Source organism: Erithacus rubecula (genome assembly GCF_903797595.1).
Source record: "Erithacus rubecula genome assembly, chromosome: 4".
NCBI classification, from domain to species: Eukaryota; Metazoa; Chordata; class Aves; order Passeriformes; family Muscicapidae; genus Erithacus; species Erithacus rubecula.
Genome location: NC_136686.1, coordinates 29,675,173 through 29,803,123, shown reverse-complemented (window position 1 = coordinate 29,803,123; position 127,951 = coordinate 29,675,173). Strand labels below are relative to the sequence as shown.

The window sequence follows — 127,951 nt, the reverse complement described above, 5'->3', positions numbered from 1 at the left end:
TTATCCTTTTCTGGCTCATTAGAAGTCCTGCAGGTCCTGTTCACATCCCTTCAGCTCTTGTAGAAAAGCCAGTGTTATTTGCTTTATGGCAGCACTGGTCCATTTCTCAAGAATGCCCCTCTCTTGTATTCAGTTTTACCAGCAGTCACAAATAGTAATATTTGGGCAGTGCCATAAAGCTGGGGCTGGATGTGCTGACACACATAACCCATGAGACAGTATCAGGGAGGGAAAGAAGTAGTGCTCAAAAAAAGTGTGCATCTGGAGGAACACACATACTGGCATTGCAATGGAAGCCATCAGCATTCAGCAGGAGAGATTAACATACTTGATCCAGATGATCTTGTAACAGAAGAGGGCACTCAGGGACCAGATAGCAAATAAACCTTATCACATTATACAATGAGGGAAAATTACTCAAAAATGGGCAGAATCCTCTCATGAACTGGAGAGTTGAGGGCTGATGAGCCCAGGTTTCATTAATGCTAAAAAAGAAAGTCCAGCCACTTTAAAACAATCATTACAAATATGCTCAAGCTAACTCATCTGAAATATTTGAAGTAACATGCCTGTGTAGACAGGACTTCATTATGTTACTTCTTGTTTTCAGGGAGTCATCACCTGCTCTTTAAAGCAAAACATACATTATGAGACAGAATGATTGCACATTATTGTCATATTCCTTAATTGCTTTCTATATTAGTACATTCAAAGGAATGTATTTTTCCTCTTCTGCCCTTCTCAGCCTTCATCCAACAGCAATCAGCATTTTCCACAGAGCTCAAAATTGCTCACATTCTTATAAAAATGCCTCAGCCGTATGGGATTTGCTGAGATGAAATAAAAAGTGCATGGCTTGAGAAAATGCAATACTTTATCCTGCATATTGATTCCATGGCTGCTGTATAAACAGGAACTGTCCATTACAAGAACTTCCACTGACTTTTTCTTGTGTTGGAACTGGTATTCTGCATAAGCCAGGTGTGACAGGAGCTCACCTGTCCAGAAAGTATGACACTGCATTAAAGGGTTACCATGAACTTTAATGCTTGTAAATATATTGCACCAGCAAAGCTCCAGCTGCAACCTTGCCATTTTCCAGACAGATAGATTTCCTTTTGCCAAAAAGAATGTGAACTATTGCACCTAATATTGTGCTATATAAATAATGCTGATAGAGACACAGATAGGTTAGATAGGCAAAGTAATAGATTAAGTAGGAAAGTCAAAGCGTTTATTAATCAAAAATATTAATGTGTTCCTTAAGGAGCTACAGGAAACCAGCTGAAATGAGACAAATAAGAGACCCTAGAATAATTAGATCATATAGGTAGCACTGTAGCTGATACTCTGTATGACATAGGTCTGCTTGATATACAGAGAAATTTGGCTCTTATATTCTGATAGAGAACATTTCCAATTCTTAGCCTGTGTTTGACATGCCAACAGAAGGAAAGTTGTGCTGTGTGCCTTGTGGTGCTCTGCCCACTTTCCCTTCTGCTCCATCTTCCCCCCTGCACTCTGCACCACGATGGGACCAGGCCAAGAGCCACTACAGGTCAGGAACATATCCAGGGGGAGCAGAGACCATGCTGGTATCCTGACCATATTTTATAGATTAACCAAGACACCTAAAGCATGGGAGATACTTTACTATTTTAAAATATATTTTTTAAATTTTTCATATTAATTTTAAAATTGCACTATGTTTTCCTCAGCAACATTTTAAATAATTGTTACATCAGTGTACAAATAAGAGAATTTTCTGCTAACAGATCAGACATGGAATTAAAGCCCTGGGTAGACCCAGTTTGTTTTACTCCTAATAATCCAGAATTTGTGGGGTTTTAAGAAATGATAAATTTCCTCTTCTTAAATAGGTTATGTTAAACTGTAGCCAGTCAGCCTCTGGTAGGTGTCATATTTTGCTAAAGCAAACAAATCAAGTGCTGATTTTTATTTTAACCTCCTTTCATTTTGTTTTCTCCTGTTTACTTTCTTTATGTTGCTACCATACTTGGGAATCCAAAATTAATTTTTGCATGGAAAGCTTCAGAACAGATGTGCCCCAAACATTTCCACTGATACTGTATTGTGTCATGCTTGCCTGAAGTGTTTATAATTTATTTTATGCAGACATGTATGCTGGGCCTTGAAATGTACTGTGCAGCTGTCAGATTGTCATGGGAAGAAAGCAGGATATGCTCAGTGTTTTGTGTGGGTTTAGTCCATGCCTAGCAGTATTTGCCCTGATTAGTACATAAACCAGTGTAGTGTCTAAAAGCCACAAAATCTGAAACATTTAGGTGTTTATATTTGCATGGGATCCCATGAAAGTAGCCCAATTGCTTCTTCAATCCTCTTCTTTGCAGATAGGAACCTAGACACTGGACTTCCTTCTGTGTAATAAATACCTTTCCTCATTCTTCTGAGCAGTATACACTTTGACTCATCTCAGGCCTACTTCAAAGACACAGAAATCAGAGGGAACACTCTCAGACCTTTCCTACTAGAGTGAAGTCATACATTCTCACCTCAGGACAGGTAAACAGTGAGTTATCTCAGCTGGGATCTTAGTAAAGACAAGGGAGTTAATTTTTCATCTCCAACATCTCATTGAAATTCAAGTTTATTTGAATTGAATAATTTAAGTTAAAATGTCACTATGGATTTTATTTTAAAATAGTTAAAAAGGTAAAGTATCTCTTTTTCAAGGTATGTCTACTTTCATGCAGAAAAAAAAGAGCTCAGGTCTCAGAACATGCAAACTGATGAAAGAATAATGGTTCTGTTGTACTCCTATAAAAAGCAGGCCCAGGTAGCCTAATCAAGTTTTATTAGGCATTGCTTTCTAATTGTTGACATGACTGAACCATCAAAGCTGTAAAAGGTGTTTGTCTAATATTTTGAGCAATGTACTTCCTTAAGGAAACTTTGCTCTGGTGCAGCATTCACCTTTAATTTGTACCTTTCCTCTCAGATAACTGTGGAATTAAGATGATAAAAAGAGTCAAATTAGTTTTTCATGGCTCATCTTCATCTTTAGTTTTAAAGTTTAGAGCACGGTATGTCCACCTTACAGGTCTGCATGTCTTAGTCTGCAGAGGGCTGACAACTGCCATGGAGCAGGCTGACAGCACAATTACCTGCAAGGTGTGTCCTGCTGGGAAAAGGCTGAGCTTCAGCAGTTTGGTCATGTCACAGCATGTGACAAAATGTTACCAAAGAGGTGATTACTCCTGTGCTACCACAGCAGTCCATGTGTCAATTGGTTCCAGCAATGGCAGCCATGCTTAACGTGAAGAATTTCTTACAAAGCTACCTATGGCTGCCTCCAGCCATGATTTGGATGAGAGAATGTGGGATGTGAGCAGAGAAGCATTGTGAGAATAAAACACACTGGGTGATACTAGAGCTGAGTGTACACTTACTGTACTGCATTGTATTCTTCCCTTTGACTTTAAATACCAGCAATTAATAACTATCCCCTTAACACTGTCCAAGTTTGTGCTTGCACAGTATTTAAAGAGGAGGCGAGTTGCCTACAGACAGGGATTCCTAGAAATTAAGTAGGCTGTTAAATCTAGAGGGATACTAGCTCCTCCAAAAGTTCTTTTCTCGTGTTATGCATGAAAGTTCATGTTAGGCAAGACTTGGAGTTGGATCATTATTTCATGGAACCATGAAATGAGAGACAAGAAATAAAGAAACAAGAAATCAGTTTATTGAGAGTACTGGGGCTATATGACTCACTGATTTATCTGAGTAGGCAAACAAACCAGAAAGTATTGAAAGAATTGCTGTGATCAATGAAAATAAAAAAAATGATTTTGTTCTTGCTGAGATCAGAAAGAAAAAAATCCACTCTAGGAATACAGATTGCTAGTTTGGAATATCTGTAAGGGAAAAAGGTTATTGTTGGTCAGGTTGACAGAGTTGGTACCTCACTTTCACATATGGTTCAGCTTTCAAGAACTCTCCAAAGTTGTTAACACATAAGTTATATATTTTTGTGTAAAGAAAGTGAATCAGTATTTGAGTCAAACATATGCTGATGTGTTTGCCAAAAAGATCTGATCACTAAGAGAGATCACAAGAGAAATATTCTCCACCTGTTGGTCAGATTAGCCTTTTGAATAGTGGGATTTTCTCTGCCCCATTCCCTGGCAGGTTCCAGTTGCATATCTGGTTGAATTTTAATTATTTTCACAAAATTAAGTGTCACTAACAAGAGACTGAGAGCATAAAATGCCAAAGACCCCTCCAACATTCATGGGAGGTAGCAGTTGTATATTAAGCTGGGAGGGAAGAATTTAGCAAGCCTCTCACAACCTGAAGAAGCAATCTGAACTTCTCCAGTGAAAGGGAGGCATCAATCTTCTCTTTAATGCTCTTCAAATCTCCCTTTAAAACTGACACTAGACTTCCTGAGAAGTTCTGGGAAAACATACTTTGAAACATATTTATCATCATCCAATATAAAACACTGTCAAACTAAGTCACCTAAAAGGCATAATCAAATCCTCATTAAAACTATGGCCACCTAATTTTTAGGGGTTTCTCATAGCTTAGTGTCTTTGTGTAGTTACAGTCTAAATATACCTGGAAGCAAACCTTTCCCTCAGTGTTTCAGAATGAGTCAGTACCTCGAGCTTCTCCTGGGCTGGACCTCACCATAACTACTTGTTTCTGCACACAGACTGCTCATTAAAGAGGACTCAGAGTGATGCATACAAAAAACAAAATTATATTGTTAACAGGCAGATGCCTAGGAATGCAGCTGAGTGATGCAAATACAGCAGGAGGGGACTTGAAGACATGTGCCTTCCAATGAAATATTTTGATATCAGAACCAATTAATAAAATTTCATGTTCCAGAAATTGAATTTGTTCAGTTCATGTCCTTTAGATTCTTGCTCCTGAACATAATTCTTCCCTGATTCTCAGCAAACTTAAATGAAACAAAAAAATGGACTGGAGCAGAAAGCAAATCCTTTCTTATGCCACCTATTTAAAAAGTTTTTTTTTTTTTTCAAATAAGTTTTCTCAGAGCAGGGAACATATTTCAGCAACAAATTGTCAGAAGTGCAGAAGATATATTTTGCATACATCTTTTGTGTACAGGATGCTTCTTGTTTTCTGCCCAGAGAACTCCAAAGAAGTGGACAGTGCTAGGAAGATAATTAACAAAATGGCAGCTTAATTTGTGAAGCAATTTTACATTGCAATAGCGATGGCATTGCAAGATACCCTTTTCCTGAGGCTCATTGGTTCCTATAACAATTTCATACAGTTTGTAAGTGTAATGATTTATTTCAATTTAGCTTAAACTGACTCCCTCTCCCATTTCTTGCATTATATCTAGTTACAGAAACCCTCTGCTCTACACTAATAGCACAGAGATTTTTGTGCAACTTTACACATCTTCAGTGTTGACCAAGTGAACTCATTACACTCTCATAACTTTGCACATATTCCAACCCACCCATTCCCAGATGGGAACCCAAAAGAAGGAAAGAAGTATATAAGTGAGCTGCAGAATATATACAGCACACTTTAGAAAGTGCTCAGAGTGAATTACAGGATAAAACCTGAATTTGCAAAACTGGCAACTTGCAAAAAAATCAACTGTCCCTAAATCTGATATATAAATCCCTGAACAGAATGAATATTAATAAGGCAGTTGATGGGTCAAGACTTGTATTTTCTATATCAAATATCTCCACTTTGCTTATGCTTTCTTTGTCCAGCATTTCCTTGGCTGTAGGTTTCTGCATCTCTTGTTGTCAATTACTAGCAGCTGCATCATTACACTAATCAGATCACCTTCTGGGCTAATAACTGCCTCCATTGCCCTCAGTATCTGAATGGAGAAATTATTGTAAAAAAAAGAGAAAGGCTATTCTTCATTCCAGGATAGAGAAGAAAGAGAAACAAGACAGACAGCTTTAAGGGTTTTAAGAATTAGGGAAAAAATAACTCACAATACATCACAGAGCCAAGAATAGTTTTCATTTTACCTCTGAAGCCTGAACAAGGATCATAAAGACCCAGCTGACAAGCAGGACATTGCTTATCAAGGCATTCATTTCTGATCAGATCCTATAGTCACTAATTGTCCTCATCGACAGAGAAAGGGCAGTGCTTGTTCATCTCCCCCTGCTCCCTGACCCCAAGGAAGGTGTTCATACAACCTTAAAAACATTTAGCTCATTGTTGCTTTTGACTAAATAAACCACTTACACAGCTAGTGACAACCTCACACAGTTTCTTTGATGAGCTTAGATACCATGGTGACACTAGAAATATCTAGGATGGAAGTCAGAGAAATTACAAAGTTATTTCCTTGAGAAATGCTGCAGGGAAAGGTCTCAGACTTTTTTCTAAGATTGGATGCCAAGATAAACTATCTCCATGTATAAAGCACACTTTTTGCAGCAAATTCAGAATTATAGCCAGCTAAGAAGTTTCTAGGAAATTTAGCCAGCCCAGTAAGACAATTCACGATTTTTTACTCTGCCATCTAACATAACACAAAAATACATTATTTTTCCTCTCTTCAGATGATGGGGCAAGGCTGAAGATCCATTCAATTGGCATTCCAGGCCTGCTCTGAGATGCTATATCCATTTTTAGAGAACAGTTAGCTGAGATGCACAGAGTTAGCATCAGTCAAAACAAGAGCTCCAGGAAGTTTTATGGTCTAATCAGCAGACAGAAATGTTTTTGGCTCTTGGGAAAGAGGAATATTTCACAATGCAAGAACTGGTCTATTTATGTAGATGCACTTCTACAACGCAACTTTTTCAGTTTCAGCTGCAATGCTGAAAAGCCTTTTTTCATTTTTCTCCATCATGTGATGGAGATGTGAAGGATGTGATCATAATGACACTGAAGATTAAAGGTAGGAAATTAAGCAGGACCTCTTAGACATTCAAACAATACTCTTTTTTTGCTAACAATTATTCTTCCTGGCAATAATAACATGTAAAGAGAGTAAATTATATCATCATCATCATCGTTATCTTCATACCTTGATATATGATTTGACTATGAACCACTAAATATAGTACTAATAAAATTAAGCCTGCTATACCTGTACTACATCACAAATCACCTACAAGTTACAAAGAGTAGGTTCCCATTGTGCAGCTCATTTCAATTATTACTAAGAGTTATTCCCACCTATAGAAATTAATGTAGGTCTCTCACCACACAAGCAGAATTCGTTACCCTACAGGCAATTCAGAACCTCCTTTCCTTGGAATCCAGGGAATTAATATCCATCCCAGGTATTTAGTGTCAACCTCCCTTTGATACCTCACAGATTTTTCTCTAGTAATTAAGGATGAAAGACATCAGTGTCCCTTCTTGAACCCATCTGTGTTGCAGAACTTGCTGAGAGCTATTGTTAGGGAGAGGAATGAGATATTCTTTCCCTATAGTGACTTGTCAAAAATAGACTACCAAACCAGCCAGTGATCCTGGGTAAACAATGGAAACCTAAATTAAAGGACAGCAAATAAAGCAAGAATAAGCAAGAATTACTATTCATGGACTTCCCTACTCATTAAAGCATGGATGGATGGATGGAGTTATGCCAATAAAAATATGTGCAGAATGTATGGTATGATGTAGCTAGTTGCCTCTCTTACTTCATCCCTACTAGGAGCTGAACTGTCACAACTATTTTGCATTAAAATATCACATTGCTGACAGAGAAAGAATATAATAAATCCTGTGCAGCTGGACCTAAATGTGGTATTTTTTATTTCTGAAGTTCAGCTGCCCAATGACCTACCCCTTGCTATCCACTATTGCAGGCTTTTTTTTTTTCTTGTTGCTATGTGACCCTAGGTCAATTGGCAAGGAGAGGAAAGAATTATCTGGAAATTTAGAATACTAAATCTGCAGTGGTTAGAAAGGATTTTTTTTCCTTCAACAGAGTTAAAAAAAATTGGGTGCAATCTGGCTGTATCTGAATGCCAACAGAAACATGACAGCTCTTAATGCCTGGGAAAAGCTTTTTTTAAAAATTCAATTATTTATTTCTATCTCTTTATTAAAACTTCATGTTTCCTAAGGACACACAGCTCAGGAAATCATTGTAAGCCAAATGTTTTCAGAACTTTTGAACCTGTTGCAATTTCTGAGTCAATTCCAACTTAATACGATCAAAGGCTAGAGGGCTCATAAACTTTGTGAAAATCAGGAAATATATAAAAGAAAAAGATCAAAATTAGAAGTACTGTGAAAGGAAAGATGAAACAAAACCTCAAGCTATTAATTACATGTGCTGTGGCCAGGTGATCAGCACATGCATCTCCAAGTTTATCATCATACCTGCCTTTCATGGTCTTGAGGTGGCACATGGGTAGCATGGGAGCAGAATTGTGGCTTCACAGGGAAGGATGCACAGGAGAGGATACAGGAATGCCCCACCCAGGTACCAAGGCTGCTTTAGTCCAGCTGCTTGGGGAATAACTTCACTTCTTTTCTACTTTTACCTCTTGCCTGGCATTCTTCATTTCCTAGAATAAAATTAACAAATCACTATCATTCTCATCATTAGAGGTCTAGTCTGTTCATGGCTAAGACCAGGAAAAAGTAAATCTCAAAGAAATATGGGGCCTTTGACTAAATCAACAAATTAAGCCAAATTACTGAAAACAGATTTATCTGTTGAACTATGAGAATTCCCCCCTTTACTAAAATGTCCATTTCTCTCTCCTCCTGACTAAGTGAAACGGTTTCTCTCTTTTGGTTTTTTTTTTGTTTGTTTGTTTGTTTTGTTTGGTTGTTTTGGTTTTTTTTTTTTTTTTCAGCTGCCTTGCCAATTCACTCTGACCCCAGGAGCACTGCTCTCTCTATTACCCCTTCAGCCATCCCATTACAGGGGAGATCTACAGAAGCAAAGATAGTTATTTTGCCAATTTCCCATGGGTCTAGTTCATTGGACATGGTTTTGCAACCATGAAATACTGGTTTAATAAAGCTCAAGAGGGGAAACTATTGGAAGTAAAAATGAGTACTTTTGATGGAATCTTTTATCCTAAAGGTAATGCAGGAGGGAATTTCTCTAAGAATCTTGATTACTACTGGGAAAGAGAATGGTAAATTGACTTCAGACACTTGGACTACTTCTAAAATACTGATATTTGTTCCTCAGCTCCAGATATACCAGTGTATAAACATGCTTTTTGTTTTCTTTTCTTCAGCCTGGTACTTTTTGTTTTTCCTTCCTTGTACATACTTTGAGATTAAATGCATCTTTCTCCACATGATAACTTGTATCAGAGCAGGCATTTGGGTTTTTTTTCTCCACTATACAAGATTGTGAACCTTAGTTCACATTCAAAAATCATTTATTGTCTCTATTTTTTCAAGACTTCAATCAGAAACCAGAGAAGCTGGAGTCATACTCTTGATTATTTTTTCAGCTAAAAATAAATTAAGATATTCTAATAAATGTATCTCCTAGCGCAGTGCTGAATTCAGGTATACAGCCAGATTCAGTGAAAAAGATTCAGTGAAAAAGACTTACAGGGCAGGGCTTGGAAGGAAAGACTTACTTGAGCGTGGCACGGAAAAGAAAAGGGAAAGAAAAACGGGACGACTGTGTTATTTAATTTAGATCGGAGGAGCGACGGCGGGAACGCAGAGACCCGAGGCGCAGCCGAGTGCAGGAGGAACCGCTGGCTGCGACTACAGCTCCCATCAGCCCGCGCGCGGGGCTGCCCCGCCGCCGCCGGAGCCGCTGTCCCGGCCGGAGCGGAGGCGGCGGCGCGGTGACTGTTCCCAGCTGCGGCGTCCCTCAGCAGCGAGGGCGGGGGCCGAGGGACGCCCCCTCAGCCCGGCCCGGCCCGGCCCGGCGCGGCGCTGCCCCGCGGCCCGGCGGGCGGGTGTTGGCCGGGCCTTCCTCGGGCGCGGGCGCCGCGACGCGCCTCCCTCTCCCCAAGATGGCGGCTCCGTTGGCGGTAAATTCGGGTAAGAACAATCTGAGCGTGGGGCTGTGGCCTCTCCCCGCCCGCCGCCGGCCCTGCGCCTCTCCACCGAGCCCGTGGAAACGGGGATGGCCGTCCTGGGAAGGCCGGGCGTGGTGAGGCGGCGAGGCGAGCCCCGGGCGGGCAGCGGGGAAGGGCAGGCGCTGGGAGAGCGGCCTCCGTGCGGCGGTGCCCGGGCTCGGCCCCGCGGAGCCGCCCGGCGATGGAGCTCCGCGGGCAGAGCTGCCGCCGTGCCTGGCTGCTCCGGGCCGGGAGTCGCGTCAGGCGGCCGCGGCCTCCTTGTTTAGAGAGGACTGCGGTGACTCCGTGTGCACGTGGTTACGCATCGCTTCGGTATTACACTCATCTCCTAATACTGGGCGGTGTGAGAGGCAAAACAGGGATATAGTCAGAATTTTGCCGTGCTTTCTATGTGTAGTGCCATTCAGTAGTTAGAGAAGACAAAGCCCCTGTCCCTCCTTAGCCTTGTTTTTGTAAGTCTGAATCGGGTCAATTTTTTCAGCCTCTCATCCATCCTGTTCTCTGGCTCGCTGTTTCAGTGTCTAGCTCTGAGAAGCCATAGACACAGTATGGGAGTGAAGGACTCTGAGCTGCCTAAACAATCACTGCACCTGCTGGCTGCCGCTGTTAATACAGCCGGGAGCCTGTAGGCAGCCTTTGCTATGGGCGTGTGCAGCTGACCTGTGTTCAGCTCCCTTGGTCCCCAGCCCCTGCAGTGATTCTGTGTTGGGTGCAGGATGTTGCATTTACTCTTGTTGTGCTTCATTAGGTTAATAGAAGGAGAATGTAGACCCTGTGGAAAATAGTAATCACTGGAATATAGTCCAAAAGCTGATAAATAAGGTTTTGTATGTTAGTAGTGACAGTTAATAGTCATTATTAATTCTAGCTAATCAAATTAAAACCTCCAGTCCTGTGGCAAGCAAAGGACAATTTTTACAGAGAATATTTTTTGATCTCACTGGATGGATTGCATCCCTGTAGCCACACAGAAAAGCAGTAATAAAGCAAAGACTTTTCATAAAAACTGTAGCTTTGTTGAAGTGAAAATTGGAGTAATTCAAATGAAACTATTATATGAATTACATGGTAAGAGAGTCTACAGCCTTATAATAAAAAATACTAGGGGAAGGAGGAGTTTTTTTATAGGAAATGTGAGAAAAATTAAAAGGAAATGTGACACTAGAACTAGTGAAGATTTTGCCTTAGATTATAGTATATGGTTTGTGGGAACAGACATATCGTGATTGAGTCTATCACTTGGCAAAATGTTCAGGCATATAAGCATCAACTGCTGCTGTTGCCAAGGGAGGCAACTCAACCTGTCCTTCCTTGCTGTCCCTGATAGGATGGTCAACCTTTCTGAAACTAATAATAAAAAGAAGGTTATGTAGGAAAAAGTCAGCATGGTTGCTGAAGTCCAACCTCTTCCTATAATCCTTCTTTGTGCCATTGCAGAGCAAACTGGCTTGTAGATGTGATCCTGCTGAAAAGAAATTCCTTTTTGGATTAGATTTTGGTTAGAGAATTTAGATCCATAATTTGTCCAAATTCCCTACCGTACATGTGTTCGTGTTGGTGCAAATCAATTATGTGGTAGGGACAACAGCAAACAAAGAGCAACAAGAGAAGTAGTTGAATAGCTTTTGGCAGGCACTGTGGTTTGCTGCTGCTGTTTATTTGACTTGGTAATGTAGTAAGAGTGAAAAGACAATTTCAAGTGGAAATAAATCTCTGAATTTATGTGGAGCAGCCAGTTACAGCTGAGTGTGAAATTATGCATCCAGTAGTAGCTATTTCTAGGCAGGGGTAACATTGTATGAGTTAAAACACTGTTGCTCAGACAAGGCAAATTTGTCCCTTTGCCGACACAGCCCTACTGGCATTGCTAAATGTGTTGTCTCAGTTTTTTGTAAATTCATGTGTAGCTACTCAACATGAATGGCTTCACCAGTTAAGTGTGTAGACTTCACCATTTAAGTATGGCAGACTTTGATCTGATGTTCTGGAGATGCTTTGAAGCTTAGGAGAATTGCATTTTGATTATTGGGAGGGATATCAATTTTAGTTTGAGTAATCAAGGGAGTTTGTGCTCTCTCAACAGAGAATGTTTTTCTCTAATTATTGAGGCAGGATTTTACACCCCTTCCAGATGACTAGCTCAGGACATAATGGTTCACCTCTGACAATGTAGGAACAAGAAGGGTGATTTAAATAGCTTGCTTTTGCTTAAACTGCTTTTTGGCTTTCCCAGCTTACTAACTCAAGTAGTAATCTTTGGAAATGGTGGAAACCATTTTTCTGTAGCCATCTGCTGTAATGCAAGAGTATTGTGCACTCTTGATTGATTTGATGGGCTGTTTACGTAATAGTGAAGGTAGTCCTTTTCTGGAGTGTTCTGTAGAAGTGGTAGAGTCACAGTCCTGGACGAATTTAAAGGACTTATAGATGTGGCACTTGGGGACATGGTTTAGTGGTGAACTTGGCAGTGCCAGGTTAATGCTTAAATTCTATGACCTTAAAGGTCTTTTCCAACCTAATATCTGTATTGTAAGTATGCTTGTAAGGTGACTTTCAGCACCAGAATTTAGGTGTGTACATCATCTTTGTTGGTTCTTTGCTTCCCTAAATGCAATTAAGTTTTATGTCAAACCATTGCTGGGATTTTTTGGAGGGGGTTTTTTATGCCTTAAGAAAGGAAAAGATACTTTTTGTGACGGGTATAAGAGTATAGTGACATACCAAGAGTAACAGTAAACTAACAAAGAGTACTTATATAAATAATTTTTTTCTTCCTTTTTCTATTTCAAATACATTGTTTTATCTCTTCTTTTAGCTGCAAGCTTGTGGGGTCCATACAAGGACATATGGCAGACTGTAATGAATGCCATTTGGAAAAGGCAGCCTGAAGCTGTTCATCGTCTCGATCAAGTTTTAAAGAAGCACAAATCTGACTTCATTTCTCTCTTCAGAAATCCGGTACAGGACTACTGCTCTCTTCTGGAATGAGCTGGAGAGTTGATGATTTACTCTTATATTGTTGTCTTACATGCCATTTTAGACCCTGACCATTCTTTACATGTGACATTTTTACAGTGCATAACACAGATGTATAATACATCTTGTTCTGCTGTTAGAATGCAAATAGTATTAAGTGGGAAAAAATGATACATGCATATTATTTTTTATCTTCTATAGGATAATTTTATCTATGACATATTTTTTCTCTCATTATTTGAGTGCTATTTTAAAAGGAATACTAGAAGTATCTGATGAGTCATGTATTAACTTTTTTTGTTACTCTTGTATGTCTGAAATAAAACACAAAGCTATTTTGTCTGGTTTTGCTTGTGTTTCAGTCAGATTAACAATCACACAAAACAGGTGAACACATTAACTTAAAAAATACAATATGTATCTTGTTTGGAATGCCAAATAATATGAAAAAACTACTCATTTCTTGGCTGGTGGATCATAAGAAATATATCTTCTAGAAATATATCTTCTTTCGGTGGTGATATTTCTCCAATAATAGATGGCTTTTTAAAGTTGATAGGTCAGAAGATTCAACAGTCAGCTATAGAGTTTCATCAGTATATTTTAGCATCTCAGTTTAATGGAAAAAGAATGATGTAGAGAATAGTTGGGAGTAACACAGTAGTTCTCAGCAGCAACCCAGGTGTCTTTCTGAATTGATACCAATTCCTGTTGACAATTGTATCAAAGTTTAGTTTTTACCACTAGTATTTTGAGTAAACTAAATGTCAGCACTGATTGTATAAGATTGTTTTTTACCTTCCCACAAAAAGACCACTACTGTCCAAACATGATGCATTTTTAGGATGCCTTTGCTGTCTCTATTTAAATCTGCTGCCTTTGTTTTTAGGATAGCAACTTAACCTGACAGAACTATATTTGTGAGGAAGGATTAATGTGTAAATCTTTATTCAGTGTTTGATCTTGCCATTTTGACTAACTTCCAATGCTTGTGTCTCTTGCAGCCAAAAAATGTTCAGCAGCATGAGAAAATTCAGAAAGCAAGCACAGAAGGAGTTGCTATCCAGGGTCAGCAGGGAACTAGGCTTTTGCCAGAGCAGCTCATCAGAGAAGCCTTTATCCTCAGTGACCTCTTTGATATTGGAGAGTTGGCAGCCGTTGAGCTCCTTCTAGCTGGTGAGAAGGGAAAAAATTTAAGATCTGGAGAAATACAGCTTAAATAGGGCCTTCTTATTTAAGTGTATATTTAAGGTGGATGCATGATACAGTGAAGACTAGCTTCCTAACACAGAATGTTCTTAAAAAGAAATTCTCACTATAATGTCATATGATAGCGGTGTTCTGAACCCGGATGTTTGTACACTCAACTATTGCAAAGAGGGTAATATTCTCAGGAGATTTTATGATTTACTTCCTGTGTCACTGAATTTAAACATAACTAAAACATGATTGAGAGGTTTTCCATAAAGCAGTGTAATAGATACTGATTCTTCAAATTAGGTATTATACACTGCTGTATGACTCTGTAATCTAATAACTGATTAATAAGAGAAGCATTCTGGCGAGTGACACATTCTTTATGTAGAAGATCAGACATACAAAGGCATAGAGCTGTTATCAAGGTGTGTATGTTCAGCTTTCTTTGGCTATATTTCTGTGCATTTTCATTCACTAGGAGAACACCAGCAGCCTCATTTTCCTGGCCTTACAAGAGGTCTAGTGGCAGTTCTGTTGTACTGGGATGGAAAAAGATGCATTGCCAATTCACTGCGAACCCTAATCCAGTCACGCCAAGGCAAGACATGGACATTGGAGCTCAGGTCTGTGTCAGGGCAATGAGCTGATCAAAGCTCTTTGTTTTGAGTGCTTTTAGGACTAATTAGACTAGAAGGAGTATGTATTGTCTTGAATTTGCTTTTTTCTTATAACCTGACGCAGCTGCTTTCAGGTTTAAGCATGATAATGTTTTGCACATATTTTTCTTGGATTATAGAGATACCTGTTTTACTTCCAATTCTTTCATGCTGCTTCACCTTTTGGCAGCATTTTAGTTCAGACACTCTTCCAGTCATTGTTGCTCTAATTAGTGGTGATTGCTCAGTATTTGAGAGCCCTACTGTGTTCTGACTTCCTGTGTACTGTAAAAAGGAATTGTGCTCCTGCCATTACTTTAAAGGAAATTTGTCTGCTAGTGAACATTATATGCTAGTGTATTTTGCCTTGAAAAAGAAAGGAATACACTCCGCTTGCTTATAAGTTGGCTAGAGAAAAATAAAAAAATGTGTTCTAGTGTAAATATAAATTTTGAGTACAGTATCTGGGTAATTGCATTTACTAGTAAGAAAGAGCCTGTGAGCTTGTGAGTTATGTGCATCTTTTATATAATACTTTTTCTTTTTAATAGAAATCTTAGATAGCTGATCTCTGTTGTATTCTCATATTCCATTTACCTGAACTTTCAGCTACCTATACACTCATTCAGCATAATGTTTGAGAGGACACTACTTACTGATTAGTGATGCACATTTAGTTGCTCTCTGTATATAATTTATTTGTATGTTTTTTTGTCATCAAATATATTTTATGAGATTGATTATTTTAGACATGTTTATGACTGGAAAACTATGACTAATTGTTAAATTTATATTCTTTCCGTTATAGTCAAGAGTTAATTTCCATGACAACACGCTTTACAGATGACCTAATGGAGCAGGGTTTGACTCAGAAGATCCTTACACTTGTGTCTCACATTGATTTGAACAATGAATTTGATAAACTCCAGCGAGAGCGAGGATTGGGCAGTGAGAAACATCGCAAAGAGGTAAAATTCACCAAGCATGGATATTCTGTGTTACTGAACACGTTAGGATAGAGTTAGACTGCAAAGAGTCCTTTACCTTTGCACAAAGTCTGCTGCTGTCTGAGATCACAGGTGCTCCACAGCTTGTGCAGTATCAGTGTGGGATTCACATTGCTTCCTGCATTTCTGTTTTGCTGTTGCTCCCAGATGCTAGGCCATGCCTTATTTTTAGTGAAGAATTGTAACAGTAAAATCTAAGCCTAATATTTACAGTGTGTAAATTTCTTCTTTTTTAAAATTCATAAGACTGTCTGTATTTTAAATTATGAGCAGTACCATTATCCACACTATTGGAATAAGAAAGGTAAATTAATTCACAAATTATTAAAACAGGTTTAAACCAAGTTCAGTCAGGTGAATAATTCTCTTAATAACTCAATTGTGTTGATATGAGCAAAAGCATTTCTAATAGTCAAGTGAAAATTACTTGAAAGTACATTGTCATCTTTGCAAGTCTTGAACTTAATTGACACTGTGACTAAGTGCAGCATAATTTTTCTAGCAGGGAGATTTTAAACTTTGTTTTAAATTTTGAACTCCTCTCTAATGGGTGATCTGCCTAAAATCATTCTGTGTAATAATAAATCGATTTATTTTCCACTGAATAAAGAACTAGTCTTACACTTTTGCTATGAATCTAGAAACTATGGAAAGAATATCTTTCTCATTTATTTTAAATTACCTTTATTTACCTTAGTTTCACCTTGAGATTCGTTTTTTGGAACAAGGGGAAGGCTGAATGTATCTGGAGTAACTGCTAGTGCAGTTTGTAATTAGAGACAGGGAATGTGACTTCTGTGTGATACATTTACAGCTATGTAAATTCTATGTATGTTGATGTCTCCTGTTCTCAACAGGGATGCTGGTTTATGTGTAGTCATATTCTCAGGTATCTAGTCACACCTCTCATGAAATACATGGGAATACACATGCAATTAAGAAGCAGAAGTGTCCCTTTGTTTAGCAAATGAATCAAATATTTTCTGTAGCTGCTGTTTTTAGAGTGATTTTTAGTTTAAGCCAGTTGTCATGATTGACTGAGAAGAACAAATTGAATGTTACCAGAATAGGTATATTCACCAGGTTTTTGTTTTTTGTTTTTTTGTTTTTTTGGTTTTTTTGTTGTTGTTGTCTTTAAAGGTTTCTGATCTCATTAAAGAATGCCGACAGTCCTTGGCTGAAAGTCTCTTCGTCTGGACCTGTCAGTCACCCCTGAGTAAAGATGACACTCTAATCCTCATAAGTTACCTGGAGAAGGTAACAGTGGAAGCTGATGGCTCATTGGATGGTGTGAATTTGTCTCTTCTCATGGCTCTCCTTTACTGCTTTGATGTCAGTTTTCTGGAGCAAGGGGCAGAAGATCGGGAAGGTAATGCTGGCAGCTTTCCCAGAGGTTACATTGTACAGATGGATAAATTGTTGTTTAAGCAATTTTGCTATTGATCAGTAACAAATGGGCAGGGTTTCTCATGGGTTTTCTTACATTTGTTTACTGAGTATGGGTTTTGTGTTTTTGTTGTTGAAGACTTGATGCACCGGCTCCCTCTGCTAGCAGAAAGACAGTACATAGCAACAATCCACACTCGGCTTCAGGAATCTCAGCCCTGGAAATTGCCAGGCCTGCAAGCTACTGTTAGATTAGCCTGGGCACTGACACTGCGAGGAATATCCCAGTTCTCTGATGTGACAGGTAAATTACCCTAAAGTTCAGTTGCTGCACATTAGTATTCAGAGCTTGCAAGTGGTGTAAGTCAAAGGATCTATTGCCTTTCTGAAATGTTATTTACCTTTGTGATAAAATTGCCATTAACACTTCCTTAAAACTTTTTCTATATGAGTTTGGTTGTAGTGAATTGAATTGCTCTGAAATGTACACAGATGTAGAAATAATTATTTACTGGACAGTAATGGTGCCTCATTGAAGTGAGAGATTTTAATATACGGGAAAATTCAAGGATTTCATTTTCATCTTTGGTATCATTTGAATGCTTTAATCCAGAATAGATTCATGATTGTGTTTTTTTACATCTGTAGATGTTAGACCTCAGTATCTTGAACTGATGCATCTATTAATAATTTTCTTTTTTACTCTCTGAACCTCACAAGCTTTCTAAATTTCTACTATGTCAAAATTGAGTCTACTCCAAAATATCTAGTAAAGAAAATGTTTAATTAAGGTTGGTTTGTGACTTTTGGTTGACTGCTTTTGATTTTTTGGGGTAAATGGATATGCCCTGTAATATTTATTAAAACAGGAAGTTAGGTCATCATCTGCCATTATTTTATCTTTTTTTCAGTCTAGTTCTCCTGTACAGTAGAAAAAACAGTTGATAGAAGCGTGGAAATTTGCATGTCATCTGTGTATCCTGAAATATGTTTGTTTGATAACAGATTGTTATTTGCTTCTTCCCCTCTTGTGAATTTTGTTGCCCAGCTCTAGCAGAATTCACTGAGGCAGATGAAGCAATGGCAGAGCTAGCAATTGCTGATTATGTTTTCCTGTTCCTGACGGAATCCGTTGTGGCATCTGAAAATTTCTACCAGGAGGAATTTTACATCCGCAAAATCCATAACCTTGTCACAGATTTCCTGGCACTCATGCCAATGAAAGTAAGTTGTTTGTGTGAATAGCACTTACTGAGAAATGTGGGCATCTCTTCTGTATTTCTGTTATTTGGACAAGGTGGCACAGAGATTCAGACACGATGCTCAGCTTGAGTTCCCATACTTCAGAAAACTTGTTTGCTTTATAGAAGCCACAATGTTTGGGGTGTGTTTTCCACACTGAAGTAGAATGTGGCTTTTAGAACACTTCAGTGTGGCGGGATTTGTAAAACAAGCTTGTATGGTGGTAGTAGTGTTTGTTTTACATGATTAAAGTTTAAATTAATGCTGAAATTCCATCTCAAGTGAGATTTGTTGTTTTGTTTTTTGTTGGGGTTTTTTTTTTTTTTTTTTTTGGCTCAGATTTCCAGTTAATTTCCAGCTAATGCCTGAAGACTAAGAGAGATGTTCATTACAAGCAGGATTTTGTAATACAGAATATAAGATAAAGTCAGGCCATTGACTTGTATTCTAGTTTGATACAGGGCAGTACTAGTTCTTTCACAGGAAATTGTTAGTAGGCAAATGGCATATAGCCCTACGGGACAACTTTTTGTCTTAACTGCTGGTAGGTAGTGGTTGGCTTATGTCCTGAGCTATTTCTACTGAATCTCAAATTTTAGGTAAAAAGAAGTGTCTGTTTTGCAGGATCTTTGTTTTGCTTTGTTTATCTGTATAACCTTTGTTCACTTTTACTTAAATCTCTAAGTCAGCATTTTAATTAATTCTTCTGCATAGTTTCAGCATTTATGCTGCTTGCCAGTGATGATTTAGGTAAATCTTTTGGTTGCCTGCATTATTAGTTCAGAAGTTGATAAGTAGCTTTAATACTTCAAATAATTCATTATGTAATTTACCAACATTGTTTTTTTTTTTCTTGTTCAGTTAGTTTATTGATTTAGCTAGTTTGCTTTGACCCTTTCCAGTTGACCTTTGGCCATTGACATTTTTTTCTAGTTTTAATAATATTTTTCTTGTTATTATTATTTTTAAACTATTTTTTCATGATGGGGCACAATTATTTTGCTGCTCATTCAGTTTTACACATGGAAGTATATTACAGACCTTGAACTAGTCTCTTGTTGGCTGACATGTTTTATTTTTTTATGTGTTGAATTGGTTACTTACTTCTGTTTCTTGGTCTTCAATGCCTCCTTAGTATTTAAGAAGACTTTTAATCTCATGTCTGTTTGCTTTCTGTAAGCTCTGTTGGGGTCTCATGTCAAAAGCTTTTTGAATTTAAAATGAAATATCACTGGTTTTTGTTTAGTAATTAGCCTTTTCAACACAAAGAAGTTTAGGATGCTGATTAAATGGCTGTTTTTAAAAAAAATTGCTGTTGCTCCTCTCTCTTGGTTTTCCTTCGGTATTTATTGATATGTGCTAATGCTTCTGGCTGAGACAGAGTAACTCCAAAGTTGCATCAGCTCAGAACTTTTCAAGTCATGAAGTAGCTGCAAGTGGAAGTAGTCTTTAATGGTGAAGACAGGTGTGATCTACAGATCTGTGTACCGGAATGTTTTACATTCATGTTTGCATTTATGTTATGTGTTACTTTTCACTCCTTGTGAATAATGGTTTAGCATTCTTTAAGCTGTCTAGCTTTTAAATTAAATAGAGGAAAAGGATCCACCTTTTAGAATAAAACCAAAGTATCTGGTGCAGTCAGTTGGGAAGAACTCCCATGATATAAGTTCAGGGCTTTTGCTGTGCACTGAGGGCTTTGGCAGTAAGCAAGTGATTGACTGTAACTTTGAGTGCAAGCTCTTGGGGGAGAGGGAGGATTGAAAAAGTAGAAAATGGGATATTCTTGCCATGTTCATGCAAGTACATTTGCTTTCTTTGTTTTAATAGGCCATATAGAGAATTCCATTATTTCTGTTCTGTTTCTTTCTTAGCTAAATATAGACCACTGTTTCTTTTTCCACCTCATCAACCCTGTAGGTGAAACAGCTGAGAAATCGTGCTGATGAAGATGCTCGCATGATCCACATGAGTATTCAGATGGGTAATGACCCACCTATTTCCCTCCGGAGAGATCTGGAGCATTTAATGCTTCTAGTAAGCCTTTTTTTCTTGTAAATTATTGTGACAAATAATGGTTGTGACTTTCATTTGTCATCTGAAAACCTGTGTCTGAATGATACCACGTGGTGCTGGATCTTTCCCTTTTGGGATGATTTTTTTTTTCTTTAAGTACAGACACTTTTCTCTAATTTTTCATATAAAGGAGTTAGTTTACTGCCTTGGTCACTCATGTCAATGTCATGGGTTTTATTGTTTTTTAGTAAGCAAATACTGTATTGCTTCTTATGTTTGAAGGTTTTAGAGGTTTTACCCTACTGTTGACAATTACTCTGATAAATAATTGAAGTGTTTAAATAATTCTCATGTGTTGATATATTTGTAATTAATGTTTTGTAAGACTATTTTGTAAATGCTTTAGAATAGGCTCAGTAAGGTGACTTGACTAAGGCTGGGGGAATTACAAATTCCCTTATTTCAGTATAGTTTTGGCCATAACTGTACATTTTAAAACAGTTTTCTGTCATATTTTAAATAAAATAGAATGGACATAAAAATCATTATACTTGTTTAAATATTAGCTATTAAGATTACTTAAATGCACTTTCAGAAAAATCTGTGTTGAAAAACAGATTTGCATGTTGAACTGAAGGGCTTTATATTTTCTGGTAATTTAAAAACTTGTGTTTCCAGTCTTTTCCAAAGATATTCCTTTAGGTTATAGGACATTAGCAGGAAATTTTGAAGTGAAATGCTTTCTTAAGCAGCTCAGATAGATAAAGCTAAAATAAATGAAGAACTAGACATAAAAAATTGTTCTGAGAAATTTGTGTGTTCAGATAGCAGGTAAGATTTCTAATTATGATACCGACCAACTGATAAAAATAATGTACAAAGGTAGGCATATGGTTGTTTAAGGAGAAGTGACATTGGTCTATTTAGCAATGATTTAATCCATAATAATTAAATAGGAAGTTATTAAATTTTCACTGAAATGTGCATTTTGAATTTTGCTGGCTGTCACTAGTTCAAATACTGTTATTTAGAAGCTGTAATTTTCAAAAAGTTTTAAGAACTAGAACACCAGCCCTGCGATGCTTTGCCTCTCAGATGTGTTTAGCTTATCTAGAAGCAGTGCTTATTCTTCAAGTAATTGTTTTTTCTTCCTGGAGTTGATACTTTTCTAGCATCTTCCTTTTTCTGACAGATTGCTGAGCTGTACAGGAAAGACCCCTTTAATCTGGAGCTTGCCCATGAGTACTGGTGTCCGTCGGAGCCCCTGCAGACATCCACCATCATGGGCTCCTACCTTGGAGTAGCTCACCAGCGACCCCCTCAGCGCCAGGTTATCTACATTTTCTTTAGCAATTACTAGTGACTTGAAACTAAAGTAACAAAAAATGCCTCTAGCAACAAATGTTTTGCTATCCTTATTACAGATAGCCTCTAGGAAGACCTTTGTCACCTTATTTCATTGACTGATTTGTATGTGTCTTGCTCTGCATGGCATGGTTGTTGTTGCTTGCCCTAAAATGAGCTGCTGCCAGCTATTCATGGTTGTCAATAAATTTAGCAAGAAAGAGTAATAACCAACCACTGTGAAAATGTTGTTTAGGTTTGATTTACTACAGTTGCTAAATGTATTCTGATAGTTCTCTTGTGTTTTTGTCTGATGACTTCTATATGCCTTTTTCATGTAACTGAGAAGTTAGATTCCTTAACAATAAAAAAACCTATTAACTGCAGTTGATAGTACTTAGGGATAAGAAGTCCTAAGTATATTTTAATTATTTGAAGTCTAAAAATTGTAGTCCATAAGAGACAGAACAAACTTAAAATTAGAATGAAGAAACAATCTAAGCAGATAAAGCAGACATTCCTAAAACTCTTTGGATACCTGGGGTGCTGTCAGCCCTCAATGCTTCTTAAAGGACTGTGCAGTGCTAGGCAAAACCTTGTACAGGCAAATCAGACACATCCCAAGACCTACCTAGAATACTGACAACTTAAATTAGAACCAGGTGCAATCTACAAGCAGCCTAATATGACTCTGAAAGGAACCACTGTGTGTGTGTGTGTTTCACTGTTCAGGTGTATGACAAGCACATTGGATTCTTAACTTGCACTGTGAGATGTGCTATAGTACTCCTGTGGAACATTTAGGAGCTGAAGTGAATTTTATCACTAGAAATACAGAGTTGGAGAGTCAGTATATTTTGCAGTCACATTAGTTATTTTGTTTAGTTCCTCTTTCAAACGTGTCTGACTGAATAGGCCAGTCTGCAAATGAACTTGTCTATCCCGCCCTGATTGCATTAGAATCTGTTTTCTGACTTGTGCTGCCTTATGTTTTCCTGTAATACTCATATTTACCTTTTTTTTTTTTTTTTCTTTAAACACTGATCTTTATTTGTTCTAGGTTGTCTTGTCAAAGTTTGTTAGGCAAATGGGAGATCTCCTTCCTTCCACAATTTACATCCCATACTTGAAAATGCTGCGGGGATTGGCTAGCGGGCCTCAGTGTGCTCATTACTGCTTTAGTTTGCTAAAAGTCAATGGCAGTAGTCATGGTAAGAGAAGTGACACTTCAGCTCTTTCTCAACTCCTTTTCTTTCAAAAAGTGCAAACACTCATTTGAGATCAATTGTGGCCTCATACTTTAAACATTTCATTATTAGTACAAAGATGAAATTGAAAGGTTTTATTTGAAAATGTAATCTGAAAAAAATCTTACAGGTAAGGTAATGAGATGTTTGAGAACCTTAGCAAGCAATTCACCAAGTGAAATAATGTTGGTTTTTTTTTTTAGAAAAACCCCCATGTCTTAACACCATAAGAAATGCAGAATGTCAGTGTTGCTTATTATAAAACAAAAAATGAGTAATGTCTTAAAGTTAGCTGCATTTACAAAATATACAAGGTAACTTTCTTGAGCTAACTTTGTTCAGAAGCCCTTTGTTCATTTGAATTTTTTTTGATATACATAATATAATAGCACTTTTTCAAAGTAAGAGTTGCTGGTCAGTCCTGTGTTTTGCATTCACTTTGCATTGGTCAAGTTATAAAAAAAACCCTACTTTCAAAATATAAATATTGCTGCCAAAATTCCAATTCATAAACCAGAAAACTTATTTATACTAGTTCTTTGTATTAGCACCTTTCTGTCTCAAAAAATCCACATACAAGCAAAAATTCCCAAATCTACATGATTAATTTTGGATACAATAACTTCCTTTGAACTTTGCTTTTTGCTTTAGATAAAAAAAAATTCCTTTTAGTTTTAGCTACCCTGCTTTTCACCCTGTAAAAGAGTAGAAATAAAATCTTGCCACTTGTTTGTCATTTTTCTAGCGGAAAACATCCAAGGAGCAGGTGGCAGTCCTGTCTCCTGGGAACATTTCTTCCACTCCTTGATGCTTTATCATGAGCACCTAAGGAAAGACTTGCCAAGTGCAGACAGTGTCCAGTACCGTCACCTGCCTCTCCGAGGCATCACACAGAAGGAACAGGATGGATTAATTGCATTTTTACAGCTGACCACTGTTATAGTCAATTGGGTAAGTAATCTTTTATTTGATTTTCTTAGTTAATACTTTTTTTTTCCTTTCAAATCATCATCATTCAGCTCTAAAGTCCTCCTTGACTAAAAGAGTAAGTAAAGAAAATTTACCTAGCAGTTGTCATTTTATTAGTGAACTCCAAAAGTGTGGGAAGCATCAGGAATAATTGTAATGACCAAACACTGAAGGTGTAGGTGAGGCAGAAAGAGATGTCTTTTTCTGTGTTGTTGGTATTGCTGATTTTCTTGCTTCCTTGACTCTGGTGGGGTAATGGAGATGTCTTTCAGAAGTGAGGTATATTCACAAATCACTATGGAGTAGAAAAGTTCTTTCCCTTTATTTATGAGTTGGAAAAAGCAAAAGTAATAGTTGAATTCAAAAGTGGTAGAAACTTGGCAAGGAGAGTGATCAGGTGTGAAACTTGCCATCAGGGTTATGATTTAAAATGTCCCCAAACTAAGGGTATTCTGAATGAATTGACTGGAAGAGAATTCCAGGAGAACAAAATTGCTGTTTATAATTTTGTATTGTGACTTGTTTGTGTAATTCTGAATAGTGTAGAATTGTGCTCTTAAGTACCCACCAGATTTTGCAGTCTGAAAGTTCTGTGATATATAGTGAGATAGCCTTGGTTTTACTGACACAAACACAAAACAGGTCAGTGAAATTAATTCAATTCATAATCTGGGATAAAGATAAATTTGTTCTAAGGATGCACAGAATTACCATTTGAGGAGGCTAGAGGCTTGTTCCTGTGGTTCGTCTCAGAGTCTGTAGTGAGCTTACATGAGTCATGATCCTGTTTTTAGACTAAAACAAATTGATACAAGTTTTTACCAAATGTCCAAATGCAGTGAGTCATAGAAATATATAGAATGTATGTAATAGAAATACTAATAAAAGTCCCTTTACCCATGCTTGAAGAAGCTGCTGGAGTGTAAGTATTTAAAGACTAATTTCATTAATGTGTGTCTGCTTAAAAAAAAAAGTGAGTTGTTATAAGAAGCTTGTATTATCTAAGTAATTTTTCCTTGTGAATAGGCACAATTCTATTACTTGTAAGTCTTCATACTTGGCTTTTTGTTTAACTAAAATGGTTTGCTTTGAAATTGTCTACTAAATCTTTTGATATTTTGAGTACCTTCAAGGACAAAGCAGATTCTTTGGTACTGAACTGTGAATTAGAGATTGTAACTCATGAAAAACCTTCAAAGTAATAATCTGCAGTTCCATTTTCTCTTGAACTTAGAGTGAGAATGCTCGCTTGGCTCTGTGTGAGCACCCTCAGTGGACACCAGTAGTGGTCATCCTGGGACTTCTGCAGTGCAGCATTCCTCCTATTCTGAAAGCTGAGCTGTTGGAAACCCTTACTGCTTTTGGAAGATCTCCTGAAATAGCTGCTTCTCTCTGGCAGTCCCTGGAATATACACAGGTATCTTAGGATTTGCAGTGCTTAGAACTGTAGCATCCTAGTTTGTTGAAATTGCCAGTAGTATATTCAAAATAGTATATTATTTCTTCCTAAACTTTATTTTTGCCATTGTTGAATGCAATTTTTTTTCATATAGTTAATGCTTTGGAACAATTTTGACAATGACAGTCCTGCCACAGAGATGTCATTGGCTGGGCTTATTTTTACATCAATACAGGTTTCCTATGAGTCCTGTGTGAACTGTAATTGCTGCCTTATTTTTAGTTGCTAATAAGAGACCCTGACAATAATAACACCTCATCACTTTTGCTTCCTAAGCTATGATATTTCTTAAAATATACTAATGTAAGAGATAATGAAGGAAATGTCTTTCCCCTTCCCAATAGAAGTTAAAAATCATTAATGTGAAAACTTGATGCAGATCTTGGAGAATATAAAGCTGGAAGCACACAAGTGTCAAACATAATCCACCCTCTGAGACAGAAAAATCTTGGGTTTTTATCCTTTAAAAGGATTTAGAGAACCTCTTCTTAAGATCTAAAATGTGATGAGTATCTTTTTTTCGTTCCTGATAAAAATTATGGAGATGCACTTTGATCATGTGAAATGTGTTGGTCTATTTTCATTTCTCTTTCTGTTTTGAAGATATTACAAACTGTGAGAAGTCCAGGGCAGAGACAAGCAATTGGTATTGAGGTAAGAGAGTCTGTACCTAGGCAGCCTCTCTGATCATCTGTGTTTGCATTTGGGAAGCACTTGCAGAGGCTGCCTCTCCTGCTGTGTCCATGGGAAACTTTTCCAATAGACGCTGTTATTTCACTGCTTTGTAATTTGCTTTCAAGCCTGCTTGTAATTTCTGGAAAATTTTATCCTTTGTAGCATCTAGTTCAGCTTCATATTAGTAACAGAACAGCATCTAAACCCTCAAATTCCTCATGAGCACTTCTTCCTAAGATTTTCCTAAATTGGACTCACTTTTTTTACATCTTGGTACAGCTCGCTTTGCTTCTAACAATAGTGGTAAATTAAAAGCAAAGTAGGTAAATGTTGAGGCATGTCTTCTAGTAGCTGAGAAAGGAGTGGATGTGTGTTGCTGAACTGAAATAACAGTAGTGGTGCTTTGCTGCTTTTGTTCTGTTTGTGTTGTACTGTAGACAGAAATGCTGCTAAGTTGATTCACTGTGAAGTAATCCACAGATGATGCTAATATATTATTTCTCACATGTTTCTTCCTCCCCCAAAATCTGTGATTTGTCTCCTCCTCTTTTTGCTGTCCTCCTGGGAAGGTTGAATTGAATGAGATTGAGTCCCGGTGTGAGGAATATCCTTTAACTCGTGCCTTCTGTCGACTCATCAGCACGCTGGTGGAGAGTTCATTCCCAGCTAATTTGGGAGCAGGTCTCCGCCCTCCAGGCTTTGATCCCTATCTCCAGTTCCTCAGGGACTCTGTGTTTCTCCGATTCCGCACCAGAGCTTACCGGAGAGCTGCTGAAAAAGTAATTGTTGTTTGAAAGTGTTTTTTTCTTAGGATGTAGTTGTTGATGTGGCTTAGATCTGTTTGAAAAAGCTGTGCAGGTGCCGTGCAGCAAAAGTAACCTAGAACACTTGATAGTCTTTTGATTTTGTAAACCGGTGATATTTCAACTCATGGGTCAGGATATGCTTCAAAGGAGCCTGTATAAAATAATTTTTAAAAGAAGTTTGTATTCCTAAATTTCAATTTGCTATACAGGATTCTGCAAGTCTAATGACTAATGCATGGCTAATGACTTCTGAACATGACATGTCCAAATGTACAAGTCAGATATGTTGTTTTCTCAATGTTACCTCATTGAGAAAATACTTCTGACTTGCTAAACCAAGGAATATGGCTTTGTTTTATAATACTTCTGGATGAAAGCACATGCTAAACTATATCCTGGAAGCTGGCTATTCTTGATCTATTCTTAGCTGTATACTAATAAAAACTATTTAGTGCTTATAGCTACAATATCCTAATATGTATGTTGTATAATAGAGCCTAAAACAGGTAATAAATATTTCAGTGTTCCCTTTCAATTCAGAAAGAAAGCTTGGACTTTCAAACGATTTGACATAATGAAGTATAGTGTTGTTGGCATGTTTGCTATCTGATTTTGAAATACTAACCATGATTCTGGTCCAGTATATCACTGCACTGTGTGTTGTGTTCTTTATCTTTGCCTTGTTGCATTAGTATCAGTCTTAATCTGTGTATAATTTGTGTTTTCATTATCTGCAGTGGGAAGTAGCTGAGGTAGTTCTGGAAGTGTTCTACAAATTATTGCGGGACTACGAACCTCAGCTTGAAGATTTTGTGGACCAATATGTGGAGTTGCAAGGTTAACTTGTTCATTTGTTCACTGATAAACAGAATTGTAGCCTGTTTTGCTCTGTTGCCTCTATCTTGTGATCTTGTCTGATATTGCAAGTAAGCTGGTGGAAAGCTGTATCGGGACATTAAAATAGGAAGATGTTAAATATTCCACATAGTATTGACATCTGCATTGAAGTAGGTCTTCACATACACTATTTCTACTTCTCTGTCTCTGCTAGGAGGATAACTTCTGACTCTTTTTTATTTCTGATTTAGTTGAAGAGTAGCATTTGACACTTGAACAGCACCTCAGTTTTGGCTTGTTCCTCTGGAGTTCTTTGGTCTATATCTAAAACACCACTATTTGTAGGGTTGATTTAAAGGCGTCATTGTATTTGAGATATATTTACTATTAATATTATTGATATATGAATTACTGAAAGCAGGCAGTAGCAGTGGAATTGTGACCTGAAGTCATTTATTTCTGAACATCTATTCTTTAAAACGCTAAAGTAGATTACAGTTTTGCCTCATTATAGGAAATCCAAGGCTTATTTGGGCTCTAATTTTTTTTTTTTCTTGCAAGTTTCTTGTCATTAATTCAATCATGATGCCTGTGGATTTTCTTGTAGCAGTGCTGTGGGAACCACTTTTTGATTGAAAACAGCTTTAGAGTTGGAAGGCCTCTGTGCCTCATACTTTGACAAAGAGTACTTGGCAGCATAACCGGCTCAGGGAATTTGTTAGCTTGTTCCTGTCCTCAGCTAATCCTTCAACTTGTTTGATTATTTGTGGGTTCCACAATATGTTGGAGAAGTGGATTGATCTAGTTTTGAGTACATGCATTTTTTGGACAGTTTCAGTGTGTGGCTCCAGTGGCATGGCTTGTCTGTTGGTGTGTGATGGAGTGGCACACATGGAATGAATGGAAGAAGGGCAATTTTAAAGTTGATGCCAAAAGAAACTGTACCCCTGTTGTCACTTGCATGTTATAAATGATTCTTACTGTTTTCCTGCTTTTATCTACCGCAGATTATGAAGAGCTTAGATGAATAAGAAGCCTTAGTCTTCTTTTATTTCATATCATGAAGATCTTTGAATTTTAGGCTAGTAGTTTCATTTTTGCTTACATTGTTATAGCAGTCACGGGAGTTTATCCCTATTGTGAGGATCAGGACATTCTCTTTGGCTTCTGGAAATGCTTTTTCCCTCATTCAGGGTCTTCATGCAGGTTTGGGGGGGGATGTAAATTTTTTCCAGTTTGTTTTTGGTCAGTTCTTCTTGGGGTTAAATTTGAAATTGTGCTATTAGATACTGGAAAGTAATGGTAATTGCCTTTACAATTCTTCCCAAACTTCTAAAATTTCCTCAAAGGCTTCTGTATAAAAAAAAAATCTGTGAAGGCTTGTTGCTTAGAACCATGGGGGCTGTTATGTTTTGTAGCTTATGCTAATTTGAGTAATAAAAAGGATTTTTATTAGAGGTTATATTTTTTATTTTACTCCTTCTGTCTTTAGGAGAAGAAATAATAGCGTATAAACCACCTGGATTTAATTTGATGTATCATCTGTTGAATGAGTCCCCAATGCTGGAACTTTGCCTTAGTTTGCTGGAAGAAGGGGTTAAGCAGCTTGATACTTATGCTCCATTTCCTGGTATGTACCTAGAATTCATTTTTCATGTGAAGTTAAAATGTATAGTAAGTAGTATTTAAAGCTAACACTGCATATCTGTAACTTTGTGTTGTATCTCTTGCATATAAAAATCCTATTTTGGGGGAAGTTTTCCTGCTGGTAAACAGCTGAGTTTTTTTTTCCTTGGTACAAGGCTTGATGAATGACATTTATGAATGTAGTCTATTTACTTGCTCCTATGTATTTTTCTTGTGCACTGCAGGGAAGAAGCACTTAGAGAAAGCTGTACAGTATTGCCTTGCACTTCTAAACTTAACCCTACAGAAGGAGAATATTTTCATGGATCTGTTGCGGGAGAGCCACCTGTCCCTTATTGTCACACCACTGGAGCAGCTGCTTCAAGGGATCAATCCTCGCACTAAAAAGGCAGATCACGTGGTGAATATTGCCAGGTATGTACAAAGTACTGAGAAGAGAGAAGTTTTGGAGACACAGAAGTGTTTGGATCCAGGATCCTTTCATTGGTTTCACTAGCCAATGCTCCTCTTTACATAGAGCATCTCATGATTTTTTTTTTTTTTTTTTTTTTTTGATAGGAGAGATGTCTTCAGAGGTGGTGTGGTTTGTGACTGTCTAGTGCAAGATTGGGATCTTTATTTATAGTTTTTCTTTCTGAATTTTCCCCCTCTTAAAATTTCTTCCTGTCTAACTTATGTTCAATGGTTCTTTTGCATATAATTTCATTTTGCCCCAGGCTTGGTTGTCACAGTATGGGAGAGTTAAATAAATTTGGTTGTTGGCCATGTTTTACACTATTGTGCATTATTTGCAAAAGAATGATAAAAATTCCAAGAAAGGTTATTATCCCTACTCAGCCTACTCATCTCTCCCAATGGAGGAGCATTCAGAGTTTCAAATAGAGTGAAGTTTTCTTTGAAGCTTTCATGTTATCTCATATAATTTGATTTGTAAATGTTTTAGTTCTAAATGTTGTTTAGTTTCTTATCTGTACATTACCATCTCTAAAAAGTTAAATTCTCAACAATTTCATTGCCATAATCTTCTGTCTTTGAAGGTATCTTTACCATGGAAACAGCAATCCTGAACTAGCTTTTGAAAGTGCCAAGATTTTGTGCTGTATTTCTGATAATTCCAACATCCAGATAAAACTAGTTGGTGATTTCACACATGATCAGGTAAATACCTGTTTCTTTGAATCTGGAAGGAGAAACTGATGGAAAATACTGGAGCTTCATAATGTTTCTTTAAAGGATAAATTTCTAGGTCTATTGCGTTAAAACTATATTTTATTTTTTATCTACGCACATATAAAGCGTCTTTTACTGTGGCATTGGAAAAACAATTGCTTTATTGATTGAAAAAAGCAAAATCATGAATGTTTTCAAGAAGAAAAAAGGCAATATTCTTTGAGATATGATCTTTTTGTGACATTATAGTCTTCAATCTGTGTTAATAGTGTAGCATATGTAACAACAATAGATATTTTTTTTCCTCTTCAGTGGCTAATTACTATTACTAACCTGTTCTTAGAACAGCTGTGACTCTTAACTCTTGCTTATTAAATAAGTTATATAATTGTTGTCTAGAAGTTCTGTCAACCTACATGAAGGGAATTATGAAAAGTGTTTGGTTTAGTGCTCTTTAAACTGTCTTCATTTCCATCCTTCCATTGTTGAATACAGAGTGTTAGCCAGAAGCTGATGGCTGGATTTGTGGAATGTTTAGACAATGAAGATGCAGAAGAATTAATTAATCCAGATGAGGGTAGGTTCTTAAAATGGCTTAAAAAGTTGTCTTTTGCATGGAATGAAATTACTGGAAGAGGTAAAAAGTGCTTATAACTTAGGAAACAATCTTCCTCTGTTTTCTGTGGAATTGGACCTTTAACAGAATGAAAAGCACCTGTATTTTGTTAAAGTATGTCCGCAGTATAATGCACCAACTCCAAACTCAGTCTGTTTTCAGAAGACAAGTATTTAACGTTGCTTTGGATGTATTATTTGCTGCTGTATTAGCAGCAACTTGGAATTTTGTTCTTGTATCTCTTTGCAGTAATATAAGTTGATCCCTCAACATTCTTGTATTTAACTTGAAGATACTGAAGATTAATCTATTAGGTGAATTTTTTGCTTCATTAATCACCACATCTACTTTTTTCTCATTTTTATTTTCTTTTTCTAATCAAGAGCTGGAGCCAGAAAAGAAGCGGGCACAAATCCATCATGAAACCAGGATCCATATTCTGAATCTCCTAATCACCTCTCTTGAGTGCAGTCCTCCTAGCCTAGCTCTGTATCTATTGGGGTTTGAACTAAAGAAACCTGTCAGCACCACAAATTTGCAAGATCCAGGTATGAAGAGGAGAGGCTGATCTGCCATTTAATCAGTTCTTTTAGCAACACTGAGAATATTTATTGGGAAATTCATGGGGAAAAGCAGTTGCTCTTCAATTTAAGAGTAAAACAACAGGCCTTATTCAAGTCCTCAAAAGGTGCATGAAAAGATGTATTAATACTCAAATGCAGCATTTAAACAACTTTAGGATTTGATTCTTTGATAATTTAGATGTAAAATACAGCATAGTTGTGTCCCTAGTACAAAGAAGTTGATTTGATTTTCCAAGTAGTACCTACATATGACAACATGTGAACCTACAAAAGAGATTGTCACTTTGAACTAATTCTACTTTGCTATTGTTCTGGCCTTCCTCAAATTCCTGTTTAAAATTATTTATAGGAAAAAACCAGTTTTGTTCTTTTAATGTTGTAGAAGAAAACCTTTTAGAACATATGGGGTTTCATTCTAGTGCTAGGAATATATGAATATGTTAATTAATTATATATATATGATAATGCAAACTTTAGAACTATCACTCCTGCTGCTTTAAAGTTGAATTGGTGAGAATAATAGCATGTTACTCTGTCTTATTTGCCTCCTCAGTTTCTAATTGGTATTTTACAAAACAGACTGAGCAAGTCCATCAGAGATGGTCAGGGAGCTGGATTATTCAGCCTGTGAGGAGAAGCTAAAGGAAGTCTGGAGAAGAAAAGGGCTTTGAGGGGACCTGATAGAAACCTTTGAACACCTGCAAAGGCATAAATGACATAAAACCAGACTCTTCAGGGCAGTGTGACAGGAAGATGAGAGGCAGTGGGCATAAAATGAAACAAGAGAGGCTCAGTTTGGATATAGGAGAAATTTTTTTCATCAGAAGATGGTGAAGCAGGTTGGCTACAGAAGTCATGCAATCATCATGTTTGGAAGTTTTCAAGACCCAACTTTCTAAAGCCATGAACAGTGATCTGATATCATAACTAGCAGTAGTTTGGTGTTGAGATGTCATGGTATCCCTTCCAGTCTGAAATACAAGGTTGTTTCTCAACTGTTTTGTAGGATGCTTTATATAAACAAGCTTAAACAAACATTCAATAGTTTTATTTTAGTTTTTTGAGGAGAATATTTCTCATTATCTTTAGGTTTGTATTGGATGCTATGGCCCAGCAGTTTTTAGTTCTTCATAGTTCTAAATGAAGAGTAAATAGGACCTGAATTTTATTTCTTCATATATTGTGAAATTCAGTAGTTATGCAATGCAAGTAACTGATCTGCACCCACACAATTTTACAGGGTGTCATGTTAGGTCAAGTGATGAGGAAATCTGTCTCAAAGGTGTGAGAGACCTTGCCCACGTCTTTCAATTATCCTGTTAATAATGTGAAGAAATAATGACTGTAGGACATTTATCTCAAGATAATAATTCCTGCTAAAGCATAAATTATACATGTTCAAACAGAGAAGGTTATCTCCCCTGTAAGAACTCTGGTTATCGATGCTTTTACTGCTTCAGGACCTCTGAGTCGATGAGAGGATTAATTGGCTAAAGGAAGAATGCAAGAAGACAGGATTTTGTCTTCAGTATTAAAATCTATTCCCCTTGGTTGCAGTGTCAGGTCCCTTTAGGAGAATTAGCCATATAATGGCTGTATTTGTAGAATAAGACAAATTTTTAAAGCTGTTCTTCGAAATTGTCAAATGGCTCTTTGTTTAAAAGTGTAAAAGCAACAATTCAACTTGATTCACTAGCATCTCAAAAGCATACAGACTAACTATAAGTATTTTCATTAGGTTGTTGCTGAAGCATGGTTCCTTCTTTGATTTTAAGTAATGGTGATAAAACTTTGCCAGATGATTTTGCTGCAGCTCTGTGGAACAGTAGCACAGGGTATCTGAACAATTTAGGTTCTGTATTTCTGTGTACTTAACCCATATTGGCTATGGAGGAATGTAAGATCAAGAACATTATTATTTTTCTCTTTTCAGGTGTCCTGGGTTGCCCACGGACTTGCCTTCATGCTATTTTGAACATACTGGAGAAGGGCACTGAAACCAGGAATGGGCCTACAGCAGTTCGGGAATCTCCCCACCTTGCAGAACTCTGTTACCAGGTATTCAGCGTATTTTCTGTTGGCACACACTGAAAGTAGACTCTAAATTAAATTGGCTACTTCTTGGTTGGTGAACACAGATGGTTGATGACTCTGATGATAGTTTCACTTTTAAAATTAATATGTCAGGTTATATACATTAAACTCTTCCTATTTTTTACCTTCTTTTTAAAAAAATATCTTGTAGCATCACAGAAATCAAAGGATCTTCACTCATGTCAGAAACTTGGGATTAGGACATACTTATATGTCCTAATAACTATACCTAAATATTTTTGGTCAGCCTTTAAGTCCATTGATGCATATGCCAATTTTTTTTTTTTTTTTTTAATTTTGGAGATGTAGTATGACAACAAATAACATAAAATTACAAGCCAGTGAAATTCTCTGCTTTATTCTGTAGCTCTGTGTGGCTGAGAGGGTCAGGTGGGGGAGACAACTGATTTTAGACAGATATGCAAGGTAGCTGATGCTTGCACTTATATCATAGAATCATATAATTACACTTTTGTATTATGGGGAAAATCCATAGAAAGAATTTTAAATATTCCTCAAAGCAAAAGGCAGTTCTGTAGAAGCAGGGAAAATTTATTACATTTCCTGTCTTGGTGGATGTACAGACAGAAAAAAGTCATTTTTAAGGGAGCTGAACAAACAGGCTCATGTATTGTCATGTTGTGAACAAATAGCCATTGTGGTCATGTACATGCTGATAGTTCTTTAATATCATAGTTCAACATCTGTTACAAATAAATATGCTCAACTTTGAAGAAAGCTGATGAAAAACTTCCTGCCAATACTGGTAATATTGTTTGAGCAGTAGAACAGTATTATGCTTCTTTTGATTTGGTGGTTGGTTTGTTTTTAAAATACATGGCTATCTACTGTTTTTGATTGTCAGGTGATCTATCAGTTGTGTGCATGCTCTGATACTTCAGGTCCAACTATGAGATACCTGAGGACCAGTCAGGATTTCTTATTCACTCAGCTTCAGTACTTGCCGTTTTCTATCAAAGGTAATTTTTATGCTGTGATAAGATAGTGCATGCTTAAAATTCGATGGATTTTTGACTCTCTAGGAGTGAAAGAAGAAACACAGGTAGCATTATTAAACTGAATTGATTGCAGGCTCTGCTAGTTGTTTAATTCAGCAAGAATTGAACTCTGTGTATATGCTTATTGCATGTATGTGTATGAGTTGTTTTCAAAATAACCACATGTTCATTTATTGGCTTTTGTGAGATCTGTCTTTTTGTCTTGTAAGCAAATAATAACTAATGACATCCTCTAAAAGCTTTCTCAAGTCAAAAATGCTTTCCTTGGAGTAGGTAACATTATTTATGCAAAGTTTTATAATTGCTGCCTTATCCTCATCCAGAACATGAGATCTCAACTCTCAACCAAATGTCGTGGCTAATGAAGACTGCAGCTATAGAAATGCGAGTGACCTCGCTGAACCGCCAGCGCTCGCACACACAGAGACTGCTGCACCTGCTGCTCGATGACATGCCTGTGAAACCATACCTGGGTAAGAGCAGCTTCTGCTGAGGGTAAATAGGCTGGGATAAAGGGACAATGAGAGACTTCATTGAATTCTTCATAAACTTGTGACAGTTCATTTGTGGTATCAGGTGTGGAATTGCCACCGGAGATACGGGAAGAAAGATCATGGTGGTTGTAGACTCCAAAGTGAAAGAAATCAGGGCGTGATTTTGTTCATTGCTGATAGAAAAATTAAAAACTGTTTATGAGGTAGGAAGAGGAATATTAAAAAAGAATTAAAATTGTAGAATAATTTATTTTTTGCTGCCATTCAGAATTCTTACACTATACAGAAGGTGGAGGGTCTTCCATGGTAATCAGTTTCAGACAAAGTTTCTCAGTCTTGATGTCTGTCACAAGCTCTCAAACCTCTCTTGCAGAAGCTAGTAGCTACTGGTCAATTTTGCTTTTAATATAATAACATCAAAAAAGTGATATTTCATCCCAATGTGGTATAAAATGCAATGTTAAATGAAAAGGCAAGATTTCAGAGTTTTAGAACAGGGTAGAAGTAAATCAAGAAAAATAAACCTAGATGGCAATAAAACTCTTTACATCAAGAAAGTAGAATAAATGGAAGATATTTTAGCAGGCTACTGCAGTATGGTATTTTCCCTTTTATCAGCCTGAGCACTCTTTTCATCCTTGTGGGGATCTGAGTATGGGAAACTGTGTTCAGATATGCTACTCATTTTATGGTGTCTATCCAACTGCATTATTCATACCAGAGTGTGGGATGTCTATTTAGGCATTTCTGGTATTTTCTAATCTATATATAATAATTGGATAGCTTTTGTCAGATTAGTATTGTTTTAATTTGATTAACAGTTCAAGGCTATATTGTATTAGAAGACTCTAATGTGAAAGGTTTATCACTCTGCTCTGTCTTTCACTATTAATAAAGTAGGTCATATTTTTCACTTAGGCTTTTTTTTATTGTAATTTATTTAGTATTTTTTATTACCTTCAGCTGATGGTGAAGGAGGAATGGAAGATGAAAGTCGATCAGTCAGTGGATTTCTCCATTTTGACACTGCTTCTAAAGGTAGCTGTTATGACTGTTGATTATATATCATTAAAGCTTATCTGCTCCTGAACAGGCCAGAGGGCCACCTCCAGAAAGGACACCTGGGGAAAGAAAGAGGTGTTCTAAGCAGCAGCAGTACATGAAACTATTTTATTTAGTGTGGAGAAAAAAATAAATTAAAGAACCTTGATACAGGTGGCTGGAGTGAGTGAAAACACTGAACTGGAAAGCCAGTTTGAAGAGTTTAAGTATCTGCAGGGATGAAATGGGAGAATGGTAGTATATGAAGGAACAGTGAGACTTTTGCTAAGGCTGAACATATTTGTATTTTCTCGGCAAAGAATATAAGTCTTAAATAAAATCAGATTCCGTATGGTTTCTCAACAAAAGACTGCATGGTTATAATTGAAAACCAGCCTGGTTTCATTTAGGAAAAAAATGAGTCTTCTGTTTGTAAATATTGGATGACATGCATGTATAACAGGAGAACTATAAAATATAAGACAATTTAAGAATTTAAGGCCTTAGAAAATGTTTTTAAACCTGCTATATAGATTGATCACACTTTCTGAAGACTTAGTGCTTTCTTTTGAAGCTTTACACATTAAGATAGATTTAGATTTAAAAAGCTAAATTAGGCTCTTAAATTTTTTTGTTTCCCCTTGTTACTTCTGAATACAACTTGAATTGATTTGCATTTGCAGTACGCAGAAAGATCTTAAATATCCTGGATTCAATTGACTTCAGCCAGGACATTCCAGAGCCTTTACAACTGGATTTTTTTGATCGGGCTCAAATTGAGCAAGTCATTGCTAATTGTGAGCACAAGAATGCACGTGGACAAGTGGTCTGCAATGTCAAGGTTAGCATTGGTTTTTGTTTTCAAGTTGCACTTGCTGTTTTATATCTTAATAATAATAAAAAAAAAAATAAATCAGTGTGTTAATAATACTTTGAAACTTACTTTTACATAAAAGTAATGTTTCAGATATGTATTTCTTTGGTTGCCAATACACAGCTACCTAGCACTACATATGTGTACACAATTGCATGTGCAACATTGTTATGTACTGCAGTAGTTCTCAGAGCCTTTACTTAAGATTGTGTCACAAGTGTATGATAAATAATCCTGAAAAATTTGTGACCCTAAAAAAATGAGTAAAACCTGTTGGAATCCCAGTCCATCTGTTGCATCTGTCACTATGTAGCCATCTCCTAGATTCTTTTAGGAGGTACAAATACATGTACTTTGTCGCTTCTCCTAGTTTTGGCTCAAATGCCATTAAATTTCTTCATAGTAGCTGGTACAGTATTGTGTTTTGGATTTAGGATGAGATTAATGTTCCTAACACTTTGATCCTTTAGTTGTTCCTAAGCAATATTTACATAGTGGAGGACTTTTCAACTTCTGAAACCACCCACCAGTGAGTAGGCTGTGGGCACAGGAAGCTGGCAGGAGACACAGTCAGGACAGCTGAGCTAAAACTCACCAAAGTTCCATACCATATGATATCATGCTCAGTGTGTAAGCTAAGGGGAAAGCTGGCTGTGGGCTGCTGCTCAGGAACTGGCTGGGCAGTGGTTTGCAGGTAATGAATAATTGCATTTGTGCCTTCCTGGTGTGTATTATTCTCCATGTTGTATTAATCCCCCTGCTTTCCTTTTCTGTCCTATTAAACTGTCTTTAACTCAACCCTGAGGCAGAGAGTGAGTTGCGGTGGGGTGTTTATCTACTTGCTAGGTTAAAGCAGATCATCATTAATGTTTCATTTTTAATTTCAGTATGTTCACAGAGTTCTGGTTGCAGAAGTCAATGCCCTTCAAGGAATGGCAGCAATAGGCCAGAGACCTTTACTTATGGAGGTAAGTACAGAAAAAGTTAACTACTGTTTGTTGTTGCTCTTGGTGGATTTCATACCCTGTCGTGCAGTAAGTTTTACTATAAAAGATTGTGGATTTGAGTCCTAGCTTAGAGTTAATAATTCCTGAATACAAAAATCCCAAGATTGATAAGCTAAGGTCCTTCTTACCATACTGTTCTCTGAACAGCTGATGAAGTATGTTTTCTTTTTTTGTTTAACCTCTTCCCTCCCCATGAGTGTTAACAATTGCAGCTTCCATCCCACCATACAGGAGGCAGTTAGACACTGATAATAAGATTGGCTGTTGACAAGTTTGGTGTGTTCATCCTATGGCCAAGAACATTTTGCCTTTCTCTCACAGGGGCTGCTGAATTATTCCTCTTTTTTTCTACACAGATACAGTTTCAGTGAACTGGAAGATTAGTTACTTTCTGAGTTTTCTGCCATCTTTTAAATTAAGTTGAAATTGATTAAATGTATGCAAAGGGTAAAGGAGAAATTACTCAGACTAAGTGGGAAAAAAGGCACAAATAGATTTTTCATAGTTGTTTTTGTTTTGATTTTAAAGTGCTAGAAAATAATTTTCCAGGTCAATATTTTTTTCCTATGAGATTGAGACATTCATGATGTCTGCCCTGTGAAAAGCAGCTCGGAAGTGGAACAGGCTACCTTGTTAAAGTAGTAATAGCAGCTTATTTCTAGTAAGCTGAAGATTTAACATTTTATTCTGAGAACTATTACTAATAGATAAAATTGTCATCTAGAAGTCTGTCTTTGCAATGAATTTCTTGTAGCACATTGTAAGTGAGTTTCTTTCTTTGTGGTGGGTTCTCAGGAGATCAACACTATCCTGCAGTACGTGGTGGAGAGGAACAAGCTGCTGCAATGCCTCCATGCCAAGAGGCATGCTCTGGAGTCGTGGAGACAGCTGGTGGAAATCATACTCACTGCCTGCCCCCAGGATCTCATACAGGCTGAGGACAGGCAGCTGATTATCCGGGATCTATTGCAGGATGTGCATGACAAGGTAGTGCTCTGCTGGGAATCAAGCCTCTCCTTGAACTTTGTTGCTGAATCTTTTTATGTGGAAGTTCTGCAATTTTGATTGCAATTCAAAAATATTTTGTCTGTGTATAGTGTTCTTTTTAGTTTTCTGATTGCTGTTATGCTGAAGTTGAATGCACTTTGGACAAAGGGGATACTCTGCATTATTGCATAGCTACTGTTGAACTGTGTACCATATGTTGAGAGATTTCAGAGTCATTTCAGTATCATCTAGCATGGTGGTAGTCTGGAAAAGGTGTGTGAAAAAGAAACAGCCTGCTTTGATGAAAAACATAGAAGAACTTACTGAAGGCTGAAGGCAAACTGCTATATTTGCTAATTTACTGTGTTTAGATGACTCAATGCAAATTCTACTGCTGCTGCTTTGGAAAAATTGAAGAGTTGCGTGAAGCTTTGTAATAGAAAAGCTAAACATTTTACAATTAGAAAGGCTTTTGGAAGTGTGAGGGTTTGTCTTAAAAGTCTAAGTGTTTTGCTGCTGATTTATAGTGATAATTTTTGAGACAGACAAGACCGTTATTACTGACCAATCAATTTTAAAAGGCAAAATTTAATGAAGGATTGTTGTACTGCTGGGGAATTATTATTTTTTTCTTTAGTGCTAGAGTTACATGGTTTATAGTTCTGATTAATAGCTTTGTTTTGAGAAATGTATATAACAATGTTATATTTATATAACAATGTTATATTTTTTCAAGGAAGAAGGCAACCTTTTTTTGGATTTTGTTACTTCCATTATTTTCTTCTGTAGGAGTTACCTAAAAGATACCTATATTTAGTGGAGTGGTGGTTTTGTTTTTTATTTGAACTAAATTAAAAAGCAGGAAACAAGGAAGGCCATCACTAGCTGAGGAAATTTCTTTCCTAAAATCTTTACGAAGAGGAAATTCCAGACTCTTAATTTTCTGTAACACCTTGGTGAACACTTTTGTGAGGTAGTGAAAAAAAATTGTTGCTGTCTATTGAAAGTAATTGAACTACTGTTCAAATTAGTGTATTACTTAAAAGGAAAGCTGCTTCAGTATTAGTGATAAAGGTACCAGATTTACCTTCTAAATAATAGAGTGAATTAAAACAATGCATGCAAACTTCTTGTTAGTGTTTTTCCACATTGTCTTAATGCTGCTTTGATGCCCTTTGCATTTTTTAAATAGTACCTTCACATTTTTAATGTAATAAAATAGCAAAGAAAGTACCAGTTGTTCTTTCTCTAGCTTAGGTTTAGATATTTTACTCTTAAAGCATTTCAAATGTTTCTTCTCTTTTTGCCATCCAGATTTGATTATCAGCCTGCCTATGATTTATGTAAAAAACCCCAGAAGGCTAATGGTCTTCTCAATTAAAATATGTGCAACTCAGGTTTCTAAACAAGTTTCTGACATAACTGATTTTGATGTGTTTTAAATACTGTCATGTAAATGAAGTCCTTATGCATACATAATTTATGCATACATAAATTAAATAGTTGTGAGAGGCTAATTTAATTGCATTAATAACTCATGAAATCAGACACTTTAAAACATTTTTTCTTTTTGTCTTTTTTTTTTTTCTGTCTACTTCTGTGTTAAGATCCTCGATGATGATGCAGCTCAGGAGTTGATGCCAGTGGTGGCAGGGGCTGTGTTCACCCTGACTGCCCACCTGAGCCAGTCTGTGAAAACAGAGCAGAAACAGCCCCTTGCACTCCCTATGGCTGGACAATCCCAGTATGTCTTGATGCTGGATGGTTCTTTTACCTCATCACCTGGTTCTGAGAGCATATCCATGGGTTTTGCTTCCATTGGTGACTCCTCCCTCCACATCATCTTGAAAAAGCTGCTGGATTTCATTTTGAAAACAGGTGTGTTGACTTTTGCAGGGTGTGTACATGAATTCCAACTGCCAAGAGTAAAAAGGGGCTGACCTGCTTTCAGACAATTGCAGTGAAGATTTTTGTTAGTCAGTTATGTGGATCTCATATGATTAGTATAAATGTGATGTTAATAACAAAAAAAATCAGCAGATACTTAAAAAAATCTGAACAATAAACAAAGGAGATATGTATATGACTGTAAAGAGAATTTCATACTGTCATTCTTTTAGAACAGCATAAACTTGTTGAGTTTACTCATAAATGCACTTTTGTGCAAGCAGTAGAACTTCACCATAAGGAATCTAGTTGTTTTATTTATTTCTGCCAGCACTGCCATAGGAAAGTTAAATTAAGTGCAAGTGGAAGATGGTGTTATGAAATTTACATTTGGTTGTAATTGTGAATGTTTCTTCTTAACAGGTGGTGGCTTCCAGAGAGTGAGGACACACCTTTATGGATCACTGCTTTATTATTTGCAGATTGCCCAGAGACCAGATGAACCAGACACTTTAGAAGCAGGTATGGTCCAACTGTATTTGGAAAAGAGAAAAAAATAAGTTGTTATTAAACCCTGGAGGGTACAGTTTCTGCATGCTGAGTTGTCTTCTGGAAATAGATGAAAAACATCTTGCTCCAAGAGCCTCTGAAATGAATTGCTTATGCCTTCACATCTTTATGTACACTCATACCATAGTAATCCTATTAAAAAAACCAAACCAAAACAACAAAACAAATTCCGAAGCAAAAAAAGCACAAAACATCAACCACACAAAAAGTCTTGAAACAAGCCCCAAAGATTATCATTTCTTTTCCTTTGCCTGAAGATCATCCTAGGGGGCAATCAAACACAAAAGCCTCACACACACCCCACCACCACCTCCTCTCAACAAAATAAGCAAAAAATAAGCCAACCAGAGTTGCTATTTATCTCAGGGTGCTTATGGTAAGTATCACATTCTCTCTGTGAATGGCTAAAATACTTGAATTTTTAGTGTTTCTAATAATTATTTAGAGCTCAGACAAAAATTGAGAAAAAATCTTGGGGCTTGTACCTGCATGCAGACTTTTACTTGGTCTGTGTTTTAAGCTGCAGTAGTAAAAGAAAAAAGACAAATTTTTTTATGACCCTTTGAAGTGTATGGCTGACTTGGGTGTTATTTTCTCCCATTTAAGACACCTTGTTAACTTGGATCAGACTGAATGCTTTGGTCCCAATGAAAGTTCATAGAATCCTAGTATGGTTTGGGTTGGAAGGGACCTTTGAAATTATCTCATTCTAACCCTCTGCCATGGGCAGAAACACCAGACCAGTTGCTCAAAGCCTCATCCAACCTGGCTGTGAACACTTCCAGTTTTAGGCCTCTTAGTTTATGTGTGTAACAAGTACTGAACATTTGAATTATTTTAAGCAGACTGTTCACAAGGGTGATGGATGTATACAAGCCCACACTTTTTGCTCTGGCTGGTCTGTGTGATATTCAAGGAAGAGTGTATTTGTAGAACATTTGCAGTTCATTTAAAAACCCTTGACCATTGTTGGGGCATTTCTGGTGCAAGACATAGAGAGAATACCCTGAGGGATGTAGCATAAGCTGTAGCTAAGCTAATGCTAAGATGCCTATCTTCAAATATTTTCATTTTTTGTCTTATATGCTTTTTACAGCTAAAAAAAACTATGTGGGAACATTTGACGGCTCCTGAAGATGTGTTTAGTAAATTGCAACGGGAAAATATGGCAACAATTGAGAGTTATGGGGCAGCTCTGATGGAGGTTGTCTGTCGTGATGCTTGTGATGGCCATGAGATAGGCCGGGTAAATGGATCTGTTCTTTTAAGTTGCTGTTCCGTTTGTTTTAAACAACATCATCTGTGCAGAGATGGGAAGTTTCATGATGTAGAGCTAGAACATTTCTGTAGATACTGGATCTGTTTCATGTTTCTGTACTCCCACTCATCCTTCAAACTGCTGAAAGGAGAACCATACATTATTTTTTTTTTTCAACCAGGTTACATTCCTATTGTTTAAAAATAAGGGTAAAAAGCTCTGCTGTAAAAGATGTAGGCAGGGACCTCTTAAACAGTTATTTGTTAGTATTTTTAAGTTATGGACTTAGTCACCTTGGAAAGATGTGACTTCATGATGAAGTAATTTCTAATAGTAGCCAGTAGCTGACAATCTAGTCAGAATGCAAACTAGTTTTAAGTAGTACTTCTGCTTGAGGCAATACTTCATTAAAATATTTTGCCTTAGTTATTGGTCAACAATATCTGTAATGGTTTTTAAAAGAACAGTAGAGAAAGGTAATTGGCTTATACTATATTAGTGTCAAGAAACCTTAAAATATTTTTCATATAAATGATTGCAGTTGTAGTGAAGAAATGCATTCTGCTTATAAGAAGCTGTTAGAAGAAACTGCTTAGCATTTCAAATTTCTAGGTATTTATTAAAAGTCTCATTGATCTTATAGGTTTAATTCTGTTCTGATTTGTTTGTTTTTCTTCCCTCATCCCAGATGCTGGCATTGGCTTTACTGGATCACATTGTTTCAGTAGACAAGCAGCAGCAGTGGCTGTTATATCTCTCAAATAGTGGCTACCTGAAGGTGCTTGTGGATAGCCTGGCAGATGATGATCTGGCTCTTCAGAGCTTGCTCACACCTCAGCCCCCTCTGCTTAAGGCGCTGTACACCTATGAGTCCAAAATGGTAACAGTACTTAAGAAAGGATTTGTGTTACAGTGTGTATTTTTTAATTTTACTTTTTAGTAAAAGTTGTTTGTCTACACTTTGCACTGATTGTACTCAGAGATATTGTTAAGGAAGCTTTCCCATCTGACCATTCAAGAGCACTCTGGCAGTCACACTTGCACCACCAGAGACTTTGCCTGTTGGGACCAAAGCCTCTTCACAGACAGTGGCTCCAGTGACCAGTAGGTGCCCCACTTGACTCCCTACTCTAACCATACTCACACACTCAGACTAGGTTTCCCTGGGCAGTCTCAGACATCTGGATCTTTAAAATGACTTGATCATGGTGCAACAATGGAATAAGAGCTTGAGCTGATGCCTCTGAGGAGGGGTCCTCAACAAAACAAACCCCTGGGTTTTCATACCCTCTTCAGTCTGTGTGAGTCAGTCTGGGGTCTTCCATCTGAGTCTTCTGCTGTGTCTCTGAGTGTCTGGTCCTCTGGCTGGTGCCCCATGTCCCTCATGCCCTTTGTTTTGCAAAGGGTGGTTCACAGGCTCTTGCCTGGGGCTCCTGCCACCCAGAGCTCAATCTGCAGCTTCACCACAGCTACACACTGAGCTATCTGCACTGAAGGTATTCCTTAAGGAGATTTTACTAAATTTGAAATGATGCTAAAATGAAGTGAGAAAGTGGACATAATTAGCATCATTGTGAATCTATCTCCAAAAGTTAACCTTCTCTACTCTTGTGCAGGCATTCCTCACTCGAATAGCCAAAAGTCAGCAGGGTGCATTAGAGCTGCTGCGGTCTGGCATGATTGTGCGGCTGGCGCAGTGCCAGGTGTATGACATGCGGCCCGAAACAGACCAGCAGGGGTAAGTGCTGCTTCCCTGGCTGATGCTGAAACCATAAGGCAGTCTTCATGGAAGCACATCACATCTCTTTATGGCCTCATGATTTTTGAGTAATGGTTTGTGGGTTTATTCTTTGTGTGTATGTTTCTTAAACCTATCAGTTCAGTTTAAAGCTACCTTTCATTGAGAGGAAAATTTCAGATGTGGGTGTGAGGTTGTAGTTGCACATACATTAGACTACATAAAAATTGATTTGATATCTTGGATAAAAATGATTAATATATTATTATTGTTAAATAATTTATACTGCAATGTTTTCAAAACAGCCTACACTACAAACTTTTGGGGCTTTGCAGTTGAAGTGCAGTTTGTCCTCCACCATAAAGCATTGAGAGACCATTGAATTAAATGCTATTTCAAGAATATTTTATGGCATGTTTAAAAAAAAATCAGCTTGGCAAGTTTCTTGATGTGTTGCCACATTAGTATTGCAAGGTGATTGAGAGAAGAACTCAGAGATGGAAAATCCATATTTAGGGGAATTTGCCTGGGTTGATTTTAAGCCATGGTCCCTGTTTTAAACTTACAGTTCTTAGTGACACACTGGGAGTTCAAACACTTTGGAAAAATTTAAGACTTAGACAAAGTATGCTATTTGAAAGTTCCAATTAGACATAATAAGACTGTACAAAACCTACAGGATATTTGTGGAGAACTGTATTTAGCAGCTGCTTTACAATTAAGCACAACTCTTCCTAAAATATTTGAGAATACCTAGTCTTGTATATCAGTAAGCAGGTATTGTATTTCTGCAGCAAAGTTACCTGGTTTAGTGTAGCATAATACAAAGAAGTAATTTTTCCTGCTTAAAGAAAATGTCTCGCAGCAGCTGTGTGTCATAAATGTGTTGCTTTTCCAATAAAACTCAATTCAGGTCTAGACTTTTTATTGCAATATGAATGTTTTTAGGTTCTTGAGTAATAACTCAGGATTAGGCTTGTCACTCAAGATTAGAGTAATTACTCTAGATGTAGGCTGAGGCTCTGCCTCACTATTAGACTTCAGTTTTCTTGTACTCTTTATCTCTTTTTTTTTTTCCCCCTCCCTTCTTTTTAAACTTCCTAAGAATGTATGCAATGAGAGATCCCCCAGTCTTCATTCCTGCTCCAGTGGAACGTTATCGCCAGATTCTTCTTCCAGCTCTTCAGCTGTGCCAAGTGATCCTCACATCCAGCATGGCACAGCACTTGCAAGCAGCAGGACAGGTAAGTTCCAAAACATGCTCAAGTATTACTACTTTGGCTCATTCAAAGAAATTATATGTGCTTTTGCTCTGATAATAAGTTGGTTTTTTTTAAATCCCATCCTCACTGGTATATGAGGTCTTCTAAAATTCTTCAGAAGCATTGCTTTTTCTCTGCTCACCATTAAATTTTGAGTCATTCCTATTTTCTTTTTTTCTTGTGATACAGGTTTTGCAGTTCCTAATTTCCCATTCAGATACTATCCAGGCAATCCTGAGGTGTCAAGAAATAAGTGTTGGATCTCTCCAGGAGCTGGCCTCCCTGACAGGAATAATCAGCAAGGCAGCATTGCCTGGTAAGAACTGCAGTTTTGAAGTCTCAACCCCATCTGCATGAATCTCATGCAGTGTTTCTTTACAGTTTCTGTGAAGAAACTGTATGACAGAAGAGAATATCCATGACAATACAGAATTTTTTTTTTTCTTTACATTTAGAACTGAGAAAAATAAAGAAATGTTAAATAATTTTTCTTGAAGTAAATATGGTGGATTTGCAGTAGACATAGTGGTATTGTCCACATGTATCTGACTTTCCATTTTCTTTTCACCATGCTACCTCACACTAAGTACTTTTTGTCTTGGTGGTGACTTGCAAGTAGAAGTGCTCAACGTAGCTGTGGTATCTTCAAAAAACAGTGCTTATTCAATAGTTCTATAACTGAGGAAATTAAGAGAGAAAATTTTTTGCATACTCATTTTTTTAATGTCTTCACATTTTTAATTAATTTCAAATATAAAGTTTCCCAGGGGAAAAGCACTGCAGATTAATATAATGCCATTTCTCTTTGGTGACTTACCTTCACAAAGGGTAATAATAATTGTGATGGATATAGTGGTTCTTCTGCATGCTTACCAGTTCAAAATAACTTCTCTATTTTGATTTAATGGTTTTCTTTGTTCAGGAGACATGTCTGGCTACAGTAGAAAGGAGTGAAGAGCTGTAGGTTAAGCCTAGGTGTCTCTTTGATTACAGTATACAGAGCTTTGCACAACAGCTGTAATTTCTGTCAGTCTTCCTTCCTCCTTGCCCCCATTTATTACTTAGCAGAACTTTAGGCTACATGCTCTCATGCTGTCATCCTAGTAGCTGCATTTTGCTCAAAAAATATGCAAAATGCAGGTAAAATGTTTGACTGAAATATTTCTGATCACTGCTTCTATTTAAATGTATATACTGCATAAATCTGTTTAAAAAAAAAAAAAAAAAACAACCCCGAACAGTTATTTACTGGCTGTATCTTTTATCAGGAGTGTTAACTGAGCTGGACATGGATGTTAATGAAGGGACACAGATGGAGCTACAAGGACACATTGGGCGATTTCAGGTAATAAAGTCATATACTTAACCCATGTACCTTTAGAATTGACTATTGAGATGTGATTCTTCCTGGTTTTTTTTGCTTTGAATAGTAGCAATTGGGAAAGAGATGTTTTCCAGCATCCAGAAGAATGTGTGTTAGTTTGAGGGGTTTTTTGTGGCAGTGGGATGGGATTTTGGTAGTCTGTGTTTTGGTGTCCCCCCACACTTCCCTGTCCAGTGGAAGAGATAACATTTGGCAACATTGGGGTAGCATCAGGGAATTTGTTTCCCTTCCTGGCTTAGGTTTATGTGAAGAGAAGAATTTGAAGCCAACATCAAAGCATGTGAAGTAATGCAGAAGCAGTCTGTTACCACTTTGGCCACAAGCATGTCTCCAGCTCAGCAATTTGGTGTATCAGACATGCTAGCAGTTGATTTATTTATTACTGACTTAATTTTTGTACTCTACCAGACTTACCTTCAGATTTTGTTTGTCTATGTAGGTAAAGGTATTTTGGGTGTGGGAATGGGTAAACCTAAACTGCCATTGATAGTATTCTGTATAATAGTTTGCAAGAGACACAAGAAAAGTTGTGCACTTGTGAATTGCACTCATTTCTCATTGGCAGTCTTCTAGATTCTAAATTAAATCAAGGTAAATTAAAACACTAAAAACTTAAATTTTGTTTACAAAGTGCTAGAAGTTTTATCTGCATTGCTTTCTTAATACTGTGTTTTAAGGGACATGTATCACTTCAGTGAAAAGAATTGTTCACTTCATTTGTTGAGATGGTAATTTAACTGTTCATTTCTTATGGCAGCGGCAGTGCTTAGGACTTCTGAGTCGTTTTGGGGGATCAGACAGGCTACGTCAGTTCAAGCTGCAAGATGATAATGCAGCAGGAGACAGAGTGAACAAGAGGGATGAAACTGAATTGGCTATGCAACAGGTAAGGACACAAGATAGTAGAACCTTGAGTCTCAACATTTTACCTGCTGTGCAGATTTGTTCAGTTATCATAATTCATATTAGAGTAGTAATTCTCTACACTGGTTTTAGTATGGTACAGGAGTCTACATTTTATTTAAAGCAACCTTTGAAAAGGTGTTTACTTACATTTGCATTAGAAACTTTATTGTTTTGCATAAAAACTCTGAATTTTGAAGGCTTAAATTGATCAGAAATTTTCAAAATGAAAGCTGTGTATAGAGGACAATGGCTAACACTAACTTTTTAAAGCCAAAGGGGACTTCAAATTATCCAGAAATTTTAGCTAGAAAGTTTGGGAAAGAGGCAAAGTTGCAAGTCCTAGACTTGCAGTAGAAGAGAGTTTGTAACTGATGAGAAAATAGAATCATCACATTCTGGTGAGAAGAGAGGAGCAAAGCATGTTGTTCACTGACATTTGTCCATGTAAAATTTAATGCTCCAAAGCCTGTAGATATTGTAATTGACATGCTGTCTATTTTTTTTTTTCCTTTGTTGGCAGATCTGTGCAAATGTGATGGAATACTGTGAGTCACTGATGTTGCAAAGTGCCCCCAGTTTCCAGCACACTGTTTGTCTGTTTACTCCCAGCCTGTCAGAGTCAACCAACCGTGATGGGCCTCGGCAGGGTGAGATTTTTGACTTGCTGTTCTATGACCCTGTGACATTTGGACTACTAGAAAATGTTGAACCAGAGGCTGTAGTCTCACATACTCTTTGAGTCACTTTATGCCAATATTGTAGCTGCTCACTCTCTCATTCTGGAATCCATGCTTGTTTGACCTTTCACTAAGCCACATGAGGAAACTAGTCCTAGTTAAAACAAATTGGTTTTTTTTCATTCATAGCCTTGGAAATGTATGTCAGTAAAGATGAGTGTATGTAAATAAATAGCACAAGATGGGAATGTCAGGATTTATTTTTTCAGCATCTGTGCTGGATTACATTGTTTTAAACTAAGACCTCATTTATGACATGTAAGATGTGTTTTGATGCACATTGGAGCTCTATTGCAACACAGGGCAAGAGTTTACACTGTGTTATTATGCAGTTGAATGGCTAAAATGTGTGGCTAGTAAGTCTTCTAATCTAGTTGCATTTCACATTTTGTACTCAGTACTGCACTAGGCTGACTGCCTTTTAGTCGTGCAGTCACAGCTTTTTGTCTAGACTTACATTTGTGTTACTTCTGACACAAGTGCAAAACATACTTGCCAGTGCTTTCCTGTCTTTCACTAGGCTCTTGATAGAGAGCATAGCTTATTGATTTATTAGGGTTTCTTAGCTTTGTTTTCTTATCTTCAACATCTTGTCTAGATACACAAACACCAGTGGTCCCATATTGGCACTTGCCTGGCCTGGGCATTATTGTTTACCTGCTGAAACAGAGCACTAGTGATTTCTTCAGTTACTATGACAGCCATCGTCAGAGTGTTAACAAACTGCAAAATGTGGAGCAACTGCCACCAGATGAAATCAAAGAGGTAATTAATTGTTCTTCTAGCCCCATTGTTTCTGTGTTGTAGTAACTTGGACACAGCTGTAACAAAGGCTCCAAAGCATCTTTGATAAGCAAGTAGTTCCACTTCTTGTGCATATTCTTTTCTACTGTTGGTGAAGGGGGTCTATAGAATGAGTGATCTAGAACTTTAGGGAAAATATTTGGCTTAATTTTGTAAAAGTTGTTACTTTCATTATAGTTTCTTGGAGATGAGTTTCGTTTTCCCATTTTTTGGTCAGCAGGGTTATGCAAATTCAAAATAGAGAGGAAGGTTTTAAAGAAATAGTAGCTTACAAGGAAGTTCTAGATATTAATAAGTAATCTTATTTGATTATTTCTTTTGATGTTCTGTGATTTGCTACAGTCTTTGTTTTTTTTCTCTTCCCATCACAGTTGTGTCAGTCAGTTATGCCAGCTGGGGTTGACAAGATTTCCACTTCCCAAAAATATGTATTGGCAAGGCGGCGCCTGGTGAAACTAATAAATAACAGAGCCAAGCTGCTCTCCCTCTGTTCCTGTATCCTTCTAAAATTGACATGACCCTCAAGGTGATGATGCAGAAAAGCAGAGGTAGAAACAGGGTTTTTTAAACTGGATTTCTGACCACTGAACAAAAATTTTTTGCAAAAAGTAAGTGTGAGATACTGACACTTATGAGGGTATTGCTCTGCTATTGCCAGAATGTAAGGATTTTTAAGTTACTAATTCCCATTTTGAAATCTAGCTAGGACTTTCTGCAACATGCTAATAAAGGCATTGTTAGAGCCCAGCTCTTTAATTTTAGTGTCCAGACCCTATAAACATTCACACATGTCCAAGTGAGGTGGAAGAAATACTTTAAAAAATAATTTTGATGATCCTGTCATAATAGGAGTTTCCAGTCCTACAGCATAAACCTAAATCTCATAAGCACCATTAATCCTATGGAAATAACCAGTCATGTGCAAAAGAATTCTTCAACAGATCAGAATTTTCCTCTGCAGCCTCCCTTGGGAAAGATGTGCTCTTGCACACTTTGCTGTTGTCACCTAAGATGTTGCTGCCATCCCCTGTTTTATAACCTCAGCTTTAATTTACTGTGTGCAGCTGAGGTACCTTCACATGAGCACTGCTCTCCTCCTGAGGGCTGGATTGAGGCTCTGCAGGGTGATGGGGACAGGGACTGTCAGTGATCCATCACAGGTGGTTGAGCTGACATCTTCAGCTGTTTCCAAGTGTGTAAATATGCTCATACAGTAAATGCATAATCCAAAGACAACTACATTGGAGTCCTTCACTGAGATGTGTCTGCAGATATTATAGAAATATGTCTTTTCATTCTCTGGCGCCATCTGGAACACTACCTACTGCACTGCACACCCACTGACTCCCAAGACCCACTGCTGTCCTCTAGGATGTCATTTAAGAAAGGAAGGCTGCAAGGTAAAATTTCTCAAGCCTTTGAATAACTTCTGATGGTTAGCTTTAAAACTAATTTCCTACTTTTAATATCGTGCCTTTTATATTTAATAAAAGAGATTTTGTTTGTATTTGGCACACCTTTGGATATTCCACTGGAGAATTGACAATACTGATATTGTTTACTCACAGACTTTTAGGTTGTGTATTACACATAACCTCCAAAGGAAAGTAAAAGTAATTGGTTTTTCTTTCTGCTCTTCAAACTAACTGAAGTTCAGCTAATACAATCAGATAAGTGATCCAAAATAGTTTATAGGAAAATATTTCAATATAATCTAAGATGAAATTAAGAAATAAAATTAATATTGGTTTAAAAAGTATTTTTAGAATTATAGTCACTATTGATTCACCAGAGGATTTTAAGTTCATTGAATTTAGTCTTTTCAAAATAGAAAGAAATGGAAGGAAATCAGGGAGATTAAGGAAAAGACTCTTCCACAAATCCAAAGTGCCATGTTGTGTGATCAAAATTATTTATTACTTACTCTTTATGCATTTTTCTCTAAATCATTTAAGTAAAAAATAAGTGTAATTTCCAATGTGTGTGTTTATTTTTGGAACAAGTTGGAACACTGTTTAAAATTTGTTATATGACTTGATACAGAGAGAGTGTGGAGCAGCCAACATAATTTTAACATCTTGTTTTCTATTGCCAGATTCCTTTGGTTCAGAGCCAAGGCTGGATTTCAGTAGTGGACTGAATCGTGTGAGCCAGCACGATATAGAACAGGTGAGATGTGACAGTCTGCTGCAGGGTACAGAATGCTCCTGAATGCTACCATGCAGCTACTGGGAGCAAGTCTGACTGTTGTTTTCCCACTTCTGAACAACCTGCAGTAACACCAACAGCATAGAACTTAATTTAGGATTAGTGAAACATTACAAAATTCCTTTGGAAAATATTGTGAAACAGGTTGCACCTCTGCTGCTCTGCACATGTCTTTGAATCTTAATATGAAGAGTTAAGTAAAAAATGAGCTGTACTTACAAAATAGAGTAATCATTCTTTTTCTCTTACCAGCCAGTCGAATGGTGTTTTTTAATAACAGCTTTCCAAAAACAACAGATATCCTTGAAAGTTTCTCAATTTTATGTAATCCAACTGTTCACTACAGGTCAGCTTCAGCTAGGCTATAGAGAAATGAGATCAAAGGGGTAACTGAGGAGAAGACTATAAAATGTGAATGGTCGAAGTAATTTCCACTTACACAGAAATTTAATAGTTTGTGTAAATTTGATGCAGAGGTGGTAGGAAAAGAAAAAGATATTTGTTAATAAATCTCACTGACATTTGTGTAGCTGTAGAAAAAACCTGTTCTTCAAAACTGCAGTCTCAAGTACCTTTATAAGATCTAGGATTGTAAGCAAAGTCACTGTATGTTTTGTGATGAGGCATCTGTAATTTGTTTTGTTTGTTCAAAAGTAAAGTGAACAGAAGCATCTTGCTAAAGTACTTAAAAGGTAGCTAATTCAGTGATTCTTTACATATGCATTAGTGAAAAAATGTTGGTGCACATTGGCTCTCTAAAGAGTCCTTAAAGGACTAAGAAAATTTTAATTGGAAGACATGTTTGTGTGACTTTGATTGAAGAAGCTGAATTATAACCAATAATTCCTAAAACAGAATAAGTAATAGTTATTAGAGAAGTCAGAAAAACCCACTCTTTGGAAAGAAGGTCAGAGAATAAATCATAGTGAAGAGGTTGACAGGCAGTGGATGATAAGCTGGCATTTCAGAAAAATATTTTGTATTGATGACTGCATCAAATCTGTTTCTCAGCTTCAGATTGAAGCCACCAACAGCTTTGGTGAATCTCTGCAGAAGAAGCTCCTGGACATCGAAGGTTTATATTCCAAGGTTCGCTCCCGGTACACCTTTATTCAAGCTCTCGTTAGACGCATCCGTGGGCTCCTAAGGATATCAAGGACCTGAAAGACACTTGGTACAATCTGCTTGCCCAGTGAGGCTGTGTGCTAGGGCAGGCCTTCATTGGATTTTATAGATCAAACATTTTCTAAATACTGTCAAAATTATTTTTTACTTTTTTTTTTATCCCTGTGGATGAGTTTTGTGTATTCTTTCCTACTGCTCCCAACTTGACATAAAAAATAAAGGATTGTTTTCAACCGAATTATGAATAATGTAAAATTTCAGGCGAGAAAGAATTCTAATGGAGGACCTCAAGGAAACAGGAAGTTCTGCAGCTGTGATGATAGTACATTTGTTGATGCTTTCAGAGAAAACTAAAACATCTTTGTCTGTGTTGTTCCTGTTTCACACACAGATTTAATGAAACATGGAGTTCACGTTTCATCACTTGCAGACTGATTACTGCAGTGTGGATTTTATATTCATTTTGCACTGTGAACTGCTAATTTCTGCTCCCCCTTGTCCTGCCTTTTTTCAGCTGAAAGAAGTACAAACTGCTTCTCTTTGAATAAGTTTAAATGAGAAAAGTGGTAAAAGTCATGGTAGGTAACTGCTAGAAGTTTGATTCTTATGGCTGGGGGAGTAGAGATTTGTGCTTTTCTTGCTGCAACACAAGAGTAAGGACAGAATAATGTGCATGGAGAGGAAAGGTGGATTGGTTCTGTAGTTAGATTGTTCACCTATGACACATTCATATATCCTTGTATCTTCTGTAAAAAGCTATTTAAAAAAGGGTAATCATTGATTACTGACATGAGATCTGTTCCACTTCTCCCTTCACTCAGTCTGAGCTTACAGCCCTGTTCACGTGTGCCTTGTACATTATGTTTCCTCTGAGTTTTCATTACATAAGGGCTCACATTTTTTTATGATTTAATATTTACTTACCTGCCCAACCTAATTACATGAATTACATCATTTTTATGCAGGGATGATGACAGCGCTGGTGTCAGGTGCGGCCTGTTAGCTAATCCATAGGAGCAGCTTGCTATCAACCTTTTACCCAGCTGAACTTTGTGACTTCCACCAGGGTTCCGCCACTCGGAGCAAACCGAGCCCTAATCCAGAGGTGTGCGGGCACTTTGGCGAGCAGGCGGCGGTTCCGATCTGTCCGCGGTGCAGCCGCAGGTCCCGCTCTCCGCCGGCCGCTGACGCCGCGCGCTCCCGCCGCCGCAGATTCGTCACGGGCTGGCCCCGGGCCCGCGGGTTTTATTCTCCGAACCTTTCTGCCCGCTCCGCTTCCAGCCCGGGCGTGCCCAGGGAGGGTCCCGCTCTCGGACCGCTCCCCCCGCGCCGGGGGCGCTGTGGGCTCCGCGTGGCGAATCGGCGGCGGGCGGGCGCGGACTTTGTTTACTCGCCGCGGCGCTCGACGTGGAGCCGGGCGGCGGCGGCAGGGCCAGCGCGGCGAGGGCAGCGGAGCGGGCGGGCCGGAGCGCCGGCGGAGCGGCTCGATATGGGTGAGGAGCGGGCGGGAAGGCCGAGGGGACCCGCCCGTCACGGCCCCTCGCAGGGGCGGCGGGCAGGGCGGCCGGGGCGCTGAGGGAGGGTCTCCTGCCCGCCCGCCGGGCCTGCAGCTGCCTGGCGGGGGCGAATCGAGCGTTCGGTCACAGCCCCGGCCTCCCGTGCTCCTGACACCTGGCAAAAGCAAACTCCGAATCGCCTCTGTGATGGGCTGCCTGGAAGGACTGCATTAGGAGACTTGTAAATGAAGCAGAGGGAGTAGCGAAGAGAGGCCTGAATCTGAGGGCTGAGTGGTTGAGGTGAACCTATGCTATTGCAGATGGTGTTGGAGCAGTGTTTCAGTGTGGGAAAAGCGAGCACAATAGCATATAGATAAAAAGAGGGGGTGAGAAGTGTCTGGCGGCAAGCAAAGTTACTGAGTGCAAGAATTTTCAAATCTTAGGCCTCCATGCAACCAGTGGTAACCTTCTACTTGTGATGTTTCTATTGAAATACCTTTTTCCAGCTCAGTTCTCTTGAGGGTATTTGCCTGTCTGGCAGTAAGAGGTGCCATGAGCAGCACTATGCAGATTGTCCCCTATACCTTCTCCTTGTTTTCCAGGTCTGTAGCATGTATGGCTTCTGTAGCTTAGAAGAAATAAAGCAACCTGTTATCAGTCTGAGTTCCTTCTGAAGTAGAATCTTGTTTCTCCCTTCTTTCCCTGGAATAGCAGATGCCTAGACAGGCAAACATAGAAAATAATTTTTATCAAAATATCTTTCAGTAAGATTTTGGTTGCAAATCTTCTTCAATTTGCCTCTGATATATTTATCAGTGTTGTCAGTGATTCTGGCTTGTTGGAGTTCCATTACCTTTTGCAGGCTTTAAATGTATTTACAAAGTTACGATTTAACATTAGATATGTTTATTATAAAAATCTTTGGAAAAAATGTAATTGTTACTGGCTTAGAACATTAGCATTCTTTCTATGATTATTAAAAAACTTAAATATTTTTTTCTAAGAAAAAATGTTTCTATGATTAGCCTGGCCACAAATACTCTTGTATTCTTGCATGCATTTAGAGAATAAATGAGATACTGAGACAAGCTAGTTTTGATAAAAAGAACAAGAAAGACATTTAAAATCAGCTCCTAGACTTCTCTGTAGCATTAATGTATTTCATTTGGTGCTGCTTTGCTCTTTGTAATGAGCTGATTTAATATATGCCCACTGATTTATACCTAATTTTAAGAAAAAAAGAAGTGGGTGGTCCTGTGGAAGACTATAAACATCTGATGCTGAATTCTTTCAGGCTTCTTTTGGTTCTTGTATAGTCTCTGGCACTGAAAAGGTAGAGTCAGATACACGTCAAAAATAAGATGACTCACAGTTTGGCAAATGAGAGAAAAGAAAAAAATAAAATTGTAGTCGCAGTGAGAAAGCTTGATGCTGCTGCAGTGTCATTTGCTGGAGTGAGCTACCATAAAGTCATAAAATGGCAGCATAAACCAGGAAGACACTCTTGTTGAGCACACAGCCATTGGGCAACAACCTGGACTTGTCTTTTTTCACTGGAGAAAAGAAACGTCTTGTAGGCCATAAGAAATGAGGTTGGTCTGTCTGCCTTTGCATATCCTCCAGAGAGCTGGCTGACATTGAAATGTTTTTCTCTTCTGGTTTTTGTAGGGGGCTTTTTCTCCACCATCTTTTCCAGTTTGTTTGGAACTCGAGAGATGAGGATTCTCATCCTGGGGCTGGATGGAGCAGGAAAAACAACCATTCTCTACAGGCTGCAAGTTGGAGAAGTTGTTACCACCATTCCAAGTAAGTGATCTGCTCACAGGGAGAATATTTGCCTGTAGCCTGTGATTTACTTGTAGCTCTGACACATAAACTTTGCCAGCTGAACTTACCACATGCTTTCTTCTTAAAAAAAAGGACTTTGTGTTGTGGGAGCCTTGCACTGTTGTATCTAAAAACGTTTATTGGATAAAATTATTACAAAAGAATATTTTATGCTGCCCTGCAATATGCAAAAAGCATTTGACCTGCATGATTTTGCAGGCTATTCATGATAGGTCAGCATTCAATATATGGTAACTGTGGACTGTATAATTCTGTTGTTTCCAAATATAGCTACTATGTGAATTTCAGAGGTCATTGTTGCTGTACATGGGATGGTGTACCTTTTTTTTGACAAGGGTTATATAAACACTTTCGTTTAATGTGGAGAATAAATCAGATGGTTTAGAAAAGGTAACAAAACTCAGTGTGAAGTTTCAAGGGAGAGGATGATGCTTATTTAAAAAAATGCAATTGATTTCACCACTTGTCCTGGCATTCGTGCAGCCACACCCACTCAGTGTCTGTGCCCAAGTATTCTGGCCATGATCACTCTGTGTAACATGAAGGACAAGGGGTGCTTGACTTTTTTATGTCCCTGTCATGTCTGTTGTGATCCTCCTGAATCTGACTGCCCAGGCCTCTATTACCTTTTAGAAGCCAAGAGTTTGCTGTGCCATAATCTTTTTGCCTGAGGGTTTTACTTATTTCAGCCTCCATAAGTTTTAAGCAGCCTGTGCCTACTGCTCACTTCCCTGTGCTGTGTTTCTCTGGGCTGGCAGGAAAAAGAATGGCATTTGTGATACTGCAGCCTTGTTGCCATCCTCCAGACATTGGTATCGAGCCCTTAGAAGCTGGTTCTGCTGTGGCTCTTAAAAAACTGCAAACCTTGTGTGGACAGGGCACATTCCTTAGTGCTCTCTTGCTGTCAGCTGGGTACTTGGTTATCACAGCAGGCCAATTCTTTGATCCTTGCTCTGTTTCTTTTGTTGATTTCAGACACACTACTGTTGATTTTTAACAACCAACAAACATTTGTTACAAATCTCTACAATGTTTAAAATGTGGTTTTATTAGCTCAAAATAAACATTTCTGCATTCTTTTGAGTCATGTTTGTTGGGGTAGCCTTTCAAAGGGCATGAACTTCATTATGCATTAGCTACTGAGAATTTTCAGGTCTGAAAATCTTAACTGAGTGCTGTGATATTCTTCAGAAAAACAGGAAAATCACCAACAGTGAAATTATTTGTTTCAGCCATTGGCTTCAATGTTGAGACGGTGACCTACAAGAATCTGAAATTTCAAGTCTGGGATTTAGGAGGACAGACAAGCATAAGGTAATAGACTTCTTAAAGTCAATTAACTTTCTTTAAAAAGTGCCAAGTTCTTGGAATTCTCATGGCAGGCACTGCTGAAAATTAGTTAAGTTTTAAAAAGAGCCATTCCCAGAGAGCATTTTCATCTGATGGAGTTCAGTTTGTAAAACCTGTGATGCACTACAGATTGGAAAAAAACAAGCCAGTGTTTTCATTCGTATTTAGTTTTGCTTTGAAAAATAAATTTGTTAGTGTAGTAGGCAATTGAGTAGATTTCTGAGAAAGTGTGGAGAGGGTCATAAAACCCCAAAAAGATACTTCCCAGCTTTGTATTCTTAAGAATAGTTAAGTTGGATTTAGGTATAAATGGTAATTTTTTATCAAGCTTTACAAGTTTTGTAATTAGTCATTAACAGTACCCCTGTGTGATCCTAGCAAGGTGCTAGTCAGGAAGGTGCAGTTAGTGAGATAAAGGTTCCTTCCCTTTTTAGTTTCAGTGCAGTAATTCTGAAAAAAAGTGGTTTGTTTTGGTTCTTGTTAATTACTTACCTGTATTAATTAGTCATTTAAGATTTCTCTGGTGATCTTTCTTTGGTGACTGTAATGAAGATGCTTATATCTTGAAACTTTGCTTTCCTGTCCTGCAGTCTGATTCCCAAATAAATCTCTCCCCAGCACTTCTGTTCTTACCCTGTTTTCAAGCTGCTTCTTCATTTACTTTGTATTGGGTTGGGGTTTTTTGGGTTTTTTTTTTTTTTGTTCTGCCTCAGAGAGCATGTGTACTGTCTGTTCATTTTTGTAGCTTATTGAAGAAATCTACTTGCCTGCTGGGGCCTTTCACCCAAGACAGGTTTAACTTCCTCTGGCTGATCTGTTTTTAATTATCTAGCTAAAAAGAACTGCTAACATGCAAATGACATGACTGGAGTTTCTCTCTCCTCTGCAGGCCCTACTGGCGCTGTTACTATTCAAACACAGATGCTGTCATTTATGTAGTGGACAGCTGTGATCGTGACAGAATTGGCACCTCAAAGTCAGAGCTTGTTGCTATGTTAGAGGTAAGAAAACAAGGATCACAGTCATTATCAGTAAAACAAATTGAGACATGAGATTTGGGTTTTTTTGAGTAAATATTAAATTTGATTCAGTGAACCGAGTGCAGCTCAACTTCACTTGTGAAACTTCAGCCCTCAGCACAGCCCATGCAGCACTTAGACTGAAAAAGCAATGAATACTCTGCAGGTATTTCATGGGTTTGTGCAGCATTATCTGGACAGTTAATTTCATGTAGTCTTGCAGTCATATGAAAATTTACCTGCCTGCCAGGACAGCTGCTCACTACTGCAGTGTGGCAAAATCAAGCCCTGAAGGACTGACAGTAATTAGTGTCTTATTGTAAGATGAGTTGAGCAACACTTCCTTTCTCTCTCTTGCCTTTCCCCCCCAAACTACCTGCAAGCTCATTTAATGTGCCTTGTTAAATCAAACTACCAGCTTGCTTCATAATTTGGACAGGCCATGTTTTGAAACTGCTCCTATAGGGTATCATACTGGAATGAAAATAAATACCATTCTTTCACTGAAGAATTTTCTACAGAACAGAAATCAGCAGACAAAATAATTGAGAGCTGCTGAAGCTCTTTTTTATTATATAGGTTTCCTCTCCTTAAATAAATTCCGTAGAAGCTTTTGCAACAACTTTGATTTCCCTTTTTTTTTTTTTTTTTTTTTTAAGGAAGAAGAACTGAAGAAAGCCATTTTGGTGGTGTTTGCAAATAAACAGGACATGGAACAAGCCATGACTCCCACAGAAATGGCAAATGCCCTTGGCTTGCCAGCTTTGAAGGACCGAAAATGGCAGATATTCAAAACCTCTGCAACTAAAGGCACAGGGCTTGATGAAGCAATGGAATGGTGAGTACCAGTCTAGTTATGCTTCATTCATATGATGAAGCAATGGAATGGTGAGTACCAGTCTAGTTATGCTTCATTCATATCCCTAATCTTACATATTTGGGGGGGCTGGATTTGTCAGTAGTCTGACTTAAAAGAGTCCAAATCAGAAGAATGACTGCTTTTGTTCTGGAGGAAGTATTTCAGCAGAATTGAAATGACTTTTCAGTAAACTGACTTAACCTTTTTCCTAGGTTGGTGGAGGCCTTGAAGAGCAGGCAGTGATACAAAACTGACCATTGCAAGGAAGTGTCAGCTATAGCCAGCATCCTCCTTTCTGCAGTTAAGTATTTTCAGGCCACAGATACTTGTAAATAGGACAGATTTGAATATGACTTCTGTAATGTGGATGCCTCTTTTCAACTGTAAAACTGAAATAAGTGAATGTGTACATTATGATACTCCACTTCTTTCTTTTTGTTTAAAGAATGTACTTATGTTAATTTGTATGAAAGTCTTACCGGCTGAGAAAGTTGGTTTTTTTTGTCATCCCCCTTCCTTTGGTGGTTTTGGTGGCTAGCATATTGGTGTAGATAAAACACTAATAAAATCTAGAACTGTCAGCTATACCCAGAGGTGTGTTGCTTGCTAGAGGCTGCTTGCTTTACAGAAACAAGTCTCAAGTGCTGCCAGTACCACAGCCACATAGCTAAACACCTGCAGAGGTTCCCTTAAGCTGGTATTGTTCTACTTGGTAACCCTTCAGTGCAGACACAGTGTTACAGTGAAGTACAGCAAGACAGCACATCTCTGGCTGCCAACATGGCATTCAGTGGGTGTCTGAAAGGCAAATCAGTGTCTTCAGCACACACTACTGATGTGCCAGGGCAGTAACTTCAATTTAACTTCCACCTGTATGAGCTATTGTTCCTGTTCTTAGCCAGAAGTGGCAGGTGAGTAGCTCAGTATAGCTGCAGAAACTGAAGGCCAAATCAAAGGCAAGAGGCAGACTTTTTTCTCCAGGACCAGTTCACAAGCAGGAATGCAGTCATCACAGAACCCATTTCTTACAAATGAAGTAAAATTTAATATGAAATATCATAGCTATTGCCCATTCAACTGTACATGCTCTGGTAAATATACAGGTTTGGAAAAAATTTAGAAGTTTTTATTTAAGATCCTAGATGAAAAAGGACATAAAAAAATAAATACAATTGAAATATGCAAGTACTTTCTAAAACAGTAATTAGTTTTTTAGCTTGGTATTACTTTCCATAAATTAATCCCCCAGGAAGCAAAGTCCTTTTCATTCCACCATTGCCAAATCTTTCAGTGCATTACTTCGATGTCTCTTGGCCTTGTACATAGGGCGCAGGGATTCTATTTTTCTCTTCCTGGTTTCTGCTTTATTCTTATGTCTCTTCAGCTTCCTCCTTGCAGCAATGTCAGGATTTGCTACAGTCTAAAGAAAACCAGTACATTGTTAGTTTATTGACAACTAACAGCAGTCCCTGTGAACATCATGAACTTCCTAACAAACTGCTGGCTGCCAGGATAATACATGGGTGTTGCTGGGTTCCTCAAAACTGGGGGTATTCAGGCTGCTTTGTCCTTCAGGTAAGCAGGAGACCATCCCTGTCAGCCAGAACCTGTGCAAGGGCCTGATCATACACAGCTTCTTCCAAGTTTTGTAAAGGAATTGATGAAAATCTCCTAATGAAGGATGAAGTTCTTCCTCAAACTCCTCTTCCTGGGCAGCTCTCAAGCCTTTAAAGAAGTCCTATTTCTTTTTCTCTCAAGAGAAAGTGGAATCTTACCTGCAGAGCCCTCTGCTTTTTCCTCATTGCTCTTTTCTGGTTGGCCTGTTTCTGCACAGCAGAAAAGGCCAGCGAAAAGGCCTCCAGCCCCACTAATTTCTTGAGAAGTTCTATGATTTCTTGGGAAAGGTTCTTCAGTGTTGGATCTATTAAAACAAAATTGACTTAATCTTTTCAGCATATGCAATGAAACCCAAGAGCACAATATGAATTCCTCTTTCTTTAATAAAGGATGGCTGCACCAATAAACCTTTCCTGTACTGGTGCCTGTGAAATCTGCTGGTGCTTCACCAACTTTCCCACAGAGTGGCTTTTCAACCAGCAAATGAAAAAAATGTCTCTGGGAAGCAAAAATTTTTTTAGAAGGGCAAGATCATCTCAAAGGTGGCTTTCATATAGTGACTAGGCTTTGAGTGAAATAGGCTTGGTTGGAAATAAAGATGATTCTAACCTTGTCAGTCAACATCCTTGATAGGTAAAACAAAGGCTGGCTTAATTGTTGGAATCACTAGTTAGTGGCAACATATTAAGTACAATCACTGGGGAAAAAAAGATACTGGAGTGAAAAAAGGGTACAAAGAGGTGCTAAGTGAAAACTGAAAGCAGAGCAAATACTTCCCTCAGTCTCTCAAACAGTTCTTCCAAGTTCCTCTCAGCAAGTACTCTGTAAGTCTTGCCACCAAGAGCCCCCCCTTGAGTACTGCACTTTTCCCACTACACCACATGCTCAAGCTTTACCCACTTGGTCACAGGAGCATGCCTAACTTCATTCCAAACTTGCAGGTTTCTATTTCAGCTGACATACAGTCTCCTCTCTTCCTGGTATTTTGGTTAGACAGCAAGCAGGTGAAGTTCACTGATTACAGAATGAATGTCTCAATAGACAAAAGGAATGGCAGGTACTGTTTGTACTGGGGCATAGCTGTGATGCACATTCCTCTTTGTGAGGGAAATCTCTTACCTTGCTCTGCATAGGTGCTGTTCAGCTCCCTGTATAGAGGGGTGAGAATTGTTGGAAGGTAGGGCTTGATTCTATCTTGCCCCAGATCCACTGAGATTGCTCCCAGGAACTTAAAGATGCAGCTTCTCTGAAAAGAAGTGTGTGGGACATGAAGTAAGGAAAGCTGGAAGGAAACTTCTTAACTGAACTGCTACCTGAGGGCCGTGCATCACTGTTCAACACAGCAGGTATTGTTCTAGACACCTGAGTCACAAACTCACTGCTCTTTCAAGGTCTTACTGCATCCAAGTACAGCTTTTAGAGACACAAACCCCTGTTGTGTGAGCTGGGACTGGGTTGGCAGTTTTTGACACTTTGAACAACAGGCTTGTTCTCACTGTCCTCAAATGAGGCAGCTGAAGCTCTGCACCATGGGGAACCACAGCATTTGTGATACTCTCCCACACATCCCCTCCCCTTCTAGCAAGTTACTCCACACTGCCATTCCCCTGCCTGAATGAGCTTAGCACTCTTGGGCATTCAAAGGCACTGCTCTGTCCCCTTCATCTTGGTGCCTTGGGGTTTACCACTCTTCCACCACCCCCCAGGAGGCTGGAAGCATCAGCAAGAACCAGACTGGCACAAGCCTTTCCTGAGAACTCCAAAATGAAAGGCTTGTTTCTTCAGCACCTACTAATCCTCGCTTCAGTGCCAGCTCACAGCACCCTCTGCACCTTGTCCCCTGAAAGCAAAGAGCCAGAGTAACACTATCCTGTAGAAGTGCCCTCCTCATCAAAAGCAGTGGGACTAATACTGTTCTTACCTTTAAAGGGACCTTAGGGGAATATGCTGCTTCTCTCTTCACCATGACAGAGAGCTTCTTCATTAACCACAGCAGTGTGGCTGGCTGGCCTTTTTCTTGTGCATCCTCTCTTTCTTCCTCTCCTGGAGCAGAAGTATCTTTCTCATCCTCTGAGACCTCCTGCTCTTCCACTTCACACCCGAGTTCTCCATCTGCCTCTTTACCTTCTTCTGAGGCAGGGGCTAGCAAGTAAACAACTTTGGCCACAAAAAGTAAATTCTTTATAACCTGAAGTGTGGAAACAGAGGAGTCAGTCACTGTAGGTTGCCTCTGTTAGCACCAGAGCATGTAAGAGTCAAGATTTGATCAGACAGAGGAACTTGCCAACACAGGAGTCTGCAATGGCAGAGATCCCAGTCCTGCCCTGCAAAGTGCTCTGCCTTTCTGTCCCTGCCACCCCTTAGAAGGCTGACACCACAGTGGGGACTTTCTGGGCCCCCAAGAGGCTCTTCAGATGCCTGAAGCAGAGAGCAGCTAGCCCTGAACTGTGTATCTGCCCTAAGACACCACCACCAGACAGCAGCAGTGCTGTCCTGACTAGGACACAGTATCTCTCATGTGCCAAGGCCTGCTCTGTGCCCTCCTGCAGCTCCAGACAGGCTCCTGCTCTTACCTGCTCACTCAGAGACTCATCCAGGAACTTGGACTGCAGCTGATGGCAGAATGCAAACGCGAGTTCCTTCATCTGGGAAATGGAGGAGAAAGGAATCACTCCATTGAAGGGAGCTGGTAGCAGAGACTCAAGGCACTATTTTGCAGTCATCAAAGGCAGTTTCCAGGGGAGACCAAAGGATCAGTTCAACATAACTTCTGCCAGCATCTTACAATCTGGGAGGGTATTTTTGTGCTGCTGAGAATAAGACCCCAGGGAAGCCCCCTCCCAGCAGCAGAGACAACTCCTCAAATGCTGTAAGTGATTAGAATTAGACAGCAGACAAGTGACTAAAAGAAATGTGCATGCCAAATTATGAACTAGTTTTATGTCCCAGTCAAAGAATGGGCATTAGCAGAGTGAATGAGTAGTACAGACATCATTACCTTTTTGTCCAGTTCAGCAGTCAAGAAGACTATGGATGCAGACAGCCCTGCTGGTGTCTTTTTTTTCTTCCCTGACTTTCTTTCCTTCCATTTGTTGACAAGATCTTCTGGCTTATAGGATGCAAACAACAAGCCAAAGATCTCAGTGGCTGTCAGCCAGACCCAGCTATGAGGATACCACAGGTGAGACTGGACATGATCTGGGGAAAAGAAAACCTCTTTCACCAAAGGAGATGGTCCACTGAGAGCAAAACCAGACCCAGGTCACTCCCAACAATTACTATAGCATATGCTGCAATAAAAAGTTGAATGAAATAAACTGTGCTCATCCGCTCAGAACATAATAAAAGGCTTTCTAGCAACTCAATCCAACCAAAGCAGAGAGCAGCAAAAACCTACAGGTATCCAAATATCCCCTCAGTGATCAGGCAAGTCATGTTTCTGCAACAACTATGGTCCCCTCAGGGACTCAGTGCCACAGCTCATCTGCCCATGATGTCTGGGGACTGGCTGCTGTAAGATTTGTGTCAGCTAGTCCTGCTGCTGATGGTAAAATCAAACCCCTGGAGAGAGGCTGAGGATACTTCAGAGAAGAAATGGAGCTGCCATCCTGCCTCACCTCTGTCCAAGCCCATCATCAAAATCCAAGATAACAATGGTTATCTGCTATAATCTCACAGGGAAATTTCTTGAATCAAGTAACTTCCAGGTCTTCCAGACACACAGTATTTAGAGCATTATTAGCATGTGTCATTATTTTCTGGTTGGTATGTGTGATCAAGGAAATCCCATCTTCTCAGGAGAGCTCAATATTTTCCTCCAAGAGAATGTAATTATGGTGAAACTTGCAATAGTTTCCAACTATTTGCTCTGGGGGTAATAGAAAATACTTCCCAGCAACTGAGACAGAGGGTGTGTTGTTTCCCTCAACCATGTAACCTTTTCATTAGCAGCTTATCTTTCATTGCCCAGTAACTGCTGCATGTTAGCATTTTGTAGAATGGAAACCTTGTATAATAAAGTCCAGTCATTTACATTAGCGTGTGAAAACCACAAGGCACACAAAGAATCTTTCTTGTAACACAGCCAGCTGTAATAATTCCTTAATGATACTTACCCCAGATACTGCTCACAACATCACTGTTCTTGATTAATTGAATCAAGTTGCACTCTGTGATTAGCTTTTTTACCAGCACAAGAAAACTGAATAGCAGCCTATCTGCAGCCTTCTCCTCTTCCTCTTCAGTTATCTAATAAAATCAGCAAGTCAAGAGAGATACTTATGAGAACCTGAGGACAGTGTTGATTAATCCTCACTAGATAAATTTCAGATCAACCATTCAAAAAAACAGAAGACTTTTACCCAATTCCCCATATAAAAAAAACAAAACAGAAGCACCTCCACTGAAGCATTTCCTTTGGAGACAATATCTGCAGGAGATTGTAAGAATAATACTTGTTTTTCTTACAGACATTATTATAACAAACTGCTGGGTTTCTAAATGCAAGCAATTACACACATTATGTCTGTATTTGTGTGGACTTGATTCTTATCATTAGAGCCCAGCTGAGTGCAGATTTGCCTGTATCACCTGGGAAGCCCTGAGTTGTTATGACAACACTGTGTATGCTGCCTGTGGGCCTCGCCCTGCCTGCAACCACCAGCTGGCTTGATGTAAATTGTCAGTACATATCACAGCACAGGGTGTCATTACACCAAATTTCTCCTCACTGCAGGTATTTTATTTTCATCTCTTGCCAATTTACAGATCCTGAGATTCTTTTCTCTCTTGTGCAAGGGCAGCATGCTGAACATCAGCAAACATTCATGGCCACTCCCCAGGCACAGTGACTGGGATCCCTTTGGGATTATCACATGCCAGGTGGAATCTGAGGCAGCCTTGTTATTCTGAGTTAATCATGTGCACTAAAAATATTTTCCATACAACAAAGCCATGGTCCTGAAGTACAGGAAGGGAACCCCTTTGAAAGTTAAAGCTGTAGATAACACTGGACCAAGCAGGCAGTCACAAGCCATGCACTGCTGATATGCAATGCTTACACAATCCTCTGCAGCTGGCAGACACGTTTACCACATTGCAAGGTTACACTGAATGGCTGCAGGCTCAGGCCAGGTGGCTTTGCAAGGCTTCTTTTCCTCTTGTGCTGTGACATATGACAACAAATTTGGGCTTACAGGCAAAAAAATAAGGTTCTAGGTCAGTGAGGTCCTCTTCAGAACAAATGTGTATGTTTTGTGTCTTTCCTGAGTCCTGAACACTAAGTCCAACTGTTAAATCTCTCCTATACTTCTTCCCTTTTTCCATTTTCTTAATTCTCTTTCCTCAAGGTTCATGCATGGCGAAAAGTTACTTACATTTTCAAATTTACTTGGGTTGATTTCTTTTTCAATCAAAGTGAGGACTGCTGCAAGCCGCCGTTCAAACATTACTCCATCCACTTCAACAAACAAACCACATGCCTGGGCAGCCAGCCTCCTGTGTGAGCTCTGACACACAAAAAATAATCCCCCTGTTAACTCTGATAATCAAATCCTGCAGTTCACAAGTTCAAGAGCTGGTAGCAACCCTTACTTTCTGCCTGCAGCAATAGCACCTTAAGATAAGCTGTTTTTCAGAGTATATTGAAAAAGGAAATGCTGCCAGGGAGGTATAAAAATGCCTGGCAGCACAAGTTATCCCTGGGAATGCACCCTAAAACCAAATGCCAAAAGACCTTTTCCAGCCCAGCTCCCAGCTGCAGATATCTGGAGCTGCTTTGCAACTATTCACAATGCCACAGGCAGCTTACAGTTACAAACCAAAACTGAACATATTAGGATGGAAACCACGAAGTGTTTAGGAATGCTAACTCTACTAGTGTAGAGGGACAGAACCTGGGTTCAACTAGAGGACAGCTGATCACCCAAGCACCCAGATCAAACAGCAGATCTGGAAAACTGTGTTTGCTACCTACTAGTTGCCAGCAACAGCATGAAGCATGTCTGAGAGAAAGTCAGCACAAAATGCTGGGATCAGAAGGGCTTTAAGGAATTTGCTCAAACCTCTAACCTGAGCAAAGACTACACTGTGAAATACCTGAGCCAAAAGTGGAATGGTTAGCCACAAAATGCAGCTGGGAAGAGTCTGTTGGCTGACAGGTCTCTATATTTGTGCAGCTTTGTGAAGCTGTCCAGCAACCCACCAGATCTGGTACTAGCAATCTCTCACTTGCCTTACTCAGCCCTCCAGCAGAGTTCAGACCTGGTCAGTGAAAAGACCAAAGAGTACCTTTTTGCTGTGAAACCACTCTGTGACCAGAGAAAACAGCAGATCTTGTTTTTCATTGCTGATCTTACGGAGAAGAGACTTGCACGTCAAAGCCGCCATCTTTTTGCATTTGGCTGAGTCATCATTTATCATCATCATACAAAGAGAGAGAAAAAACAGCCCACAGTATTTGTGCAGGAGATCCTAGAAAGAAACAACCATTATCAACCACAAATACCCAAGGAGCTTCTGGCATTTAAAGAGAAAAAAGGGGGTATTTGCTGCACTATATTCAGGAGCAGTGTTAGCCCTGAGTGGGATTCATGTCAAGGCAGCTGAACTGCTAAAATAGGATGACCCTGTTGTTGGGAGCATACAGGGAATGTACAGCAGCCCCAGCCCTGCTCAGACTCTGACTTATTACCATATCCCTGGGTCAGCACAGTGAGTGTGAAAGCTTAAAGGGCATTTTCATGCCCAACTATCACTGAAACAGGCTAAAGTTCTCAGCATTGCAGCAATCACTCAATCAGTGTGTCCTTCTCCCACACATTGCAGCTCTTTGCCACTTTGAAGAGTTCCTAGGAACCAATCTGAAATATTAAATCATCAGACAATCCTGAAGCACAGCTTACTGTGCAGAATTTCTCTTCCTCCCAAATTGCTTGATTGCACTTCTCCCAGTGTCCTGAACCCACAGTTAAGCTCCAGCTGCAGAGCTTCAAGGCAGCTTAATCTTTAGCATATGTGATACACACAGTTGTTTTTTAGCTTTCATTTTGATCCACCCCACTGAGAAGCCATCCTCTCCAGTCAGGCCAACCATATAGAACATACCAGCTCAGTCAACAAATCTGTCATGAATATTGAAAAATCCTTACAGTGAGAAAAGTTTAGACTCCACTTTTTATTTCTACCCATTTCCTAAACTGTTTGTGTTTCTTCCTAGCATAAATCACAATTGACTTTATCCAAACTCCAGCTGACACAGCTTTATTTTACTTGCAAACAGGGCACATTAGGCAAAGAAATACTGCAGTCTTTTCAGCATGTCATTTCTCTTTTGGAGCAAAGCCAAGCTCTTTGGAGATAAGTGAATGTTCTGCTCATGATAAGAGGTAATAGGAACTAGCAGTGCTTCCAAAATAAACTGCTCAGAAAATGCTGTTACTGCAAATCACAATAACTGTTTGATTCTTGGAACACCAGGGGGTGCTGGTTACCTGTGGGAACATGTCAAGGAGGTAAGCAATCATCTCCAGTGCAGACTCCCTCCCAGTTTCATACTCATACCTGAGAAGAAAAAGGATTAACTGTTAGAGATGAGTTAACCCTCCTATGAAGTTGCAAACAATTTACAAAAACAACCAATTCCAGAAGCATGCACTGATAAGGATCTTTCCACAACAGCTACCAGATCTGGCCAGATACTGTGGACAAGAGAAGCATCAGGCCCATCAGCTCTGTCTGTCAGAGAATGAGCACAGGCACATGGACAGGCCATGAAGGGTTCCAGCCCACTTGAATCAGCACAGCCACACTGTGCTGGGGAGCCCAGCAAAGTGCTGTCACTTTGAGCAAGGGAGAGGTGAAGCTCAGGAGGAGGCTGGAGGCACAACACTCCTGTGGAATCAGTACCATTGTCTTAACTGTGCCTTCAACTGCACTTGAGACACTGCCATGGGATAGCAGTGCCCTAGAAATGCACCTTCGCTTATTCCTCCCGGATACTCCACTTCATCTGTGTCCTAGGGTGACTTAATGATGATTCACAACCAGTGGAGGTGGTTAGCTACTTAGCAAACAACAGAACCTTTGTTTACAAAGAGATAAAGAATGAAATTGGCTGTGAAATAGGCGTTAGAAAAACGGATTTTCTTCATCAAACATCCCATCTTGGGAAAAGTTAAGTGTTTTACAAGTAGGAAAATGAAGACTTCAGCCATGCTTTCTGTTCATTACAAAGAGCTTTCTGGCACACTAGAGTAGTATTTAAAAACAAAGCTCTGTTCTCACAGAGAAGTTAGGAATATAAACTCACTCCAGTTGTGCGAGCATGAAATCCAAATTCGGTTTCAGTTTGTCACCAAGGGGGTAATCCAGAATGTATTTTAAGTAAATCTGGAAAGAAAAAACAATACAGAGAGGAGTTAAAATAAACACTCAGGTAAGCTTGTAAAAAGGTTATGAAGAAAATTTAGTGATGGACCAGCAAGCTTATGAGAATCATCCCTTTCATCCTGTTCCTGTTACACCAAGGGTCAACAACTGCTGCCAAGCTCTGCTCCTAGAACAGGATTTTTACAATACTACTGTGATTTGCACAGAAGAGATCCTGCATCCCTCAAAATCCATCCTGTAACTATGAAAGCTGCATTTCGTGCTGGGACTGCACCTATATCCCAATGCTTGAGACAAAGTAATCAGTTCTGTCTTTTGGGTGGCTTTACCTTAGCAGTAGAGGGAAACATGGATTTGTGGCAAAATCGCTTACCCTGGGGGTTAATAAAGAGCAAAGTGTAGTTACACAGGCTTTGAAGCCTCCAGAGGAGGATGTCACTGCTGCTAAGCAGCTCTCCTGTACTTGGCACTGGTGAGGTTGCCAAGTACCTCAGGTACTGTGTTCAGTTTTGGGCTTCTGGAGCAGCAGGAGAAGGGGCTGGAGCATAAGTCCTACAAAGAGCAGCTGAGGGAATTGGGGTTGTTTGGTCTGGAGAAGAGGAGGCTCAGGGAGACCTCATCACTCTCTACAACTTTCTGAAAGGTGGCTGTAGCCAGGTAGGGGTTGGTCTCTTTTCCCATCTGACAAGTGACAAGACAAGAGGAAATGGCCTCAAGTTGTGCCAGGGGAAGTTTAGATTGGATATTAGGAAAAAATTCTACACTGAAAGGGTGGTCAACACTGGAAATGGCTGCCTTGGGAAGTGGTAGACTATTTAAAACAGATTGGAGGCATTTAAAAGAAGCACAGATGTGCCACTCAGGGACACAGCTTAGTGGTGGACAGGGAAGTGCTGGGTTAAGGATTAGATTCAATAACCTTGAAAAAACTTTCCAGCCTAAACAAGTCTACAGTTCTGTGAAGGCATGCCACAGTCTCACTATAGGCAAGGAATCTGTGACTCTGTTATGCACCAGTCTCAAGAACTGAAGGCAGATAACAAGGGGAATAAAGATCAGTAAAGAAGGGGAAATGGAGTTCAGGGTTCAGCAGGGCCAAGGCACATGTCTGTGAGAGACAGGATGGCCACACCAAGCGCTCCAGCCTGTTAGACAGCTGTAAATAAAGTGAGAGACTCTTCACTCCACCAACCTGCCTGCACTGGACTCGCACTGGCTCACTCTGACCCGTGATGGCCAGCTGGGCAACCTTCTGCAGCACATCATCAATTTCAGGGACAATCAGCTTCCTGGATAAAATAGCCTGAAAATGTGAAATCACAGCTCCAGTCACATCATTTTGCTTACACAGTGTGAGATGCAGTACTACAATGAGGACATTGGTCTCAGGTGGTATCCTAACACTGACTTTTTCACACACAGAGCAAGTCAAAGGAAAAAAGAAAAAGAAAGGATGACTTACACATCTATACCTGTTTCTCTTGCACAACACAGGGCAATACCTGGTGTAATGATCAGAGATGTTGATTCTTTAGCAAAAACACACTCAGATTTAAATACATCCTCTTGAGCACTGTGCATAAAACAGCCTCCCAAAAAATTTTAAACAGTGATAGCAAGTCGAACAGTAAAGCTTTGTTAATTTTTCCTCTCTTAGAACAGAGAACTTTAACAGAGCTCTGTAGCCTGTTCCTGATGTGAGAATGTACAGACTTTTACCAGGAAGCAGAACCATTGCTATTCTAGTGGCTCACAGAACACCCACAGCTGCTACACAAAAATACCTTGAGAAGGCCAAAGGCAGTGGCTTGGCGTGATGAATCATAAATGTCTTCTTCAGCAAAGCCAAGCAACACTTGGAGCTGTTTGCTTGTTATCTGACTCTTTGTATTCTTCACAAGTATTGTTACACACTACAAAATCAAATTGCACATTGTCAATACACATGCAGAGCCATAAAATAAAGGTCCATGCCAAAGTCTAACTTGATTTATACCACTTCAGCTTGAAAAGACAAACTGCTGCTCCAGAATATGTGTCCAACACCTTCCAGATGGCAATTTCAAGACAAAATTGATCAAGTGAATTGCCCCCTTCCCACGTCTCACTTCAGCTACCAGGATTTACTCAGGAACAAGATACTACTACAATGAGGAAAGAAGGCAACATGTTTCTACAAAGACATTTCTTCAGATCCAAGCTGTGCATTTTTAGGGAGCAACTATCTTTAAGTTTGTAGTTGGGAAAGAATCAGTAAGGCCACATATTCCGAACTAGCTTGTGATCTTCAGACTACCTCTCCAGGGACAACTGCAGGAGGGATCTGTAGCTAGAAGAACCTCATTCTAGAAAGCTAATCCTAAAGCAGAGATGAGCAGGGCAGACTTACTTTGAAACAGCTCACAACCAGGTGGAAATTCTGGCCTTTGGCTATCCCTGTCTTGGCAAATTCTTTCAGCAAGAGGAAAAGCTGCTTGATCAGTGACTCCATATTTGTACTGACAGAAGGCAAAGGGAACTTTAAAATCCACACCAAGGACTGCAGAGCACCAGTTATCACCTGGAAGAAAGAGCCAAAGGACATCATATGGGTACAGTGACACTGAGAACTCTTCTCATTCTTTTATGGACATGGTCAGGCTCTGTACAACTGTGGTAAAAGGCAATTAGCTAACCAACCCAACCTCTTTCAAACCATTCATAGGTAACACAAAGGTTTTCTCAGTTCTAAAAGCACTATCTGTGATTCTAACATTTTATAACTTTGATTTTACCAGGTGAAGAAATTAACAGAGAATTGTTTCAGTAGATGGCAAGAATGCTTTCTGAAGCAGAGCTGCCTTCAAGACATGGAAAGCCCTGCTCCAAGTATCTGATAGGTATGAAATATGCCTTCCACTCTTGGGAAACTCAAATTTTAACAGATTCTCTAGACTTACTCAAACCAAAACCTATCCCAAAAAGTGGCTGCCTACAGTGCTAGGAATAAAGACTTTGAAGTTGGATCAAAAGAAACCACAGTTTTGACAACACTGCTCCCAGCAGCTACAGGATCTCATGAATATCCTCACAGATAGTCTGTAAACTCCTGTAAACATTTTCTAGGAGAACTAGCCCGCAGTTAAAGCTGCAACATGGAGCAGAGCATTCAGTCCTCCATCAGCCACAAGTCTCCCTTGGGATTACATGTCCTCAAACAACCTAATCTGCACAGCTGTTAAAGCAGGTCTGAAAAACTGGTGTCTTTCTCTTCCCTTGCAAGACAACATTTGTGGGCAGAACTCTTCTTACTACAGCAGACAGAACAGACAGACTTCAGCTCAGAACTGTACCTTGACATCCATAGATTTCAAGCAGTCTATAAGCAGCTGAACAAAAGGGTCTAACATTTCCAAAGCATGTTCCTCAGAAGAATTTACTTTGGATCTCTTCAGGCTCATGTGCAGTAGCTGTCATAGAAAAATCAGGACATTCATCTCAAAGTCAGAACACAAAAGAGTAAAGTAAGGTCCCACCACTGTTTCAGGGTATAGGAGAATTTATGCCATATCCCACTCAAATACTTCAACAGGCTGAGCACTTTTCATATAGCTCTCTAAGAGGCACCACTGGAGTTACAATATACAAAATGAAGCCACGGCTAATTAAAACAATACATGCAGAATACTTTCCTTTGCATACTCTTAACAGAATTTTGAATGCAAAGTTTTTTGTCTGAGGAGATCTTACCCGAAGTCCTGAATCAACCAGGATATATGTGTTAGTCCTGCTGCTGACACGTGCTTTCTGCCCTCCTCTTGTGGGAGTGGGCTGGAGCAGCAGGCAGCTCTCTGGTTGCAGCCGAGGATCTGGAGGAGGGGGAGCTTTTTTCCTGAAAAGCAGTGCATGTTTGGAAAATATTCAGGTATCAACCCTCTCCACAACAATCCTGCTGTTGGGAGTAAAAAGATCTGAACTGTGTTCAGCTGCTTCCCACACAGTAAGCAAAAGCAGGTCACAGAGGGACCACAATGAAATAAAACCAATTTGAAAGCAGCCTGACAGATGGGACTCAGACTTGAGAACAATGCCACTATTCCAGAGATAATAAACACATAATCATTTGTATAGCATCCTCACTTTTTTCTCAGTGGACAATTAACATTGGAAGTTCCTTCAAGCAAATACACCTCCTGCCACTGCCCACTGCTCTTCTTAACTGATATTTCCTTCCATTACTGATGGCTTAAAAACACTGCTCCAAGAAATGTGCAAACAGCTGTCAGATCATAGGGAAGGCCAGCCTATGTAACAGTAAATGCAGGACACCCAAACCCAGCTTGGAGCAGTGACATCACCAGATGGAGACAAAATCTGATGGCTCTCCTCATCTTCTGCCCCATCAGCAAAGTGATAAGTGAAAGCCCATGCTTTTCCTTTTTCCTGGCCCCATGGAAATGTTTGCTTGTACACACTGCTCTTTGTCCCTTCATCCTAACATCCAAATGCATGTTATCAACTCAGCAGACAGTGAAAAAGCCTTGCTGAAGGTCCTGAGCACTTGCAAGAGTAGACTCCCATGAGTTCAACAAATAACTTGCATTACCAATATTTCTCCCTGCCCTCTGACAGCCCAAATTATTCAGCTACATTAAAAACAAAAGGGAGATGAAACCAAGGAAACTTTCATGTATTTGATCAGTTGGATTTGAGAACTGCCACTTCTTGCAAACAAACCATCTGAACATCCTGGAACTCACTTGGCCTTCTCAGTAAGCAGAGGCAAATTTTCACTGATGAGACCATGACTGAGGAGGAGGAGGGATTCTGCATTCATGTCTGAGTTGAAGATCAGCCCTGCCATGATGTGACGCAGTGCTTCATGCACCTTCCGGACTATCTTCAAGCTCGTAGTGCTCTCCAGAGTCTGCAAAGGTAAAACCATCAGAATTTAAGAGGACAGCCTGATGGCAATTAGCTGTTATCTGTGCTCAGAAGTCATGGGAAAAACTAGAGCAATTTCTCTCTCATCATGCTGTCATACTCCCCAGCTCTTTATGTGAACAGCAACCAATTGCCTCAGCTCTGCACCAACATCCCTCCCTTCATCTCCAGCCTCTTGTCAGCCTCCAGCCAGTTCACCTGTTGCCACCAGGACACAAGAGCTAATGAGCAAACCAGGGTTCCATTCCTGTGTGAGCTTGTACTCTGCTAAAATCTGCATCTTTGAAAAGGCAATTACTGCACATGGATAGACCATGGATACATTTTGTTGACACTGCCTTCATGCACAAGAGACTAAACCACAGAGCAGCCCTGTACAACTTCTAAGTGTCAGAGGAAAAAAGAGTGGGCTGAGAGTGCATGGAGAACTCCAAGTGGTATATTTCCATTGTAGCAGCAGTTAAAAGCTTCTCAGAATGCTACTCCCTGCCCTGGACATCAAGAGTAAAGCTTCACTTTATGAGCTGGTCTCACACTGCTTTCCCAAAGAAAAATGGGAAGCCAAAGCAAGATTCCATAGGTGATTTCAAAGTAGCCACCCAGCAGTTCTAGAATCACTTTATAGAATTGAGAGTGCTCAAAGTTAATAAGAGATATTCTGGCTGACTTTTCATACCTCTTTCAGTGGCAGAATGAGTTTTGTCACCTGGCCCCTTCCTATGAACTTCCCAAGAATTTCATAGGAATCGTAACTTTTGTTTTTGCGCGCTTCCATGATCTTGGAGACAATTCCCTTCACTTCTTTCTCTTCAGCTATGTTCCCAAACAACTCTTGGTTGAAAATCTTTGGAAAAAAGGCAAGAAAAGCGAATGAGAGAAGCAGTTTCCTCTAGTAGCAACCGAACAACACTATTTTTCCCCACTCAGAAAAAACAATTCTCCAGGTTTCCTACAAATCATGTCTATCCTAGAACATGCCAGTTTAGGCACAGCAGATGAGAACACTGTCCTCACACCCTGCTGTGGTGTTGTGTTACAAGGAATGGGACTGCAGTCAGATCAATCCATCCCAATATACTCGCTCTGTGTGGCCACCTGAGCTCCTGGGCTGCGTGGACTGCAATGAGCAGATGTCTGCTGCTTGCTCAGCCACTTAAGAGTGCAGCAAAACCCAGTTAGGTGTCTTAATCTTGACTCCATCTCTTCTCAGAATGCAGGGCTCAGGATACAGCCCCAGAGATACTTGACTTCTCTCTTCCCTTGACTCCCCTCTACAAGTGGCTCTACTGATGCCTCCTCCCTTGGCAGTACACACACAACTGTCTGGTTTGCCACCAAGTCAGAGACAACCTACACAAAACCATACCCTCCCAGAATATGCCCCAAGTTCTTCATGATGCTTTTTCTTTCAGTCTTGAATAGCTTTTACCTCAATCAGGATATCTAAGCAGGGGTCCAAATCACCAGCACTGAGCCTGGTAGTAAGGCCCTTCAGTAACAGGTTCACAGTGAAAGTCAGCACATGGAGCTAGAGAAAAAGAGAACAGATCATGCTTCCAAACTTCTGCACTGACCTCCTTAATCATACTAGATGGGAACACTCCCATACCAGGGACATCACAAGTCACACACTACATTTGAGCTCTCATTATAGGAAAAAAAAAAAACACTGGGAGGATGAGAATCCATATAGTGGCAATGGGAAAAGGATCCCTGTCCCACCATGTACTGGCAAGAGGGCTGGAATCATCTCTCTCCCCAGTGCTCTTACTGATATATTTAGGCTGCTCTAATTGGTGCTTTCATTGTTACAGCAGTTAGAAGCTCATGCTACTGCACTGTGGTAATTCATATGAAAAATGATTCTTAACTCAAAAGAAGAAAGATGAATTAAAAGTCAGAGCCTTGGCTCTGGATCTAGGAAGCAAGCCTTCAATTAGCATCACCACACACTGTCTGTGCAGTCTCTGTGGCAACTCTCCTCAGATACTGCTTAGCCCTCATGACTTTACTGAGAGATTTCCTCTAATCTTACTGGAACAAGAAATTTGTCCTTCCCCTTCATATCTCAACTCTTCACTAGGAAAATGACTTAGACTCTTCAGTTCTTTGAGGGTACAGAGCCTTGACACTTGGCATGGCATAATAAAGATTGATGTAGGCATTAGCAACAGTATTTACTTGCATTATACCAAGCTATCAGTGCAAAACAATTTCAATAGCAACTTCCCTTTGGATTGTCCTCCCAACACACTAAAAAAAGCCTACAGAAAGCAGAAGAGGAAGAATTTCAGAATTACCTGGTAGCCATGGATGAGCGCAGACCGCATCTCCTTTAAGATATACAGAAGGTAGTGCACTCCCAACACTTCCATGATTTTAATGAGGGTGTTACGGGCAACATCCCGTATCTCCTGAAATCTGTTTCTCAGAAATGTGCAGACTTTCAGAAGAATGCTGGAAACAAACACAGACAGCTTTGGTCATCTCCAAGCAGAGCAGAACTAATTACACTGCCAAAGAGGCTGCTTTTCAGGCTTGTTTCACAACCACAGTTGTACTCACAGCCAGCCTCACAGAGAGGTTTTATACACACACACACACACACACACACCTACTGTCCTTCAGGATGTTTTACTGATTCTCCTTTCTTTCTGTACATTATTCTTCCCCCAGGACAACCAGCTCTGCCACAGCACCTTGATTCACAGCTCTGCTCTTAGGTAAGGATTTAGAGAAATCAGATGCTGAGGTGCAGAGGTGCATGTCACTAGGAACAGGAATTTCCAAAGAAGTATTTAAGGTCTTTTAGGATGTCCCTCTTGACTTTAGCCATGTACGTAACCACAGTTTGAGAAAGGTGCCTGCACTCGTTCCCTGCACAATGAACAGCCCCACTGGGATTTAAGGAGCCTCACTGGGATTTACCTTGGCAGGTTAGCTTCCATCACTTCCTGGGGAAGACACTGCATCATTCTGACCATTGCAAAAGCTAATGGAACACGAACTACCTCATCATCATTCACAACATTGGATTTCACAAGCTTGTGCTCTTCGTCTCTTTTAACCTTTTTAAGAGAGAAAAGACACAATGCACTTTTAATATACAGAAACAAATCCTCCTTTTTCTCAGCAAACCCTAGAAGAGGCCAGTATGGCAAGCTGCTACCCTCTGATGACTGCAGGAAAAACCCAGACAGCTAAAGGACAGCTGAGATAAATCCCTGTGTTTTTAAAACAGAAACTAGGCTGGTGCTAGCAAGTGGCTGAAAACTCTTCAAGAGGTTGGACAAAGTGAATCATTTCACTTGTGTAGTTTGAGACCGTTCTTAGCAGGGAAGTTAGGTCACCACATCCACACTGACCAGGGTCTGACAGCAATCTCCATGACTCAGCAAAGGGCATGAAGCCTTTTTTGTGCTTTCAGATGGTCTCTCTCAGTTGCATCTATTTTTTTAATGTGTTGCATTTTCACGGGCTCTGAAGTGGTATCCCAATCCTTAAAGTAGCAGCCTACAGAAGACCATTCAAATGTCAACTCCTCACCTTTGCAACAATACATCTGTGCAATTTAGGCAAGATGTTGACTGTAACTGTTTCTTGAATGTGTTTGATCAGACACTGAAGCTCCTCTTTATTTCGGGGTAAGAACGAAACAGGTTTGGGCACTTGTTCAGCATTTTCAGAAGGCTCAGCTGCTTGCTCAGGTTCTACTGGCTTCTCAGACAGATTCTTCCCATTTTTTTCTTCAACTTCCTCCTCTTCCCCTTCACTCTGCTCCAACTCCATGGCTTCTTCAGCCTCCACCACTGGCTCAAGGTCCATGGCAGCAGCTTCTATCAAGTAATTGCCAAAAGCACATATAAATACACAAGAACACAAAACATGAGCCTTTAATTGAGACTCTTGTGACAGCTTGGTTCTAGAAAATGCTCCTACCTATCACCAGTCACAGCAAATCACCAATAAGCATCAGGCTCCTTCTACTGGGTAAAGAAGCTTTGGCTTGCTGGTTTCTGATAACCACCTCTCAGGGCAAGATTTAAAGCAAAGACTGTGTCACTCTGTGTCTGAATCCTGTAGCCAGCTTAGCAAATGTCAATGTGCCTGAACTGCAGAGAACTGCCATTCACTTAAAATTAAGAATTTCACAAGGCAAGAGTACTGAAAAGCACAGTTGTGAGATCTCCTTCACCCAAAGGTCCCAACATAGGTAACCACAACAGTGAAGAAGCTGAAGATACGACTTGGCCCCGTGAAATGGCGAGGGAAGCAATGTGAGGACATCTTGGCTACAGAGAACCATGAGAGCAGCCAACATCAAAGAGAAAAAACTCAGGTGTGTCAGCAGCCACATGGCTGGGTGCAGGCCTTAAAAACCACACAGGTTCTGGGCTGTTTTGATAGAGTGGTAATGTGGAGATGATTCTCTATACTCTCCTGACTTTGTCAACACACCGAAGGATAATCTGCACTGCTCCTGAGGAGGCAAGTCAGCTCTAGTTTCCAGTATGCCCATCTTAAAAAGATAGAAGTAGCTGATGTCAAGAGTGAAACACAAAACTTTGTTTAGCTGCACTTGAGTAGTTTGAGGTAGTGTTTTTACAAGCAAACACAAAGAGCTCACCTTGGCTGTCAATAGTCACAAGCTGCTTTTCAAGGGTTTTATGGTCAAAGTGAAAGGCTTCCAGCACTGTCTCTAACAAGCTGCAGAAGGAAAACATGAAGAAAGATCAGCCCTCTGCACAAAAAGAAGAGGATGCACATACAAACACAACAGAAAAATCTTACAAGCACTTTCTGGAAAACATCAGACTTAGTGACATTGCACAGTAAGGATGTTTATCCTGAAAAACTCCAGAAAATAAAAACTGGTTACTTTTAAACTACCTGCATTCTATGACCTAGCTCATTGTGAAACCTCACAGAGTGTCACTGGAGCAATGGAGGTGTCCCAGGAGCAGAGACAGCCTAACAGAACTGCTGCCAAGCATTCAATGACACATGGTGTAGGAAAGTAATAACTTAGAACATCATAGTAGCAGGCAGCAAGCCATGCTCACCTTCACTTGCTTAAATCCACCTCAAAGTCAGCAATCATCTCAGGGAAGAAGTTAAAATCCATGTGATGCTCCTAAAAACACTGAATTGTGCCTAAGCAGTCTTTGGAGAAACCTAGAGCAGCATTGCTCACGGTACCCACCTGACTCCCAGCTTCGTACCGATCTGTCCTGTTTGCAAGACATGGATGAAATGCTTTAAGTGGTACAAATATGCTGACCATGAAAGATGCCTGCAGACAGCTCCAACAACTTCAACTGAGGCTGTCACCATATTTTCATGCTGCTCAAAAAAGAGAAATTCAGTTGCTGTTAGAATTCACAATGGTTGTGTGTCTAAAACATCTTTTACTCAAAGAAGTATTGTCTGTCTAGTGGAGATGCTTGGGATTCAGTATTTTTAGACCTCCTGAGCATCAAGTTAGGAAAAAAAGAAAAAAATCACAGTCCATCAAGCAGATCTCCAGACCCACTTCCTCCAAAGTTTTCTGCACATATTTAACTTTTCTCACATACTGAAACCCATGGGCTCACTTGTGTTAAGAACTAAGAACAAGAACAGTCAAGGCATCCAACAACATGGCACATTGCTGGGCTATGCTGATCAACTATAAACCCATATAAGATGTGAAATAACAAAACAAAAACCCCTAACCCAAACAGTCAAGAGATCAAATTTAGAGAGGCAGGACAAGTTTAGCAGATATAGGATTGGGCTCAGACTGCACCTGCACTTTCCAAACCCTCTTTCTGCCAACAAAACCAGCACAGCACTTTTGTCTACAGTGGAGATACTAACTTCACAAATATATCAGCTGTCTAAAGCAGTTAGGTTTTTAAGGAAAATGGTTTATAAGAAAGGTGAAAATATTCAAGTGGATGCATTAAATTAAAAAAGCCTACCTTAAGCATTTTTTCACTGAAAATGGCAGTTGTAGCGTAAGGCATGATGTAGTTCTGAAGGGATTTAGAAGACAGCACAAGCTTTTCTTCAGTCAGCTGCTTTGCCAGTTTCCTCAGAGCTCGTGCCCTCCTGTGGATCTGAGTCAGACATGGGAGACAGTGAGTGAGGTGTTGCTTCAGTCACAGCTAGCACGAGAGAGCACCTACATCCAGCAGTTCTGAAAATGTCCCAGTTTTAGGCAATGGCATAAACATATTACCAAGTGATTTCCAAGTCATGCCTTTTTCCTTAAACCTCTGGGCTTTCACTAGCTTTCTGCCTCAACAGTTATTCCAAGTCAATAGCATTATGGATTCACAATCATAAGACTGTGCTATCTTCAGACAAGGGAGGCAACTGCAAACAGCAGAGAGATGCAAAGACCAGAGAAAATTACAAGTGAAAAACTTACAACTTTGCATATAACTACAGATACAGCAAAGACTCTCTCAGATTACATCTCTGAAAGCACAAGAAATGTATTTTCATACTGCAAGAAAAAAACAGGAGACTAGGCTTTGTGTAACATTTATATTGCAAAGGTTTGTGAATAGGAAGGGGCTGCAAAGCCTCCAGACTGAGACCAGCAGGGAACAGGCCAGAAAAAAAAAGACCCATTTCATGCCTGTGTCAGAGGGATCTTCAGGATACTACTGACAGTGGGCTATCATAAATCCAAGACACTTCTAGATAGAAACATGACTTTGATTCCCAGTCACTCCTGATGATGTCCATATCCCTGTTTTTATATATAATAACAGTATCTAATATAACAGTATCTAATGTATAATAACAGTATCTGATGTTATATATAAGAACAGTATGTAATGACACAGGTCCAATTTCTCTGCAGACAACACACAGATGCTTTGCAAAACATACCCCCACAGCAAGGTGATTTTACTTGGCAGGGTGGGAGAGGCACTAAGAAATGCCTGCTGTCTTTTACCTGCATGTGTTTCATGTTCTCAAAGAAGTCCATGTCAGGATCATGGCGGTTTGTCAGCTGGACCAAATCCTGGAATTCAGGATTTGTTGGGAATGTCTGAATGAGGCAGGAAAGCAGTGATGTGTAGTCCTGCTGGATGCTCTACAAATAGTAAGCAATGGATGTTAAGTATCCCTTGGCAAGGCTGCTACACACTCCTGAAAACAGCAGTGCTGTCTTTTACAAGTGTCTCAATCAAACTTCCTAATTCTTGGTAACAAGAAATGCACCAGTTATGGACTGCATAGAAATTAAAGTCTCCCCTCCAAAGAACGAGTTATAACTGAGAAAAGCTGAACAACACAAGAGATACACAGTATAACTTCTATAATTTTTTTAGAATTTTACAAGGTTTAAAATGAAGGGTAAGTTTATAGTGGGTACTTGCACTTCTTATCCCAGCAGGGGACTTTGAGAACTCATCCAAAAAATGTCTCATTACCCTGAGGATAGCTGGAAATGTTTAATCAGATTCCACTGCCTTACCTCAGTCTTACTCTTCAGACCCCTTCTCACAGACTCCAGGAGAGTGTGCTGGATTAGCTCCTTGTACTCATCTTCTGTGTGGCTGATTTCTGCCAGTCGGCTGATCAAACTGCTCAAGCAAAGGCTTGCGTTGTCACTAAGAGCCATATCCCCCAGCTGAGAGGATGAAGAAATGGCACCACATGAGTCTGGCATGACTCCTTTTTATTCCCAAAAGCCAGGACAGAACAGTAGCACTGGACACAATATAATGAGTCCTGCAGAGACTCAGAAACTCTTGAGAGCTTTCCCATAGAAGTTCTAGCTCAAATTGATGTCCACCCTACCCATCAGGAAAAATCTTTTAGATTTACCAGCAGGCCCACACAATCAGAACATGTTGCAACAAATAGAAAATCAGCCTTTCAAGCCTGTAATGTGCCTTTTATCCAGTACAAATGACCAAACAGTTTCAGGGCTTACTGACAGAGAGTTGTGCTGCACTGTATTTTCCTTTTGGGACACACAGATGAAAAAGTAAACAGACAAAACTTCAAAAAGGTGTTTGTTAGAATACCTAAAGATACTTTCTGAATGCTATGCAGTGCCAAAAAACAGCCAATGGAAGTAAGTTGAAAATTAGATTCATCATGGACACATGGTGCATATAGCAAGAGAAGGAATATTCAACCAACCTGGATGGTATAGAAGCAGTTGTGCATAACAGGGATGAGGAAGTCAGTATCCACTGTTTGCATTTCCTTGATGTGGGCTGTGATTGACTGAAATGCTGACAGACGCACATCGAAGTCGATATCATCCAGGTGCCGCTGATCAAAGGCATTCAGCTAAGACAGAGCAACAAGGCCTTAATGAAAAATGCAGAAACATGACCACACCATATTAGGGGAAAAGGGACCAAAGAAACTGCATACCTTAACAACATCAGTAATATACTTCAACTTAGTGTCCAAGTCAGACAGAGTCTAAAAAGAAACATTAAAACCCAGTTAACTCATAGTTGTTAAGAATTTGGATAACTCAAGACTTTACCACTTGAGACAAAAAAATAATGAAAGCAGCAGCATTAGTATTTCTCCTATCAGAACCTCCACAAGAGCCTTTCTTATGTAAGTTCAAGGATATGTGCTTTAAGTTCCTAAGTTTTTAATTATTTACACTGAATGTTTCCTGTATTTTACTGCTAAGAAGTCATGTAAGTCACTTCAAAGTAATATAGAACAGCCTATTACAAACTGAGAGAAGAATACAAATAATCTTCAGGATACTGAAACCCATTCTTATTTCATTGACTTGCAGGATTTGTTTCAATTCAAATGCTTTACTTAGCTTTTCTTACACTAAAGATCCCAGTAAGGCTCACATCAACCAAGCTGTAAGCCAAAATTTAAAAATCTTTGTGCAGCTCATTAATTCCTACCACATAATTTTTTTTATTTTCACTTCACACAAGAAGTAGAGTAATAAGTTTTTTAAAGTAATGTACAAAGAAAAATACTGCTATTACTTTATTTTTGATCTCTTAGAACAAATTAAAAAAAAAAAGCATAGAAAGATGTAGAAATACAATACCTGAAATACCAAGCACAACTTATTTCGAGACAGTTTGTTCTGGATGACAGAAAAAAGCTTTGCCAATGGTTTGAGAAAGCTTGTAGGGTTTGAGCAATGCTTCAGCAAGTTCTGAACTGTCTCCAGAATGTCAATTTGTGTACCCTGAAAGAGACACATAACTTTCAATACACATTGAAACTTCACAAGATTATTTCATTTCCTTGGGACATATTTCAAGACACGAAGTGAACACGGCTGTACTTTATCAGAGATCCTGAATGAGAACAAAGAATTAGAAGGACACAATGCAATCATCAAATCTCTTAGAAGTACTTGCAACCTTTCAATTAGAAGCAATACAGTGATAAAAGATGACTGCCAGCATGATAAAGACTTCTTTCATGTGTCTTTCCCCATGACTCAAAGGTGAGAACTAATAGAGCTTTAAAAAGTAGTCCTTCTTGAATGGGTGAGATTCACAGAATTCACAGAATGACCAGGTTGGAAGAGACCTTCAAGATAATCAAGTCCAACCCATGCTCTAACACTTCAACTAGACCATGGCAGCAAGTGCCACACCCAGATGAACATTAACAGCACCATATACTTCACAGAATGGGTCACGTTGGAAAGGACACAGGAGGTCAATTTGGTCCAAGCTCCCTGCCCAAGCAGGGTGATCCCAGAGCACACAGCACAGGATTGCATCTAGACAGTTCTTGACTATCTCCAGTGAGGGAAACTTCACAGACTCTCTGAGCAATGTGTTCCAGTGCCCAGTCACAGCACAGTAAAGAAGTTCTTGTATGATCTCCCTCAACAGAAATCACATGAGGTCCCCTAATGGCTGGCAGATTTAAAATCCCAAAATAGTACTGTATATGGTTTGCCTTTCAGCCTGCAGCAGACTAGTGCAGCACTGCCCAGTACACCACACATACTATGTACTCAACCACGTGTATTCACATTGCTGTATAGATGCTGTGGCTTTGGCTTTGGGGTGCATAAAATCCATGGTGAAGAAGAGCAATTACTTCAAACACTGCAAGCCATTTGTTGGATTGACTACAGTGACAAAGAAAGTAAAGACAGCATTGTAACTTCTGCAGACCTTTGCCATGAAAAGGGGGAAAGAATCAGTCTGGGCCCTGGCACCTCTGGGTGAGTAGTGCACATCAACATGATGCATTCTGAGCAGACTACAAACACATGAAGACTTGACTGCAGGCTAATTATAAGAAATTATAAGAAACAGCATGCAATCTGTAAGACTTTTAGCTGTATCTACTTTATTAAAAGAGAAACATATGTTTAGTAGTGGGGAGGAAATAATTTTTGCCTACCTGCTCCATATTGCTCTGATAAAGGAAAGGGATGAGAAGGCTCACAAGCACTGAATTCTGGCTCTTTTCTTGAATAAATTTGCTGATCCTGCAAAATTGGACAAGGTAGTTTACTCTTTTATATAATTTCAATTACCAGTAGAAAGCAAAGAAGTCTGTCTGCACTAGTGTCATTTCACAAGGCTTTTTCAGCCTGTCCAGGCTAACAGAGCATACTTATCAAATTTACAGTCCCAGCCTAAGCATTCAGCTTCACATGACTGCAGGCATTTCTGCACCTTTTCCATCCTCAAGACACATCAGGCTTGAGTAATAGCAACAAAACCAGCCAGAATCAACTTCTGAAAACTTATCACCTCAGTAACCAGCGACTGGCAAGGTCAATGACAGATCCAGGTACTTACAACTGATGTAAATTTAAGAAGTTTGAGACACTGCTTTTTAATTTGGGAACTATTACAAGCCTTTTTCCAGCTTTTTAACTGGTTCAGGCTCTAATAATCACTTACTTGGAAAGTATACTCAGCTCTTTGCTGACTTGAGCTCTGTACTTCTTCTTTTTCACCTTCTCTACATTTAACATTGTTTTGCTGAAGTACTGAAGTATAGCAGGAACATGAGGCAGGACCAACTGGCAACCCAGGCTGAGGGGCTCTGTAAGAGATACAACAGTTAGCAACACCCAAGAAACTCTGCTGCAAGAAACAGAAGGGAGACCCAACCCTATATGAAGGGGAAATTAGGATAAAGGAGGGTTCATTAGTGGAAGAATAAGTAAATGGGAGCTATGAATGTGTAAGGCAGCTGGCAAGAAGCATCAGCACTTGCTGAGACCAAGTCTAACATGTCTGAGATAGGATCAAAGAAAGCACACACTACTCTTCTCACAGATTTCAGTAACAGCCCTTGTAAATGTAGGCTTATCAAGAAGGTACCAAGGACATTCTTCAACAGTAGTAACTTCTCCTGAAATGACAAGCAGATGTGGTTTTCTTTATTCCACCACTGACCTCTTGTGTAAAATCAAAGCTGCCATAAAGGGCACACGCTCCTTTCCAGTAGCTTTGAGTGTGGCAGGTGAAAGATGTCTCCACAGCATCAAACACAGCACACCACTGTTTTGTCTACTAGCCTTTAAAGACACCAGGTCTTTGCTGTCAGGGAGCACAGACTAAACATCAAAGTGATACAGGATCACGTGCATATATGAAGGCTGCATTTTTTTAGATAAAGCACATACATGTGCTTTATGTAAAACGTGGTGTTAGGCACAGAGCCAAGTCAGCAATGCACTTCTTCAACTTGTCAGCCAAAGCTTCACAGACAGAACAGGTCAATATTTCCCTATTCATAAGGAATCTATCAATGCTCAGGACCTTGACACTCAAATGTGGATCTCACAAGCAGGACTTTATAGTTTTGAGCACAAGAAGACAAATTTGTACACTGATGTTTCCATCTCTGCCAGGAGATCCTCTTCCCCAGTATTCTTAGCCAGCACAGACAACCTCACTATAATCTAACACCTCCATCTAAAGCACCCAACAGGTCCCTCAGACCTCACAGGCAGGCATACCTTCTGTCACATCTCCAGTGGCCATGACAACACAGTCAGTCACGCTCAAACTGGAAACCTGCTCCGTGGGTTCAAAATCTGGGCTGTTGAGAAGGCTGTCAGCAATGTCCATCACAAGGCTGGATGTGGCCTCAGACAGATTCTTGGCTGACAGCACAGCAAACACATTTGTCAGTATATCACTCTCTGGATGATCTGGCTTCTGCTTAGCCAGCAAAGGGAAATACCTGGGAGAAAGATTATAAAAAGATTCATTGAAAATTAGGTTCAGAATTTTCAGTTTATAATTCTTTTGTGTGAGAAGTGACACAAAAAATAATGACTGTTCTCCACGTCAACCAAGAAAAAAGTGCACAAAAAGCAGAACAACAGTGTCATGAAAAACACAATGAATGGAGGTTGAGAGGTTATCAAGTCCCTTTTCTACTCCTTTCTCCAAAGCCTGAGTCTCCTCTTAGTCTGTTCCTCACCTAGTGATCCAACACCATTTTTAACAGAAGTTTGCATATAAGGTCTTCACGCCTACCAATAAGGTGTCTCAAAAGGAACAACAGCTACTTCAGCAAAGAAAAAACAATGAGTCAGTGGAAAAGGCAAAAATCACTCAAGACAGTTGACTTGGAACCTCTCACAGTGTCTAAATCAAAAAAAGCTCTTTTACAACTTCCAGTAACAGACTGTCAGTCACAGATTCTGTGCTGAACTTGCCAATACTCTTTCATATAATAGAAAGAAATGGAGACTCACAAAAACACCAATGAAATTAAATATTGTAAAATTAACTTCCCACCTCACAAGACTAAGAAGTCATTGGTCAGGACAGACATATCTTAAGAAGTCAGACCTCCTCCCCACCTGTAAGTTAGGTTTGGGCTGCATATGTGCTTAGTTATTAACATATGGAAAAAGCAGTTTACAAAAAAGTGAGTTCTTACATAAACTGGAAAGCTTCCCAGCTGCTTTGACTGTTGTCAAAAGAGTAAGAGTCTAATGGAAAAAGAAAATATGGTTTTGGACACAATTATTCACAGCCTGTTGGTGTGCTCCGTTTTCCTTGTGTTTTAGGTATTCAGAAGTACTTAGGCTTCTTTACCAGAAGAACACTTACCTGGGGTTTTTACTCCAGGTGTGAATGAGTTTGAGCAGAAAAGTTGGAGAATACTGACTCTCTGAAGCCAACCTGCAGACCTAAAGGAGAGAAAAATCAGATACCAATGCAATACAAGTAAGCAAAGCCACTTAAAAACATCACCTCTAACAAAGACCTCACATTCTATAGTTTACCTTCTCAATCAAGTAATTTCAACCTTTTATAAAGTAATTTCCCAACTTCCTCAATATTTGTCAAATGACTCTTAGATCCTCTCAGTCCTGTTTACACAGTATTCCAGCTGCCATTTTTGCCCTTCCCTTGAAACTAGATTCTCATGGCACCTCACATTTGCCACAGAGACTTAGCAACCTCTCCTAGACATACCTATGAAATTTCAAGCACAGCACCCAAAACTCACTCCTCCCACACTTCCTATGCCCTGACTGCAGCACCTGATCTGTATCTCCATGGCCTCACTGGAGAGGCTGGAACATTGTACTGCATCCCATTAATGGGATCTCCTAACAGGGGTCTGTGTCCAAAACAACCCCACCTCAGAGGTGCCCAGCCAGAGCCACACAGAATAACTGCTGCTCCTTCCTGACTGGACACGGGCTATGGTGACCTAGTGCACCCTCCTCTCTGCCATTCCACGAGCCAACAGGCTCCACCCAAGTCACACAGGTGGGTTTCACTGTGACCCATGGCTGGACTGTTGGTGGGGCACCACTAGTGAACACACAGGCAGAGCAGGCTCCAGTGCATTCAGGGGCAGTAGGCAGAACGTGCATGTGGGGTTTGGACTATCTTGGTTTGCTCAAGACTTGAGCATAACTGAAAGGGAGGTAGGTCTGACCATCATAGCCAGGATCTTAGAAATTTTCTTCTCTTGTCCCAAAAGCAGGTAATATTATTGCCCTGCATAAAACAGGGATATCCTGAATGATATACAATGGAGAGTAAACCATTAATCCAATCCTGCAGGAATGCTGCTGTGCTGGCTAACAAGCCTCTGAAGCAAAATCCTGGGCTATGAGCAACAGCAAACTCCAACTGCAGGTTCAACAGGCTTAAAACAATTTACTCTCTCCATGAGTTTTTACACACCTCTGTTCTATAGTTTCAAAAAAGGAAAGCACTCAAGTCAACATGATTCTTTTGCCAAAATCAAATCTCCATGAAGTTCACCAGAAAAGACTCCAGAGGGAGCTTCTGGATTATACTACCATCCAAGCTTCAAAACCATCTGTCTTCCTGACATATGTAAGGACAAGAGGCATTCTAACTATTTAGTAACAACAGTACAACTTGTTCAGAGTTACTCAGAATTTGCAAACATCGTGCTCCCTGAAAGCTTTAAGTGCTTTGCTGACTTAAAGCCTGAACTGCTCTGGAACTGCATAAATGTTCACTGCTTTTCCCTTGTAGCACCTGGCTGTAAGAAGACTCCAAGAACAAACCAGGAACATGCACTTCCCTGTTGCTCAGGCCTGTGCAATACAAAGCTATATGCACTGCCTAGTATTATTTTATCTACTGTTTGTCCATATAACCATACTGCAGATCACATATTTTTACTGGTAGAGCATAGTAACAGTGTAGGAGTGAACAAACACAATGTCTAGAGAAGCAGCTCTGTGGTTTCACAGACTACACCAGTGCCCTTTAACAGCCTTTTCTGCTGCAAGGAAGTTGGGACATTGGGATACCTCAAAAGTCTCTGTGGAAAAGCACTCTTGGAGTTAGTGCCTCTTACTCAGTTAGCCTTTTCATTAACACAACTGCTTTTAAAGCAGAGACAACCCAGCAGCTGGTAAAGGCACTCCCTGACAATCCCAGAGTCACTGCACTGACAGAGACAGCACAATTAAATTCTAAATTCTATGTACTGTCTCCATCTCCCAACAGTGCATTTTCCAAGCTCAGAGGTGATCTGAATTTCTCTGATAAAAGCCACAAGCCTGTGCTTTGTCACTGTTCTCACATGGGACTCTCGGCTGGCAGGCACAAGACCACATAGCCCACTGCCAGCCCCTGCTGGGTCCTTCCTTTGCTGCAGCAGCATTTGCTCCTGCAGTCCCCTACACAACAACTCACAGAAAAGGAGGAAAGTGCACCTGGAAATGACTTGTGTTATTTATCTACCCTGACCATCTAGGGAAGAAGTCTGCTTCTGTGGTTAAAGAACAAATAAATGACATCCATTTTATTCAGATGAATTAATCTGTACTTTAATCTGTGCCTTGATTATTTCAGGACTAATGAGACTCGAGCTATGAAACTGGCCTTGCACAGACACACTGGGATGCCAGAATCTATCTAAGGCCACATCCAATCTAGCAATGGACATAGCTGACATGATGGACTCCAGTAAGCTGGAGTTTTCAGCATGGTAAATGTTTCAAACAAGTTATTTGGAAAAAAAAAAAAAACCTACCTGAGGCCATACGACAGCATGGAAAACTGCATCAATCTCTTCCACACTAAAGCTGTAGGTCTCATAATCAGAAAAAAACTCTGCCACAAGCTTGAGACCAAGACGTCTCAAATTCTTCAGTGGATTAATCAACCTAGGTTGGACCTGTAAAAAAAACATACAAAAAACCCAACCCAGTAAGACCTTTGCAGAACTAACTACTTGCTCTGAAATTCAATCCAGCAATTGATTGACCACATCCAGATACATCCTTTGCAGAAACTTGTTTTCTCTTGTAACTTGTCCACAGTAGCCATCTACATCACAGAGTTAATCTAAATTTCTCTAAAAGGGACCTGCCTGTTCCTGCATTGAGTCAGTTACACAGGACTCCTTCAGCTCATAAAGAATCCATGCTGACAGGTTTAACCCAGTAGCATCTGCCCCTTTTGGACACAATGCAGAAAGCTACACCACAACTAATTAGACTTCCAACCTTGACACTTAAACAATTGTGTTTTACACTTGAAAGGACCCAAATCAGCTCTCCAAAGTGAAGTTATACTTTGCACACTGAGATCTTCTGTGAAGAAAAGAGATCAACAGACAAAGAGAAGGAGGAAGGAACAGAGAAGGGAAGAATGTGAATTGTGTCTTCCAGCAGAGTAGGGTGGGAGCTATAGCATTTGGTTACAGGTGCTTCATGTACTCCTTTAGTGGTTATGTTCCATAGCCTTTCTTGGGAAAAAAACATTTCAGTAAGGAAATTCATGCACTGCTGCATCCTGACTGTCCTCTCTGAGAGGAGTCTTGACTTGAGTAACCTAAATTATTTCCAAACTGTGCAATGCAACTCACGGCAAGAACACACAAAGTAGCTCCACAATGCAGAGGTAATGAACTTCAGCCTCAGAAACAGCAAAGCCACATGAGTGCAAATAAAAGCCACTGTCTGATACTGGAGATCTTCTGAGTCATCAGTTCATATCATGATCCACCACACAGAATACAAAATCACAGGTAAAAAAGACAAAGAGAAGACAGTGGAGAAGGAACTGATCAAGCTCTTGCAACAGAACCTCCCAAGCTATTTTGAATGTGTACTAATGGAGTGAAATCCACTTCCAGGTGGCAAATGACCTGTTTCAAAGGCGAAAGAAAGCACAAACCAGGATACTATTTCTAATGGTGACCTCCAAGTGAAGTAATTTTGGGTTCTCACTGTATAATCACTGTAAGAGTTCTTTGAGATGAAGACTTTGAGAGGACAGAGAAATACAATAGTGAACACAATCAGTAGGAAATGGTAAATTAATAACTTGTTTCAAAGTAGTCAAAGTTGATGTTCAACTCCCCAGGCAGTATCAGTCTGCAATGAATTACTCTCAAACTCCAAGAATGTTTTCTAATTATTAGTCAAGATAAACAGATTTCTCACACTCTTCCTTGAGTTTTTAACAGCCCCTGGGCTAATGAAGTGCTAAATTAAATTCAGACAAACAACAGACTGTCACTCCTGACATTACACAACCATGACAGGATTACTGTAGCAACTCTGGCAAAATGCAGCTTTCCCAGCAGTTAATGAAGCAGCTTTTAGAATTCCTGTCTTCATTGAAGCACTGCTGAAATCAGACTGATGTTCTCAAATTTGCTCATCCTCTTCATAAATTAAGACAGTTACAAGGTTCTGTGCAGCTCACAGGCAACTATGAGACCTTGGATACTGCCTATTGCAAGGACTTGATTGTTTGATGGATTTTTTTCAAAGCAAGTTCTAAACTCAAATGCTGGGTCTTGGCAAGAAGACATTCATGGTGACAAAACATTCATTCCCATTTGCTCAGTCCATCATATCTTTCAATTTTTTCAATTTCTTTCAAAACCACAGGGATGATAATGACTGTGCAGTTTGCTTGTTTCCCACCTAATATATGAGCAGGCTCTGCACCAGGAAGACAGAAAAGCCTGGCTCAGTGCTGCAGTTTCTGAGCAGCTGGCAATAGACCCCAACTAGCCAGATAAGAGCTCAGGGATGCCTGTGCTGCTCCCTTGTATAACCAGCAGCAATAAACCAACATGCTCCACCTTTAGGTGCAACCAATCTTTAACAGAATGTTTTCCTTACCTGACCCCTACTGCATGTACAGCCATTGCTCAGCAAGAGAATAAACATTTGCAGTGCTCTGCAGATACCTGGCTAAGACTCAAATTGTAACACTAGATTAAGTATGACTACTCCTGATACAGAGCTGAAGATGATTTAAGTTTGCTGAAAGCATGGCTGGTAGCCATGTCCTTCCTGTATCCCCTGACAGGAGACACTCACACAAGATTCTCACTATGATCATCCACAATTCTGAGCTCCTCTGAGGTCTAGCACTGCAACAAAACACCTCATGGACAAGGGTTGCTCTAATGTCTTCAGGCAAGGAACTTTAAACCTCTCCTTCCCCTGCTCAAATTTTTTATCCTTGCAGTCAAGAAACTCCATCTTTAAGGCAAATTTCAACTTCCAGCCATAAAATCTTGTTACATGTTTACAACACAACATTTATCTCTCTCTCATGCCCATCTCTTCATAAAATAGGTAGGAAAAATGCACAGAGATCACCTCCAATTCTCTCCTCAGTAACTCAAACAAAAACTCAGTTCAAATCAGTTTTCTAAATACATTAACTCTGCCTGCACTGCTTGAGTCCTGTAGCACTTTCAAACAAACACCACCAGCCTCTATTTTGACAGACTTCTAATTGCTAAGCTTCACTCCACAATGGCATTCAACTTATTTTTATCTAAATCAGTAAAGCTTTGTTCATATGTGTAAGCTCAGAAAAGGAGGAGAGAAAGAAACTTAATTTACATGTTTGTATATTGTTTGCATATACTGTACCTTCTCTCTTTGCTGGAGGATGCAGGATACCACAGCAGTCATGCAGAGCAGAATCTGTAGAATTTCAGGCAGGTATTGCTGGATCAAATGTCCCATGTTTTTCAACACAACTTCCAGACCATTGAAGAGGCTATGCTGACGCCCAAGAGGCAGGACTTTAGCTAAGTCCAGCTCTGACATACTTTGAAGAACTGCAGTCTGGCAAGGCCCTGCGATAGGCAAAGGAATAGCAAATTATCTAGGGAGGCACCATGAAGACACTCACTACTAAAAATACTTTTTTTTAATGAAAAACAGTGGAATTTAGCCCTAAATTACAGGCTCTCACTGTCAGATTTTTAAGTAAGTACAGCTCTGTGTTTCCATCCCTCTGACACTCAGATATCTCCCACTGCTACAGAATAACAGCACATTACAAGCTCTCTTCACAGCCATGATACTCAGGCTAGCCTATGATTCCAGCCACTACCCACTCCTGGCCTGCTACAGCTTACTTGCACACCTGTGCAAGCTGTTCAGTTTTCCTGACCTTGGACATTTAAAACACAACAATTGTGCTCCGTAAGGAAAAATTCAGAGGAAACCTAGTCCTTGCCAAGGGTTTACTTTCATCATTTCAAGGCACAGTTAAGAGACAAACTGAAGCACATAACAGTACTAAGCATATTTATCCTCCCACACCTCTGCAGGTCAGGAAATACCACACCCCCAGTTTCTGTGGCCTACCTACCATTACTAAATTGCTTCACAGCTTCAAAGAGCAGGTCCAAGAACATCCGTATCTCTTCTGGCAGTGAGCCGGCCAGGAATCGAAGAACGATTGACATGCGAGTGCTCGCTGAAGACTTGCCCTGTGTTTTGCTCCCTGTTTTGTTTCTCATTCTGCCATAGAGAATTCTTCAAGAACCAAAAAGAGGTTGCATTAGCTGTCAGCATGCTATCTGCTTTCCAGCCTCTTATTCTGCAGGAGAAACTCTATTTAAAAATATTCTCTAGTGAAAGTTCTCCCTTCAGGGTCTCCACTGAACTACTACATACTGTCCAAAAACATCTTAGTGAAAGGTCACCTTCTGCTACTACAATGGAAGCTCTGCTGGAAACCTCAGGCACAAAACTGGTTACCTTGCAGGACAATTTGCATCACTGCAAACAGCTGGCAATACTCAGTGAACTGAAACGTCCTCACAGCTCTCTGTAATCCTTAGTAGAAACAGTATGTACCAAAATGCTGTTTTTAAAGAAAACACCATTTGCATAACACATTACATAAATGTGTTAATAAGAAAACCATAGAGAATATCACAAACTAGGTCATCAAACTACACCATTAACCATGGATTTATGTCAGCTGTTCAAAATGAGAAGAAGCATTACAACTCTCTGCTCATGATACTCTGCCATGAAGCTTTTGAATTCACACTTCAGAACACACCTCATAAGAACAGGGATGAGATCTGGTCGATGCTCTGTTTTTACTACTGTGGTCTCCTCAGAAATACTGAAATGAACTATCTCTTCTTTAAAGCTCTTGTCTTCCAGTAGCCTTTGCAAGTTCTCCCTGAGAATAATAAACATTATTTGAGGGCAGGTATGGTTATAAAAATAGACAGAGACACAGATGCATCTAATTACCTATTACACACTAGTTATCTATTACACAGATGCATTATAATTACCTATCCATCCTTGCTGTATACAAAATATTAAAGTACTATTTTCTCACCCTTTTATAAAAAAATATTTTAAAAGCCAGCAAGTTCAAGCTAATTACGTAGACAAGTAAGTCCTGCACATATTCCAAAGAAATTATTTAACCACAAACTACAGTTTTATGCTGTCACTTTCTTTGGGTGGTTATAAATCATCAGTACAAAAGACACATTTGAAAATTATGGAACTACTAACAATACTGACACTATTCTGGACAGAATGGAAGTGTTGCTATTTTTCTCTAAACAAAAAAGAGACACTGATCAACCTCAAGATCTTATCCCCTCTCTTAGTTACAAAACATACAGCTAGCTAAAATGAAACTTTACATATATGTCTTCAACAAATACAAGACCCCAGATGAAACTGACCCTGAAGCAGGTTTCTGATATGACAGCAGGCTTATTCACCAATGTTAAAATAATATAAAAGCTTTTACCTGTATGGGAGTAGATGAGGATGCTTGTATGTCATTATACAGTCAAGAGCTATTCTCTGTACATTCTGGTCTTGATGAGTGAGTAACTGCAAATAACAAAAGAAAGAAATGAGTTCTTATCTAGGAGGCAGTAGTGCTTACTGAAAAGAGTGAAACAACCCAAAGGCTACAAGCTCAAGCAGGTTTTGCTTAACTAACCTATTCAAATGGAAGCAGAATGTATGTGTTACCACTATAAAGCCAAGATGTACATGCCTCTCATAAAAAGGTGCATGATGGCTCATATATACTTTTCCTTCCTATCTACATAGGACAGTTATAATACTTATTTTTTCATAGTTGTCTTTTGGACCACTATGAGTTTGCATTTATCATCAAAACCAGTTATCAGCTGTGTATCTAAGAAGACTGGATTAAAAAGCAGACTACGCAAACCATTCCAAGATAATTGTATTTCTTTCTTGTGATAAACACAAACTACTCAGAAGACTTGGTATGCAAATTCTCACTGAGATTTGCCCTCTCTTGAAGATGATTCCTCATAACCCAGACACTAAACAATACCAAGTAGTGGTCACAGCACTGAAAATATTTGAGTTAAAGAAGAGTTTGCATGATGCACTCAGACACATGGTTTGATTCTGTGCAGGGCCAGGAACTGGACTCGATAATCCTGATGGGTCCTTTCCAACTCAGCATATTCTATGATTCTGAGATTCATTCATTAGGAGAAGTACAGATCATTTCCCTACACAGCATCTTCATCAGTTCCTCAGTCTCCTACCAAACAGCACAGGCAAATGTCATCGAAGGTCACTTTGCCATGATGTCCCTATGCCTGATGGGCTCACCAGCCATGACAATGCATACACTAAGACATGGAAATGCAAACAGTAAGTGATGAAGTAATCTTTCTTTTTGTGCCAAACTGTTCTTCCCACAGTGATGTGACCTTTACATGATTGTCCAATATTTTGCTAAGAACACAGGCAAGCAAACACATGGATCAACTGTTTTTCTAAGCAATGAGATAGACTGAAACAGAGTGGATGTCTGCTAGAGAGTCTTAAAATCAGGGACTAAGGAATGGAGCTTTCAACACTCACAGCCTCAGAAGACAAAAACTGGGAACAATGAGAGCAAACTCCAATGACCAGAACAAATCCACAAACTGGGAACTAACACAACCTTGTAAAATTAAAAAACTAAAAAACAAATTCGTTTCTAGGACTGTAAAACAAAGACTTAGAATCCCTCTTTGAAGTCAAACTTTCAACAAATCTTACAGTGAAATCCCTCAAAAGAGAATCAAGCAAACTAAATATTCTTCAAGAAGAAATTCCTTTTTTGATGCTTGATGATCTCTTATACGTACTGGCCATACTCCTAGTACACCAAACACTACAGGACAAAGACAAAATCTCCTTAGATCATACCTAAACTTTGGATTCTAAATCCTCCTCTAGATCCTGCAGGAAGTGTAAGTGGAACAGATATCCTCTGCAGCCACTCTTCTACCTTGCCAAAGACCACTACTTGTCTGCTGTCAGACCTGTTTGCAAGTGTCACTTCTGGTAAACTAAGCCAGGTATCTTAAACAGGTCTTTTTTGCCTAAGGGGCTCATTTCAAGTGAAGCCTGTTAGAAAGTCCTCTCAAGGACAGCTCCTTTTTCAGCTATCACAGCTGAGTTCAGAAAATGACAGCTTTCCTCAGTATTAGACACTGCACTCAAATAAGAAAGGGTGAATTTATTAGTAGCAATTCTAAAAGTAAGCAAATAGCCTCACCTGGGTATACAAGGCATTCAACTTCTGCTCCAGATACAATGCACGAGGATTTGAGAATTTTGAGAAAACTTGTAAGTGGGCTATTAGTTGCCTGCAAAACAAAACAATTATTTTTTTTAAATATCCAGGAGACAAAAAAAGAGGGAACTTAAATTAAAATTCATTAACAAGAAAGAAAACAAAAAGCAACACAAGAGGTTGCCATGTTTTCAGCACTATTTCAGACATAGCAAGAAGGTCCTGTTCCCTAAGCAGCTCCTTCTAGCTCTCACTTCACTGCACAGGGAATGCTTTTACTTCAGTAGCACTGGGTAGGCTCAGTTTTTTTCCTGAGAAAGGGGTACATTCAGGATGCAGCTTACTTCTCTCTGGCAGCCCAGTCTAGAACACAAAAATTCTGTATTTATCTTTTTGTTTATTCACTTGTTCATAACTGGTGCTGATGTTGCTCCTACCATTGTGATGGGCTGCATTCAGCCACAGGCTGCACTGGATTTAACACCGGGCTGCAAGGACAGATGGGAGGCAGCTCCTCTAGTGCTGGCAGGGTCACCTCATATCTGCTCCATCTCCTCTTCATGGAAAGGGACAGAGATTACCAGGATATGGAAGGTGTGAGATCTCCTCTACCATGTGTGCTGTGGGACTGGTAGAAGTTGTCCTCATTCAGCTGCTCCCCTGTTAAATTACAATGAACTCTCCAGACACTTGAGCTGGACCACCCTCCTCCATGGCTGGGCACAGACAAAGAATGAGTAGGATGCCTCCCAGGAACCCCATAGGGAGCCTGGGGCAGGTGTGCACCCTCCTGTTTCAGCCAGGCCCCCTGGGACACAGAGTGCAGCCCTACAAGGGAGTTCTCCCTGGCACAGGTGTGACCTGGGAAGAAAGGTCACCCCATAAATCATTAACACACTCCTGGTAAATCCTTTATGCCTTTGCTATAGCTGAGAGCTAATGTTTCCACTTCACTGCATGGATGACTTGAGATGGAAGTTGAGAAAACAAAATATCTTGGACTGTCACTGTATTTTAATTGCTGATAACTTGCAGATACAAGCCAGAATCTGGGGAAAAAATTAAATAACCATAGGACACCTGGGATGAAATGACACTTTAGGTCATATATCAAATATTTGTTTTGTTCCAACATTTAAGGTGACATTTTGAAATTCTCTGTCATTACATCCTTTGCAAAAGAAGTGTCAGAACATAAATCTTCGTGCAGCATTTGTAAGGGATATTTGACAGAGGTCATCACTGGGGAGAATTAATAGAATGAGCAAGTTTCTTCATGTTTTCAGCACTGCAGCATTGATATTTAGCAACAGCTTCAGTCTACCAAATAAAATCCTTGGTCCCTACCTAAGAAGTCAAGATTTGTAATGGGCAGGAACAGCAGAATCTCAATATTAGGATACTTAAACAAACAGTCTAATTTTTTCAAGTGCTTGGTAATGCCCACAGTTTTCAAAAACTAACAGATACACACAAAAAAAGCCAGGGAATTCAGGGACAAGAGTCTATGAAAACTTCAGAATAGCTTCAGAATACTACACATTTTTTTGCTTAAAGTAAAACAAACCACAGACTGGTCAGCAGGTAACAAGATCATGATAAAACCTGGCCAATGTAGTTGGATTTTTAGTGCTGTACAGGCAGAATTTCTGACTTGTAATCCACTGAGAAATGATTAAGCACAAACTAAAGAAGAAAAAGTAATTTATACACAAACACAGCTTGTATCCCAATGTGAGCTGCTGAATCTGTCTTTCCATGAAAGCTCTAAGGGAAAACTAAAAATACTTACTTAGCAGCAGCTCTTCTTGTTTTCTTTTTTGGTACTCCTATATTAATTGGTTCCCCTTCTTCTCCTTTTTTTTCTTCTTCTTCCTCCTCCTCCTCCTCCTCCTCCTCCATAGCAACATCATTCACCTCTTCAGCAGGTATTTTTTTTGCTGCTATGGTACCATTAATTTTCCTTCTGAGATCCTGAGATGGAGCCACTAAGGAATCTGCTGGGTAGTACTCATTTCTGTGTTTAAAAAAAAGAAGGAAGAAATTAAGAGGCATAACAATTTTCAAGGTTTCAGGGCAACAACAGCAATAAAAACCTCACCATTTTTATTATAACATTTTATTATGTCCATCATACTGTCTGATATGTGCACACATAAGCAACCACACCACTGCTCTCCTCCAGGGGTAGGAATTTGAATCAGCCTCTAACAAAATCAGTATTTTTCCCATCCTGGGGGAAAACGCTTTGGTATTCTATGATTCCAAATTAAAGTGTGTTTTTATTAAAGAGGAATTTTATTTTCACTGAAATCACTCTGTAACTGAGTAACCAGACTATGACAATGGCAAGTCAATGAATGAGAGAATGAGCAGCAGAGACCTACTGTAAATTTCATTTCAGCCTGCCTCGTTCCTAACAAAATCAATCCACATTCCAATTAGAAGGTAATCTCAACTGGAAACAGACATGCCATCAGCCATGCATTCAAGAAATAAAGTCTGTAATGGGGTAGCCAATCTTAAAGTGCAGCAACACATTGAAAGCAACGTGTCCACTCAACTGAAAAATAAATCTTACTTACCGAATGAATCTCAAAAGAAGTGGGGAAAGTTCCCTCGACCGAGGCTCCACTCTGTCTGGAAACTTCTCCAGTGCTTTCCACAGCAGGAAACGGTAATTTGTGTGGTCCAGCCGTTCACTGCAATCTGTTCGACTCCTCAGCTGCTCCACAAAGACAGTCCCCACCTCTCCTTCTGGCATCTTCTCACTTTCTGTTTCAGCAATGCTCTCCTCCTGTTCATCTAGCTCATTTTGTAACTCCATTTCTACAGAGAAGAAAATCTTTTCAGCTTATTTCATAATCACCAGCAGCAAGGAATCCATCCCCCATTACAAAAGTAATACATTTGGTGACATGTACCTGTTTAGATGCAGTTTATTTAACACTGAGCTGAAAGACACACATTGCTTAGAAAGCGTTCTAGGACACCTTGCAACTCTGGCACTTCCAATTGGGCTCAGTTCCCTTGAATAACAGGGAAGTTCACAAATGGCTGCATACTTCTGAGTCTATTGAAATATTAGACTGCACATGCCCATAGGTAAACCTCAAGAGCACGCTCAAGGCCTGTCTGCAGAAATTCCAGGAGCAGGAAGATGGTCTGCATCATTACACAAATTTTGCCACTGCTCCTGAGCAGCACCAGCCTAAAGCAAAGATGAAACTGCTGCATGGATTCCCACAATCTGCAACTCCCTCCTGTAAAGCAGGTGGCCTTTTAAATCTACTGCTTGGTGTATAGGACAGGAGACACAGCTTCCTCCCAGGCCTCTCCACACTTACCCTGGATATGAAAGTTGTACTGGTTCTGAATTCCCCCACCACACATAAATTTGGGGCACATGAAAAACAGCCATTAATTCACCATCAGCTGGGTTACTATGATAACCGTGCTTAGGAAAGGTGACATACCAGCATAGGTAGCAGCCCTCTCCAAATGTTCATACAGGACCTTCCAGAACTGTTTATTCTCCATTTCCTTTGCATGAGAACTAGCAAAGCAGAATACAGCATAAAATTAGAAGGAAGATAAGAAAAGGCAAGCGTCACTCAGCTAGTTAACAACAACCACAATCAAAGGCTTTGATCACTGCTTTAATGTGGCTGTCCAGAGACAGGACATCTGCACAATGCAGCTGTAGCACTTCCTTGCCTTTTCTCATGGATCTCAAATGTCAACTGTTATTAAAATAATCTGTTTGCATCCCATGACTTCAAATGAACTCATATTGAGTAAAAATGTTCTCAAGCTTTCTACTGACTTCTATACAGCAAATCATATAGGATCAAAGGAAGAATTACTATGGATATATCTTTTGAAGAGCTGGTTTAATTTTTTTTAATTAATTCACTGGTTTGAAGAGGAAAATCCCATCCTTTTTAATCACACAACAGAGGGAGGAAAAAAAAAAGATAAAGTCATTCTGAAAAAAGTTCCTAATTTTTTCACCATGTAAGACTTTTGTAGTCTTTACTAGGATTTTGAGGTTTTCCAGTAAGGACAGAAAAGTTGGCAGGTGAGGGAACTGAGAGAGACTTCTTGTTCCTTTAAGCATTTGTCAAACATAAATCCTGCTACCTCTGACTAAAAACTCTGATGCTATTTGACTGTATTTGTTGCAAGTTCCTTTTAAAGTAAGAAAAATCAGTAAGTAAGTACAGGTTGAGATTTGAGAGATCAAAGTAATTTCAGAAGACCTCACATGAAGGTTCTCATGAACAAATTTCTCCAAATAGGACATTTTTTACCTTAACTTCTGTTGATAGAAAAATGAAAGGAACATCCCATGATACAACTACAGATTACAGCATCCAACTGCACATACTCACGTTATAAGTTCAATTACAGGATCCCAGAGAGGGCTGAAGTTAATATAAAGCATTCCTAGTAAATACCGAAGAGGCACCTAGAATGACATACAAGACCATCTTGTTGAGATGCAAAAAACAGTAGTTAAAGAACAACTAAACTCCTCTAACCCTTCTTCCTCTCAAAGAGGAAACTTTAATCAAAGAAGTTCTCAGGAGTGCTACAAGAGATGAAGGAAGTCACACACATCATCATTCCTTGTCTCACAGCTTCATGTGGAAATCTAGAACACACTTACTGTAAGCTACACTAAGATCTCATAACTATACCAAAATAACTTGAATATGGAAAAACCAGTTCACCACAGATGATCTGGACTGTCTCCTGCCTCTCAAGGACTGGCTCCTTGCTGAGCTACATGGAGGAAGAGTGACCAACAATCCTTCCTCATGGATGTGAGGTCCCCTTTAGCTCAGCAGCAGAGGAGATTCAAGAGCCACAGGCATAAATGATTTTCCTGCTGAAGCAAGATCCAGAAGTGAGGTCACCAACGGCCAGTGGGAGTCTCACCTATGCTCAACCACACTGAGGACATGGCAAGGTCATGAGTTTAAATTTGTTCACAACTCACTTCTCCCTGGAATCATTTGCCTTCCTCTCCATCACATCAAACCCAGATTAATATGGCTGTGGGCCATTTATCCAGATACCACTGCTGTTCTACTAAACACAAAATCCCTGAGGAAAATGGGAGCTGTGATCCCTACTAATAAGTTTTCTAAAACCTAATCTGGGAGTTAATTGAATTTTTGATGCACTGTCATTAAAAACTCTGGAATCCATGTGATGGAATAAGAACATTCTCTTGGAATAAAGGAATGTGACAACTGCTTTTTGACAATAAATCCTTACCTCCTGCAAAGATCCACTTGGTATTGCAGGCTGCACTATGTCACATCTTAGTTTCCTCAAATGGAGAAGTTTCTCTCTGTAATCATTCACCGTTGCTGGCACAAGTTCTGCTTGGAGCAATATGGCAAACAGTGGCTGGAATTCCCCTGTGCCATCACCCTGAACAAACAAGTGATAGGAATTCTGTTAGAATTCTTTATCTCATTGAAAAGTACTTCAAAAAATCTATGCAGACTCACGGCCATTCTAGACAAAAGAACAAAGTCAAAGGACTTGCTCTGGTTTCCACCATTTAGGCTCACATCTGAAAACACCAGGAGGTGGGGACAAAGAAATAAAACTGGAGTGTGAAAGCACAAAAGCCCCACCTCTACCAGATACATTTTGTTTCTGCAAAGTGAATAACATTTCCCACAAAACATGCAACACAGACAGCTTTGAAATGTTAAATGAGAAGTTTTAGCATTACCTCAATCTGTGCAGAAGGTGGATAATCAAAATGGTTCAGAATTCGGACCGTCAACAGCCGGACCTATTCCAAGCAGAAGCATATGTCAGGGAATATGAACTGACACACACACACCTACAGAGAGATTAATGTCTGATTTCACTAGGTTCATCTTGGAGCTGAGGAACAGATAAATTCATGTAGACTAGAAGGCAATTAGAAGTGAATGCATTATGCTCCTGCCCTGATTTACCTCTAGGGAAGAGGCAAGGCTGACAGGGCTAACAGTTAACCTCTGTTAACTCATGCCTCACTGACACAGGTCTAAGCAGACACTATGGAAGTAGTAGCTTTACACAGTCTAAATGCTTCTCTCTTCAGACTTTATCATTTAACTAACTTACGTTTTATTGTTAAAATACAAATTTATTTGCATGTGCTCGAAACAGCAGATTACCTTGGAAACACCAGTTGAAATATTAGGATGCAACTTCTCAAACAAGTCCATTAGGTTCCCTTGGGAAAGGGGCTCCTGGCAGCCACATAATGCCAACCTCGTGTAATAGAGATCAGCCAACAGCAACGCAGAGGGGTCTGAAGGGAAAGTGCTAGAACAATGGATGATTTTATTAGCATACAGAGAGCACTGCAACAGCATTGGTATTTAAAAATAAGGCAGTAGTGATAACTACAACATTAAGAGAAAATAACATGATTTCAGACTCTGCTTGCATCAGCAGGCCAGTGAAGTCAGATTTCACCAGCACAATGATGTAAATGTAAACCCATGACAGTCCAAGAGGCATGAGATTCTTCCTTTGTGTTAATCAGGCTCGTTAAACTGAGACTTGCGTCCTGGACACACAGCTGCAGAAAATAAACTTGCATAGGTCACACAAGGCTTCTGCTACTCCCCAGTCAGTCAGTGATCAACTTCAACAGAAGAGAAATAATCTAGGCTTAGGTGACACCCTCAGGAATCCTGTCTGCTTACATAGAAACTTCCTTCTGCTACCTTACATCCCTTGCTCCAAACAGTTGGAGCAACTCCTGCCCAGAGCTAGCAGGAAAGCATGAGGCTAAAGTTCACTGCCAATAATTCCTGCCTGATCTGGGCAACTTGTTTTATCTCCATCATGCCTCAGACATAAGCACCATAACTTCCTAAATGAACAGGATGTTTTGAAGCTCAAGCCATCAAAGACTTGGAAGATGCTAGAGAGAGATTAATGGCCTTCCTAAATCCTGCAGACAGTTTTCTGTGCTAATTGTAAATTAAATAGAATCAAAATGAATAAAATGGAGTATACAAAATCTCCTCCCATTGTGGAGCAAGCACAAACATGGATATGGAAGGACATGGTGGAATTCCAACACCATGAGCAAACTCAGGCTGTTGACACAGCTCAGAAAGTGCTGTTCCAGTCTCTTTTATCATTATAACGTAACACAGAATTACTAAGTGTAGCATTTTAAAGTAAAACTAGAACCAACTTATCTGATATACTACCCTGCAGCTAAGAAAGCATCAATTTGCAGAGAAAATGTCATTGAACAGGAATTACATCTACCTGGTTTTCCAAAAAAGTGCCTACAACCTTGCTCCATTACATAACCACAACACTGAAGCAATGCACCAGCACAACAGAATGGGCAGCATACAAAGAACCATTTAACCAACTCCTATATAAAAGGAAAATAAATTTTTTGCCCCACCAAGGAAAACTATGAAGCACCATAGAATAGGCAGGGTTTACTTACGTCACCAAGCTCTTGACACGCTCCACAGGTAACAAATGGAGTACTTCAGCAGACTCCACCAAACTAAGTAGAGTACTTACAGCTTGGCAGGCCACAAACAGGTTTCCTGGAGCAGAAAAAGAACAAGAACATCTTGTAAATTTACTCAGCTCTCAGTGATTGGTGCTTGTATGGTGCTTGCCCACCCTGAAAAGACTGGAGTCAGAGAAATAAGGTAGAATATGGACTGCAGAAGTAGCATGTGTATTTTCTAACCATAACTCACAATCGTAACACGTAAAAGAAGTGCTTCCCTGGCTATCAAAGTAAGTGCCTCCTCCAGCAAGCCAGCACTGAAAGCTGTGACAGCTCCCAGTCTGCATGTTTCCATCACACCCACGTGTGCAGAAAGCAGGGATCTAGCTAAGCACTGTGGCAGGAGTCGCGGATAGCACTCTGCAAAAAGAAAGAAATGCTGCCAATTTGATATGAATGCAGCAAAAACAAAGCAAAAACACAGATCCTACCACCACACAGGTGACTATAAACTGGAATTTTGGCTGTGTAAGATGTTCAATGCTTCCCATGTACCTAAAGACTGAGTATGTATTAGTGAATGGCAGGTGGGTTTGCTGAATTTTGTCTCCTTCCTAAACCTCTCAGACTCCTTTAAGGATGGAGAGTTTCCCAGAAGCACACGATAGCCAATGCCCTGCCAGGCAAAAAAGTGCAATTCCTTTCCTCTCACACTTTTAAGTTAGCAAATAGGTTGCTTTACGAAAAAAAAAAATCCCCTCCTTTGTCTTTTCCCAGGCTGAAGAAATACTCTTCCTAAACCAGGCAAATCAAAGAAAGTTTTCAAAAGATACAACTGTCTTATATGCTGCCAATGGAAAAGAAAGGGAAGTGAGCGTTCATATCCTGTTTATTCCTCTGAAAATAATCCTCTATTCTAAGCTGCTAAATTCCCCAGGTATGTGCCAGACCCTGCTAACCATTAACCTCCATAAGGAGCTCCTCAAAGAGAGAAGAAACATCAAATACTATCAGGAGGAAACTTTCAGTATCTGTAGTGTAAGGACAGTTCCCAAACTGCAATCTCCATGTCTTTTGGTAGCAGTGTGCCCATGATGGATAAAGATAGCAGCTTCCACCTCACAACAGACACACCTGTGTGATCAATAAGGGAACCACTTTCATATTGGCTCTGAAGAGCTGCCAGAAATAACTTGCTCTGACCCAGTTTTCAAGCCCATTTCCTGGTATTCCACAGCAACCAGAACACCAAAAACACCCAGTTCTGGAACTTGCCCTTTGCCTCAGGGCTCAGAGGCCAGGAAGATCAAATGGAGCACAGAGATGGGAGCCTTGCACAGGCAGTGAGAGGAGACTGGAGTCCTAGCAGAAGGTGAAGGAATTTCAGGAATCATGGAGGTGGAAAAAAATACCATGAAAAAAAAGCCCCCAGGAATCCTAGTTTGGGAGAAGGGTGAAGAAAACCAAGTAAATAAGTGTAATATGGGACAATATGAGGCATAAGCATAGGAGTGAGGATGCATTTATTTTCTTTCCCCTTACCAACAAAGGAAGATGCAGCAATGTGCCTCTGGCACGCACAAAGAGCCTGAGCAGAGCTGCTACCACTGCCAGCAAAGATGAGACCCAAGAAAAGAAATTTTAGGTGTTCCCTTTTTAGGCTAAGTACATTACCAATAAAACAATCATGATAGCATGAAAAACCTGCAAATATGATAAAAGAACGACCTAAATCAAAAAGGGCCATGCAAAGCTTCTTTAAAGAAGAAAATGCAACAGAGCTGATTGGTGGATACGTTTAGGAATATTAACAAAGATATTATAAATGGAAAATTACAGACAGCTCATACAAACAGAGGAACAATGAACACTCAACCTGGGGCATTCCAAAACTCGTTTAGAGTTTGTCACAAGGCCAAACACTTTCTAGCTCTCCGAGTAACAACTCAGAGCCCTGTTCTATGCAGATTCAGGTAATTTCTTTTCTTCTGGCCAGAGAGGGAAGACAAACAATGACCATCTACTCCTGGAGAAAAGATGCAGCATTTAGAATTGGTGATATTACTTGGGTCAGAGATGGTGTGCTGGTTTTGGCTGGGATAGAGGCAATTTTCTTCATAGTAGCTAGTATGGAGCTCTGTTTTGGATTTGTGCTGGAAACTGCTGGTAACAGAAGGATGTTTCTCTTACTGATGAGCAGCACTCACACAGCACCAAGGGCTTTCCTGCTTCTCACCCCATTCTGCGAGTGAGGAGGCTGGGGGTACACAAGGTGCTGGGAGGGGTGGTGTTGTTTAACTCCAGACAACCAATAAACTCCCTGCAGCTGCTTGCTCACTTGCACTCGCTGCTTACACTTCCTCACCAGCAGGATCAGGGAGAAAATCAGAAGGGTAAAAGCTAGAAAACTTGTCGGTTGAGATAAAGCAAAAAGCCATGCCCACAAGCAAAACAGAACAAGGACCTACTTCCCATGGGCAGGCACATATTCATCCATCTCCAGGAGAGCAGGGCCCCATCGCACAAAATAGTGATGTGGGAAGACAAATGCCATCACTTCAAATGTTCTCTCCCTTCCTCCTTCTTCCCCACAATTTATATACAGAGCATGAAATAATAGGGTCTGGAACACCCCTTTGATCAGCTGGGGTCACCTGTCCTGACTGTGCCTCCTCCCAGCCTGCCATGTACCCTTAGCCTCCTTGCCAGCATGGCAGCATGAAAAGCAGAAAAGGCCTTGGCAGCAGCAGTAGGCTCAGCAGTAACAGAAACATCTCTGTATTATTATCAACCCTGTATTCAGCACAAATCCAGAACACAGCCTTATACTAGCCACCATGAAGAAAAATAACTCTACCCCAGCCAAAACCAGTGGAACATAGCTGGGACAGCTGACCCCACTGACCAAAGAAATATCCCCTAACATAGGCACCATGCTCAGCATTTAAGACAAGGGGAAGAAGAAGGCATGGCATTTGTCTTCCCAAGTAATTGCTGTGAGTGATGGAACCCTCCTTTCCTGGGGATAGCTGAACATGTGCCTGCCCTTGGGAAGTGGTGAGTGAATTCCTTGTTTTGCTTCATGTGCAGTCATGGCTTTTGCTTTACCTGTTAAACTACCTGTATCTCAACCCAAGAGTTTTCTCCCTTTTATGCTTCTGATGCTCTCCTCTCATCCCTGCTGAGTAAGCAAGCAGCTGTGTGGGGCTTACTTGCTGGCTGAGGTTGATACAACAGCCCTTTCTGGCACCCAACATGTGGCTTTCAAGGTTAGAGATAATGACAGATTTGATTGCAATGTGCTAGATTGAACCCCAATTGATAGCTGTTATTGCTGTTTAGCTATTCATTGTCAAGCTTCTGTGCCTGCCATAGGGCTTGCTTGTCTTATAGTATATTATCAGCCACTGGCCAGCAGTGACTGCTTTTTGCTTTCAACAGGTATAGTACTGTACTGCTTATCATCCTTCTCTGCTGTACCTGGGAACATTTTGATAACAGCCATGGCAATGCACCAAGATGGGCAGGTGGCCAGGGTAGTGCTGCTATTTTTGTGCTGCTGTACCTGCCATGTTGGAACTCGAGTGCAAACTTGAGTTAATCAGACTGTGACCTATGGATGAATCCACACAGGAGCAGGACACTTAAAAGCATCTGTGGCTGTGGTTAAGTCCATGCCAAAGCAGCATGGACTCACAAAGCTTTAGTCATGGCTATGCTGCAGCACGTGTACCTCTGAAGGAATTGTGACACAAGGGTAAGTCCATGCTGGAGAAAGTACACCTGAAGCAACTGTGCCTGAGGGTAAGTCCATGCTTCATAGCTGTGAAGCATCACCAGCTATGCAGGAGGTCATGATGGACCACCTCAAAGTGTGTGACCACAGACAAGCCCACAACAGAGCAGCTACACTCCAGAGGGAGAGCAGCCATGGGTAAGGCCACATTTGGAGCAGGCATGTCTCTGAAGGCACTGTGGTGCATAGATAAGGCTGTCCTGGAACAGGTGCATCCCCCAGAGCACCTGTGGTGATGGGGAAGTCTACCACAGCAGGTATACCCCAGGAGAAACTGGGACTCATAGGTAAGACTCCACTTAGAGTAGCTACTCCCCTAATGAGACTGTGGGAAGTCCAAACCCAGGCAGGGGCAAGGGGAAGAGTTCATTGCAATGCTAAGCCGTGTGGCCTGGCCCAAAGGGACTGGGGTGGAGTCTATAACACATGTAACTTTAAATTATCATAACCTATTTTCACTTGCATGTTGTAGGAATTACTATAGCAGGAACAACAGAACGCTGCTGGTGGACAAACTTTACAAGAAGCAGTGCAAGTGTAGCAGTGAATTAACATGAGCTGACTCTGGTGGCAAACAATTCCACACAAGACACCAGCTCTCCTGTCCTGAGTCACCACTGTAACAGATGGAGCCCAGATTCACAGACTAAATGAACTCAGTGGGCATTCTGTGAACATTTTACAGAGGTGATCCACAAACTAAGAGAATGATGTTATATCAAAGGACAAGAGGGGAAGGGGGTGGACAATGAGATTGTATTGGATAGTGTGCAACCTGAGCATGACAAAAATGGTATTGATTAACAGGCAAAGAATATGCTTTGGCTGGGATAGAGCCATGTTTCTGCTTAGGAGCTGGTAGGAGGCTCTGGCTTGGATTTATGCTGAAAATAGTGTTGACAACACAGGGATGTTTTTGTTATCAGTGTGCAGCACACACAAAGCATCACGGCCTTTTCTGCTTTTCACACCAGCCCACTAGTGAGTGGGCAGGGGGTGCACAAGGAATTGGGAGGGAACACATCCAAGACAGCTGACCCCAATTGACCAAAAGGATATTTCAGACCACATGGTCATGCTCAGCAGATAAAGTGGGGAACGTGCAGAGCAATGATGTTTGTCTTCCCAAGTCAGTATTATGCATGGCAGAGCACTGCTTTCCTGGAGGATTTCTGCCCACCATGGGAAATGGTAAATGAATTCCTTGTTTTGCTTTGCTTCAGTGTATGGCTCTTGCTTTACCTATTAAACTGCCTCCATCTCAGTCCACAAACTTTCCCACTTTTACTATTCTGATTCTCTGCCCCATCCCACTGGGCAAGTATGAGCAGGTAAGCAGCTGTGTGGGGCTTAGCTGCCAGCTAGGGTTAAACTACAACAGTCTTTTTGGCACCCAACATGGAGCTCAAAAAGGGTTTGAGATTATGGCATTTAATTGGAGTGTGCTAGATTGAGTTTATAGCTGTTATTGGAGTATGGCTATTAATTGACAGACAGTAATGTCCTAAACTTTGCACTATAGGATTGAATTGGAGCTCGTGAGTCAAGAGTCGCTCCTTCACTTGACAGCATCAGCCTGGAATTGGTTCAGATATATTTCCTTCCTCTTCTTTTCTCACTTTCTTCTTTTCCTTCCCAATTACCTCTATCTTCCACTATGCAGGACATCTAACATCCCACTATTATTATGAACAGCAAATGCAGAATTGTTTCCTGGATGTTGTTTCCTCCCAGGCTTTGCTTTTCTAATTTTAGTCAAGCTAGTAAGTAATTTTGGATACAATGCTATCACTATTGATTTTCGTGCTTTTTGCAATCAGAAAATCTGCAAATAACTGACCTTTGCAGAGGCTTCCTTTGTCAATGGCTGTGAAGAGAGAGTCTATAAAACTTGTCACACAAGGCAGAATGTGGTCTTTGTTCATTGGTCTGTTCAAAATAAATGAGAAGACTTTTATTTCTGTTATACTGACACCTATGTATAAAAGCTTTCTATCACATTTATCTCTATTAAACTACAGGCAGCTCATTCCAAGTTTGAAACAAGCACCAAAACATTTTTGCTATTTCTGCTTTACAATTTAAATTGTAGCATTCACTCATCTTCTAACTAGTCCTTCAATACTTACTAAAAAATACTGTTGAGAGAGGATAATGCTTAAAGCACACAAAATGAAATGTGTCAGGAACATCTCTATATACTAAAGCCCCAAATTTAATGAGTAGGCAGTCAAGCAACTCATATACTATTTGTGTCTTTACTGTTGATTCATGGTATTTCCATGCAGCACTTGTTTTTGTCTTCTAACCCTGATTTCCTGAGCCTAGCAGTAGTAATTATTGTTCTTTACTTACCAAAGTGATTTCTTACAGAAAAACAGCTAACAGGCAGTAAGAAAGTAAACAGTATTACAGAAATAGATGACAACAGTACCTTAGAATACCCCTTACCTAATATGTGGTAGTACAACCAAGGCAACCCAAGGCTGTGAAAGGTCATTGATGCCTTCCTTCTCTGGCAAATGCATTAAAGACAGTACATGATCCAACACTGGCACTTCTGCCTTTTCTCCTTGTCTTTTACTCGTTTGTTGCCTTGTATTAGAGCTAAAAATAAAACCAAACATTTTAGTAATCCACCAATGCATATCAGATCAGTTCCTTTTGCTCCTATGATATTCAAAACTATGTAGCCTATTTCAAGCAAAAGGACTTGCACAACACAAGGGATCTTCTCCTCTTCAATGACCTCTACTGCAGAAAATATAATCTAGTCATGCTGAAGAGCACAAAACATGGCCCACAAGAAATGTGAGCTCTTTATTTCAAGTTCAAATAGTATTCTAGAAGAAAAGACACTGGTTCTCTGCATGTCCCTCACAGCTGGGACATATAGACTCTAGGAACACCTGAGAGTCATCTCTACAACTGTTGCTAATGAACTGTAACTCTGACATAGATGGATGACAGAAAACAATCAGTGAGGTAAAAGTTTTGGGACTTAAATGGAATTACAAGGTGAGCCCAAATCAACAACCCTATTTGCAGGCAGAAAGGGTTGACACTCTTTCTGCATAGTAGCTGGTATGAGGCTCTGGCTTGGATTTGTGCAGAACATACATGACATATACTGAACAAGAGTCCTTCACACTCCATGTGCAGCAATCTTTTCACCCAGTGCTTCCAAGATCACAGTTAAAAGGCTGCATAGGCTTCACCCTTCAAGAAATAGAGAAGCCCATAAAAAGCCAACAGTAAGAACCATTAGAGGCTTAAGAAAAAACATTCATGAGATAAGCCTCAAGGAATTAGGATTGTTGATCCAGAGAAAGTAGATCTCAGACATGTCTGATGATGAAAGTCTGCTATTTGTAAAAGCTTGATGCAAAGAGTAAGAAATATTCTGCTCTTTATGCTCCCAACAGATAAGAGAAGCAGCAAGGGATTTAAACTGCTGTAAAGAAGGTGCAAGTTATACTGCGAAGACCGGGAAAAAAGCCCTTAACAACCAAAAAAAAATCCAAAAGCCAAAAAGCCCAAATAAATAAAAAAACCCCACCCAATAAATCAAATCAAATCAAATAAAAAGCCCAAATAAATCAAAAGTATAAAGACATCAAAGCACTGGCACAGACTGCCAGAGGCAGCTCGGAAACCTCCAGAACTGGAATATTTAAAAACTAGGTAGGAAATGGGCTATGCAACTCTTGAGATGTCTCCTGGCTGTAATTTACACCACTGACATTGCAAGAGCACAAAAAAAAAAAAAAAAGTCCAAGCAGGACCAAGATCCTTGCAGCTCTTTACTCAAAACCACTGAAAAAATAGATCAAGAAACAGACAAAACCAAAGGGAAGAAAACCAGATTTAATAATTTTGATTTGGCCTTCTGTTCCTGAAACCTCAATGCTTCCATTATTATTAAATAAAAATAGGAAAAAATCCTATGGAGTAGACTGCTTTAGGGAAAAATATCACCTTACATAAAAGGCAATACAAAGTCAAAAGTTTTTAATTACCTGAGTTAGAATTACTGGAAAAATCACTATCATTAGATAAGCAATGGCCATTCTGTGCTTCAGTGGTTATCCCTGATTTTTCCAAAGAGGCTCTGCGGAAAGCAACTGTTTCATTGTAACCAAGCTAGGTTTGCAACTAAAGGAAGTCAAGCATCATACTGCTTCTAGATTAATTACATGTCCTGATATCCAGCTGTGCTCTATGGCAAGACAGTAGTACTGCTGCCAAGAAAGCTCCTGGACAAGACATATGCATACAGGGAAAAAAGCTGGTGCACAGGCAGGAGGTTAGTAATGATGAGAAGCTGAATTGCTGCACTCACTACAAAGATTAACTGTCAAGGCATGCAGTTTGCATGATGGTGTAACAGATCCCCAGCATACATGTATCACAACACTATTTGTATCAGTGACCACCTTCCCAAAGTGGCATCTCCTCTCATATAATTTCAAAAAGGGAAGTGATACCCTACTATATCACTTGGTTTGCAAATCTGCCAGCACTGCTGCCATTTACACAACTCCAGCAAATACTGGAGGGCAACTTTTATGTGCTCTGTACTGCCTTCAGGCCTAGAGCCACACAGACACATCTAGTGTTAGCTAAACTTGAGAAGTCTCACCTGACAGATGCTTCAGTGAAAACAAGAGGATACTTTTCAAATGCCATTGAACCAATGGTAGGAGGCGCTGCTTTCACCAAAATGAGTTTAGCCAGAATTGCCACAGCCTCGTCCTTTGTGATGGCATCTGTGCCAGAGAAGCAATGTTCAATGTATTCTAGAAAGCATGGGAGAAAATGCTAAAGAGGAAAAAAAAAAAAAAAAAAAAAAAGGTAAGAAGTCAAAGATTGGCAAGTCTCTTTAATCATCACCAAATCCACAAAAAAATCCTACAACACCAACCACAGGGAAATCCAAATGCTCCCAAATCAGCCAGCGAATCATTGGACTTACCAGTTCTGGTGCTCCTAGACATCAACACACAGACATTTTCCTATCTCAGCAGGGATGGTAATTTAATGAAAAACTCATTATGCACCAAATCCAGTTTTATCAGGACATTCCAGATCCTTGTCTTGGTTTTCACCTTCCCCTCCATTTAACTAATTTGATTCTTCCCAGATAACCAGTTACAGGGCTTCTTCTTCATTTCCACTTAGTTTCTCCAGAACCCATTCTCTTCTATCCATAACACACTCACCCTCTTAAGTCCCCAGAGACAAGCTTCTTTTTCTGAACAGACACCCGCCACCTTCTCCAACTCTGAGAACCCTTACACAACTTTAACACAATAGCAAAAATAACCTCTTTCCTTCTTATCAGATCATGCCAGAAGTGTAAATAAATATCATGTCAATACACAAAAATCCTTCAGCATACAAGGCAGGTAGATATACTGTGGATTGTCCAGTTGTTCCCTATAGCAACAAAAATAAACATAATGCACAATCACTTCCACTTACCCTCTCAAATTGCTTCATTGTGAACATTGCTTCAGAGAAGTCCATAAGAAAATGCCGTTCAAATCCACTTGCAAACACCTGCAAGATGCAAGTGAAAGGTTGCAGAATCAGAGACATTTCATAGTCAGTTCTTCACTACCCACGGGACATTTTTTCTGGTATGCAAATCAAGCATGCTTTGAACTCTGAGATACTCTGCCTGGCTCTCTTGTAATTCCAGCACACAGAGCAGCATTGTTTCCAAGTGACAATTCAGGTACAGAAATACACAGTTCTTAACAAACCCTACTGACACAACCCTTTTGATCCCTGCTGGATCCTACAGTCTCTGTGCAAAGACAACTGAGCTATCTCTTCAGTATGATATGGAAACCATAAGCTCAAAGTTTCAGGACTGCAGCACAGACACACTAACTATTAGGAAAATGCTTAGGCCCGGAACTATTTCAACTCAGCATTTTTTCTGTGTAGCAGGTTGCAGAAAGTTTACTACCTCATGGGCAGAATAAACCTCTGTGCTTGTGAAGGATCCAAAACAGGAACAGTCCTGGTACCCAGGTACCTAGGATCAGTACTCCTCAATGCAAAGACAAAATACACACTCAGATCTCTCTCTTTCCCCAGACCCTTCAATACACAAGGACAGCTTTAAGCCTCCTCCAGTGTAATAGAAACCCACACAAATATCCTCTAATGTTTGAAGAAGTCTCCTGAGCAAAACTGGCCTCATGCCACAGGCAGAACCAATCTTACTTCAGCACAAGTGAACACTGAAGACCAGATGAAATTTGATCTTTTTTAAACGACTGCAAGTCTTGCTTTCATATTGTAAATTGCGTGGCATTTTCATTTAAAGTACTTTTTCACACACACTACAACTATGGTCCACATTGTTAATTGCAAAATTATAATGTACTGTAGCAGGATGTAGCAGATTCCATAGTATAATCTCCTGTTAATCTTTGCAACACTACATTTGATAGGAATGTATGCAGCTAATCATGTCAATGTTCCAGGAGCAAAGGTAGTACTGAAATATGCTTATCCCTGTACTTTCGAAATCAAAACTGCACTTGTGTGAACCCTGTTCACAAGGCTAAAGCATGCTCATTAAATGCTTGGAAACAATGAAAAACTTTTTCTTTTTTTCACTAAGTTTGACTCAATGATGTGCTTTACCACCATAGGCAGGATGTATTTCTTCACTGTTCTCCTTCATTTCTCTGCAGAGGCTGCAGGTGTTTAAATCAGAGCCTGGATTTCATTGCAATGATGTCTGCCATGGTGGCATTGCTACACTGACAGCCTGTGTAAGACTGTCAAGAAATCTCAAGATGTCATCAAACTTTATTTATTGGGCAGCTTCTCCATAATCTGTGCAAAGAGGCTAAAGGGAACCTTATAGCATATTTCCCAGCCTGAAATAGAATGCCCAGAAATCACCCTGCTCTAGGGAATTTGAAGTCTGGGATTTCTAGCATAAGCAGCAATCCTTGTTACCTTCTGAACAGATTCCTTGATCAAAGAATCTGGCAACAAAACATTTTCAGCCAGCAGGAATGCAGAAATGGTGTTCAGCAGCATCTTGCAGCAAGATGATGAGAGATATGGTGTTTGTAACATTTTTATTAAAACCTGAAATGAAAAAGAGAGAACTCATACTCGTCCATGAAGAAATGACTATCTGGTCTGAATGGCCTGGACAGATCCTGGACCAGGAAGGCACAGAGTTCTAAGCTTCAGCCAACAAAAATGAATCCTAATAGTCCCACTGAAGTTTGAAGGCCCTAAATCTACCCTAAAGGGTTAAAACATATGTAAACTGGCAGAACTGCCCTATACCACTGATATGGGGGGTGTCTCCTCCACAGTGGCAGGAGCAGACTCTAGAAACAGTAACCCATTTTCCCCATTGCTCACCTACAGTTGGGCTACACTAGCATTACACAGAAGTAAAATCTCACTGGATCAGAGAGATAGCAATACTCAAAATATGTCTCTGTTCACCCAGCTCAAATCCTAAGTTAGGTGATGTATCAGAAACGTGTACAAATGCTTCAGCTGAACACAGCTCTTCCATATTCAACCAATACTTCCCTGACACATCTTAGTGGCAGTCTGACCTACCTGACAGACATCTTCAGGCAGTGAGATTTTAGATCCATTTGCATGTTCCACTAAGATCAGATAAGCCTGCAGAATCCTTTCCATCTGCTCTGAAGCCACAGAGCAGTTGACCTTAGATATTTTCTTCTGCAAATCTAAGAGTGATTCCTGTTTAAATAAAATAGGGAAATGAAATGCTTCAGATAAATGAACAGACTCTGTTTCACTGCTATTTGAAGGACATTTTAAAGAATCAGTATCTCAGCTGCCCAACAAACTATTGTTGGGTCTCTCATACATATTCCACAAATTAAACCTTGCAGAAACACTGAAATTTCCCTTACATAAAAACACGTCCCAGATTCCTTGGACAGAAACATAAGGAACTCCTAAAGGGAGGGTCTCCAAAAAGGCCAATACTTGACATACAAAATAGGAAAGAGAAATATTTGGCTCCAAATCCACAATGGTTTGGAAGCACCCAGCTTTCACTGGAATTATCAGAATTTAGGTACTTTTACATTTTATGCATTATTTGCTAATGTGGATGCTGAGAGATTACTCATACAATGCACATTCTACATTAGTGCCCCTTTCTGCCCAGAAGAGATATAAATTCCTATCCTTAATCCAACAAATGGAAGCCAATTTAGACAGCTATCAAAGACTGCATGAATATTTCCCTCTAAGCAAGACATCCCCATGAATCCACCAGCTGCCAGAGTAAAAGAAAAAGCCTCATTAAAAATAAAAGGAAGTATGTAACAGATTTCCAAGATTTCATAACAACTGCAGATGCTGAGTCAGGGAAACCTCAGGGATGCAAAACATTCAGTGACAAACAAATCTGCAGCTAATGACAGTCAGGTAAAAAATGCTTATCATACTGGGTGAGACCAGAGAAACAGGATGGGATTTTCTAGGAAACTGGTTAGTCACAGGAAAGCAATCTCAAGAAGGAACCAACAGGAATTATTTACCCATGCTGGAAGGATTACCCTGAAAAAGCTCTTGTGAACTATTTCCTGCAGTGTTCTATTTCATCCCTCTGAGGAGTACAACTGACAGACTGCTGTGAGTTGCAAGAGGCTTCAATCCCCCTACCACACATTTGTAAACCTTTAAATATTGGTCAGGTAAGTAAAACACGCTGCCAGGCTGTGTCATTGATGATTATTCTACATCACCCTGATCCAACACAGCACAGCCCACAATACTTAGCTGTGCTCCTTCAAACCAGAGTGTAACCCCCAAGAAGCAACACAGGAACACCCAGACTGAAAACATTCTGATTTTCAGTACTTGGCTGCAAGGTTCAAACTTGGATTTCAAGGTTTAACCCAACTCTTTGCTTTAAAAAGATCTGTAGGGCAAAAAGCTTCCCTTTTACCATCATAAATTGGTTCTGAACCACCAACAGTTCAGCAACATTAAACAAGCACTGCATTCCAGCAAGGGTTCTGCAATAAGTGCAAAAGCACTCTGTAGAAACCATCCTAGCCCAGCCACAGGACTGAGTTCTGAGTCTCACCTACAGTGGTTCCTTTCACATACACAAAACAACCACCGGGGTAGCTCTCAACTTAGAAAAGAAGGGTGGAAATTTTCCCATCACTTTGCATTTTATATTTCCAAAGCAGAAAAAAAACCCACTTCTGGTCCAATAAAACACAAATAATTTCCTCAGTAAGTGCAGAATTTTTTCCACAGTCACTCATGAATAAAAAAACAATAAGAAGAATACTCAGAGTACCTCCAGGCACTTGAAGACAATGTCAAAATGCTCCTTATGGATATGAACTGCAGCTGATCTAATCATTTGCTCAAAGGCTTCTCCAACAGCCACCCATGGTAGCTCAATTTCTTTTTCAGTCATAGGCCCCAGCTTCAACAGAATTAACTTCAAAGCCTGCATAGGAAAACAGCATATCATATTCTTACACTTAGAAAATAAATCTAGCAATCCTTAAACTAATTAGTGCGATGTATTGCTAAAATACTCCAGTGATCTCAATTCTTTCTAGAATGACTACAAGGAATAAAAAAAGGCTATCACCTAAAATCTGATATATCAGCAAGAAGTATGATTTCATCACACACATAATTTCATATTAAAAAAAAAAAATTAAAACAACCTTCCTGTCTCAAAAAATATTTTAGAAGGCTTTCAGATCCTACCAAGTAATTACCAACATGCTTATCACCAAGGATCCCCTGAGGTAAACAAGCAAACACTGGATGATTTCAGTGAGCACTGTCTAAGGCCCATTACAGTAACAGCTAAAGCAGCAATTTTGTCTTTACCGTCTCTGCACAAGAATGGAACATGTTTCGAACACCCTTGCACATCTCAAAAAGCAGCTGTCCTACACCTTCCACCTTTTTGGGGTGCTCTCCCAGGTCACGGAGCATTAAATTGAAGAGTTCATTTTTATCAGAAACCTACAAAACATAAGGAGAAAAAAATGTTATCTTCTATTCAGATTTGCCTGGTGGATAGGGGCAACCAAAAGGTTCCACAGCACCACATTGTTCTCCTAGTCCTGCCTTCCCACAACAGCAGCTCAAACTCTGTGACCACACAAGGAAATTCAAAGAAGAAATTTGATCAGCTATTCAGTCACTACAGGTCCCACAGTCCCAGAATGTGCACAGGTCTGCTGAGGTCACTGCAGCTGAAAGACATGGATTTGATTCTTCTCATGATTTTATACACATACATAGATGTGCTGTTAAACTGGTCACAACTGCAACAAAAAAATCCCTGTCCTGATGAGAAAGAGACATATCAGCTGAACACAGAACCCAGTTATCCTAAACTAGAACCACACTTGAGAATACTGCAGGGACTTCTGGCCCAATATTTTAACACCTCAGTTTGTGACTTAAAGTTCAGAAATTTCCAAAAATAATAAATCAAATGAACATGCTTTATTAAGGTCTCTCAACTTAAGACAAAAATGAGGATACTCAAACTTGCTAACCAGTCTAAGGAATCCTGGCTTTTGCATATTTTGACTAAAGAAAACCCAACAGTTACCACTCTCTTTCCTTACTTCATGAAAGGCTGCTGTCTGATCTTGACTGATCTGCCTGCAAATGTTACATACAGTGGATGCAAAAGCTTCAAATTTCGACAAAGAATTTTTACAAAGTTCTACAAAGGTCTTTAAGTATTCATAAGAAAGCCAGTGGGCAAATGTGCATATACAAATTCAAGCCTCCCTTCTGCAGAATTACTTTACTACTTCTAGTTATTTTAGATAAACAAACCCCAGACATTTAGTTTTATATCTCTAAAGAGAAAGTGCTAAGGCCCCTATTCGCCACTACTGACATAAAAGGTATGACATTCTCAGTATGACAAAAAAATTCACCAACAAAATGACAAAAAAATGACAACTCAGGACATGCTGTATGCCAGCTCAGGCCTTGTTAACCCTTCTCTGGGGAAAACCTAATATTGCACATTGAATCCAAAAACCACCTCAAAATGAATATAGCACCAAAGTACAAACATCTCACTTACCTTTCTCATTAGAAAGACAAAACTTTCAGCAGCAAAGTTTCTGATGTGGAGTTTGTGGTGAGCCAGCAGGGTGCTGTACAGGCTACAAAGACACAAAATAATCCATTGTCTTAGGGGAAATGGAAGACTTGCCATCAGCTGGTTACAAAAATTGTTTCCAGTTTACATTACCATTTTTTACAAACACTAAGAACCTGTCCTTCTAGAGAGGGCCAATACCTTCCCTCATCTAGATTCCTGTCCACTCTCCCTGTATAAAGAACAAGAGTTTTGCAAAGAAGGCCAAATGACAGTGCTGGGCAAATTAAGTCACTATCAGAAACATCTTTCAAATCTGCAGATCCACATAGATTCAATTGCACATCAAGATTTTCAAGATATATGTTTAGCAACAATAAGAAAAATGAAAGTTGATTTATGTGCCAGATTTCTATTTCAGTTGAGCCAACAGGCTCTCCTGTACATTTAAAAGTTTTGAAAGCTTCAGTTTGCAAGGCTGATAAATATTTGCAGTTTGCTGGTATCAGTAACAGTGGAAGTTGGCTCATCACAGGTTCACTGCAGAGGGAGCGGTGCCTCAGATTCTCTCCAACTGAACAGATCATCTTTCAATATGTTCAACACCTTAGCCTGGGCTGGGGAGGAAATCTGTAACAAGTTTTTTGCTCCATCTGTTCCAAACTGAAATTAGGAGGAAAAAACATGGAACCACTGCCTATGTCAAAAGGAAGAGCCCAGCTACATCAGCAATGGAAGACTGAACAAGTGGTCACACTGAGTCACGCCACATGCTCAGTCAGTCTACAGCAGCTGCCAAAAGCAGATACCTGGGAAAGGTTTAAGAACACAGCAAGCACATACAAAAACAGCCTTCAAGCACTTGCAGATCACTCCCCAAGCCCAGAAGTCCCTGCATTTGGTAACTCCCTGGAGCTTGGCCAGTTTCTTTCTAAGAAAAGCTGAGAAAGCATGTAAAAAGTAAACTGAAGGATTAAGCCATGTATCCGTGTGGCATTTACATTTCTAGAGCATCTAACAACTGCTGATCAACAGACATTAAATATGGTTTTTACCTGTAAATGTTGTGTATGTCCTTCACCATCAATCTCCACAAATACTTGTAGAGATAGGAAAGAGAAGTAAAAGCCCATTCTAGCAGCTCTGTGTCCTGCGTATCCAATAATTTGGTGATGGCCAGGAAAAAGTCATGAAAGTGAGGATAGAAGTCAGCCTGAAGATCTCGAGCCAGCTGCACCACCAGACTGTGTTTCAGAAAATATGGGAGTATTAGTGCACTTCATAAATAAACCAATAAAAACCTAGTCAATCCAGCACAGTCTCTTTAGAAAGAAAGGCAGCATCACTTTCACTTTTCACTTTTTGAAAAATATCACCTATTAGGCAGCTGTGGACAGCAAGAATCCTAAGATTTTTGAAAAATCAACCAGACAGAAGTAAACAAGAAAACAAATTATTAACATCAAACAAAACACATTAATATAATGTCTGACATTCAGAAAGCACTCCAGCTAATTTGTTTGCCTTGTCACAACTGTATTTTTTTAAGACTTAGAACCATAAAGCTGTATCAGGGAAATATGAGCACTTTGGGCATCTCATTGCTTATCTTCTTCAGGAACACTTATAACAGGACTCATACTTACTTGTAATACCATCAAGGCTTATGAATACTTTTTGTGACCATATACTTACTTTAATAGTGGTTGGTAAGCAAGACTGCCTTCGACTTGCAAATGTGTCTTCAAGCTCTGCACAACAGCATTTTGGTAATAAACCAGCTGGTTGAAGGACTGGCATTTGTTGGCCACTTCATTGTAGAATTGCACTGTTCAAACAACAAAAGAGAAGCCCTGAAAACTAGCCCTGTCCTTGGTAAACATGCAGGGTGTTAAAGAACAACAGTGTTCCAGAGCCCAGTCCAAAAACCAGTCCATAATCTCCCATTGGGCTCTGGATGAAGAAAAAACCATATTTTAGCAGTCTAAGGAAAGAAGGAAACATAAATGACATACCAAAATGCTGAGTGAGGTTCAGCTCCTTCCATTTCCGCAGTCCTTCGAAAAAGTAAGTTTCAACCTCCTGCCAAAACAAAGATGAAGAATGAATGTGTCCTGTAAAGATGAGGGATTCAAATGAAGACAACTATCAAGTGCCTTAAACATTTAAAGAATATTCTAAGAAATCTCAATGACTAATTTCAACAGGAGTTTTCACGAAAGTAAGTATTTCTTTCAATACTCAAAAACACATTTCAAAATATTTTCTGGTGACAGGACTTGTTTACATAATTACTTTTTATACCTCTGTTGCCTGGCCTTGATAATCTAAGATGCTGTGCCACAGTTCACCCAGCACAATGCCTTGGGATTTCTTTTGGCATCCTTAGAGCTATTGAGGGGGAAGGTCAGAAGAACAACCCAGCAAGCCAGGAGGCAATAATCTACAGAGCACTATAATGATAATGAGGATTTATGTGACATATAGAAATGACCCTTGTGATCCATAAAGATACATGCTCATGCTTTATTCACATGCTGCCAGTATCTGAGTGTTGATCTCTTCTCCCAGGTAACGAGTGATAGGACAAAAGGAATGGCCTGAAGTTGTGCTAGAGGAGGTTCAGATTGGATATCAGAGAAAATTTCTTCACTGAAAGGGTGGTCAGGGATTAGAACAGGCTGCCCAAAGAAGTGGTTGAGTAATCATCCCTGGAAATATTTAAAAGTAGATATGGTACTTAGGGAAATGGTTTAATGATGAACTTGACAGTGTTAGATTAACAGTTAGACTCAATAATCTTAGAGGCCTTTCCCAACTTACGATTTTCAAACTTCTGATCCTATTGCAACTACACAGCACCTGCAAGTCTTTCCAAGTCTGGTCCTAGGACTGCTAAATGAAACAGCAGCATCTTTCATGTTCAGAAACAGGACCACCAGCCACATGGAAGACATTATGGTGCTATTGTCAAAGTGCCTCTAAAGAAATACTGCAAACCAGGTAAAAAGTAAGAGGGAATAAAGCATGAAATGAGGCTCCAGAAAAAGCAGCTCTTGCAGGAGCTTCTTTCAGATTTCCTCCTAAATAAATTTCTTAAGTGGCTCTTTCATAAAGTATGTCTACTTGCAATGTGATTTCAAAAAATAATCACAACTGCTGCTCTCACCTCAGCATAGCTCCCAGTTCTGTCAATCCGATGAATAATATCAATATTAATGTTGCTTAGGCGCTCCGAAAAGGTAAGAAACTACAAAAAAAAAAGAAAAGAAAATACACTTTTCTTGCTCGATTCTGAGCACAGCCCTTATAAATGTCTCTCCATAGCATACACACTGCAAACAGGAACTCCACTTCTAAAGACAGGCTGTCAGATAATAGCCCTCAGTATCAGCCCTACAAGATCAAGGTAAAACGCCCAGGAGCAGGACTGACCCTCTACCCCCCTACCCCGACCTGCAAAACCGAGGCTCGCAGCCCACACGTCTGCACTACCTAGATCTCAGCAAACTGTCCCGCTCTCAGCCTTCCCGAATCATTAATGGTTAATTTCACTGAATGGTGTCAGTATCTCCTGCTGCCCGGCTGCCGGCTCGGCACAGCAGCCGCTCCCCGGGCCCCTGGCAGCGCTCAGCGCCCCCGCCACGCCGCCGCCCTCACGCCTCCGGCCGCCGGGCACGACCCCAGCGCAAACACCGACGGCGGAAGCCTGAGCTCCCTTCCCCCGCCCAGCAGCCGCGTCCGGGCGGGCGCTCACCCGGTGCGTGTTGCACGACTTGTGGGCAGAGGGCTTGCTCTTCATGGTGGCGGCGGCGGCGGTCCCGCAGCGAGTCCCACACGTGCGGCTCTAGGCGCCGGGCGCCGCCATGCCGGGCACGGGCTGCCGGGAGCAGGGCGGGACCGCCGGCGGAAGGGGCGGGCGGTGCGGGATGGGCCATGCGGGACGGGAGCTGTGTCCGGGGCGGGGGGCTGATGTCCCTTGGCAGGGAGCTGATATTTCTTGCGAACTGTGGGCAGAGCTGCCCCACTTTGCCGTTTCTGTGCGTTTTCTGTAGGGCGGCGGGCTGAGGCACCTCGGTACCAGGGGGAGGCCGCGATGGTGCTCAGGGAACATCAGTGCAGCCCATAGCACAGCATTGATGGCTCGTCCCGAAACAGCTGCCCACTGATCTTAGTAGTGATTTTAGCCCGGACCTCAACAATCTAAACAAGTGTTCATCGCAGACAAAGTACGTGCAAACCAAGTCCTCTCACAAGAGCGAATGGTCACAGACTGGTCGTGCCTTGCAGCGCCGCGGCTTGCGGGCGCTTCTGCCTTTGTTGCGGGAGGGGAAGCGCGTGTGAGCGAGGTGGGAGATGCAGCTCAGGTTGGAAGGAGCTTTGCTGAGGGCAGCTGTGGTACAAACAGCTCAAAACCACGCTGCCTCCTGCACAGCTTTAGAATTCGGCCCTGGCCGCTGGCAGAAACTAGGATTGCAGGTTTTTCGGATGGAAAGACACGAAGGTGGATTTGAGTGAAGTTCACGATTGGGAGCACGTAGGGACCCAGAGCTTAGAACAGACCGAACAGGTTAAACAATGCCAGGTGCATCCAGAAAAGCTGCCCACGGGCAGGCAGTAAGGTGATAATCATCTGGACAGGTAGGGGAACGTGCTTGCTTCAGCACCTGTGGAGTCAGAGCTACCGAGACTGCTGATAGCTTTAAACCTTGCTCTTCTGCTGTAGGAATAGAAAGGGCTTCTGGCGTTTGCATTAGGTGGAAAGAGAATGCCTAATTAAGCATTTAAGTTTGAAAAGGTCGGTTTAGGTGATTTCAAGGCCAGGTATTTCCATAGAAAGTGCAGCTAAAAGCATGTTGAAAGGTCTAGATCCACAAGAGCTTAGGCGCCAATATGCAACTGCTTAAGAGCACAAATAACCCTTCAGAAGTGGTTAGTAAATTACCTTACTATGTCTCCTACATATTGTAAACTTATGGAAAACAGTCTACAAGATATTTTTTCATTATGAATAGCAAGAGCTGTAGAACTTTGTGGGATGCGTGCGCTTCAAAATCATCCAAGGAAATGAGCAAAATCTAGCATTCATGTAAAGTAATGGGGAGAAGAACTCAGGTGAGCTCTGGCTGATGCAGAAGTCATCATCAGCAAAAATAAAAGACATTAGAGGAAGCTTATAAAAGGCTAAGAATGCTTTTTTGTGTTTGTAAACTGGCAATTTCTCAGAAGACTGAGAAAGGGTAGACCTGCAGCTGCTGATGTTCCTGAGTTTCTGGTTGCAAGAGCTATTCACACACTGCATTTCAGCCAGCACTGAATACCGCACTTGGACGTACGTGTGAGTGAGCCTCAGGCTAGTAGCCCTGATATAAACACCAGTATGGCCAGGACAGTAGGTCTGGTACCTCAGCTGGCAAGGTTCAGTGACCCAGAAGGGCCCTTCCCCACTTGTGTATGAGCTGCAGCTATGTTAACAATATCTTTACTACATACACTCCCCTCTGACTGCAATGCCTCAAGCCTCAGGCTTTATTCTTTTACTTTTCCAGTAAGAGATGTGGTTTTCCCATCTCTGGGCAGGCCCCAGCTCCAGCACCCTGTGATTATCTGATGATCCTTGCCAGCAATTCTCCTTCAGAAATCTATGCTAGAGGCATTAAAAATTAAAAGCAGATGGTCTTCTGAAGAGCAATAGCTTATTGCTAGTAATATCTATAGAGGCACGTAGAGGAAACCTTTGTAAAGTAGTGCATGCATGTCTACCAAAGTAGTCACCAATGCAGATCTGACTTCTTCACTCATTGTGGGCTCCAGCCACCAGGCTCTGACTAATTCATCAACACTTCTGAAACAGGTCTAAAATTCCTATGTCTCCTCCATTCCTGAGCCTTTTAGGTCTGCAGTTCAAAATCTACTCACTGGGCTCAGCAAGAGCCACTTTTATGTAAAAGCAAAGCAGGCTTGCCTTCTGGTAATGTGTAGTTTAGCCTAATAATAGTAATTGAGCAAAATACCTCAATATTTAACCCAGGATGCTCTCACAGGGCAGAATTCATCTCAGATAACCTACATATTTACAATACCTAAGTCTGCCTTTGAGCATCAACTTCAGGCTCCTTTTACCTTCACTGAAGATCTAGGCACGTTCTTGAACTTGAAACATCTGTGTTAGAATAGAATTAATCCTAGAATTGGTAGTCTTGGAAAGTCTGGATGACCCCATTAGAAGTGTTTATCTACAATTGTCCCCGTGGATGCCCTCACAAATGACATGCCTCAATAACTACATAAATACACAGTATCCAAACTGTTACCAAGTTGCCCTACTTCTGTCATACTTTTATGTGTATTAATCACAAGCACAGCACATACTTCCTGAAGCCTGTATGACACCAAGATTCTGACTTAAAGGACATGTGACACAAGACAATGAGCTGTCACATCAGCCTATTTTTAGTCAGAGGACATTGTAGATTGCATAGGTGCATAGGTGTAAGATCAAATTTTCATTTTCCTACCATATTCATAGAGGCATGGTGGAGTTTGCATTGGTAATTATATTGTGAGAGGATTTTCCCTTTCAAAATGAAATTTAACAGGCTAATAGATGAACAGAAACAACTGTGAATTAGACCAAAAGACTTCCTATCTTGGATGCCAAAGCTAGGTTGCTCAACCAATATTAAAGACACTAAAGAGTTATCTGAGCTGGTTGGGCACCCAGAAGCCTTTCTCAAGTCACCACTCAGATGGGGTGGAGGGGCTGGGGTGGATGTGGCTATTTACCTATGGCATCACAGGAGCTCTTCAAAATCTTCCTGTAGGGGGAAGTTGGCATGAGTTTAAGGCAGGTTGTACAAGTGTATCATGCAGTTTGGTGTATTCTTTCAACTGAAGCAAACAAATTTATATTTTTAAATTTGTCTGCAAAGTAAGATGAGCCCTTTGTAACACAATGACATATTTTCACTGCCAGTTTCCTCCTCAGCTTCTAGCTGGCATTTTGCCTTGCCTTGTGGGAGAAAACTCCACAAGATTATGTAGGATGTTGTAGAGAGTGCTTCAAAATCAAAGCAGACAAGATTCTGGAATCCTGTTCTGCAATCTGATGGAACTGTTTGGCCACATTTTTTCTAATATGCCTGAAGCATAGAGATTCTGCAAATAATGCAACTCCAGGTCAATGCTAGCTGACTCATGGGGAGAATTTCATCTACTCTTAGGTTTGCTGATCAGAGAGTGTTAGAACAAGGGGCTGGAATACAGATCCCAGATTTTCTGTCTGAAATATCCTGAATTTGGGGACTTTCCTCACAGAAAGGGGCACTAACAGCCTGGTTCAATCTTTGAAACACCTAAGCCAGTGACTCATCTATTTCAAGTCAGGGTCCTGCTGCAGAGATAAAATAGGTTGGCTGCACTAGCTCCATCTCTTAAAGTAAACTGAACAGTGCCAGAGCACAAGGATTGTCCACACCAATAAATCAACACAATCCCTGGCACAATTTTGATTGGTGCCAGTTTTCTGCCCAGTAGGAATGGCCACCTGGGGGTTTTAAGGCTTTGGTTTTCTGTTTGTTGCTTGGCGGGTTTTCTGTGGTTTTGGTTGGTTGGTTATTTTTTTTTTTTTTGGTGGCTTTTTGTGGGTTTTTTGTGGATTTTTTTTTAGGTTTTGCGGGGGAGGTTTTTTGGTTTGGTTTTTGTTTGTTTGTTTGTTTTGGGTAGAGAAGAAAGTTTTTGAATCTCTTTGTGTTAGAAGGAAAAAGGGTCTGATTTCTGCACAGACCATATGTATACAGATTTCCCCAGGACAGTAGAGGTTTGCAGTGGTGGCTGCTGCTATTGTTCCTCATCCACTGTTCTGCCACAGCAGCAGAAGCAGAGCTGGCTACAGCCTTGTTGAAAGCAGCAGTAATAGAAACAGCAGGAGGAGGATTCACAGAGGAATCATGGAGCATGGAAAGGAAAATGAAAAGTCAGGATGGAGTCTTGTTCCCCAAAAGAGATGTGAATATTCTCCTGCATTTCATGCTCACTATTAAAATGAGGGGCACTTGGATTTGACAGAACCCATCAGGATTTCAGGCTGTCTGTCATGTGTCTGGGACTGCTAACAGTCCATTTAGAGCATGCCATTCAGGGGAAAATAAGACCAAACTCACAGAAAGGAATGGTATGTTCCTGGCATGGAACAGAAGGTAATGTACAAAGCAATTGGTACTGTTCTTCATATCTCTGCATCCATCTCATTCATGCAACAAAAGTTAGGTATGTAGGTTTGATGTTTTGGCTAATTAATTAGTTGCTTTTTTTTTTCCTTATTTGAAGTTTGAGCTGTTATAGTGTTCGTGCAGCTCTAACTTTGCTCTCAGGTTCCAGCAGAGTCAGTACTTCAGTTATCCATTCTTGATCTCATAGATCCAAGAGACATAGTGTACAAAAGCTGA

The 127,951-nt window shown here is 40.0% G+C and overlaps 3 protein-coding genes and 1 long non-coding RNA gene across 4 annotated transcripts; 2 read left to right on the top strand and 2 right to left on the bottom strand.

Annotated features, from left to right (window-relative positions):
* Positions 1 to 9,823: 9,823 nt before the first annotated feature.
* Positions 9,824 to 53,492, top strand: NUP205 (nucleoporin 205). The gene is made up of 43 exons (XM_079304887.1): positions 9,824 to 9,987; positions 12,841 to 12,983; positions 14,006 to 14,177; positions 14,677 to 14,821; positions 15,663 to 15,822; positions 17,002 to 17,230; positions 17,387 to 17,551; positions 18,296 to 18,471; positions 20,410 to 20,526; positions 21,698 to 21,835; positions 22,910 to 23,060; positions 23,842 to 24,047; positions 25,300 to 25,482; positions 26,128 to 26,178; positions 26,769 to 26,978; positions 27,743 to 27,842; positions 29,335 to 29,472; positions 29,714 to 29,903; positions 30,527 to 30,647; positions 31,155 to 31,236; positions 31,659 to 31,823; positions 33,793 to 33,917; positions 34,819 to 34,933; positions 35,296 to 35,445; positions 36,430 to 36,504; positions 37,191 to 37,348; positions 38,269 to 38,349; positions 39,184 to 39,375; positions 40,983 to 41,253; positions 41,686 to 41,783; positions 42,929 to 43,078; positions 43,779 to 43,970; positions 44,707 to 44,828; positions 45,934 to 46,072; positions 46,280 to 46,406; positions 47,359 to 47,435; positions 48,232 to 48,360; positions 48,901 to 49,027; positions 49,716 to 49,882; positions 50,293 to 50,416; positions 51,193 to 51,321; positions 52,017 to 52,090; positions 53,141 to 53,492. The coding sequence occupies exons 1-43, from the start codon at positions 9,960 to 9,962 to the stop codon at positions 53,291 to 53,293; spliced, it is 6,045 nt and encodes a 2,014-aa protein (XP_079161013.1). The 5' UTR covers positions 9,824 to 9,959; the 3' UTR covers positions 53,294 to 53,492.
* Positions 41,560 to 54,301, bottom strand: LOC306801655. The gene is made up of 2 exons (XR_013774153.1): positions 54,179 to 54,301; positions 41,560 to 41,795 (listed from the first exon to the last, which is right to left on the bottom strand). It is a non-coding gene; the product is annotated as an uncharacterized lncRNA (long non-coding RNA).
* A 147-nt stretch (positions 54,302 to 54,448) lies between these two features.
* On the top strand, positions 54,449 to 60,413 carry ARL1 (ARF like GTPase 1). The gene is made up of 6 exons (XM_079303548.1): positions 54,449 to 54,747; positions 56,419 to 56,556; positions 57,831 to 57,912; positions 58,838 to 58,949; positions 59,627 to 59,805; positions 60,039 to 60,413. The coding sequence occupies exons 1-6, from the start codon at positions 54,744 to 54,746 to the stop codon at positions 60,067 to 60,069; spliced, it is 546 nt and encodes a 181-aa protein (XP_079159674.1). The 5' UTR covers positions 54,449 to 54,743; the 3' UTR covers positions 60,070 to 60,413.
* A 434-nt stretch (positions 60,414 to 60,847) lies between these two features.
* UTP20 (UTP20 small subunit processome component) lies at positions 60,848 to 123,395 on the bottom strand. Its single transcript, XM_079303547.1, has 62 exons — positions 123,262 to 123,395; positions 122,674 to 122,754; positions 121,520 to 121,586; positions 121,200 to 121,332; positions 120,560 to 120,748; positions 119,487 to 119,568; positions 118,262 to 118,399; positions 117,711 to 117,866; positions 115,979 to 116,125; positions 115,352 to 115,486; positions 113,852 to 113,929; positions 113,010 to 113,188; positions 110,819 to 110,974; positions 110,208 to 110,296; positions 104,557 to 104,662; positions 103,253 to 103,403; positions 102,817 to 102,879; positions 102,348 to 102,506; positions 101,456 to 101,532; positions 100,538 to 100,617; positions 99,647 to 99,890; positions 98,854 to 99,078; positions 97,044 to 97,134; positions 95,256 to 95,341; positions 94,539 to 94,664; positions 93,837 to 94,003; positions 93,107 to 93,315; positions 90,235 to 90,378; positions 87,813 to 87,892; positions 86,705 to 86,931; positions 85,638 to 85,782; positions 85,129 to 85,216; positions 83,804 to 83,947; positions 83,146 to 83,196; positions 82,906 to 83,058; positions 82,232 to 82,387; positions 81,707 to 81,847; positions 80,718 to 80,855; positions 79,958 to 80,097; positions 79,382 to 79,461; positions 78,301 to 78,590; positions 77,683 to 77,822; positions 77,055 to 77,211; positions 76,184 to 76,282; positions 75,431 to 75,598; positions 74,571 to 74,737; positions 73,561 to 73,702; positions 73,164 to 73,280; positions 72,221 to 72,391; positions 71,616 to 71,744; positions 71,024 to 71,134; positions 69,752 to 69,831; positions 68,934 to 69,003; positions 67,732 to 67,914; positions 66,819 to 66,950; positions 65,559 to 65,691; positions 64,442 to 64,641; positions 64,017 to 64,088; positions 63,365 to 63,631; positions 62,563 to 62,689; positions 61,602 to 61,747; positions 60,848 to 61,246 (listed from the first exon to the last, which is right to left on the bottom strand). Exons 1-62 carry the CDS (start codon positions 123,304 to 123,306, stop codon positions 61,091 to 61,093), a joined length of 8,403 nt encoding a protein of 2,800 aa, XP_079159673.1. The 5' UTR covers positions 123,307 to 123,395; the 3' UTR covers positions 60,848 to 61,090.
* Positions 123,396 to 127,951: the final 4,556 nt, after the last annotated feature.

Excerpts from the sequence above, each read along its gene's own strand:
- UTP20 (XM_079303547.1), bottom strand. The coding sequence starts at position 123,306 with ATGAAGAGCAAGCCCTCTGCCCACAAGTCGTGCAACACGCACCGG. Across the intron at positions 122,755-123,261 it reads AGTCGTGCAACACGCACCGG|TTTCTTACCTTTTCGGAGCG; the intron begins GTGAGCGCCCGC and ends TTTTTTTTGTAG. Across the intron at positions 83,059-83,145 it reads ATATTACTGATGTTGTTAAG|CTGAATGCCTTTGATCAGCG; the intron begins GTATGCAGTTTC and ends GCTCTGTCTTAG.
- ARL1 (XM_079303548.1), top strand. Across the intron at positions 56,557-57,830 it reads AGTTGTTACCACCATTCCAA|CCATTGGCTTCAATGTTGAG; the intron begins GTAAGTGATCTG and ends TATTTGTTTCAG. Across the intron at positions 58,950-59,626 it reads AGCTTGTTGCTATGTTAGAG|GAAGAAGAACTGAAGAAAGC; the intron begins GTAAGAAAACAA and ends TTTTTTTTTAAG.
- NUP205 (XM_079304887.1), top strand. The coding sequence starts at position 9,960 with ATGGCGGCTCCGTTGGCGGTAAATTCGG. Across the intron at positions 20,527-21,697 it reads TGGAGCATTTAATGCTTCTA|ATTGCTGAGCTGTACAGGAA; the intron begins GTAAGCCTTTTT and ends TTTTTCTGACAG. Across the intron at positions 21,836-22,909 it reads AGCGACCCCCTCAGCGCCAG|GTTGTCTTGTCAAAGTTTGT; the intron begins GTTATCTACATT and ends TATTTGTTCTAG.